The sequence below is a fragment of the Haliotis cracherodii genome, unplaced genomic scaffold, assembly GCF_022045235.1.
Source record: "Haliotis cracherodii isolate W230 unplaced genomic scaffold, xgHalCrac1.p SCAF_13, whole genome shotgun sequence".
Taxonomy (NCBI): Eukaryota; Metazoa; Mollusca; class Gastropoda; order Lepetellida; family Haliotidae; genus Haliotis; species Haliotis cracherodii.
The window spans coordinates 2,250,079-2,394,257 of NW_027266268.1; the positions used below are offsets into that span (position 1 = coordinate 2,250,079).

At 42.0% G+C, this 144,179-nt stretch overlaps 1 protein-coding gene across 3 annotated transcripts; it reads left to right on the plus strand.

Moving 5' to 3' along the window:
- The first annotated feature begins 945 nt into the window (after positions 1–945).
- Positions 946–91,955, plus strand: LOC139459487 (histone-lysine N-methyltransferase EHMT2-like). Of its 3 annotated transcripts, none has more exons than XM_071240934.1 (27): positions 946–1,028; positions 18,245–19,522; positions 27,664–27,685; positions 29,285–29,332; positions 29,583–29,639; positions 34,762–34,845; positions 35,052–35,590; positions 38,348–38,479; positions 38,857–39,000; positions 39,146–39,345; positions 40,391–40,506; positions 42,678–42,744; positions 50,204–50,286; positions 50,897–51,126; positions 52,303–52,404; positions 53,449–53,553; positions 53,970–54,085; positions 54,312–54,350; positions 54,810–54,873; positions 55,372–55,475; positions 55,617–55,761; positions 56,373–56,450; positions 58,124–58,239; positions 59,055–59,141; positions 59,287–59,365; positions 64,683–64,858; positions 88,338–91,955. In XM_071240934.1, the coding sequence occupies exons 1-27, from the start codon at positions 1,020–1,022 to the stop codon at positions 88,495–88,497; spliced, it is 4,380 nt and encodes a 1,459-aa protein (XP_071097035.1). In that variant the 5' UTR covers positions 946–1,019; the 3' UTR covers positions 88,498–91,955. The 3 variants fall into 3 exon arrangements, with proteins under 3 accessions (XP_071097035.1, XP_071097036.1, XP_071097037.1); XM_071240935.1 differs by having other exon boundaries at positions 34,762–34,821; XM_071240936.1 differs by lacking the exon at positions 29,285–29,332.
- Positions 91,956–144,179: the final 52,224 nt, after the last annotated feature.

Below are 144,179 nucleotides of genomic sequence, written 5' to 3' on the forward strand. Positions count from 1 at the left end.
AAGCATGTCTAGATTTTGCTCAGGTTCTGAATCCCCAGTGCCGTAGCCAGCCCCCCCCCCCCTTTTTTTTATATATATAAAAAACGGTTTTATTTGAATCAAGTTGGGGACCAGTGATACTTGTACAAATATTTGCCCCCACTCCCCACAAAAAGGTAACACTACGGCTTTTACAATTTAAACGGAGTTATTTGTTTCTGTCAAAAATATATATTTTCAGAGACTAAGCGTTAGTCTACAGTCCAGTGATGCAGCCAGGAATCGACCACCTCCATCGTCTATACAAACATTAACTAGACAATGGACGTCTATATCAGTAGCAACTAGACGGTGGACGTGTGTATCAGTAACACCTAGACAGTGGACGTCTATATCAGTAGCAACTAGACGGTGGACGTATGTATCAGTAACAACTAGACAGTGGACGTCTATATCAGTAGCAACTATAATAGACAGTGGACGTCTATATCAGTGGCACCTAGACAGTGGACGTCTATATAGCCCCCTTCTGTACTACACTGCAGTGCGTGCATGGTCTCCGGCATCGTGCACCATGTAAATACATCCGAAAGCATAATAATGAAGCCATTGCATGAATGGTTACAAAGTGTTTATCTTAGAGCAGGGATAGAGAGCTGGTGAAACAGATACTTATATGGTGATGTCTGATGTTTATTCACAGTTTTAGATGGTACGTTTCTGATGAATTGAGAATTTAAACAGAGTACAGTTAAAGGGGTCGTTGAATCTGGTGACAATATATATATATTGCTAGTTCAGATTCAGTCTTTAAGGTTAATTTGATCCCTTGTCTCAAAACCTAACAATCCTTACTGTGCAAGACGTTGTACAACGTACTATATGTCCCTGACGCTATTGATACATATTATAGTGCCGGTGTTATCACACGTACACGCGCACTATACCCTCGATGCCCTAGGCTACAAAGCTGGGTGAGTGTCGCGGGCCCTCGCGCCACCACAGCATCTGGACAACCAATAGTTGATCAAGTGTTATCAATGTGGAAGGTATGTAGAAATAAAGCAACATGAATTGATCAGGGATATTCGTCACTGTTCGGGGAGTACAAGCTCCCCAGCATCGACTAAATGCGAACAGTCGTGTTGTTATCAAACACTGTCCGTCTCGCTCCGAGGAAAGTAGGTCACGGCGGAGCGGTGTTTGTAGCCGTCCGAGGTACCCTGCAGCAAGAACCGCACACCTTTACAGGCCTGTCGGAGAGGTCGATAGTCAACGACTGTTTGCAAAGATGAGTTTCGGTTGTCCAAGGTGTGATTACAAGCAGTTGGTGTTGCACTTTGAAGTCTGATTACTGATACCAGAACATGGCATATATATCTATTGTGAAAAGCTAAGGTCACGTGTTCTACATGCAGAATTCTTCAGGGGACGCATTCCGTGCGACTCGTCTAAAGTATGTTAGTTTCACCCTGTTTTATTATATGGATCCCAAATCTGAGACATTGAAATGGCGAAACAAAATAAACATTTGTGAAAAGAAAGAGTTGTTTTCGTTATCTGTCATTACTGCGGAAATCTCTCCCAAAACGCATAGCTCTAGTGTCGATATCAGATAGATTTTTGAACGGATCTCAGTTTTCTGTTATAATTTGGAACTGTACGTCTGTATATGTGGCTAACTTAACAACATATTCAAGAAATAGGGTTACACACATATTTCCTTTCCTTGTATATTATTCCAGTTGAACTCTAACTAAATGGTAGAATTAATAGATCGATGGGCATGCGGGCGGGCGGTGCGTTTAAGAAACTATACCCGATTAAAGAATGATACTTTTATCCTCATGGATAGCCCGTGTTTTTTCCTCAAAATCTGCATAACACGAAGCATCTAACAGGCAAAGATGAAAAATTGACGGTCATTGTTTTTCGTCTCTAAATATGATTCATCATCCATTTTCAAACTAAAAGAATTAAGACAATTTCAAAATATTTATTTTATCGGCGCTTACGTTGGATGTATAATGTTGGAATTTCTTGACAAATAAAGCAGATATATGCAAAGTATACCAAGTATATATGTACATGTAATGCTGTTCTTGCTCATTTTATCCCAACAAGCGCGGGAAATTTGGGCGTACAGAAGAGTCGCTCTGCGCATGCGTTCACCTTTGTCTCTAATGGCGGCCTCCAGTGGGGAAAAGGAACAGGTACAAACTAACCAAATTTTATTCCAAAGTAACTGTATGACTGGGTATTTGAGTATAGCCGCATTGTGTGGGTGACTGTATACGGATCCTCCTCCACCCATCTGTCCCAATATTCGATATTTGTGTAGTTATGGCCATTTGCTCACCTCATTGCGAGCGAGATTTTCCAAGCGGAAAGCGAAGAAGTAGCAGTCTCGCGTGTTCAGAGGGTTTGTCAACACAGCAAGAGGGTGACTCTCATGTTTTGCAAACTGTGGTGAAATGGTGACTCTATTTTCTCTATCTTGCCATTCAACTTCATGGACTTTGAACTACTTTTGGAGAATGTTATAATACAACGGTTGCAAATGATTTGCATTATTGTTTTTGTTGACAAAAGTTGGCTTCGACCATCCAAGTTTCTTCCTCCTATGTTCGCGGAGTGTTCTGTCTTGCCACTACACCCACCAGGATGTGGATATGGAATATTCTGGTCTTTTGTCGACGTTCTCTTTTAGTGGCCATGCTGACGTTATTTTCATTTTTTTGCCACTCGTTGGTCAGCAGGTGACCTGAGGTCATGTGTAGCCACAGGACAATGCGGTGTTGTTGAAATGAACATGACCTGACCTTCGGTAGATACACAAGGCCATTCTTGATGTGTCAGCTTTATGTTTCCAACTCTAAACTACACAACAATCATAGATTGGTGGCTGTTAGATGATATACCTATATCTATGTTCTTTTTGAAAAAGTAAAAGAGATCATTTGACTATTGAAATCAAGAAGGTGTAACAAGAAGTGAGCGGATCCATAATGCATTTTATGGGCAAAGGGGAATTCTTGCCTCATTGATATATTTAATAATGTGGACAAGATAAATATGGAAATATGAGTATCATCATTAAGTGGTTTATATTTTGTTTAGTATTGTAACAGCCTAGTAGGTGATGTGGTCTTTTGTATGATTAAGATTCAGCCAGCTGATAAAGACAGAATAAACACATAGCAAGATTGTAACAGTAAAGGTGAATAGCATTTCATGGGCATGACAGAACTAATGTCTATATGTTACCCATGTCCCTATCAGTCATTCAAGACAATGACTTGATTAGTGTTAGCAGAGGTGAAATGAGACAATGTAATTTTGTTTTAGCATAAGAGAAGTTCACTAACAGCAGTAGAAACTAACATTTTTAGTCCACTAGTCCTTACAATGATAATATAGAGCAAAACCTTTAAAAATGGCAAATTTCTAGTAGTCCTTATGATACTTTAACTATTGGACAGTTTGGCAAGGACTACAGGACTTGTGCCAATTTCTAACGCTGCTTCAGAGCATATAATGTTTGATTTATTTGTGATGTGTATTTTGTTCCTGAAGTCTTACGTGACAAATCATTAATTTCATTGTTTTATTTTTCCCATGCCTGGTCAAATACCAAAGTTTATTATTGATGACTTGATTTATTGTATTCAACACATTCAACAAACCAACTTATATAAAGCAGATAAAATGTAATCAGCACGAGCATTCACATGTTTGGTTTAATATGCTTAAGAGTAAAGACTCCAAATTAGATACTGTGGCAATTGGAAGACATAAGCGTTTAAACTTGAACCACCCAAGACACCTCAAAATAAAGTTCTGTGATGATGTGAAGTAGCCTCATCACTCCAACAACAAAGCACATTTACCTGTCGTGTATTGTGTCCTTAACTTTGGCAACTTATGATAACAGTTACACATGGACTAGTACCATTGTACCAAGTTGAATGAACACTGGATTACTGAAAGACAGTGGTTAAACTGCTGAATTAAAATACTATGGACAGCATTTTTTTTGTCAGACATCATTACTTATTGTCAAAGTTTGATGCACAAACTTGACTACCAAACATTGTGTCAGAATAAAACGCTAACTTGCAAACTGACACCAGTTACTTTTCCACAACATCTTTTTTTAACCTTTGAAAGTTCTGATTCTTTAAGATATTGAGCAATGTTAGAAACTAACAGTTTCACTCCACTGGTCCTTATAACGATAACATACAGCAAACCCCTTAGAAATGGCTGATACCTTAACTATTGAGCATTTTGTCCAGGACTATCAGACTAGTGCCAATTTCTAATGCTCTTGAGTGTGACATGAGACGAACTGAGGGAGTTTCACAGTTTTAGAAACTTCATTCTGTGAATGTGTTTTGCCTCAGTCAGTATTTGTAATGTATGTGATGGCTTAGGGAATCCCTTTGTTTGTCAGTGTTGCAATCTCTTGATATAGATTATGTTGGTTTGTATAGTTGTGGCTTTGTTGAATACTTAAAAGCTTTTCTATAAGGTTTTTAATGTTCACAGGTGCTACCTTTTGAAATTCATACCACCTATTTTGTCTTTGCCTCTGACATATAGACATGAAGATAATTTGCATGAGCTTTACATCAGTGAATATGCTTGCAACAAATGTCTTGAGGTCATTTGCATGGTTTCATTTATCGTTTATGGGACATTCTTCTCTATCTTTACTATCTTGAACAACATCTTTAGGATGTTTTAGATCACAATCAGTTAATGTCATGGAAATCAACTGATCTTAAACCCTACTACATGGAGAACCTGGAGATTCTGTGGGTTTCAGTAGGCTGTCAATAGCAGTGTTCTAAATTATGGTGTCCTCAGATTCAAATACCTTAGGAGGAAACCTGAAGGATCCCAGGACCCCATTAGTTTCAAACAGTGACTGGTGTTCTGGGATAATCACCTCAGTCAGTTTAGAATACTCTTCCAAAACAGGGAACACCCATCAACACTGGGGTATCTTCCTCATGTTCAACTGTAGGATTGACAATGATGTCACCTTGGAATATTGAAACAAGTGTTTCTTTAGAACATCCGGAAAGCTTCAGATTTGATGTGTTCTACATCACTTTCTGTGACATTAAGCTGACACATTGTGATGTAACCTGGTACTTTTCAAACCGACAGTAAAGCTAATTCACTTGTCCATTAAGAATTAATACATTTGTGAAAGCTCAGTACTTACACTGAAGCTTTTCACAAGACATGCTAGATGTTTCACATCCATGACACCTTACATTACAGAACAAATACTGAACATGCTTAAGGTTCCTCTCTATAGCATATGACAGCTAGTTTTTAATCAAGTCTTACGTGACATTTCCTTGACTGTTTTCATAGTTTTCTTTTGTAGCTGAACTATTGAGTGTACTTGTTAGGCTTACATGGTAATGATGTCTTGCATTATAAACAGGCGGCAGTTTGTTACATACTTTGAAATACTGGTCACCAGTTGCCATCTTTGGCATATATTAATACACTGATTGTCTGGTCCAGACTCCATTATTTACAGACCGCCGTCATGTAGCTGGAATATTGCCGAGGGCAGCGTTAAACAACAAACAAACAAAACATCGTTACATGACCTTCTGGTGAATAGTAATTAGTATGTTTTTGTGCTTTCCATCGGCAATTCAAGAAGTTCCCTGGAAACCCCAATGATGTTAATTCAGTACTTAACATTGGTATTGGAACACATCCATCCCCATGCTGTTGTATACTGAATGTCATTATTGCCAATAACATTAAATTGATCAATAACTTGCTGTCCTTATTCCCATGCTTGTAGCGAAATGTTTCTATTGCAGTTAGTGTATTTGTACATATAACATATTTTGGTGAAATAAACATCCAAATTAAAAATCGCATTGAGATGGGAGACTTCTTTGGAAGAAATGTCAGTGCTGACCAGTCTGGAACATGTGGAGTGAATGTGATAATGCCTTGTAACAATGATCCATGTGCGCCCTCAAATCTGTCGGTAGCTAACTTCAAAGTCAATTGATAACAACCAGGGTCTCTAACTTAAGTTACTTCGCTAGTAGGCAAGTGAACTTATGTCATGGTTTACATGTCATTGACAGCATCCATAAACATCATCTCAGAAACCACTGCACCAAGGCCTGGCAGCCATATTGAACAAACCCATTTGTGCGATCAGTTCATACCACACTGTCCTTGTGTATACTGCAATCCTACCAGACCTGTCTGTGTACAAGGTATTGGTCCTTGTCTTCAGATCTGTAAATGGACAAACTCCTATGTCTCTATCCTGTCTCTTTAATCAGCACTAACAATCTCAATTGTTGAGGTCCAGTGATCAGCACTTTCTGCAAATTCCATCTACATGTGTCTGTCACTCTTATGAAAGAGCATGATCCTACCCCTGGAAAAAGCTTCCCACTTCATGTTCACATCAGATCACAGCGACATTTACTATTATTTACTTAACTTAGTTTAATTCCCAACTGAAGATTCACTATTTCAAGATAGCCTTTATTGTGTGATATATGCCAGACAGACAAGCATCTATCACATACAACACCTGTCCCTGTCATGACCACAGTCATACCCAGCCAATCCTGATTGAAACATGCCCCAACTCAAATTTCATGCAAAGACAAAAGATCCTCTAATATGTAAATATATACCAAACACTTCTCCAACACAGCTTTACTTTTTATTAAGTTAAATGTAACTGGAACCACAACAAGTTTTTTATTGTTTGTTTATGAAGGCTTTGCTTTGCCCGACCTGGTAACTTGGTTGATTGTGTGTCATTAAGTGAGCTTAAATTGCATGGATTTATGCTTGTGGTGTCAATCACTCTCTGCTCTGGTCCAGACTTGATGAATTTAGACCCCTGTCATATTGCTGGAATATTGTGGCATGAACAGCAACATAAGCTTTAGTCTTGGGTCTTCTTCTGTTACCCTTAAACTCTTCTTCAAAACTGCTCATCATGCCTACATCATATCCCCATAACATCCTCCCCATGTCGTTTGCTGCAGCAAAGTATACTTTTTGAAAAATAATCAAAATGGCTACTGATGCAGCTCATTTCAGTGAATAGAAGTCATACACCAGACTCTTCTGCAATACCATATTGTGTTCAACTGTTTAGGAGAAGTTCATATCAGCCATCTTTACAATGAAGCAACTTTTGAATTTTTTTTTATACAACTGGTGGGAGATGTTTGAAGTCTGCATGTACAGCCCATGTATGGATTCAGGTGATCTTTCTGCAGGTATCTGACGGACCAGGTCATGTCTAAGGAAATAAACCTCATTGACCAATAACTTGAGATTTTATTAGAGAATATAAGATAGCTACATGATATACTGAAAAAAAACCAATGTAAAACAAAACATGTTTATTTTTTCACGATAAAACATTGTTCTATCATGACATCTTTTTGGAGACTCAAACATATGTTCAAAGCTTGATGATGGTGTAACAATTAATCGAAATATCGATATATTGCTATTGGTAAGAAGTTAAAGTCAATAAATCGATTGTTAAATCAGTTTCCGATCAATAGTATCGATTTCAGTTAGCAATATCAATAGTTTCAATTGTATTTACCATATCAATAAAATACATGCAATGCTGTTCATATTTGTTTTGTTTTTTATCATGTGTGGTAGTAATTTACGCTTGGTAATGTGGAAGTTTCTTTTCTAAAATTATTAGGGTAAGAAAACACATATCAGTCATATGTCAAACTTTACTTTTTATTTGTTGTTATGGTTATCATATTCAAAGGAAACTTCAGTTCCAAGGTTTAGTTCAACTCTAAAATCGATCTAAAATGATACACTGAAAACTATCAATATTAATCGCAATAGTTTCTTGCAATATCAATAGTTATCGCAATAGTGATATCCAGACCAATAGTGATATCCAGACCAATAGCACCCCTACTTGATGACATCGTCATGTCTGAGAGGGAAGTATCCAGTGAGTTATTCCTCGGAGATGTAGCTGGTAGATAAACATGATGGCCGAATGACTGCACCCAAAGGTGGAAGAGATATGACAATCGGTTTGGGGAGAAAAGTTATAGATAAGTGACATTAGAATTGTGAGAATACACCATACACAGGAAATACCAAACCTCACTCCCACTGTTCATAACCTTGGGCTTGTCCGACATTGTCGAGGTCAAATTTTGTTCAGGGTGTCATCATTTTGTAAATACGGGTAAATATTACATAATGTTGACATCTCGTATAAGAAATAAACGACTTGTGGTCGTTGTTTATCGTATAATAAAACACTGCAGGGTGAATAAACCATGAGTGCAGTCTTTATTTCTTAAATAATCACTTATTTGGGCATATATGTCCTCATTGACAAATTTCCAGTTATGTACTTTTTGGTTGACTTTGTGAAAGTTCAAGGTCACCAATATTAGAAATATAGTCAATTATCAAAGTTCAGATTTGGAAAATGAGCTTAGTTTTTGATGCTTTTGTACTAAAATACTAGAAAATGTGTTTCTTACTTTGTTTATGAAAGTTTTCATATGTACAAACTCAAAGTTTTATGTATTTGAATGATTGACGAATGCTATCAATCAACATTTTACTGTTTTGATGGTTCCCCTTATAAAAATTACAACTCCTTCTTATCTAGGATTATGAACAAAGTGCCCTTGGCAAGCACATTGGATTTGTTTTGGTTCAAAATTGGAATTTCTTATTTTTTACATTAGTTATGAATTGTTTTCACTTGCAGTCTGAATTTAACTTTAAGATTCCAGTTAGGGAAGTTTTACTTGACATTTGCCGGCTAATGTCGACTAATGAGCTGGTCTAGATAAATCTCTACTGTGAGTTTTTCTTTGAACTACAGCACCATAAATATGAGTGGGGTGCTTTCTACTTTTTGAATTCATTTCATACTGGAATTGTTTTCTTTAGAAGCAGGCATGTTTTTGTAGTAAGAAGCGTAAGCTCAGAACCTAAAGATTCATGTGCCCCAAGTGGTGGTTCACCATTTGTTTGATGGACTTGCAGAATGTTTTGAGCTAAGGTGATGGGACAAAAGTAAGAAGTACTTACTGTGTGGATGCTGGGATACAATTGTACCCCGAGTAACCTATATACATGTTGTAAGAGTTGACTAGAATGCCTGGTCTTTGGTGTTGCTTATAATATCTACCACTGGTTTGTTCTGTCCAGACTCCATTGTCCATGTACTCCATTGTCCATGTACTCCATTGTCCATGTACTCCATTGTCCATGTACTCCATTGCCCATTCCTCCATGGTATTTAGCTGGAATATTACTGACTGCAGCGTATAACAAACAAACTCGAGTCTTAAGTGCAGCACCAGCTGTCTCACGTTGTACAATACCTAATGTAGGAAACTATGTTCACATTGTACAATACCTAATGTAGGGTACTATGTTCACATTGTACGATACCTGATATATAGGGTACTATGTTCACATTGTACGATACCTAATGTAGGGTACTATGTTCACATTGTACAATACCTTATGTAGGGTACTATGTTCACATTGTACGATACCTGATATATAGGGTACTATGTTCACATTGTACGATACCTAATGTAGGGTACTATGTTCACATTGTACAATACCTTATGTAGGGTACTATGTTCACATTGTACGATACCTGATATATAGGGTACTATGTTCACATTGTACGATACCTGATATATAGGGTACTATGTTCACATTGTACAATACCTTATGTAGGGTACTATGTTCACATTGTACGATACCTAATGTAGGGTACTATGTTCACATTGTACAATACCAAATGTAGGGTACTATGTTCACATTGTACAATACCTAATGTAGGGTACTATGTTCACATTGTACAATACCTAGTGTAGGGTACTATGTTCACATTGTACATTACCTAATGTAGGGTACTATTTTCACATTGTACACTACCTAATGTAGGGTACTATGTTCACATTGTACAATACCTTATGTAGGGTACTATGTTCACATTGTACAATACCAAATGTAGGGTACTATGTTCACATTGTACAATACCTTATTTAGGGTACTTTGTTCACATTGTACAATACCTTATGTAGGGTACTACGTTCTCATAGTACAATACCTAATGAAGGGTACTATGTTCACATTGTACAATACCTTATGTTGGGTACACTGTTCACATTGTACAATACCTTATGTAGGGTACTATGTTCACATTGTACAATACCTTATGTAGGGTACTATGTTCACATTGTACAATACCTAGTGTAGGGTACTATGTTCACATTGTACAATACCTAGTGTAGGGTACTATGTTCACATTGTACATTACCTAATGTAGGGTACTATTTTCACATTGTACAATACCTTATGTAGGGTACTACCTTCTCATAGTACAATACCTAATGAAAGGTACTATGTTCACATTGTACAATACCTTATGTTGGGTACACTGTTCACATTGTACAATACCTTATGTAGGGTACTATGTTCACATTGTACAATACCTTATGTAGGGTACTATGTTCACATTGTACAATACCTTATGTAGGGTACTATGTTCACATTGTACAATACCTTATGTAGGGTACTATGTTCACATTGTACAATACCTAATGTAGGGTACTATATTCACTTGCACATTGTACAATACCAAATGTAGGGTACTATCAGAGCTCCTGATAACTTTTTGAGCAATATTTTGAGCACCTTTTGAACTCACATTCTACATTACCAAATTATTTTTGGTGAAGTTTGTACGAAATTGACAGTTTTATATACTAATAGATACATGTTCTATGAATTTCACATTAGATATTCTGAAGCTGTCTTTGAAAAAAATCACTTAAGAGAAACATTCAGATTTAGTTGCATAAAAGTATATGTCTAGGAAGTCAAGTTTGTTTCAATGTGCCACAGGGTGCTCACCAAGAGTTCAAGTGTTCCAAGTGGAAATGTGCCAAAGAGAAAATGACTTGAACCATCATTGAACTCATGATCTCGTTTCACCAGGCCTGTTTAATAAGCAGTTGTAATCAGTAAAGTTTCATTTTCATTGAGATTGATAATTCTCTTTTATATTTGTGAACTATATTGTGCATTAACTGTGTTTATGTGTACTTCATTTCCCATGATTGGTCACATTTGTTTGTGGTTTCCAACAAATATTGTCACAAGGCATTGTTGTGCCCTTGATGCACCAGAAACCTTTTTTAACTGTGTCTTTACGATTTCGACCTTTCAATTGGTACTAAAATACAAGGAATTTTGAACCCAGAATTACCAGAATGGCATGATGTGATGGTACACACATCATCAAGATGCCTGGTTTGTAGTGCCCTCCTTATATACCAATTGCAAGGTGTTATGTTGAGATGCTATGTTTAATTATTGTAATGTTTTAGTTCATAACGATACTATAATGTGTTGGTCATTGAGGTGAAGGACTATACACCAGTGACAGCAAAGTCCCTTTCATGAGTGTTCATTGATTTACATGCTGTCAGTTCAGTGAGGCATAGACCTGCGGTGCATTATATACAGTTCATCCTCCCCTTGCTGGGCTTAATGACTGGCCAGGATACAGCACACTCGCTGTTCCATGAACCCCCCTCTTTGTGTGTCTGCAGCTTCACCTGCTGGTATATAGAAGACTGCCGATGTCTGTCACTCTGTGGTAGATATCATGTCTTCTGTGCTTGAGCTGACCTACTTACAGTGCTGGCTGACTGACTGACTGGCTGGCTGGCTGTGGGTAGTGTCATTGGTACAGTGAGATGGGCAGACATTAGGCAGGTACATTCTGTGAGGGACAAAGTTGAACAGGCAGAGGCTTGCCTGATACAAGAAGGAAGTGACAAGGGTCACTGATACGGGTGGAGAGGCAGGGTTTGGGAGGGGCGGGGTCTGTGTGCCATGTGCTGTCAGGACAGAATAGAAGGTCATCTAGCTGTGTTTAGTGTCAGCATATGCTTGTCCTTCAGGAAGGAGCATAGCTATGGCATTGTGCCACATTACTTTGTTGCTTACATCTGATGTTAAAGGTTGATGATAATTGTTGTTTCCTCAGCATACATAGGTACCAAGTGCTGCCCTGCATTAATAGGGCAACATTTCGACTTGCCTCTACCTTGTCCACTTCAGTGACTCTCAACATGTAGAAATGATTACATCACCTGGGGAATATTCTACTCAGGAATGTTTTGTCTGGATAAATGTGTCATTTAGCTCAAGTGCTATAAACAATACTGTCATCCCTCTTCTTCCTATGTCTGCTCAGTTGAAGTGTGTTGAATGGACAGGTACTACAAACATTACAAAAAATAAAGGGGGACAGATAAGACCACAGTATTTTTGGAATTTACAGATTTAAATTACCGAAGATAAAATATATTTGTCAAGCTCAGTTTTTTAAATTGTACTTTGTTAAGTGGTGAAAAAGAAAGTTCAGCTAGTGCATTCCGTATTTATACAGGATATTGAGTATCTTAACGGTTACATACAAAATGTGAATGTAATATTTAAAAAGTTTTGTTACTTTTTGTCCTGTTTATTTTTCTGCTTTATCACATACGATGTGACTAGATACGTTGAAACTACTTTTATTTTATTTTGATTGTGGCTTTTGGCAGACTACCGATTGACCAACCCGATGCATAGTGAACACTGAACTGTACTGGAGGGATAATATTAAAGGTCAGGATATGTAGTGTGCCCCTCAGTATCACAGATTCATTGGTAAAAATACTGCAGAAATAGGTATGTACACAGAAAGGTGTAGTCTGCTGTCCAATGATTTTTGCAATATCCCCTCACAAGACAATGACTGTTGAACTAGACACATACCGGACATAGAGCATGTGTTGAATGAAATGTCCATGCAAAACATGATGCTTGAAATACCTTTTAAAGGAATCAAAAATCACAAATGAAAAAGGGGGCATGGGTGGCCCAGTTGCCTGAGGCCCTGCAAATTGCTGTGCAGAGTTGTCTCTTGGACACGTCAGAAACCTGTGATTGTGGGACCGCTCTGATAGGTTTGTCAGCACCATACCCATGCTCACAAAAGTGGTATACATCTGAGACCTGCGTCACTTCGGGCTTTCTTCCAACATCAAGCTGACACTCTGTGATACAACTTGAGTACTGTTGAAAGTTCTCACTCGCAAATAGAAAAAGGCCTTTGTATGAATTAATTGTTTCAAGAATGATGAATTTGCTGTAGCATCTGTGTAGTGGGTCGTCATCCATTTGTCATCCATAGATGGATTTGCTGTAGCGTCTGTGTAGTGGATTGTCATGCATAGATGGATTTGCTGTAGCGTCTGTGTAGTGGATTGTCATCCCTAGATGGATTTGCTGTAGCGTCTGTGTAGTGGGTCTTCATCCCTAGATGGATTTGCTGTAGCATCTGTGTAGTGGGTCTTCATCCCTAGATGGATTTGCTGTAGCGTCTGTGTAGTGGGTCTTCATCCCTAGATGGATTTGCTGTAGCGTCTGTGTAGTGGGTCTTCATCCCTAGATGGATTTGCTGTAGCGTCTGTGTAGTGGGTCTTCATCCCTAGATGGATTTGCTGTAGCGTCTGTGTAGTGGATTGTCATGCATAGATGGATTTGCTGAAGCGTCTGTGTAGTGGGTCGTCATCCATAGATGGGTCGTCATCCATTTGTCATCCATAGATGGATTTGCTGTAGCGTCTGTGTAGTGGGTCATCATCCATTTGTCATGCATAGATGGATTTGCTGTAGCGTCTGTGTAGTGGGTCTTCATCCATTTGTCATCCCTAGATGGATTTGCTGTAGCATCTGTGTAGTGGGTCTTCATCCCTAGATGGATTTGCTGTTTTGTCTGTGTAGTGGGTCTTCATCCATAGATGGATTTGCTGTAGTGTCTGTGTAGTCATCCATAGATGGTTTTGCTGTAGTGTATATGTAGTAGCAGGGATTTATCCAGACCTGCTCAGAGGCCAATATTGGGTCCTAAGTCAGCAGCCAATGTCATTAAATATTCCCAATTTTGAACTAAACATTTCCCAATTCATGTTACTATGTAGAACAAATAACTAATGTCGTGGCCTTGTTGAAGTAACCTGTGATCACTTATAACAGGGGGGGGGTACGGTGGCCCAGTCGTCTGAGACACTGCGATTCGCTGTGCATTGTTGCGTCCCTTCGGCACACCAGAAACCTATGTTTGAGGGTTCGAATTGTGGTTCGCCTCGATTATGTTTCTAGGTTTGACAGCACCATACCCGTGCTCGTGGGTTTCTCCGAAGTGGTAAACGTCTGAGACCTGCATCACTTCAGGCTTTTCTCCAACTGACAAGCCGCAATATAACTGGAATAATGTTGAAAGCGGCATTAAGCCGAACTCCCTCACTTATAACAAGACCAATAAATAGGAAAAGGATTGAATGTTTCGTTTATTTATTCTATTTAAATGTGATCTCAAAATACCTCTGAATTTAAGAAAATATTAACTATCCCAATCCTGAACAAAATAATGATCTTTCACAATTTGCCTCCCAGGGGCACTTAGTTAAGAATCCAAGCTAAATCCCTGGGTAGGTAGTTGTCAAACGTTTACATGCTCATCATATTCATCTTGTTACTGAGATTTGGTGTTTCCTTTTTGTGATAGAATTGTTAAGGTGTGTTTATTTGTACAGTGCTACGTCACAAACAACCATATTTGGCTTCAAAATGATCTTTTACACATTTCTGGGAGAGATGAAACAAAATTTGAACTCTTGACAATATAAAATGTATAAAATATGTTGAGGTCAATTAAATTGTACAAGAATTTCTAGAATCTCTATCAACCTCTAAATTATCCCTAAAGACAAATGGGCTAGTACTTTATATGTTAGATAACGATATTTGTTTTTTAGAGTAACAAGGAAAGTTCTATTAATTAAGAATGTTTTTCTGTTTTGAAGTGTTGACACTCGGCAACATGCCATATCTTGTTTCAATAAGTGTATAACATTGAGTAAAGGTTTGTCAGTGTCTCATTGTTTATTAATGAGACATAATTGTTGTGGCAAATATTGTTGTGGATGACCCATCACATCCTTTGTACCCAACTGTGTTTGTGGAAATGGTTGAGGATTTCAAGAACATGTTCAACCTATACCTGTATGCCAGAGTGTTGCGATTCTTTCTGTCACAGGTGTGTCTGTGTGTATTGAGATTGCTTATTCTCTGAGCCTTTTGTGTCAGTTCAGTAATCAGGTAGAAATGGTTGACAGTGTTCCTGATGTTGAAAGTGGTGGAGTGTCACTGTGACTTAGCTGGTGTGGCTTGTGACCGCTGCCCTCCTTCATAGCCCACACTGTCTGACCACCTGTAGGCTGGGGAGGACACTAGTGGTGAACAGTGGGGTCTGGATTGTCTGTGGAGTGTTTGGTGAGGAAGTGGGTTGATGTTCTGATATGATGCTTCTTTCAGTGGTATTGATATTTACATGGAGTTAGTCAGCCAGCCACCAGTCTGCAGCAGCCACCAACAGCCTGCAGTGACCTACTTTCCGCCTCCATAGCTTCTACTCCTGTGAGAGCCTCACTAGCTGATCACTGCACAGTCCTTCAGCAACATGGCTTGATCTTTGGATGTTCACAGATGCAACACATCACACATTATTGCAGATGACAGGAATGAACAACTGATTAGTAATGACCCTTGTTTGGTGGGAGCACAGTGTCAACTTGGTACATACCAGATTCATGTTGGAACTCTTGCTGTTATTTGTTCTGGGTAAAGATTTCCTTCAGTTGTATTCAAGCTCCAGTCGTGTCATGTGGTGTGGTTAAACTATCAATTTAGGATTTAGACACCATGTGCTTTGTTTTCGACCATTAATAGTCAGATAATTTTGTGTATCATAGTCAGAGTTCAATATATATTTTTGTTGACTGAATGCTAGTAAGTAGAATGACAGTTCCCAGTAAACATGGTTAAGGCATAAGCTGAAAGCATCAGTACCCCAGTTATCAATGATTAAGTTTTATATAACGCACGGTGTGGTGTCTGCTGGACCTGTTGCTATGGTATGTTACAGATAGGCTATTGACCTCTTGTGCAGGTGTAGTTCACATAGCATGTGCTTGTTTGGACATAATACTTAAGATGCATTTTTTCTTGATCCTTCCTCATGTTCCTGTGATGTATTTTGTTACAATAAAGCCACATGAAATAATGACTGTCATTGCTAATACTGACTTACGAATGTCTTGTGTTTTTGCCACTCAAAACAATGACCTGCACGTTAGTCTCATGTTTAGTCATGTTCCTCAATGTTCCATTGAAAGATTGCCTGCCAATGTTAGTATGGGCAAGTACAATACAAGGCTGCTTGATATTGAAACTTACATAAGTTCTTATTTATTGATTATTTTCTAAGTGGCTAATGTGTAAAGTCATATGTCTTGATATACAGGGCTTCAGTTTGTAGGCCGTGTATTGTAACTTTTGGTTTCTCCTGATCAGCAGTCAACTGAGAATTGCAATATGGGAACTGATACCTGGCGCAGTCTTGGTGATTGTATACAATGTAATTTTATTACCAACAGAAAAAGAGCTTGATGAAAGCATACATAAGCCGACCCCTTTCTACAGAATCTTTTTTCTGATCCTAACAATTTGGCTTATCTGGTCATATACGGTAGTTATGATAGTTCATTTTACTTGTCTTTCAAAAACTACAGAGTATGCAGTAAGTATGAGACTAAGTAGGCTATTTCAGCATGCGTACACCAGAGCTAATTTCCGAAACACAATTACGAGCTAATTTAATTTCCGAGTCAAGCCTATATTTAGAACCGTTATATACATCTAAAACTTTATTATTATTTTTTTAAATGTTTTAATTTCTCTAAATGTTTTAATTTCTCTAAATGTTTACTCATTTTGGGAATGAAACCCAATAGAGTGATGATAAGATGAGTGTAAAAATATTGGTTACTCAATGAAAAATGTAATAAACCAATTAAAATAGTAACCACCCGAGGGCCAAGTAAAAATTAAATTGCTCAAAAAGTTATCTGGAGCTCTTCTGAATTTGGCTATATACATATTTTTTTGCAGATTTTGATGTTATTATTAGACAATACTAGTAATCGCAATAATAACATGTACATTTTGCATAAACATTCCTAAACATGCCCCACTTGCTTATATATTACCTCGGAAGTGAGCAGTGTGTACATAACATAAAAGTAGGCTCTGTCTCATCATGCTCATTATTGTCATAACTTCCCGCTCTGAGAGCTTTGTTGCAAAGCTTAGATCAGGGTTAGAAACTAACAGTTTTCGTCCACTAGTCCTTATAATGATAACATATAGCAAAACCCTTAAAAAGGGCAAATTTCTACTGGTCCTTATGATACCTTTACCATTGGGCATGTGCCAATTTCTAACGCTGTAGATGTGTGTGCCGAAGACAATAACAAGTACCTGACACATGAAACAGGCTGTTTGATTGGCTGTTATCAATATTAAGTGTTGTTACAATTGGATAACGCTCACATATACATGTAAAGCTCTCGCTAATATGAGGAATGGTAAGTGTTTCATAGACACTTTTGATTTTTTTGTCAAATCAATGTTTTGGAAAGAAGGGAATATGGCATGAATTAGGCATAAATAAGATAGGACACAGTCATAGATTTCTGTTCATGATTCATAATCTAAGGGAGGTCAACATGAAGTGGAAGAGTGAGCGGTCAATGGTTAGCATCGTTTTGGACATATTGGACTGATCGTTAGTGCCAAGAATAGTGGTAGTCCTTGATTGCTTGACTTCTTTTCGAAACTGACTCACTTTCCTTTGAATGGAACAACTCTTTTGTTACAAGAGGGTCCAAATTGAACAGTGGTTGCCTCTTTTGCTCTACAATTTGCAATGAAGTGTGCTAGTATCTTTTATGATTGTTGGTTTGTCATTTTTTTCTAATCAGTATCCGTGACCAATGCCAACCATGGGCTCCATCGAAGTAGTAAATATTTAGGACAATCAATTTTTGGCTTTCTTTCCTCGTTGCCCCAAAGTTGACACTGTGATATAACTGAAATATGTATCAAAGTCTCACTCACTCACTCACGCATGCACGCACGCCATAATCATAATTTAGAAAACCTTTCTTTGACAGAAAATGTGTTAAAATTACTCATTTCACTTGTGCAAGATTTAAACTAATTTCATGATTTTGTGATTTTTGTTTTCCGGTTTCAGAACGTTCCCTCAGAAACAGATGAAGTACCTTCCGATGAGAAATCTGCAGAAACTGGTAGCCGGGATGCATTGAATGGCTCATCAGAGGATGACCTTGCTCTGATAAACTTTGTGGGTATGAAGATGGGGGATGGGATTGACAAGACAACTGATCCAGGAGATGACAGTGAACCAAAGGAATTGGAAAATAATCCAACCAATGGCACGCCACATATTGATCATCTCACTAAAATTGACCAATCAAAGCCCACAAAAGAAGACATGTTGAAGAGGGAGTCCCGAGCCAAGATGTCTCCTGGGAGGCTGCAGACCGGGGGAGACAAACCTCACAATTACCCGATTGTCACCAGTCTCCACAAAGTGCAACTTAATATCAATCTTTCCGAGAATGAAGTCAACGATGGGACCGATTCTGGGATATCTTGTTTGTCAAATTGTGATTCCAAGAGCTCTGAGTCCACAAATGATGCTTTGTCTACAGACAATAATGCAGCTCTAGAAACAGAAAGAACTGACCTCACAAATGGTGCTGGAGAAGAAACAAAGGTAGACTCAGAAATAACATTAAAGCTTTCTGCCAATTCAAGTGTTTCAAATTCATCTAAAGACAATTTAGGAAAACTGAGTGTTTTAAAAACATTGCCGAAAGCTCGAAAATCTGTTCAATCATCAGCTAAAACTTCCATAAAGACTGTCAACTTAGCACCTATAACTAACAGAACTGTCAAACTGGCTGACCTAGAAAGTGCTTTAAAATGTGATAAGGTTATAGAATCTGATTCCACGAGAAAGGACGGCAGTGAAGAAGATCTCATGAACAATAATAATGATTCTGCAGGGGAAAGTCGAACTGATGAGAAGGGTGGAATGAAGGTAAAGAAGAAGAGGAAGTTTAAGGCTGGAAACTACAGTTTCCCAGGCCAAAAGAAAAAGAAGAAGTATTTAAAGAAAATGGATGATAGTTTAGACAATAGTTGTAACCACAGTGTGAGCAGCAATGCTAGTTTAGATGATATGGATGGATACGACGACCGAGTGGACAATGATGACATTTTCAATAGCAGCACAGAATGTCCCCCAAAGGGGAACACCAGTGCCACTGATGTTATGGCTGTTCTCTCACAGAATTCCCATTTAGCTTTCAAGGCAGCAGCAAAGACAAAAATAACCGCTCGGAAAAAAATTAGGACTTCTACATCTCCTCATGCGAAAAGTGTCATGGATATGCTGAACTCATTGCGGAAATCACAAAATAACAGGCAGCAAGAAGATAGTGATGTGAGTAGTGTATTTGTCCCCCATTACACCCGTTACCCCCATTACCCCGGAAGATTAGGGGGTCACAATGGTTGATGTGAATCAATAATACTTGTTGATGACTAGGAAACATTGTCACGGCCTAGACTCTACAATTAGTTTGTCCAGGGTAGATTACTCACTGACAGGCAGCTGTAACAAAGATCTTATGTATAACTCATCACAGTGTTCAACAACATTCACACACTGTGGTTTGGGGATCTTTCTTTAACAGGACTGGCTGTTAAAAATTGTTTAAATCTTTGTCCAAATACTTATGTTCAGGCCTGGCTATGTATTCTAATGAGCTTCCTAAATAGCAAACTGATGAGCAGAACTCTTACAATAGTTGTATCCCTTCCTTGAACGTGTTTATTAACTGCTTGGACAAAGTCAGACTTTGTGAAAGAAAATTTCTGTTTAAGAAAATTCCAGTCTTTAGTCCAACTAAGCAGTGCCAGGTACATGAAGTAAGATTGGCGGTAGGTGGAATTAGGAAATGTGGTCCCAAACGTCTTGACCAAGAAATACCTGGCAATGCTGATATGTTAAATCAAAACTTATATATGTACTTAAGAACAGGGCTTGAACTTGTCACCAACATACATCCAGATAACATGGATGGTCCCATGCCCCCTGTCAAATATGATGATAATGCTTTGTCAGTGCTTTCCCAGCCATTGCACATGTTACAGCTGTTGATTAAAGGTCCCAGGCCAACTCAATTGATTTCATCACAACCTTGTGACTTGTGTGGATAAGAATGTACAGTGATCTGGTTCATTTTTTTATCTCCTAATTTAGTGAAGCTTCTGTGTGGTATGTCCATTTAGCATCATCAGAAATAATATTTTGCTTAAACCAGTTCTTGTGATAAAAGCCGGCCTAACTTTAGAATACAGTACCACAAACTTTTCAAACACGTGATCATACCCTATGACGTAATTTGTAGTATTTTGTTGCCAGTCACACCGGCGAAACAATGCCCTGTGCCATGTCAGGGGTCATCGGGTAAGCTCCTCCCAGTGATCTATCATCTGTACACGCAATGTCATTGAATACGCCCTGCGGTGTTGAGAGTTTTGACTATTTGTTTACTAATTATAGCCTGCGGCGGCGCATTTTAGAGCAAGCGCTAGTTTACGAAAGCACTTTTATTTTTATATATTTTTTATTTCGTTTTTCTCGTAATTGAAGTGGATAAAATGGTTATAAATGGGAACTAATATAAAGGTATTATTTTTTGGTTTATTAATTTTCATTATTATGCATAAGAATGCAGTTTATTAGGGATATTATATTGGCGCTAAACACATCCAAATGTCGCCAGTGTTAGGGTAGGTTACCCCGAACTCTATCCTTAGCCCTTGGATCCCCTTTACGATAAATGACCCCTTTACGATCATTAGGGTTAGGTACCCGTTTAGTGGCTATTAGATTTCCCGAACTCTGTCCTTAGCCCTTGGATCCCCTTTACAATCAATCCACCCTTTACGATCTTTAGGGTTAGGTACTCGTTTAGTGGCTATTATAGATTATATAGCGGTTCCTAATATTCTTCACACTAAAACGTCGAGTATAAAGGATGAAATGGTTTGTGTCGAATATCTTGGCTACTGGAAACTGTCCTGGAACATTCACACAAGCCACTTTCACTGGCTACATTTTTTCAGTACTGATTCAAAAGCGAACTCACCGTTGTGTTGTCACTAGTGATGCTTATTCCTCCATCGTTCCTTACTATTATCCGCATCATCCTTACAGTGTTGCCTACCACACTTTTCTGTCACAAAAGTCACCCGACGAATTATTAAATACCATATCATTCATGAGTACTTGCGAGTTCGACGTCTGACGTCTGACGCCTGGAGCCGTTTTCAGTTCGCAGCATATCGGCTCATTCCTCACCACTCCGTATCGTGTAGATTACGGAATGGGTTGAGTGTGCCAAATGGCATCGGGATCATTCGTAAGTGTCCGTAGACTAAAGTCAAGAGACACCATGCCTACCCGTAACCTTCGTAAGTGTCCATCACCTATTTGACCCTTGACATGTGACCTACGGCAGAGATCTTCCTCACGAGAAGTTGTGGTACTGTATTCTAAAGGTGCTCCTAAAAGCCTCATCATTACTTCTACATGTTCTATAGATGTAGTCACACGTCATTTGTCGACATTGTCTGTAGATATCCTGAATTGCACTGATGCATGTGAAACTTTGCAGCTAAGGTTCTGTAGGTATGTCAACCCTTCAATTCACAGCGAGGTTGAAAATGTTGTAACAAGAGAATCTTTATGCCTCAGTTGTTTTGTTAGTTATATTCAAATGGCCTGACGGAAAAACTCCTGATATGCCGGTCTGGTAGAGTTATCACTTCTAAAACAGAAAGAAAAAGGTGCTATCCTCAAAGTGCAGATGATGTTCCTGTAGAACAGTAGAAAGGTCAAGTGTCATCGCCCGCCTGGAGGAAGGACACCAGTTACACTCATACTCAAGGCTGGCACAAAGTCAGCCTTTCTGACTGGCAGTATATCAGTAGTCTTCCTTCTCAAATAATTATCATTTGTGATTTTGTTAGGGGCACAATGGGTATATCTGATTATACTAAGTGTGTTTCAATTTTAGTTGTCATGTATGAAGTAATGGTAATGAATGGACCACAGGCCTAAATGGGATTGTGTGAGAGAGTATTGTATGTAGACCAGGGACATACTGGTAGTAGGCTTGGAGAATACTACAGCCTCAGATGTGAGAATACTACAGGCTCAGATGGGAGAATACTACAGCCTTAGATGTGAGAATACTACAGCCTTAAATGGGAGAATACTACAGCCTTAAATGGGAGAATACTACATGCTCAGATGTGAGAATACTACAGGCTTAGATGTGAGAATATTACAGCCTTAGATGTGAGAATACTACAGCCTAAATGGGAGAATACTACAGCCTTAGATGTGAGAATACTACAGGCTTAGATGGGAGAATACTTCAGGCTCAGATGGGAGAATACTACAGCCTTAGATGTGAGAATACTACAGCCTTAGATGTGAGAATACTACAGCCTTAGATGGGAGAATACTACATGCTCAGATGTGAGAATACTACAGGCTTAGATGTTAGAATACTGCAGGCTTAGATGTTAGAATACTACAGGCTTAAATGGGAGAATACTACATGCTCAGATGTGAGAATACTACAGGCTTAGATGTGAGAATATTACAGGCTTAGATGTGAGAATACTACAGCCTTTGATGGGAGAATACTCACCGAAAGAAAGTAACAGTTTTTATCTACTAGTCCTTTATACGGATAACATATATCAGAACCCTTAAAAAGTCAATTTTCTACTAATCATTATGATACCTCAACTATTGGGCATTTTGGCAAGGACTATCGGACTAATGCCAATTTCTAACGCTGGTACTACATGCTGAGATAGGAGAATACTACAGGCTGAGATGGTAGAATACTGCAACCTTAGATGTGTGTGTCTGTAAGTGTATTGTATGTAGGCTAGGGACATACTGGTAGTAGGCTGGGAGAATACTACAGCCTAAGATGGGAGAATACTACAGGCTTAAATGGGAGAATACTACAGCTTTAGATGGGAGAATACTACAGGCTTAAATGGGAGAATACTACAGGCTTAGACTGGAGAATACTACAGCCTTTGATGGGAGAATACTACAGCCTTTGATGGGAGAATACTCACTGAAAGAAATTAACAGTTTTTATCTACTAGTCCTTTATACAGATAACATATATCAGAACCCTTAAAAAGTCAATTTTCTACTAATCCTTATGATACCTCAACTATTGGGCATTTTGGCAAGGACTATCGGGCTAATGCCAATTTCTAACGCTGGTACTACATGCTGAGGTGGGAGAATACTACAGGTTGAGATGGGAGAATACTGCAACCTTAGATGCGTGTGTCTGTGAGTGTATTGTATGTATGCCAGGGACATACTGGTAGTAGGCTGGGAGAATACTACAGCCTAATATGGAAGAATACTACAGGCTGAGATAGGAGAATACTACAGGCTGAGATGGGAGAATACTGCATCCTTAGATGTGTGTGTCTGTGAGTGTATTGTATGTAGGCCAGGGACATACTGGTAGTAGGCTGGGAGAATACTACAGCCAAATATGGAAGAATACTACAGGCTGAGATAGGAGAATACTACAGGCTGAGATGGGAGAATACTGCATCCTTAGATGTGTGTGTCTGTGAGTGTATTGTATGTAGGCCAGGGACATACTGGTAGTAGGCTGGGAGAATACTACAGCCTAAGATGGGATTGATCCCCGTTCTCATCATAGCAAAAGATGCTAAAAGATGGTACTGGTTACCTTGCCTGGTGCTTGGCAATAAGGGGCTAAAACAACGACTGGTCTACTTGGAGTCAGTTTACTGTGTCTGAGTGAGGCATTCATGTCAAACTGCGGCAGGGTATCTCAGTGAGCTAGCACTAAAGTATCAGCATTAGTCCGTACTAGTACTAGCAGTCACAACACGCATGCACACAAGCGCGCACTCACATCGCTATTCAAGTGCAATAATCTTGATTGCGACATTAGACCCCATTTCATTTCACCTGACCTCACCTCGCCTCACCATAGGGCGGTCGGGTTGCCTCGTGGTTAAAGTGTTCGCTTGTCACGTCTAAAACCCGGTTTTGATTCCTGACATGGGTACAATTTGTGAAGCCCATTTCTGGTGTCCCCCACCATGATATTGCTGGAATATTGCTAAAAGTGGTGTAAAACCTCACTCACTCACTCACTCAAATTATACCAGGATGATTTTTAACAGATGAAAGACATACAACCTGTGACTCCCTTGCATGCCATCACATTCATGTGGGTGGGCTGTCAGCATGCTCAGTATGTCACACAAAGTGACTTCATAAACTAGAACTATACTGCAATATAAAGTCTAATCCATGTTTTAGTTTTGCATTTAACACATGTTCTCCCACAAACCACCCCATAATCATCCATAACGTTAGTTGCTTACAAACATTTTTTAGGTTGGTGTTTGTCTTTCGTTAACCTGTGTATGACATGCGACTTCATGGGACCATTTAAAAAAAACCTCACAACTTTAAATAGTGTGTCAAATAATGATCACGATTATTAAGATTTGTTTCAACTATATTTTTTATATTGTAAACAGTACTGAAGAATCATTAATTAAATTTTCCTTTTGTGAGATTCTTTTTTTGGCACAATTTCAGTACAAGAAATAATGCACAAGAACCTTGAAACCATCTTGTGACACTATGATCACATGTTTCGTTTTTTTATCAGATGTGCATTGTGGTATATTGCACATGCTAGAACAAGCTAAGTTGTTGTAAACACTGATGCATGTTTTTTTGGCAATGTTTTGAGAAATAAACTTACAGAATTTCAAGGGTTACAAACAGCATTTTAATGGAAAAATATTTACAAGCAACGAAAGAATGTCAACTAGTTGACAATACAATTTTCCAATTGACAGTCAGGGTATTAAACTAATAATCAACTGGTCCTTAAGTCATTTAAGCCTTGGTTTCAGGGACCATGTTTTCATGATGTTAGTTACTGACAGGGTTGATGAAAATATACCTGAAGCACAGGCGGGGGCTCCTCATACAATGGATGATTAGCATTTGAATGACAAGATCTGAGCTGTGTTGTATACTACAAGGGTTGAATGATAAATCCTTGCCAAACTGCTTGTAGTTAAGGTAGTAGGACTAGTAGAAATTGGCCATTTTTAAGGGTTTTATATATATATTGTTTTATATTATATATATTGTTATCATTATAAGGACTAGTGGACTAAAAATGCTGCAAGGGTTGACTGATAAGGCCTTAGTTTGTAGCATAATACAGAATTACTGATAAGGCCTGACTGAACCCGTAGCATACTACGAGGGTGGACTAATAAGGCCTGAGTCTGTAGCATACTACAAGGGTGGACTAATAAGGCCTGAGTCTGTAGCATACTACGAGGGTGGACTAATAAAGGCCTGAGTCTGTAGCATACTACAAGGGTTGACTGATAAGGTCTGAGCCTGTAGCATACTGCAAGGGTGGACTAATAAAGGCCTGAGTCTGTAGCATACTACAAGGGTGGACTAATAAGGCCTGAGCCTGTAGCATACTACGAGGGTGGACTAATAAGGTCTGAGTCTGTAGCATACTGCAAGGGTTGACTGATAAGGTCTGAGCCTGTAGCATACTACAAGGGTGGACTAATAAGGCCTGAGTCTGTAGCATACTACAAGGGTGGACTAATAAGGCCTGAGTCTGTAGCATACTACAAGGGTGGACAAATAAGGCCTGAGTCTGTAGCATACTACAAGGGTTGACTGATAAGGTCTGAGCCTGTAGCATACTACAAGGGTGGACTAATAAGGCCTGAGTCTGTAGCATACTACAAGGGTGGACTAATAAGGCCTGAGTCTGTAGCATACTACAAGTGTGGACTAATAAGGCCTGAGTCTGTAGCATACTACAAGGATTGACTGATAAGGTCTGAGCCTGTAGCATACTACAAGGGTGGACTAATAAGGCCTGAGTCTGTAGCGTACTACAAGGGTGGACTAATAAGTCCTGAGTCTGTAGCATACTACAAGGGTTGACTGATAAGGTCTGAGCCTGTAGCATACTACAAGGGTGGACTAATAAGGCCTGAGCCTGTAGCATACTACAGAATTACTGATAAGGCCTGACTGAACTTGTAGCATACTACGAGGTGGACTAATAAGGCCTGAGTCTGTAGCATACAACGAGGGTTGACTGATAAGGTCTGAGCCTGCAGCATACTACAAGAGTGGACTAATAAGGCCTGAGTCTGTAGCATACTACAAGAGTGGACTAATAAGGCCTGAGTCTGTAGCATACTACAAGTGTGGACTAATAAGGCCTGAGTCTGTAGCATACTACAAGGGTGGACTATTAAGGCCTGAATCTGTAGCATACTACAAGGGTTGACTGATAAGGCCTGAGCCTGTAGGATCCAAGGGTTGACTGATAAGGCCTGAGCCTGTAGGATACAAGGGTTGACTGATAAGGCCTGAGCCTGTAGGATACAAGGGTTGACTGATAAGGCCTGAGCCTGTAGGATACAAGGGTTGACTGATAAGGCCTGAGCCTGTAGCAAACTTGAGGAACGACAGGGAGAGCCTTCAAGACGACCCATGTCCTGGAAGACACCAGAAATAATCCATGGAATCTACAGTATCTTGATGACGGATTGGCGAATTACTGAATGTCATATTGCTTGTTTGGTAGGCATTTCCACGAGAGAGCACATTCCAATTTTACAGAAACTGTGGCAATGAAGAGGACATAAGCTTGTTGGGTTCCATAAGCTCCTGACATCTGATCATCAAAAATGCACCAGGCACAATATGTTTTGTGATAATCTAGATCTGTTTGAGTACAAACAACAATCAAAACAATGGAAGCATTTGACATCACCAGCACCAAAGAAGGCAGAGACTGTTTCATCATGGTGGAATATCTTCCATAAGGCCAAAAAAATAAATGGAGCATATTATGCTGCACTTTTGAGGCAATTATGGGAGGGTATTAAAACTATGAGATGTGGGAAGCTGTGAAATGTGTGCTCTTCAAACAGGACAATGCGCCAGTGCACTATTGTCATATCAATAGTTACAATTGATGAGTATGTCTTTGAAGTCCTTCAGCACCCAGCTTATCCTCACATTTCCATCTGTTTGCATACATGGAAATGCTCCATCCGGAACCCATTTCCACCCGAACAATGCCATCAGCGGCGGTGGAGAATTTTTTGGACAGCCAAGAAAAGGGCCCCTAAGAAACTGGGATAAAATCCCTTCAACATTGTTGGCAAAATTTCATCAATGTGGAAGGGCATGTTAAAAACAACAAAACTTTTTTTACTTGTTTGTAGGTCAAGTCTTTCTATGTGAGGCTCAGAACATTTTAATCACCCCTTGATACTTGAAGAATTGATCAGATATTTTGAATCCTCCATTCATGTTTTGTGGATCTAACTGATTTTCTGTATATAATATATGGACATGATCTTGAGGATATAAATCATTTTTGTACTATAATGTTTCTTTTCTTTTCTTTTCAGGCAAAGGGGAATCTATCAGATAGTGAGTTGGATTTAACTGGCCAAAGTAGCCTGGTAGTAACCCTGGTAGTATCACAACTAGATTTGCGTGGTTTTACGATGCACAAATATGTGTCCAGTATACACAAATGTAGAGAATGGACTCAGAAATTAAATATAATTTGTCCCAAGGGAAACACAATAATTTTCACACTACCAACATGTACAGGGCATCAAGAACAGTCAGTCATGGTGTCTGTTATTACAGCCGTCGATCATGACCACTGTCCACATGGTCACTGTATTCCAGGCTCGAAAGTAATTGATTACCAAAATGTATAGTACACTTCACCATTTCATTACTTTACAGGACCCTCATATTGCCTGCAAGGACTCTTTAGAATTAATTATTTGGGGTCCCCTTTTTGTAAGTCTAGGTAAAACCTTGGATTTTTTATTTTTTATTTTATTGTTCACCATGAGGTTACTTATGTTTTGCAAAACAATTAATTATTGGAGATCAAAATTAGCTGATTTTCAAATACATCGTTTGAAGCATGGGATGTTTGATATATTTACAGCAGGTACAGTGGTCTCGATAGCAGCAAATGGCAACAGGACATTGTCATGATTTTATCAACTATTGGTCAGATATTCTGTTTCATCATCAAATTTTGAAAACGTCTCTCACAATTTCAGTGTCCCATAAATGAATCCTGAAACCCTGATTTGCAGTAGAATGTAAGACAGTACATGTATTTACTTCTGTCAAACGTTGTGGAGATCCCAGGTTTTAGTAGACCCCTTGGAGCCTATGCTGGTTGTAAGAGGCAACTGAATGGAACAGGTTACACACAATATCAATCACTGGATTGTCTTGTCCAGGCCTGATTATTTACATGCGCCATCATTCAGCTGCAATATTGCCGAGTGCTGTGCTAGACAAAAACTTCTGCCAGAGAAGACTTGTGAGTATGTAAGGTGTTTGTCTGTGGCAAGAGAAGGTTTGTTCTCTTCATTAGGTGAGGTGTTTAGCTGTGGCCAGAGAAGGCTTGTTCTCTTCATTAGGTAAGGTGTTTAGCTGTGGCAAGAGAAGGTTTGTTCTCTACATTAGGTGAGGTGTTTAGCTGTGGCCAGAGAAGGCTTGTTCTCTTCATTAGGTGAGGTGTTTAGCTGTGGCCAGGGAAGTCTTGTTCATTAGGTGAGGTGTTTGTCTGTGGCCAGGGAAGTCTTGTTCATTAGGTGAGGTGTTTGTCTGTGGCCAGAGAAGGCTTGTTCTCTACATTAGGTGAGGTGTTTGGCTGTGGCCAGAGAAGGTTTGTTCTCTACATTAGGTGAGGTGTTTAGCTGTGGCCAGAGAAGGCTTGTTCTCTTCATTAGGTGAGGTGTTTAACTGAAGCCAGAGAAGGCTTGTTCAGAGATACAATCTCCAATCACAGATGTTTTGTGTCCAGGTAAGAGTTTGCCGGTGGTTGATATTGGTTTATCTCGACATGGAGATGGATGAAGCCGGGCCAAATGGTCTTGTCTGTCCTGCCCCACCTTTAGTGGGGTAAATGGTTCCAGCATGTGAGAAGCACAGGGAGATAAAACAGCTTGCTTGTTTGTACTTCATGCACATTGATGAAATGCCCTTTTTCAGGAGCAGATACATCAGATTCACTAGATGGAGACAAACATGATTGTATTGGTAAGTGTTGATGGATTAGTTTTGTTATAGATCAGTAGTGATGTTTCAGGTTGTCATTCATATTCCATCTGTCAAAATTAAAATGTTGGTTGAAGGATATAGGTTTTCTGGATATAGAATATAGGTTTTCTGGATATAGAAATGATAAATACATGATATGGAACAAGTATTCTACATGTTATCTTCTGATGCACTGTGGTGCCCATCTGATTGGTGGGAAATAGATAAATACTCTAAGGTCTTGTTTCAGATGGGGAGGAAGAATCAGTTGAGTTCAGCAAGAGTCTCAGGAAAAGGAAAACACAAGGTATTCACTTCCTGTACGATAGCAGTAGTTACCTGTAACAGTGATGACTGTAATAGTTGTAGGTCTATAGCAGGGTGCTGGCTCATGGGAATCAGGAAGGATAGATCCCTTGTTTCCCGCATAGAAATGGGAAAGTGTGGAACCAAGATGATTGTATGTCATGGAGTAGATTGTTGTTCATCTGTATGAGAGTGAGACATACTGTCTGTCAGTTGGGTTGTACTGCAGTTGATCTGTATGAGAGTGAGACATACTGTCTGTCAGTTGGGTTGTGAGAGTGATACATACTGTCTGTCAGTTGGGTTGTGCTGCAGTTGATCTGTATGAGAGTGGGACATACTGTCCGGCATCTGGGTTGTGCTGCAGTTGATCTGTATGAGAGTGGGACATACTGTCTGTCAGTTGGGTTGTGCTGCAGTTAATCTGTATGAGAGTGAGACATGCTGTCTGTCAGTTGGGTTGTGCTGCAGATGATCTGTATGAGAGTGAGACATACTGTTCGGCATCTGGGTTGTGCTGCAGTTGATCTGTATGAGAGTGGGACATACTGTCCGGCATCTGGGTTGTGCTGCAATTGATCTATATGAGAGTGAGACATACTGTCTATCAGTTGGGTTGTACTGCAGTTGATCTGTATGAGAGTGAGACATACTGTCTGTCAGTTGGGTTGTGAGAGTGATACATACTGTCTGTCAGTTGGGTTGTGCTGCAGTTGATCTGTATGAGAGTGGGACATGCTGTCTGTCAGTTGGGTTGTGCTGCAGATGATCTGTATGAGAGTGGGACATACTGTCTGTCAGTTGCGTTGTGCTGCAGTTGATCTGTATGAGAGTGAGACATACTGTCCGGCAGCTGGGTTGTGCTGCAGTTGATCTGTATGAGAGTGAGACATACTGTCTGTCAGTTGGGTTGTGAGAGTGAGACATACTGTCTGTCAGTTGGGTTGTACTGCAGTTGATCTGTATGAGAGTGAGACATACTGTCTGTCAGTTGGGTTGTGAGAGTGATACATACTGTCTGTCAGTTGGGTTGTGCTGCAGTTGATCTGTATGAGAGTGGGACATACTGTCCGGCATCTGGGTTGTGCTGCAGTTGATCTGTATGAGAGTGAGACATACTGTCTGTCAGTTGGGTTGTGAGAGTGAGACATACTGTCTGTCAGTTGGGTTGTACTGCAGTTGATCTGTATGAGAGTGAGACATACTGTCTGTCAGTTGGGTTGTGAGAGTGATACATACTGTCTGTCAGTTGGGTTGTGCTGCAGTTGATCTGTATGAGAGTGGGACATACTGTCCGGCATCTGGGTTGTGCTGCAGTTGATCTGTATGAGAGTGAGACATACTGTCTGTCAGTTGGGTTGTGCTGCAGATGATCTGTATGAGAGTGAGACATACTGTTCGGCATCTGGGTTGTGCTGCAGTTGATCTGTATGAGAGTGGGACATACTGTCCGGCATCTGGGTTGTGCTGCAGTTGATCTATATGAGAGTGAGACATACTGTCTATCAGTTGGGTTGTACTGCAGTTGATCTGTATGAGAGTGAGACATAATGTCTGTCAGTTGGGTTGTGAGAGTGATACATACTGTCTGTCAGTTGGGTTGTGCTGCAGTTGATTTGTATGAGAGTGGGACATGCTGTCCGTCAGTTGGGTTGTGCTGCAGATGATCTGTATGAGAGTGATACATACTGTCTGTCAGTTGGGTTGTGCTGCAGTTGATCTGTATGAGAGTGGGACATGCTGTCTGTCAGTTGGGTTGTGCTGCAGATGATCTGTATGAGAGTGAGACATGCTGTCTGTCAGTTGGGTTGTGCTGCAGATGATCTGTATGAGAGTGAGACATACTGTCTATCAGTTGGGTTGTGCTGCAGTTGATCTGTATGAGAGTGAGACATACTGTCTGTCAGTTGGGTTGTGAGAGTGAGACATACTGTCTGTCAGTTGGGTTGTACTGCAGTTGATCTGTATGAGAGTGAGACATACTGTCTGTCAGTTGGGTTGTGAGAGTGATACATACTGTCTGTCAGTTGGGTTGTGCTGCAGTTGATCTGTATGAGAGTGGGACATACTGTCCGGCATCTGGGTTGTGCTGCAGTTGATCTGTATGAGAGTGAGACATACTGTCTGTCAGTTGGGTTGTGCTGCAGTTGATCTGTATGAGAGTGAGACATACTGTCTGTCAGTTGGGTTGTGAGAGTGATACATACTGTCTATCAGTTGGGTTGTGCTGCAGTTGATCTGTATGAGAGTGAGACATACTGTCTATCAGTTGGGTTGTGCTGCAGTTGATCTGTATGAGAGTGAGACATACTGTCTGTCAGTTGGGTTGTGAGAGTGATACATACTGTCTGTCAGTTGGGTTGTGCTGCAGTTGATCTGTATGAGAGTGGGACATGCTGTCTGTCAGTTGGGTTGTGCTGCAGTTGATCTGTATGAGAGTGGGACATACTGTCCGGCATCTGGGTTGTGCTGCAGTTGATCTGTATGAGAGTGGGACATACTGTCTGTCAGTTGGGTTGTGCTGCAGTTAATCTGTATGAGAGTGAGACATGCTGTCTGTCAGTTGGGTTGTGCTGCAGATGATCTGTATGAGAGTGAGACATACTGTTCGGCATCTGGGTTGTGCTGCAGTTGATCTGTATGAGAGTGGGACATACTGTCCGGCATCTGGGTTGTGCTGCAGTTGATCTATATGAGAGTGAGACATACTGTCTATCAGTTGGGTTGTACTGCAGTTGATCTGTATGAGAGTGAGACATACTGTCTGTCAGTTTGGTTGTGAGAGTGATACATACTGTCTGTCAGTTGGGTTGTGCTGCAGTTGATCTGTATGAGAGTGGGACATGCTGTCTGTCAGTTGGGTTGTGCTGCAGATGATCTGTATGAGAGTGGGACATACTGTCTGTCAGTTGCGTTGTGCTGCAGTTGATCTGTATGAGAGTGAGACATACTGTCCGGCAGCTGGGTTGTGCTGCAGTTGATCTGTATGAGAGTGAGACATACTGTCTGTCAGTTGGGTTGTGAGAGTGAGACATACTGTCTGTCAGTTGGGTTGTACTGCAGTTGATCTGTATGAGAGTGAGACATACTGTCTGTCAGTTGGGTTGTGAGAGTGATACATACTGTCTGTCAGTTGGGTTGTGCTGCAGTTGATCTGTATGAGAGTGGGACATACTGTCCGGCATCTGGGTTGTGCTGCAGTTGATCTGTATGAGAGTGAGACATACTGTCTGTCAGTTGGGTTGTGCTGCAGATGATCTGTATGAGAGTGAGACATACTGTTCGGCATCTGGGTTGTGCTGCAGTTGATCTGTATGAGAGTGGGACATACTGTCCGGCATCTGGGTTGTGCTGCAGTTGATCTATATGAGAGTGAGACATACTGTCTATCAGTTGGGTTGTACTGCAGTTGATCTGTATGAGAGTGAGACATACTGTCTGTCAGTTGGGTTGTGAGAGTGATACATACTGTCTGTCAGTTGGGTTGTGCTGCAGTTGATCTGTATGAGAGTGGGACATGCTGTCTGTCAGTTGGGTTGTGCTGCAGATGATCTGTATGAGAGTGATACATACTGTCTGTCAGTTGGGTTGTGCTGCAGTTGATCTGTATGAGAGTGAGACATGCTGTCTGTCAGTTGGGTTGTGCTGCAGATGATCTGTATGAGAGTGAGACATGCTGTCTGTCAGTTGGGTTGTGCTGCAGATGATCTGTATGAGAGTGAGACATACTGTCTATCAGTTGGGTTGTGCTGCAGTTGATCTGTATGAGAGTGAGACATACTGTCTGTCAGTTGGGTTGTGAGAGTGATACATACTGTCTGTCAGTTGGGTTGTGCTGCAGTTGATCTGTATGAGAGTGGGACATGCTGTCTGTCAGTTGGGTTGTGCTGCAGATGATCTGTATGAGAGTGAGACATGCTGTCTGTCAGTTGGGTTGTGCTGCAGTTGATCCGTATGAGAGTGAGAAATACTGTTCGGCATCTGGGTTGTGCTGCAGATGATCAGTATGAGAGTGAGACATACTGTTCGGCATCTGGGTTGTGCTGCAGTTGATCTGTATGAGAGTGAGACATACTGTCTGTCAGTTGGGTTGTGAGAGTGATACATACTGTCTGTCAGTTGGGTTGTGCTGCAGTTGATCTGTATGAGAGTGAGACATACTGTCCAGCAGCTGGGTTGTGCTGCAGTTGATCTGTATGAGAGTGAGACATACTGTCCGGCAGCTGGGTTGTGCTGCAGATGATCTGTATGAGAGTGAGACATACTGTCTGTCAGTTGGGTTGTGCTGCAGTTGATTGTATGAGAGTGAGACATACTGTCTGTCAGTTGGGTTGTGAGAGTGATACATACTGTCTGTCAGTTGGGTTGTGCTGCAGTTGATCTGTATGAGAGTGAGACATGCTGTCTGTCAGTTGGCTTGTGCTGCAGTTGATCTGTATGAGAGTGAGACATACTGTCCGGCAGCTGGGTTGTGCTGCAGTTGATCTGTATGAGAGTGAGACATACTGTCTGTCAGTTGGGTTGTGAGAGTGAGACATACTGTCTGTCAGTTGGGTTGTGCTGCAGTTGATCTGTATGAGAGTGAGACATGCTGTCTGTCAGTTTGGTTGTGCTATGTGTAGCGGCCATAAAATTTCCGAGTCCCGTGATGGGATTCGAACCACAGACCTTCTGACCGAGGTCGGACACCTTGTCCACATGACCAAAGAGGTTATCCCCGTCAGCAAGCTGACAAGGTAAGAATGTCATCTGTGACTTCACGCCCTGCTACATATGCATCATCTGTATGAGAGTGAGACATACTGTCTGTCAGTTGGGTTGTGCTTTTCTTCATCTGTATGAGAGTGAGACATACTGTCTGTCAGTTGGGTTGTGCTTTTCTTCATCTGTATGAGAGTGAGACATACTCTGCATCACTTGGCTTTTTTATTCCCTTGTATTACCCATGGGAAACTGGTCTACAGTTAAGTTAACTATGTTTGTCTTGAAGGGCGGCATAAATAGATCACGTTGTCACTTTGAGAACTGTCTGCTCATATTGAATTCTGTCATTACTCATACCAATCACTGGTGTACCTTGTCCAGACACCATTCCCAAAGTCTTTGCTGTTGCTATGTTACAGAAGATACAGAGCAGTGTGAAGCCACGACCACAACGATACCAGCAGAGGCTGCTGACTCAGGTGACACTGCCAACTCCTTGTCAGGTTCGTCAGAGCCTGATGCTATACCCTTATAATGACTGCTGTGGTTTAGGACCAAATGAAATATTTTCAATGCAAGTGTTACATCATGTATATATATATATATATATTTATATGTCTATTTATTAAGTTAGAGATAAGACCTTATGGAGAAGCCTTTGACTTCAGCCCGTGTTACTGACAGAGAAAATTTGCAATGTTTGTTGCAGGTAAGAAGAGGAAGACAGAGGAGGGTGTGGAATGTCCAATCACACCCGTCGTCACCATTGTGTCTGAACATCAGCCAACCCCTGTTGGCCTCAAGTCTTTATTACCAAGGAGTGTGACCATCCCCACTAGTCAGCCCAACACAGATACGCCCACCCCTGGCTTTGGGAAAAGTGCCAAATACATGTCCTCACCATTGGCTCTTCTGTCCAGCCAGTTGGCAGCTAGTAGGAGTGTCAACACTGTGCCCAAACCATGTGGCCCTAAAAACTCGGAAGCATTACGTGCCCTGCTGGTGTCTGGGTCCCCCTCCTATCTCCCACCTCGAGGTCCTGCAAGCATCACTGCAATGCCAGTGCTAGGCCAGGTGAAGCGGGAGGGCAATGCTGACTGCTTTAATGGCGAGAAGATTGTGGCTCCACATGGCCGAGAGACCAAGGTTGCATCAACTCCCAATGGTCTTTGTTACCCTGTGACCCCACCTAAAACTCCAGAAGACGGAACTGCATGTGATAACTCATCCCGCCCACCATCTTGTCCTGTAAGTTACTTGTTGATGATAATGATTTCATCCATACAGTTGTAATTTCTGCTTTTCATGCTGTCAGATTTTCCAAGTTCCACAATGCCAGCATTTCTTCTTTCCTTCTGGTGAAATGTTCAGTCAGTACTTGTACATAATGTCATGTTAATTGCTCTCACAGACCCCCAAACCACCTGCATACACTTATGTAAGTATTATGCTCATATTGTCACACCTGGCATTTTTCTTATTCTCACAGCTGCTGTAGGATTTATAAAACAATCCAAATTGTATGATGCCATGAATTTCATGATTTTTGTGCCAATTACAAATTTCTAAACAATACCTTTGAATTTCTTCGCTTTTTGATCTTGGAAGGTTTTCCATGACTCTTTTGGGTCAGTTACCTGAAAATAGTTGTTGTGTGGTAATTGGTCTGAAGACATGACTTCTTAGTTCCAGTAGTATGTTACAGGGTGACATGTGTGACAGTTGAGTGCCCTAATGTTGTTAGTCCAATATTGAAGAGACGCACAGTGATGACAGTGGAATGCATGATACTCTGTACCCCTTCCTGTGTCCCTATCCCCCCCACAGTGATGACAGTGGAATGCATGATACTCTGTACCCCTTCCTGTGTCCCTATCCCCTCCCACAGTGATGACAGTGGAATGCATGATACTCTGTACCCCTTCCTGTGTCCCTATCCCCTCCCACAGTGATGACAGTGGAATGCATGATACTCTGTACCCCTTCCTGTGTCCCTATCCCCCCCCCCCCCCCCCCACAGTGATGACAGTGGAATGCATGATACTCTGTACCACTCCTTGTGTCCCTATCCCCCCCATAGTGATGACGGTGGAATGCATGATACTCTGTACCCTTTCTTGTGTCCCTATCCCCCCCCCCCACAGTGATGACAGTGGAATGCATGATACTCTGTACCCTTTCTTGTGTCCCTATCCTCCTCCCCCCCCCCCCCCCCCCCCCCCTCACAGTGATGACAGTGGAATGCATGATACTCTGTACCCTTTCTTGTGTCCCTAATTCCCCCCCCCCCCCCCCACAGTGATGACAGTGGAATGCATGATACTCTGTACCCCTTCTTGTGTCCCTATCCCCCCCACAATGATGACAGTGGTATGTTTGATATATTGTACCCCCTTCCTGTAACACCCTCTCAACTTAGCAGTTCTTTTGAAAGTTGACAATAATTGGTTTTTTTAAATGGAGTGTGAAGACATATTCATTAATTATTGTACATCTGAAAAGCTTTGCGAGCAGAAAAATACTGCAAAAACTGCAAGCGACACACTTGCAATAGTTTCAAGACGCAGTTATTTTTGCAAACCAACCACAAAGAAAAAAGGAGGCAAAAAAATAAATAAGGAGGCCTATTTCTTAAATTCACTTCCACATGCTTTGGAACCAGCCAGTACGTGAATAAATAAATACTCCTTCACATCATGTTTCCCTAATTGCACACTGTAACTTAGTGTCAATAGTCTAATGTCACTAACCTGCCACATCTTGTCAAGTTGTTGACATAACACTGAGTAATTCAGACATACACCAGCCAGTCTATTCTGTAAACGCGCTACTCCAAGAACACATGCATCTATAGCTTACAACTCACTGACTGACACTGAGTTACTAGTTCATCATGCCGCCCCCAACGTATCAAATGCAACACCTGCAAAAGTAGCTTTGATCTTTGGTAATCTTCAACAGGGTCTTGTAAAACTTTCCAGACGCAGTTAAAGCTATTGTTAGATCCTTGCAGCAATTTCATTGCGCAAAGCTTTCCATATTTGCAGTATCTGGACCCATTTGCTACCATAGCTGCAAGTGGGATTTCACCTTATCACCCTCTTTGAAAGACATTTCTCTTGATTTGTGGAGTATCTTTCATAGGATGTCTATTTGTAGCCCACATGACTAAAGTCAAGTGAGATTATGTCATGGACTGTTTGTCTGGCGTCCAGGTCGGTCACTCAATGCAAACATCTTTTGCTCAGAAACGAATGGACACTTGAAGTTAAACTTTCACATGTTTGTTCCCACGAATGATGCCACCCTGATGTGTTCAAGAGGTTCAAGTCATTACTTGAGGCTGCCATTACTCAGCCATTGTTTTCCAAAGTGAAACGTGTGGTTGGTTGTAGGGCTCAACATAAATGTTTCCATTTTCACAGAAGATTTGACCTTTTTTTCTACCTTGCTCTTAAAATCTGTGGAAGACATATTGGCTCTGTTAACTTCTTCTCTGCTGAAATTAATGACAGGGAGCTAGATTTTGGCATGTATGTTTTCCTTATAATGGTATCATGTTTTGTTCAAATCTTAGAGTTTGGTATTTGTTTTTACTCTTCCGTTATTATGCAGAAAATATAGGAATATCAATGCTGAAATATTCAAGTGAGCTACAGTGTCACTATTTTTAGTATAGTGGCATAGGATAGATCAATGGTATATATGTAGAAATGTGATATAAAACACTGGATAATCGAGGATGAATTGTGACCACAGTAACAGGAACATCCTAAGCCAGGATATACCTTAGAGGATACTCGAAGTGTAGCATTTTTGTGCAAGTTGTACAAGTTCAGCTTAATGAAATATGAGTGTAATGACCCACCAGTCTATTGCAGTTGTTTGCATTACGATAGTACTAAATCGATAGGCGTTTCTCAAAGAAAAGAAATAGTCAATCCTTAAATGTAGATGTTGGCTGCAGACGGGCTGTGAACAGGAATGTGTTTGTGTTGTTTTCAGACCTCGGCCATGGGTATATCCCCAGACAAGGACATCATCCCTTTGTGCTGCTGTAAGATCAATGGTGCTTCTTTCAACAAACTGACATCGGGTGTGACCTACTGTCAGGCTCTGGACTCTGTGGATGGCAAGGTGAGCGGACTCTATATTCATGGCAGTATCACATACAGGTTAGGAACTCAACAGACAGTCATTTATCAGTCTGTGAATGTCTGTGTGTGTTGGTGCATTTAGTCTGTAGTATGCATGATGTTTTGCAGGTTTGTTTGTTGTTTAACGCCTTGCTCAGCAATATTCCAGCTGTATCATGGCTGTCTGTAATAAATAGGTGTGGGCTATACAATCCAGTGATTAATATCATGAGCATCGATCCACACAATTGGGGTACAATGACATGCATCAACGAAGTCAGCGAGCCTGGCCACTCGATCTTATTAGTCGCCGCCAATGTCAAGCATGGATTGCTGAAGACCTATTCTAACCCAGATCTTTATGGGTTTGTTTTGCAGGTAATGGGTTGCTGCAACAAGGTGAGCAACAATCAACTGGTGCGGCCTGCAGTCAAGATCCCTTTCATGGCGGTGTGCGAGGCCCATCGCAAGCGGCTTAAGTTGCATCAGTGCTGCCCAGGCTGTGGACATTTCTGCACACAGGTATGTTGATTGGAAGGCGTACATCTTACTTAACATTTTACAGGTCATAAAACTGTTAACTTCAATTTCAACCTTGAATCTGATGTCAGGTTGAAGAAACTGTAATATGAGACATGACATTTGACATGTGTGCCCATTGTTTCAGGGCAAGTTTTACCAGTGTCGGAAGGAGGGTGGTACATCGGTGCACAGTTTTCACAAGCTGTGCCAGGTGTTGAAGGATGGCAAGTACTACTGCCCTCATTGTGGGGAAGAGTCCGCCCAAATGGAAATCTGTTTGGGCTACAGTGATGCCCCACAGCCCATGGCCATTCTAGAAAACAAGAGCTCTTCCAGGAGGGCAGTGTGAGTACAGCACAAACCTCCACAGTCACACCAGTGAGGGGGGGTGAAGTGGAGAGGGAAGTTGTCCGCTGGTCAGTCACACGAGTGAGGGGAGAGAAGTTGTCCGCTGGTCAGTCAGACGAGTGAGGGGAGAGAAGTTGTCGGCTGGTCAGCCAGTAGTGAGGAGAGAGAAGTTGTCGGCTGGTCAGTCAGACGAGTGAGGGGAGGGAAGTTGTCAGCTGATCAGTCAGTAGTGAGGGGAGAGAAGTTGTCGGCTGGTCAGCCAGTAGTGAGGCGAGAGAAGTTGTCGGCTGGTCAGTCAGTAGTGAGGGGAGAGAAGTTGTCGGCTGGTCAGCCAGTAGTGAGGCGAGAGAAGTTGTCGGCTGGTCAGTCAGTAGTGAGGGGAGAGAAGTTGTCGGCTGGTCAGTCAGTAGTGAGGGGAGAGAAGTTGTCGGCTGGTCAGTCAGACGAGTGAGGGGAGAGGAGTTGTCGGCTGGTCTGTCAGTAGTGAGGGGAGAGAAGTTGTCGGCTGGTCTGTCAGTAGTGAGGGGAGAGAAGTTGTCGGCTGGTCAGTCAGACGAGTGAGGGGAGGGAAGTTGTCAGCTGATCAGTCAGTAGTGAGGGGAGAGAAGTTGTCGGCTGGTCAGCCAGTAGTGAGGCGATAGAAGTTGTCGGCTGGTCAGTCAGTAGTGAGGGGAGAGAAGTTGTCGGCTGGTCAGCCAGTAGTGAGGCGAGAGAAGTTGTCGGCTGGTCAGTCAGTAGTGAGGGGAGAGAAGTTGTCGGCTGGTCAGTCAGTAGTGAGGGGAGAGAAGTTGTCGGCTGGTCAGTCAGACGAGTGAGGGGAGAGGAGTTGTCGGCTGGTCTGTCAGTAGTGAGGGGAGAGAAGTTGTCGGCTGGTCTGTCAGTAGTGAGGGGAGAGAAGTTGTCGGCTGGTCAGTCAGACGAGTGAGGGGAGAGAAGTTGTCGGCTGGTCAGTCAGACGAGTGAGGGGAGAGAAGTTGTCCGCTGGTCAGGCATACAGTTAAATGCTATTGGTTAATTTCAATTGATCTTTTATTGCTTGCAGATATAAGACAAAGCCAACATTTGTGTATCCTCAACTTAAGGGGAAGGAGAATGAGGACACAGACATAGTGCCGCCTGTGACACACACTCTTCCATCAGCAAAGACCTTATCTTCAGGTAGGTCCGACGTACACAAAGACCTAATTTTTAACTTGTCCTGCATTACTCCTTAATGCATTCACTGCTTACTTTTGACAGAAATGAATCTTGTGATTGGTCCAGTTGATGAAAAGAAAAAAAGATTTCCATTCCAGAAGCATTCACAACTTCACCCCCCATTCATCAGCTGCCGCGTCATACTGGAAGTGCTGACGTCAAGGAACTTTCATATCGCTGTTGGTCACCAAACAGATAACATATGCTAAATTGGTCCCCAGTATTTTGATGTTATTTCTGTTCCTGTTTTCGGGCAGTTGCCTCTACAATGGCTCTTCACAGTTGAATAAGAGTGCCATCATGGAAGGAAGTTTTTTTAAGGTTAGACTGATCTTTTCCAGCCACTACATTAGGGACGTGGCTTTAGAAGACGTCGAGGGCTTTTGCGGTTTCGGACTGCTGGTTGTAGCCCAGCAGGTGACCACACTGCAAAGACAAAAAAACATGTCAGAGCCAGCCTTACCTGACTCGCACAGTTTTTCGTAACTCGCTTCTTAGGGGATTTTTTCCTGGCTTTACGCAGTCATGGCTTGGTAATCCAGGGTTTAGACCTTAACGCATGGTATTGTCTCTTACTGTTTGTTTACCCGGACATACTCTTGTTGCCTTTCCGTGGACCGGATCGGATGATCAGTTACTGATCTGTGCAGAAAAATTGTGCCTTATGCCTGACAAGACTGCATGTCGTGAGATTATTTACACATCTGAAAGTATTCCCACCTCCATTTCGTCGGATACAGATGCATTAAGGAGTAATGCTGGATATGATAGATATTTCTTATATTTGTATACTTATGCTGCATTACAACGTCTAATGGCCTACCAGTTGCAGGACCCGTGAGGATCCGGGGTAGGATAGGTCTTCAGCAACCCATGCTTGCCATAAGAGGAGACTATTCTTGTTGTAAGAGGCGACTAACAGGATCGGGTGGTCAGGCTCGCTAACTTAGTTGATGCATGTCATTGTATCTGAATTGCATGGATGATGATGTCATTCACTGGATTGTCTGGTCCAGACTCGAATATTTACAGACCGCCATCATATAGCTGGAATATTGCTGAGTGTGGCGTTAAACAACAAACAAACAAACAACACTGTATGAGAGTGAGACATATTGTCCGGCATTTGGGTTGTGCTACAGATTTTCTGTATGAGAGTGAGACATAAACAACAAACTAAACAACAACAATATAACAATCACAGACCTGCCTCCCCTTGATAACTGCAGACAATTTACGTGACCCACAGTAATATGAAAGTTCTATGACGTCACCACTTCCCATATGTTGTTGCAACTGATGATTAGGGGGTCCTTCTTCTGGAATGGAACAACTTTTTTCTTCTGGACCAATCACAGTATTATGTCTACATTGGGCTAACCTGGGTATTATATCTACACTATGCTAACCAGAGTATTGTGTCTACATTAGGCTAACCTGGGTATTATGTCTACACTAGGCTAACCTGGGTATTATGTCTACATTGGACTAACCTGGGAATTATGTCTACACTAGGCTAACCAGAGTATTGTGTCTACATTAGGCTAACCTGGGTATTATGTCTACACTAGGCTAACCTGGGTATTATGTCTACACTAGGCTAACCTGGGTATTATGTCTACATTAGGCTGACCAGGGTATTATGTGTACATGAGGCTAACCTGGGTATTATGTGTACATTAGACTAACCTGGGTATTATGTCTACACTATGCTAACCAGAGTATTGTGTCTACATTGGGCTAACCTGGGTATTATGTCTACATTAGGCTGAACAGGGTATTATGTCTACATTAGGCTGAAAATGGTGTCATGTCTACATTAGGCTGAACATTGTATAATTTCTACATTAAGCTGAACATTGTGTTATTTCTACATAAGGCTGAACATTGTGTCATGTCTACTCTAGGCTGAACATGGTGTTATGTCTACATTAGGCTGAACATTGTGTTATTTCTACATTAGGCTGAACTTTGTGTCATGTCTACACTAGGCTGAACATGGTGTCATGTCTACATTAGGCTGAACTTTGTGTCATGTCTACTCTAGGCTGAACATTGTGTTATTTCTACATTTGGCTGAACATGGTGTTATGTCTACACTAGGCTGAACATGGTGTTATGTCTGTCTTCAGAGGGGCTCCCCTTGGGTCCGTCCCGGCACCACCTGGAGAAGATGCTGGTCAGCCTCACAGAAGAAAGGTGAGTGTTACACTGATGTGCACAGGGAATGGTATCAGTGTTCTCAGTGGCTGACATGAGCCCAAGGTGAAGAGCAAATGTTCATAAACATTAAATATTCCATAGTAGTATCAAATATTTCCCATTTAATTATATATATATTTTTTATTTATGATTGTATTTGACTGATAATATTAAATGTTATCGTGAGCACGCAACACTGGAACTACCATGTCAACAAGACCGTACTGAGTTACTCCATTTAGTCCTGTTATAACACTATCTGTTTATAACAAGTGTTCATTGTGTATGTGGACTGATGTTTGTAAACCATTTTATTAAATTTGTTCAAAATTTCATTCATTGTTTTACGTTAATTTCAGTTAGCTCTTGTGTGAAGTGACTGTTCTTTACAGCAACCAGTCACATGACTGATATTGATGCCTTGAAGTAAACTTTAGTTTACAGAGAATGGACACATATATCATAAATGCCACACTTTGACTTACTGAAAAACATATTTGATGTAGTTCGACTGTTAGGCTGCATGTCAATGAAATGGTAAAAGGTCTAATTGTTCCCCATGCAAAAGAATGTACGTCAATAGCAATCAACTGTTCCAAAGTGCTACTCTTATTGTTATTATTATTATTATTATTTTAATTTTATATATATGTGGTAAAAGCTGCAACTAAAATAACACAATATTGTAGTATGTGATTTCTAATAAAACAATAGTTTCAAATAGATTTCTGATCGTTGCATCAAAATACTTTGAAGTTGTATTATTGTGTATTTTTTAACCGAATCACCGGTAGATGGTAGAAAATATGTGTTCACATGATTGCTATTGCAGGTGAGAAAATATACACTGCAATCTTAATTTCTGTATATGAAACAATGCCTAGCAGAACTGGAAATACAATTTAATTGGTAAATTATCATGTCTACTGATATTTTATCTCAGATCTCACAGTTGTTGACCAATTTAAGTTTATCACCTGAATTCCCTGAAGGGATACGATTTAGCATTATAGTTTTACACACATAATATGATGTTGACCGATAGCGCTTGGTCATCCTTCCAGGTCATATGTATACACTAATCAACAAAATAAAGCAAATGTGAGTCTATATTTTATATGGCCTCCACCATGGTCTAGTGGACCACCCGGAGAGCGGAAGATTGGGGTTTCGATCCCCGTCCGCGTAATACAAAAAGACATTGAAAAATGGTACCCGTTGTTACCCTGTCTGGCGCTTGGCTTTAAGGGGTTAAAACAAGGACTGGTCGGCTTAGAGTCAGAGTATACTGTGTCTGAGTTAGGTATTCATGTTAAACTGTGACATGGTATCTCAGTGGGAAAGCACTATAAAATCGGCATTAGTCTGGACTAGTACAAGTAGCCACACACATGAGCATGCACATTACTGTATAAGTACAACAATTTTGAACATGACATTAAACTCCATTTACCTCGCCTCACCTTATGTTAACATCCTTTGTAATGTTATTTGTTCTCAGGTTCTAATATCAGGCAAGAACTTTCTAAAAAATATCCGGTTTGCAAATTTTAAAAAGTCTGGTTTGAAATTTTTCAATTCGTACTATCTGCAGACAAGTCTGGCGCAATGACAGGTTTCCAGATCCCTGGTTTTCATCATTGTATTGTGTGCAATGTAAAATATCGAAAAATATCGAAAGATTCAGATTTTAGACAAAATACAAAATATTTTTACAGGTTTGACCGCCATAGACCCCTCCATAAATCTGTGATTCATTACAGCAAATAATGCAATTTAGACATATAAATTTTTTGTTTGTGTAATAAGAAAGGTTTTCAAACCTTTCTTATGAAACCAGATCTTCAGTAGCCATGATGTGTTGTAACATTTCATTTTTGTAAATAAAGGGAGGTAACTCTGCAAAATTATTCGAAAACCTATTTTATCTCCCTTGGACCACTAATTTCCGCTGAAAAAAATTAAGATTTCCATCTTAATGTTTCCAGATATTTGTTGTTGGTCATAATGCAAATATATTTTTTTAACTTATCCTGCTTTAATCCTTAACACATTTACTGCAGAATTTTGACAGAAAGACGAGGCTGTGTGAGGTCCAGCTGAAGAAGTTGTTCCAACTAGTTCTGTGGCTAATGCCATCACACAGCGCCCAAGTAATGATGTCACATATCTTCACATTACTGCTTGTCACCCAGACTGACAAGTCCTGTATAATAAGGTGTCCTTTTTTTACAGGCATCCATTTTATTCTTCTTTATTTTCACTCGCCACGAAGTGGAAGGGGATATAGAAATGGGTGCATTCTGTCCGTTTTTCGGAACCATGAGAGATATCTTAACCAATCTTGGTACAAGATAGGTCTAGTGGTGAACTGGTGCCTTTTGATAGTTTGGGATTCTAAAAAAAATATTTTTTGGGTTATCATGGCAACGACTTTGACTTAGGCTGAAAATGGCGGTAGTCCTTGTTTCCAGTGCAGATCTTGAAAACTGTATGATATTTCTTCACCAAACTTGGCACATAGATAGGTCTAGTGGTGAACTGTTGCCTTTTGATAGTTTGGGATTCTAAAAAAAATATTTTTTGGGTTATCATGGCAACGACTTTGACTTGGGGCTGAAAATGGCAGTAGTCCTCTTTTATGGGGCAGATCTAGAAATCATACCATATTTCTTCACCAAACTTGGAACATAATGTCATCTCGCAGTATTGAATACATTTCCTTTCTTGTTGGCAAGTTCTGCATTGATTGTGTGTATGTTCCTCCAAAAGTCTCATTCACTTACTAACTTCATGAAGCAACTTCAGGATCTCTCCAAGCAGTATAAATGTGAACATGTCCTAGTTACTCAGGTTCCGAACTGTGATCTGACTGAAAAACTGAAGCTTGAAGATTTCTTTAACATACGGAAAATGACTCAACTCATTCACTCTCCAATTCATTGTCTTGGAGCTACACTGGACTTGTTTTCTGATCATGCCAGTGCTGTAGCATTCCAGACTCCAGTCTACTACTCAGATCATCAGAAGATTGGTGCTGTACTTCTCAGTACACCTCATGGTGACCCCTGCTCTCATTGATCTCTATGTAAAGTAAGAACTCCCTTACTTTTCTGATTATTGTTTAAGTAATAACATGACCCATTACAAATATAACAGTGTAACTGATCTTAAACCTACTCAACTGTATAAACACTGCCTCCTATCCTGTATATATTCTTGTCAACCATAATCTGTACTTCACTTGCTTGATAACGGTGTTAGAACCAACACTGAAACGTCGATCCTAATTGTAATAAAGAAGTTGTTCGTCCATATGTCTCATCCTTACTCATTACAAATACAGTTACGTATTCTATCATAAACTACAGATGGCAAAACACCAGTAATAACTTTTTTTAGGGCTGCAATTAGGCTATTACTAAAGGTTCAGTGAACATAGTTCACAGGAGCTAATGCATTGCACACAACCAGACATGTCATATTGGCGGGGGATATGAGTATTTCATGCTTGTTCAGCGTTTATTGTGAATTATATCACTGTTATGGCATGTGCCTTCAAATTTCATAGAATTTTACTGTCGCATTAATATTTTGGACATGATGGCAGCTACAAGTCACTGAAAAATCATGTGCTTTGTTGTTCCAATCAGCCATTTTGATTTGCCAAGTGGTCAGGTTCTTGTGTTGCACACTCTTTGTTCTGTTTTACAGCTTTGTAATTTGCTATATTGTCTTACCTGAAGCTTGCAGGTTTGCAAAGTAAGTGTTTTTCACTTTTCTATTGCGTAATTTTACACTTTAGCCACCGTGTTTTCTGGGTTCAAAATGACTGTAATTTCTTTTTGTGTTTTGTACATCTTGTGACTATGGCTCCTGCTTTATAGGTGATTTGTGCTTGCTTGTTGTTCAGCACTTGTCAGACTCCCAAGAGACCCTCCCTCCCGAGAATTGTACCACGCTGCACGACTTGTCACAGCTGTCCCAAGTTGGGGTGGATGCCCTCACAGACGTCCACACCTAAAAGAGCTGTCCCTCCTATGCCTCAGACACTGATGCCTCCTCAGGGGCTGATGACTTCTCTTACGCCTATGATCTGTGTGATGCCTGCATTTGACCAAGTGCATCCTACGCCGTCAGATCCTACACTTGTGACTCTTCCTCAAGCACCTGTGTCTGCTGCGCACCTGGGATTTGGTCTGCCAACAGCTCCAATCGGCTTCCCTCCAGCGCAAATGCTGTTCCTTAAAAGGCAGCGTGCATGGATGCATTCGTTTCTGCAGTCCATGTTGCAACAGTCCCTTGAGCCTCAGATGTTTCCACCACCTGTAGTGCCTGCACTTAAGCCTACACCTCCTGCCCATTTACGTCCAAGGCTTTGTCCTCTTAGGGAGCATCCTCCAGGGGCAGCCCCCAAGTCATTTCTTTCCAGAAGCCGTTAACCTGTGTGCAGATCATATGGATTCCACTCGGACTCCTCTGAAGGTTCTATTTTGCCAAAGTACGACAAGTCTTCCACTGAGAAGGACACTAATCTAAGCTGTAACCAAGTCCCTGATGAGATGGTTGACTTCTGGCCGCCGTTACTCCATCACCTGACCTGGGCATGGATAAACAAGACACTTCTTGGGCCAAGCGTTCCTCCATTCTGCGTCACGTGTCAAGAAACTGACTAACTGTACCCGATTTTTTTCCGGAATTAGGCCAACTGACCTATGCTAGCCATGCAGTGCACTTTCACAGATTAATTTGCATGATTACTTGTACATAATGCTGCAACCAGATTATCAGATGCCTGTCGCTATATGCATCAAGGTGACCGAGTCACTAACTTCAGTAGACCTCCAATAACAACAAGAGGAGTAACGAAGCACCACCTTTTGTCACCACAATATGACCCTTCATTGTCACCTCAGTGTAAGAACTATAGTGCTTTTATGAAGCCCAGGACATGGAAATCGATAAAAAATTGTATATATTCAGCCTTATCTGCGAGATGCAGCTCAATGTTATGATTCTTCCTACGACTGTTACGTTAATGCGTCATTAGCTTACTTAGTCAATATGGGACCTGGCATAGGTTCGCAGACAAACACAGTTTCCCATGTATTGTCGAGGCAAGACACGATCAGAACCCCCCCTGAAGTTGATGTTTCCATTTTAGTCTTGTAGACTAAATCAGCAAACGGCTCTGCCACTGCTGTTTACCCTTTGCCAGTCTAACAGTTCTTGGCGCTGTTTATCAGGTGGCAGAATCCGTCGTTCCCCTTCGACCTACCATCCTTCCTCAAACCTCATCTCTTGTGGTTGATGGTGGAGTCAAATGTCTGAGGAGGGGTCTCCTTGACAGGGCTCCTCTCTACAGGGATTGGGCGCTCATCTGGTGGTCCAGACAACCCCAGGGGTGTAGTCCAACATTCAGCCTACAGGGCACATTAACAACATGGAACTGGAAGTGCTCATTCTGACGATATTCCACTGTGGTTTAGTGTCTACTCACTCAGGGATTTCTATGATGACTAGTTGCATTCTTTTGAATCCTTTTTCAAGGAGAAACATCAGGATCCCACTTCAGTTCCCCTCAATTCTTGGTTGAATTCCTTCTGTTCATGGGCAGCAAACTACACCTCAAGGGAGGCACCATCACTACCTACCTGGTAACCATTAACTTGGTGTTGGCAGTTCTGGAGGAACATAAAATCACGAAGTTTCTGGAACTGCAAGATTTGCCGTGCTCCTTCAGCCTGCAGATCAGAAGGCGAAGTTCAGACGTCCTGATTGGGAACTTAGGTTTCTGCGATTTTCCTCTTGGCTCTAGCCGTGGCGGCAAGGGTTGGCATGTTTCATGCACTCAACATAATCCATGTCTGATTTGAGGCAGGGCACAGTGAACCTTTCTCCACGGGCTGTGCTGGGACTTCATTGTCAAGAATCAACTAACTCCCAGGACCACCTGACAAGTCCTTCACCATCCCACCACTCTCCTCGTTTGTGGGTGCTGAAGATGAGGTGAATCTCCTGTGGCCAGTTTGTGCCCAGAGGGGTTTTATCCGCCCAGAAACGACTTTTCATCCTCGTCTCCAGAACATCCACGACAGAAGTCAGTCGTATCACATTATCCTTATGGTTACATGTAGTCATCCTTCAGGCATATGAGGCTGCTGGCCTTGATCCTCCCAGGGCCTACAACCCTCAAGAGATCTGGGCGGTCACTTCTATGATGGCTCTCAACATCAATTGCTCATTCAGATCCATCATGGAAGGATGCTTCTGGAGATCCGACACTGTCTTTGAGGTACCTGAGGGACATGAGCTTTGAAGGCATAGGAGGCGTACAAAGTTTTGGCCCTCTGGTCGTTCCCCACCAGGTCACCAATCCCAGACACCATTTAGACACTCAAGTTTTCCAGAGCTGGTGTTTTCAACTCGTGCATTGTTTGCACACCAGATAGGTAGGTCTGTATGCCACAAGCTCTGTAAGTTGGTCTTACATTATAGCATACGCTATTTTGAATAGGTCTTTTACCTGGACTTCCTACATTCCTCATACTCTCGTCATTCCTCTGGCAAGAATGGTCTCCTGGTTTCCAATCATAGCAAAAGGATGTCATGACAGCTACCTGGACCTCTGGCAAGGTTTTTCTGAGGATCTTAAACTTAGATTCCAAGACGGAAGTTAGTCATAATACAATGTTATTGTGGTCATGCACAGCCATCCTTCAGGCTTATGAGACCGCTGGCCTGGATCCCCCTAGGACAAACGACCCTCAGGGTCACCAACCCAAGATACCATTAACGTCTCCAGCAGACCAGAGTTGGCCTTTCAGACTCTCTTGTAATTGCACCCCGCATAAGGAGGCTCACATACTGCAAGCATTGGCTCGGTAAGGGAGTCTAAAACTTGAGCATAAGCTATTGTCTACTGATATTCTTTGCCTGGACTTCCTCATACTCTTGTTCTCCTCAGGCAGGAATTATCTCCTGGTTTCCGATCATTACAAAAGGATGCCGTGACGGTTGCCTGGACATTTGACACGGGTTTTCTCAGGATCACATCTGAGGTATGCTCACCTCTGTACCATCCCAATTCAGATGCATTAAGGAATAATGCAGTATAAGTTAAAAAATTAGTAAAATTTAAAGATGTTTTACATTTGTATCATTATCCTGCATTACTTTGTCTAAGGACGCACACATCGCAGAGCTGCCTCCCATGATGACTTAAGATGTTATGATCAAGTAGTAATGTGAAGATGCATGATGTCACCACTTCCGTGGTCAAGTGGCCTCTGTGTGGTGGGATTAGCGACACAGCTAGTTGGAACAATTTCTTCTTCAGCTGGACCTAAGGCAGCTTCATCTTTCTGTGAAAAACCTACATTAAATGCATTAAGAAGTAAAGCAGGATAAGTATACAAATCTATAAAATATTTGAATTTTACTGATTCTATTTCAGGCCAAAGAAGTACAGGAATTTATCAAAGAGCATGTACATGCCAGCCTACGAGGGAGACCTGGAGAAACTGCTCTATATGCTGAGTGAGTGCTTTCAATAAGTAGTCATGACTTTGACAGTAACAGATGTCATTAGATCATGTAGCGTTTCTCCCTGCCATATTCTGTGATTCCATAGTTGTGGAATATTTTGCAGAAATGCCCACTTGGTGCAGAAATGTAGCTATCTTGCAGAAAACCACATTTTGTGCTGAACATGTGCAGAATTTTGCATTTATCTGCTGCAGAGTTTGTCAAGTACACTTCAATATGTTATTCGAAAGCTGATTTTAAGCATGTAAACAGATATTTATTTTGTGTTGACTTTTGTATCATTGCTTACCGAAAGTGCATGTCTGTATGCTTACACTTGTGGTCTGATTCACTTCAATAAGCTATTTTAGCTGTGGGTAAGTTTTTCATGAAGATGCCTGTCACAATTCAAACGGGTGCAAAACTACGAAATTAAAAAACAACTAAGCTTTAAAGTTCATGAAATTATGTGCAGAATTTACAAAATTTGATCACAGAAATATTATTGTGACTGCAGGATACAGTGGGACTAATAGATTTCAGGTATGTTTCAAGAAAAGGAAAGAAAATTGGTGTTTTTGATTCTGTACGGTCTTCTACATGATGATTAATTGATTGACAGTTGATGGTGTGGATCCAAACTATCAGTACGAGGAGTACGACGACGAAACTGCGCTACACGGGGCAGCTGCTAGTGGTCATCTGGCCATTGTCCACATCCTTATCCAGGCAGGAGCAGCTAATCACATGAAGGACAAGACACTGAAGACACCCCTCATGATGGCGGCGGAGCACAATAAACCTAATGTTGTACAGTACCTCATGAAGGTCGGAGCCAGGGTGGATGACAGGGTACGTACAATACCAGTGTTTTAAATCATCTTATTAATTGTAAAGTGTGCATGCTAGCTACTTAGATTTAACTACTATGGAATGCAGTGTTTTCCTCAAGACCGACTCTACTCAGAGATCATGTTCAGGTGAACACATTGTGCTTGAGTTGGTTGTCTCTGAAGTTTATACAGCCTGTAATTTCAGTGTTAGTTTGACCACCATGTTCAATATTCAATTACATCAATCACTGTAATATCTGGTCTGGGTCTGATGTTTGTTTTGACATGTTGTGACATGTGTACATGTGTTTGTGGGGGAGGTTCTAATGTTTGTTGTGACTGACCATAGTACATGTGTCTGTGGGGGAGGTTCTAATGTTTGTTGCGACTGACCATAGTACATGTGTCTGTTGGGGAGGTTCTAATGTTTGTTGTGACTGACCATAGTACATGTGTCTGTGGGGAAGTTTTAATGTTTGTTGTGACTGACCATAGTACATGTGTCTGTGGGGGAGGTTCTAATGTTTGTTGTGACTGACCATGATAGTACATGTGTCTGTGGGGGAGGTTCTAATGTTTGTTGTGACTGACCATAGTACATGTGTCTGTGGGGGAGGTTCTAATGTTTGTTGCGACTGACCATAGTACATGTGTCTGTGGGGAAGTTTTAATGTTTGTTGTGACTGACCATAGTACATGTGTCTGTGGGGAAGTTCTAATGTTTGTTGTGACTGACCATAGTACATGTGTCTGTGGGGGAGGTTCTAATGTTTGTTGTGACTGACCATAGTACATGTGTCTGTGGGGGAGGTTCTAATGTTTGTTGTGACTGACCATAGTACATGTGTCTGTGGGGGAGGTTCTAATGTTTGTTGCGACTGACCATAGTACATGTGTCTGTTGGGGAGGTTCTAATGTTTGTTGTGACTGACCATAGTACATGTGTCTGTGGGGAAGTTTTAATGTTTGTTGTGACTGACCATAGTACATGTGTCTGTGGGGAAGTTCTAATGTTTGTTGTGACTGACCATAGTACATGTGTCTGTGGGGGAGGTTCTAATGTTTGTTGTGACTGACCATAGTACATGTGTCTGTGGGGGAGGTTCTAATGTTTGTTGTGACTGACCAGTGTACATGTGTCTGTTGGGGAGGTTCTAATGTTTGTTGTGACGGACCATTGTACATGTGTCTGCAGGGAGAGGATGGCATGACCTGCATCCACTATGCGGCCAAGGCTGGACACACTGAGGTCATCAAACTACTGCTGGAGAGTGGCAAGATTGGACCTAACACACAGGTCAGTGCACATACTGTCAAATTTGCCTTTAGAATTGTTGTCTTGTTGCATTGATTTTTTTTAAAGACAAGATCCCAACAGCAGCTGGTTTTAGTTGCTGCAGTGTTCATGCTAGTTTGCTGAAGAGCATACAGGGTTCATGTTCGAAAGGGATGCATCTTTCTTGAAAAAAATATGTCACAAATGTAGTATAGTTGTGTATTTATCATATCAATGCATCCAAAATTATGTTGACTGTTTTTTCTGATATAACTTGACCCATTGGTAAAAACAGATTTTGGAAACTTTTGTAAGGGAGTCAGTCAAACAGCTTACCTCAAGTGTCAGTGAATCAGCTGCTGGGAACCCAAGCCCCTCACAGCAATACCCTGTTCCCAGCGCTACTTACTGGGACTGTTATGAAGGTGTCAGGCATTGCAATGAAGCAGGTGTGTGATGTACCACATTAGGGCTGGAACTATTCCAAATATACTACCTGGGTACCCACCACCCTATTACCCAACCCTACCTGGGTACCCTCTGTAGATATTTAGACATAGGTACAAACTGTACGATTTGGAAAAGTTTGACCGTAGCCCTGGAAAAATGTATTTAGATACATGTGTAAAATGATCTGGTCATGCATACACTGAAGTTTACTGCATGAAGTTTTATCATTATTCAAACATATAAAAGTAAGAAGAAATAGGTGCATTGTCAGAAAGAAATGATAACATTAGTGACTTACAGTGTAACCATAGAGTTTTAGATAATTTTTGTCATTAAACAATATGTATCACATGACTAACCACGGGTCCGAGTAGTCCTGTGGGTACCCGGGTCCTACTTAGGACCCACCCGACCCGAGTACCCGAGTAACCCGTCCCAGCCCTATACCATATGTACACTGCTCACTCCTGATGTAAGCACACTGGGAAAACATGTTCCCATGTAGGTAAGTGAGATGTCTTGCTCCCTACTGAATGTTTCTAAATGCTTGCTGGATTGGTCTCTTCTCCCGTACAGCTTCCCAGTATTGAGTGATCCCTGACTTTGTTTGTGTAGGATGACGGCGGGTGGACACCCATCATCTGGGCAGCAGAGTCACAGCTCACTTCCACTGTCCGATTCCTCATCTCACAGGGAGCAGACCCAACCATGAAGGACAATGTAAGTTTCGAATGTGGACCAACATGATGTTTTGCCATCTGTGACTTTAGACAGGAACCTGAGTCTAGTGTAGTTTATTTGGGGCTAGTAAACTTGCTTTGGGGCAAACTCTAGATTGAGAAGGACAATTTAAAGCTGATGGTTTGGAGTTCAGACAGCTTCTGTATTGCCCCTTAATACAGAACATTGAGAGATTCTTGTGATTTTATTTTTACTTAAGAGACCTGTGTGTCAGTGTTCCCCATATCACTGGGCTGTTTGGCTCACTCTGGAGACACCATATTTTGTAGAAGTTTAGTACCTAGTAGTTCATGATGTATAGTATTGATGACCTGGGCTTGCTTTGGTTCTCGTTATATTATTTCTTTGAGTGGCATTTAGAAGATGAACCTTCACCTGATGTGGACTGTTGGCAGGAGGAGAACACAGGCCTCCACTGGGCAGCCTATGCTGGCAGTGTTGCCATCACAGAGATGTTCTTGGATTCAGGATGCGAGTTTGACACCCCCAATGAACATGGAGATCGACCATTGTAAGTGAAGTTGATAGAACTCACCACTCATTACTCATTCTACAGTGAATGTCTTATTGGCTGATTGCTGTCCATATCCTTGTTGTTTAACTGCTAAGAATCTGTCAAGCATGGATTCCACTTGTATTGCCAACCAATATTATATTGATGTGATGATCCAAATAATTGTGCATTTCTTCTTTTTTGATATGATCACTTAATACAAACAGTCTTGCTTCTTTTGCAGACATATAGCAGCCCGACAGAACCACTATGAGAGTGTTGTGTAAGTACTCACTGTTAATGTCTGTGTCTGTGAGGCACTGTTTAATATATGATAGCCTGTATGCAGCTTGTTCATAGTGAAATAGAGTGTTGATTAATTCCACCTGGAAGAAGTTCATTAAAAAAAGGTGACCCCACTGGTCAAGTCATCTACCTCACACTAAACAGTCTGGATTGTGGACAGATTTGGATCAACATTGTTTCGACAGTCATATGAACATTGCTCAGGTTCCATAGCTATCTTAATCTGTTGATATGGAGGAGGTCTGATGGTAACTTGGTGATAATTAACATGATCATGGTGTGGTTGAACTAATGATGACTTTCAAAATGAAGGCCAGTCAAAAGGTTCACATGTAATGGTCACCATACATATCTTCAGTTGACCACAAATCCTAAATCATTTCTGGTGTAATATTTTGTTTTGAAAAATAAACCGTGTTAATTTCATTGTTTTCAGGCTGCTGCTGGCCCGAGGTGCTGATGTAGAAGTGCGGAACAACAATAATGAAACTCCACTCACGGTATGTGTCATCCACCTGTGTCTGATGGAGGAGCAGGTGCTTGTGTGCTTTTGTTCAACAATGATTACTCTGTTCTTAATAAGTGAAAAACACACACACACATGCACACTCACACACACGCACGCACGCACGCACGCACACGCATGCACACACATGCACACACACTCGCACAAATACACACACACTTGCACATGCACACATGCACACACACACACACACTCAAACACTCACTCACTCAACCACTCAACCATTCACTCAACCACTCACTCAACCACTCACTCAACCACTCAAGCCCACCCAGTGTAAACAGAAGGAGATTCATCTTGTAAAGTTTTGAGGTTAAGTATTTTCACATCATAGCTGATGTATTCCTTGCGTTTGGCTGGAGTATGTCTCTTTGTGTTCAAAGCTCTGTGACATATCCACTTGTTTCCTGTATGTTTTCAGATAGGGATATTTTTTTTCCATGATGTATGTGTTTGTTTGCTGTTGTTTCAGTGTTGTCTGGATCAGACGAGTTCCACTTGGATGGCTCTCAAAGTAAACAAACAGCTCAAGGGATTTGCTGCTAAACTCACTCGACCAGAAAAGTTGCTTCATAGGTAAGACACAAGATTGGATATGCTTATCCATATTGAGAGTGTATTTATCAGTCATTGTTATGCTGTGATATCCTTGTACTGTGAACATCAGTCCTGGTCTGCTGTGAACGACCCACTGATTCCCCTTTCTCCTTGTCACAGAGACATCTCCTACGGGCGGGAAAAGAACCCCATTGCGTGTGTGAATGCTGCAGATGACGAACAGTTTCCAACGGACTACCTGTATGTTGCTGAGAATATAGAAACAAGTCCTCTCAACATCAACCGAGTCATCACCAGCCTGCAGGTACAGCCCTGTCACATGCCCTTTCACATGCCCCAGTAAACACCAACCACACCCATCTTAGTGAAAGTATTTTTTACACCTAAGTTGAGCTTAAATGGAATTTTCTGTCATTTGATATTTTCCCATTCATATGTGATTAGATTAACAGACTGTGTCACTGTGTATTAACTATCTTAATCTCTGTGAATAAAACTTTGGCATATATGACTCAAATACCATCAAACTTGTAAATCATCATGTCTAGTGATGTTTTATCGTAAATTTCATGTTTTCACTGCCAGGATCTTGTGTTCGAGACCCTGAATATTTAAGGACTTTATTTTGAAAAAAAATGGAAATGTAAACAAAACGTGCGGCAGACTTAATGATGATACAGGCTAGTGCCTGAGAACCAAGATTATTTTTTTTTTAGCCTAAGATAGTTAAGCTTTCAACTGTGGGTTGAATTTTCTAATTGATAACTTGTGAAAATTATTTTGCATGTATTATATCAGATTATGAAATAGTAGCATGCATTGCTAAACAGTCCTGCCTATTTTCTGTATCCCCCACGCTGTGTGTTTGTGTATATTACACCTGACGTGGGAGTGAGATGACATGGTGTGTTACAGAGCTGCCGGTGTAAAGATGACTGCTCCTCCCAGTTCTGTGTGTGTGCTAGAAGCAGTGTCAAGTGCTGGTTTGACAAGGTATAGTGACAGCATGTCTCACATGTATTCCACTGATTTAGATCATGGTAGATTAAGCTGTTGATAAGCTTCTGGTTATGACAGATGATTCTCTCTACAAGCCATAACGAGTTTTGATGTTGTTTTTTCCCCAATACTGACAACACCATGAGCATGTAACACCGGAAATACTATACCAACAAATCCGTACTAAAGTTCTCACACTGTATGGTTATTAACAATGTTCATTGTATATTTGCACTCATGTTTGTAATCTATTTTATCAGTTTTATTTAAAATTTCATTAAATATTGGTAACATTAACTTCAGCAAGATTGTGTGTGAACTGATTGGCAGATGGCACAATCTTACTGTTATTTAGAGCAACCACCATCAGATTATACTACTGACGCCTTGAAACAAAACTTTATTTGACAGGAAATGCCAAACTTTGACTTGTTACGAGTCATATTTGTTGTAGTTGGACCATTATCTGTGGACATAATGGAAACCTCAACATAAGAAATATCCAGCAATTGCGATCAGTGAGACCAAAGTGCTACATTTATGGCTAATATTATTGTAAAGATATATGGTAATAGCTGCAACAAAAATAGCATCTGATAAAATAATTGTTTCAGATACAATCCTTCTGACCATTGCATCAAAGTCCTTTGAAGTTATATTATTGTGTAATTTTTTACCAAATCACCTGTAGATTGGGGGGAAAAGTGTTACAATGTGATTATTTTCTGCTCACAATAATCTTTTTCTCCAAAATACTAAAATACTGAGTCCTCTACAGGGTTGTATGCATCATGCTTGGGTGCGCACTATACTCATGAAATAATAATAATAATAATCTGCTGCTCAGGACCAGTCTGTTCCCACTCGAAACCATCAACATGATCAATGTGTGATTTTGCATCAAAATGTGAATATGAAATGTAGATTATGTAATGAATTTAATGAGACTGTCCAACACATTGTGAGTGGATGCCCAGCTTTGGCACAAATAAGAGTATCTTAAATGACATGATGGTGTAGCTCAATCATTTTATTACCGTCTTCGCCATGCTTGTGGATTTGACACAGAGGTCCACCCATGGTATGACCCGGAATATGTGGAGGACGTCATGGAAAATGATAAATACAAAATTCTTTGGAATAGGCCCATTTACAGTCTAGGACGTATCTAGGCCAACAAACCTGATCTTGTCCTTTTTGATAAATCCAATGAAATCATTTATATCATTGAATTTTCTGTCCCCTTTGACACTAATGTGACAAGATTGAGGAAAAACATGGCAGTATGCGGACCTCGCTTTCGTAATCTGACAATCTGGGTAATGCAGAAGGATGCAGTGTTGGGGAGTCTTCACATTCTCTAAAAAGTTCTGGGTGGGTTTGACTAGGCAGCGCTTCCTGGGAGAAGTCCCATTCGCTGTCTGGGCTGCGTATAGAGGGGTGAAGGGCTTTGAGCTGATAATGAGCCTGACTGTGCCAGGATCACCCCAACCCTCTTTGCTGCATTTTTTATTTTAATCTGTAAATAATAATAGTAATAATAATAATAATGAGGCCAATTGTGTAATTGCTGTGTACAAACACACAGTTGAGAATTGTCAATATTGCTGAAATAAATGGGTCTTTAGTCGGGATGTCAGTTGTGTTAAGTGTGATGTTTGTTGCAGTTTGGTCATCTGACAACAGACTTCAACCTGGTGGAGCCCCCGCTGCTGTTTGAGTGCAACAAGGCCTGTCGGTGTTGGACCAACTGCAACAACCGGGTGGTACAAAATGGCATCACGTGAGTCCCCCATTAGCCAGCCACATGTCTGCTGCATGCTTGTAGCCTCCAAACTTACTAGAATCTGAATAGCGGAAATGATTTAGGAATACTAAATGTCTACAGTTACTGCTTAGTGAGTGCAATATAAAAACAAGAATGTCTGCTGCTAGATCATGGTAGATTAAGCTGTGGATGCTGCATTGAGTACTTCTGTTTCTGACTGGGGATTTCAGGTATTACAATTGTTGCTGTAGATGAGTATCTGCTTATTGGTTAGCCAAATTTTGAGAATTCTAGTGACAATGGACTTTGTAGAGGAAGTAGTTGAGGAAGCTGCTGCTTGTATGTGACCAATGATGACCAACACTGCGCAAAATTTAAGAGGTTGTCATATCAGGATCCCGAGACAATGTCTTGTGTTGAGCCTGGTAGTGACCGACTTCAGTGTTAACTACAGTGATCTGAGGGCATACAGCACAATGTGATCTAGCTGACATATCTTGGTATGTTGGATAGCAGTTGTGTTAAGTGTAACAAGGCTGGTGATTGTTAGACTAACTGTAACAACCATGTGAGTCCAAACCATGCATGGTTACAGCCTAGAAAGTTACTAGATTCTGAATAGCACACCTGGTTTATGAATACTAAATACTTAATGTTGAAAGCACTTAAAATATGAAGTTGTCAGCTAAGCATTTATTTCATAAACCCTGCATAGCAAAGTTCTGGCTTGCTTAGGATGTCATGTTGGTATGAACCACATAGCGAAGTTCATGAATGTATTTAAGTGCCTCATGTTCATGCACCAACTAACTGAGTTGTTTTGTTTCCAGTTGCCGACTTCAACTTGTGAGGACCAATGGGCGGGGCTGGGGGGTGAAAACTCTCACCGATATTCCTCAGGGAACTTTTATCTGCGAGTAAGTCCTGTGGATTCTATTAGTAGTCTTATCATTAGAGAAAATAATATCTTACTGCCATTGTGTTGAAACAGTGTGCATACAGGTTGTCTCCCTTTGCTATTGCGAGTGTTGTTGATTGACTCATCTTTCTTGTATCTTACAGATACATCGGTGAACTCATCTCAGACTCTGAGGCGGACAGGAGGGAAGATGACTCGTATTTGTTCGACCTAGATAACAAGGTAGGTTACTCAGTCAGGGTGACGAGAGACCTGCTTCAGTCCCAGCCCTGCTTCAGTCACTCCCTGTGCGATGCTGGGACAATCTGCTACAGTTTTTGAAAATTGATCATGAGTCCAGGGGTCCTTGTCCTAACCCTGATATTAAAAGTTAAAGATTTAAGGGCTCCCTTCATTCAAATACCATAGAAGACCTCAAGGCCCCCAGAATAGCCTGCAGGACTTGCTACATATAGTAAAAGTGAGCTCAGTGATATGTGCACATTGTCAGCTCTTATCTACTGATTACTATGAAGCTATTTCAATGGTATCATAATCGCAAACGTGACCTGTATTGATGAAATACCGAATTTTTGTTTGAATAAGGCTGGAAGGATGTGGGAAGTATAATTGATTATTATAGCTAAAATGGATAGAATTATCATTAAACCGCCCGCACGTTATCAGAAATGAGCGGGCAACTGTAACTTGATAATGCCCTCATATTGCTTGCTGACGGGCCATTATCAAGCCCGTTGTTAGGTGAGAGAAAATCACGTAGCGTATTATAGTGACGTTAGCTGGTTTGTTCTATGACATTTCCATATTTGTAAAATATGGTCAGTGACATTCGTGTTGATTGCTGTAAATGTTTCAAAACAGATGTTGTTGTTTCTTTTTATTTGATAACAAATTCCATCCATTTTAGTATAATAAGGGTAACGCTCTTTTTCATGGCATTATCATTTGCAGAAGCCTTTGGTCTTTTCAACTGCCCTCTTTCGTCGGACAGTTAATAGAAAACCTCGGGCTTCTGCAAATGATAATGCCCTGAAAAAGAGCGTTACCCTTATATTATCACATGGCAGTTAATAAACAGTCATTGACCACCAAATCCGATAAGGACAAATGCCAAACCAGCTATTCAGGGTATCCGCCCAAACAATTATGTAATGTACTGGTGCAGTTATCTAGGTAATATTTGATGTTTTATCCATGTTACAATTGATGTTAGTGTGATATCATTTGAAGGAGTTTGTTTATATTGAAGGATATTTTAACATGAACAATTGGTAAATTCTGTAACAAGCATTAGTTCTTTGAACACATAACCTCTATTACATCTCAACCTTAAATCCTGTGCTTTGGCTGTTGTACATTATGAAATCTTCAGATTTTTCAACAGACGTCTTCTTCACTGCCAGCAGTCCAATGAGTCTACAGGAAGATTGTATCTCCCTAACCAAGGCATCTGCTGATGTGCGAGGGTGGAAAACGTCACTTCTTTTCTGTGTGTGCTAAGATAAACAAGGAAATGTTTTCCCTGTATGTTTGCACACGATAGTTTGTTTTTTCTCACTGTAACTCCTATTTATTATATGCTTATTAAGAAAGGATTTTTCATGTAATTATATAGTTTGGAATGTATGGTCGGACATGGATTCCCCTGTATTCTGTCAGGATTGTGGCATTGCCCAGGTTCCTCATGACCCTCTCCCTCACTGCTACAGGTGCGGGGATGTGTTGTGCACTCCAGATTCTAAATGTCACTTTTGTGATCCGCTCACAGCTTCAGAGTTCCTGACATTAATGGACATTTTGCCAGTTTCATCGTCCAAAAAAATCAAGATCTAAGAAAGCAAGTCATATGAAGGTAAGGTGATGCATGGTGGTGGAGTTATAGAAGAATCTAAAACCATGTCTCATCGGGGCAAGAAGATAATGAATCATAGGGAGTTTGCTGAGCAATCTCATCCTACTGTACACCCTCCTAAGGAAAGGGTGATTAGCTCTGGGGTCCTGACGCTCCAATCTCACATGAGCTCTCCAGGCTAGGAGGCTGAAATTATGGCTGCCTCTGTGTCTATCCTGAACCGACCAGTCCCCTTCAATATGGAACACTCTCTTTCAGATTAAATCCTCCTTGGGGCACTTATTGCATTTTCCTTGCTCAAGAAAATCTACATGACATAGTTGTAACCATTTTCCTTAATAAAAAATGTTACCACACAAAAAACATTGTTTTTGTATGATATACGACCACCCTTACAAGGCCTCACCGTCCACGGTGCGTCACGCCAGGGGAAGCAACTCTCACCCAAATCACTTTCCTTTATGTCATACAACTGACAAGACGTTTCGATTTTTCAAGAAAGTTTCAACAACGAAATCGTTCACTGAGACACCATGACTGACCAAACTGTATGTATAGTACATTTCTTTCCTTGCAAAGGCGTAATACCTCGCTTTGTAAAGTTATAGTGTTGTAATTCTAATAGAAGAAACGCAAATGGCCGTAATGGCGTCCATTGTGTGGTTCCACTGTCTGACACATGTAACACCAAGGCCATCAAAACGGCTTGGGTTTTTGTTATATCATACAGAATTGAGCTGCAGGTTTTCCTTTACATAAACCCAAGGTGGTGTGCTAGATTAAAACTACACTTACCTTTTACGGGTTTTTACACCTTAGCGCGTAACACGCCCCCTTGGTGTTAAAAAATTAAACTACGAACATTGGCTATTGGTATCGCGTTACAAATCGCATTGTACATTACGCCTTTGCTTCTGTTTTCACAATTTTGCATGTATCTTTCCGATCTTTGATATTGCATTGATATCCTATTTCCCACCCCCAACCCAACTCAGAAGTTACGGTCTTTTTACAGACCTTCAAACTTTGTTCGGAATGTGGGTTAAACTTCCCAGCACAGGACCAGCATGCAAGCTGCCTGAAGTATTTGGTTGAAAAGGAGCATGATGATCAGTCATGCCCCATCTGCCGGGCGTTTACCCCGAAAACTATGAAGCAGCGCCATGCCGACATCATCCATTATAAGACTACTTGAGGCGGGGGTGGACATACACTCTAAGAAGGCCATTTACCCCCCCTACCCCCTCTAAAAAGGGTAAAAACAAGGCTAAATCTAGGCCTTCCGCAACAGTCTCCTCCGAGACCAGGCTGCGGCTCTGGATCGAGGTCGCTCCCCAGCGGAGGGGTGGCGGGCGCTGGCCCGTTCACTGGATTTGGGTGAGAGTTGCCATGGAGGGTGAGGTCTTGTAAGGGTGGTCGTATATCATACTAAAACAAAGTTTTTTGTGTGGTAACATTTAAGGAAAATGGTTACAACTATGTCATATAGATTTTCTTGAGCAAGGAAAATTCAATTAGTGCCCCAAGAAGGATTTCATCAGAGAATTCATAACCTTTACAGGTTTGTAAAAGTTTTTCCAAGCACAGTCTGAGGTTATGGAATCAGTCATCACCTCTTCTATGACTGATTTTCTTGATCATCGTTTGTGTTCTATGGAACAACGCATCTCAGCTTGGGTCGAGATAGACCTGCCTTTCTTCCTTCTGTGGATATGAATGAGAAACCAGCATGTAATAGTTACCAAGTGATAACTGATGAACATGACATTCCTTCAAAGCGTGCATCTGACAACAGAGCTCATATCACAAGTTACACAGTGTAATGAGAGTAGAGACAGTGAGTTACCCAGGGCCTTGCGTCAGGATGATTCAAGATTCACTGCTAGTTCTCATGCAACTGAGACTACCAGGAGACGCCAGCCTACTGCTACTTTTTCATGTGACAGTCTGTATTTAGCATTCAGCTCAGACGACTCTCACTCTTTGGAGGATTACCGTAATATGGCGCCACACCAGCCAGGCTGGACTCAAGCCATATTGCAGGGACTGGACACACCCAACTGATCATGGCTTAGTTCCCTCACACACCTTGTGGAAGGTTACTTTGGGTTACAATTCAGTCGATATTTCTTCTGCACAGGTTGGGGTGCTCACATGGATGGAACAACAGTCCAAGGAGGATGGTCAGAGGCAGACAGGACACTCCACATCAGCTGTCTCAAGATGAAGGCCATGTATCAAACAGTTAAAGCATGGAGTTACCAGCTACACGGACAACACCTATATACAGAGGCAGGGTGGAACGAATAGGCAGGGTGGAAGAATTTACTAAAGGAAAATACACTTTGTTCTGATTGGCAGACAGATACCAATTGGAAGCTTGCCACATACTGGGGGAATTCAATATTTCAGTTGATTGCTTTTCCCAGAGGAATAAGATAATTCCAACAGAATAGTCTCTTCATCCCAAAGTGTTCCAGTGGTTAACAGCGACATTGGACACTCCTCATCTTGATCTCTGCAACCTTTCTGAACAACAAACTTTCTGTACATTTCTGCCAAGTTCCAGATCCACTAGCTCTACATTGACACCCTACCTCTGAAACTTTTGTAGCATCACCATCTTCTGTGTAACCCAATCCAATATATTGCTTGGCAGCCTCCTCTGTTTCCGCCTACATGCTTGGAAACTATCTTATCAAAGATGCAGGCATCAGGTTTTTGCAAATCATCTTCTGAAGCATGCTCTTGGAGATCTTTATCATATGCATCTGTCAATGGCAGAGAGCTGGAGGCTTGGGAAATGTGAATTTAAGCATTGCTTTGGTAGGATTCCAGAGACTACAGCTGTACAAGGTAAGGTAGCCTCTTTGATCACATTGTCAGCCAGGGTGGGACAAAATCATAGGTTAACAGCTGGACTCACATTATATGGTCAAAGCTGAAGATGTCATCAGAGAACTGTAAGTGACGTAAGAAACAGGAGTTATGTCATCAGAACCGGAAATGTAGTGTCAAGGAAACAGAAGTGATGACAAAGTAACTGGAAGTGACAGCGTCCAAGTGGAAATGCGTCATCATAACAGGAAGTGACGTCATAACTTGACATGTCCACAGGATTACAGGAAGTTTTTGGATGCCAGATGCCACCATTCCCTCTGGTGAATTCTGGCTATGATGTAATAGAGGTTATGTATTTGAAGGAATTATCAAACACTAGATGATAATCTGAAGAATACTACCTCTGTTACATCAGTAGTAGTCCCTTTCACCTCCCCAATATATTGGCTATATAGGATGTTGGTTATCAGAAAGAAGTGATGTTTTCCTAATTTGTGCATGTGCAGATGCCTTAGTTTGGGGGATACTATCTTCCTGTTGACTTTTTGGATAGCTGGCAGTGAAGAGACAGCCAAAACACAGGATTTATGGCTATGATGTTATTGAGGTAGTATTCTTAGAATTGCTCAGTGATAGCTGTTGTTTAATGTTTGGTCTGCTTATCATGTTTATTAGATGTTTGCTATTAATAGATATCTTTAGCTGAATTTGTAGACACATTTCTCAGAATGATATAGTATCTGATTAGGTAGGTTGACAACTTTTGATTTTGGTTTATCAATCTGTAGACTAAAAGACAGAGATGGTGTATACACTGATGGTAATTGTCCACATTCCCTGTCCCAGGATGGTGAGACGTACTGTATCGATGCCCGGAAGTATGGAAACATCAGTCGCTTCATCAACCATCTGTGTGAGCCCAATGTAGTGCCAGTGAAGGTGTTTGTCGACCATCAAGACCTCCGCTTCCCACGCATCTGCTTCTTTTCATCCCGGGAGATCAAGGCTCATGAGGAACTCGGGTGAGTCCATGGGGGACACACTGGCTGTTACAGATGTTGTTAAATCATTTGTACTGGAGAGGGGTTTAGTATCAAGTCTGTTGGAGAGGGGTTTAGTATCAAGTCTGTTGGAGAGAGGGTGTAGTTTCATATCTGTTGGAGAGAGGGGTGTAGTTTCATGTCTGTTGGAGAGAGGGTGTAGTATCAAGTCAGCTGGAGAGTGGGGTGTAGTATCAAGTCTGCTGGAGAGAGGTGTGTAGTATCAAGTCTGTTGGAGAGAGGGGTGTAGTTTCATGTCTGTTGGAGAGAGGTGTGTAGTATCAAGTCTGCTGGAGAGTGGGGTGTAGTATCAAGTCAGCTGGAGAGTGGGGTGTAGTTTCATGTCTGTTGGAGAGAGGGTGTTTTTTCATGTCTGCAGGAGAGAGGGGTGTAGTATCAAGTCAGCTGGAGAGTGGGGTGTAGTATCAAGTCAGCTGGAGAGAGGGGTGTAGTTTCATGTCTGTTGGAGAGAGGATGTTTCTTCATGTCTGTTGGAGAGAGGTGTGTAGTATCAAGTTTGCTGGAGAGTGGGGTGTAGTATCAAGTCAGCTGGAGAGTGGGGTGTAGTTTCATGTCTGTTGGAGAGAGCTTGTAGTTTCATGTCTGTTGGAGAGAGGGGTGTAGTATCAAGTCTGCTGGAGAGATGGGGGTAGTTTCATGTCTGTTGGAGAGAGGAGTGTAGTTTCATGTCTGTTGGAGAGAGGGGTGTGGTTTCATGTCGGAGAGAAGGGTGTAGTTTCATGTCGGTTGGAGAGAGGGGTGTAGTTTCATGTCAGCTGGAGAGTGGGGTGTAGTATCAAGTCTGCTGGAGAGAGGTGTGTAGTATCAAGTCTGTTGGAGAGAGGAGTGTAGTTTCATGTCTGTTGGAGAGAGGTGTGTAGTATCAAGTCTGCTGGAGAGTGGGGTGTAGTATCAAGTCAGCTGGAGAGTGGGGTGTAGTTTCATGTCTGTTGGAGAGAGGGTGTTTTTTCATGTCTGCAGGAGAGAGGGGTGTAGTATCAAGTCAGCTGGAGAGTGGGGTGTAGTATCAAGTCAGCTGGAGAGTGGGGTGTAGTTTCATGTCTGTTGGAGAGAGCTTGTAGTTTCATGTCTGTTGGAGAGAGGGGTGTAGTATCAAGTCTGCTGGAGAGATGGGGGTAGTTTCATGTCTGTTGGAGAGAGGGGTGTAGTTTCATGTCTGTTGGAGAGAGGGGTGTGGTTTCATGTCGGAGAGAAGGGTGTAGTTTCATGTCGGTTGGAGAGAGGGGAGTAGTGTCAGTTCTGCTGGAGAGAGGGGTGTAGTTTCATGTCTATTGGAGAGAGGGGTGTAGTATTAAGTCTGAGAGAGGGGTGTAGTATCAAGTCTGCTGGAGAGAGGGGTGTAGTGTCATGTCTATTGGAGAGAGGGGTGTAGTTTCATGTCGGAGAGAGGGGTGTAGTGTCAAGTCTGCTGGAGAGAGGGGTGTAGTTTCAAGTCTGCTGGAGAGAGGGGTGTAGTTTCATGTTTATTGGAGAGAGGGGTATCATGGTTAGAAACTAACAGTTTTTGTCCACTATTCCTTATAATGATAACATATAGCAAAACCCATAAAATGGCTCAATTTCTACTAGTCCTTAGGATACATTAACTATTGGGCAGTTTTGTTTAGGACTACAGGACTAGTTCCAATTTCTAACGCTGGGGTATAGTATCAAGTCTGCTGGAGAGAGGGGTGTAGTTTCATGTCTGTTGGAGAGAGGGACGTAGTAGCAAGTCTGTTGGAGAATGGGGTGTAGTTTCATGTCTGTTGGAGAGAGGGGTGTAGTTTCATGTCTGTTGGAGAGAGGGGTGTAGTTTCATGTTTGTTGGAGAGAGGGGTGTAGTATCAAGTCTGTTGGAGAGAGGGTGTAGTTTCATGTCTGTTGGAGAGAGGGGTGTAGTTTCATGTCTGTTGGAGAGGGGTGTAGTTTCATGTCTGTTGGAGAGAGGGGTGTAGTTTCATGTCTGTTGGAGAGAAGGGTGTAGTTTCATGTCTGTTGGAGAGAGGTGTGTAGTATCAAGTCTGCTGGAGAGAGGGTGTAGTATCAAGTCTGTTGGATAGAGGGATGTAGTATCAAGTCTGTTGGAGAGAGGGGTGTAGTGTCAAGTCTGCTGGAGAGAGGAGTGTAGTTTCATGTCTGTTGGAGAGAGGGTGTAGTTTCATGTCTGTTGGAGAGAGGAGTGTAGTTTCATGTTTGTTGGAGAGAGGTGTGTAGTATCAAGTCTGTTGGAGAGAGGGGTGTAGTATCAAATCTGTTGGAGAGAGGGGTGTAGTATCAAATCTGCTGGAGAGAGGAGTGTAGTTTCATGTTTGTTAGAGAGAGGTGTGTAGTATCAAGTCTGTTGGAGAGAGGGGTGTAGTATCAAATCTGCTGGAGAGAGGAGTGTAGTTTCATGTCTGTTGGAGAGAGGGTGTAGTTTCATTTCTGTTGGAGAGAGGGTGTAGTTTCATGTCTGTTGGAGAGAGGAGTGTAGTTTCATGTCTGTTGGAGAGAGGTGTGTAGTATCAAGTCTGTTGGAGAGAGGAGTGTAGTTTCATGTCTGTTGGAGAGAGGAGTGTAGTTTCATGTTTGTTGGAGAGAGGTGTGTAGTATCAAGTCTGTTGGAGAGAGGGGTGTAGTATCAAATCTGTTGGAGAGAGGGGTGTAGTATCAAATCTGCTGGAGAGAGGAGTGTAGTTTCATGTTTGTTAGAGAGAGGTGTGTAGTATCAAGTCTGTTGGAGAGAGGGGTGTAGTATCAAATCTGCTGGAGAGAGGAGTGTAGTTTCATGTCTGTTGGAGAGAGGGTGTAGTTTCATTTCTGTTGGAGAGAGGGTGTAGTTTCATGTCTGTTGGAGAGAGGAGTGTAGTTTCATGTCTGTTGGAGAGAGGTGTGTAGTATCAAGTCTGTTGGAGAGAGGGGTGTAGTATCAAATCTGCTGGAGAGAGGAGTGTAGTTTCATGTCTGTTGGAGAGAGGTGTGTAGTATCAAGTCTGTTGGAGAGAGGGGTGGAGTATCAAGTCAGCTGGAGAGTGGGGTGTAGTTTCATGTGTGTTGGAGAGAGGGTGTAGTATTAAGTCTGAGAGATGGGTGTAGTGTCAGGTCTGCTGGAGAGAGAGGTGTAGTTTCAGGTCTGCTGGAGAGAGGGGTGTAGTGTCAAGTCTGCAGGAGAGAGGGGTGTAGTTTCATGTCTGTTGGAGAGAGGGGTGTAGTTTCATGTATGTTGGAGAGAGGTGTGTATTATCAGTTCTGCTGGAGAGAGGGGTGTAGTTTCATGTCTATTGGAGAGAGGGGTGTAGTATTAAGTCTGAGAGAGGGGTGTAGTATCAAGTCTGTTGGAGAGAGGGGTGTAGTGTCAGGTCTGCTGGAGAGAGAGGTGTAGTGTCAGGTCTGCTGGAGAGAGGGGTGTAGTATCAAGTCTGTTGGAGAGAGAGGTGTAGTGTCAGGTCTGCTGGAGAGAGGGGTGTAGTGTCAAGTCTGCAGGAGAGAGGGGTGTAGTTTCATGTCTGTTGGAGAGAGGTGTGTATTATCAGTTCTGCTGGAGAGAGGGGTGTAGTTTCATGTCTATTGGAGAGAGGGGTGTAGTATTAAGTCTGAGAGAGGGGTGTAGTATCAAGTCTGTTGGAGAGAGGGGTGTAGTGTCAGGTCTGCTGGAGAGAGGGGTGTAGTGTCAAGTCTGCAGGAGAGAGGGTGTAGTTTCATGTCTGTTGGAGAAAGGGGTGTAGTGTCAAGTCTGCAGGAGAGAGGGGTGTAGTTTCATGTCTGTTGGAGAGAGGGGTGTAGTGTCAAGTCTGCTGGAGAGAGGGGTGTAGTGTCAAGTCTGCTGGAGAGAGGGGTGTAGTGTCAAGTCTGCTGGAGAGAGGGGTGTAGTTTCATGTCTGTTGGAGAGAGGGGTGTAGTTTCATGTCTGTTGGAGAGAGGGGTGTAGTGTCAAGTCTGCTGGAGAGAGGGGTGTAGTGTCAAGTCTGCAGGAGAGAGGGGTGTAGTTTCATGTCTGTTGGAGAGAGGGGTGTAGTGTTATGTCTGTTGGAGAGAGGGGTGTAGTTTCATGTCTGTTGGAGAGAGGGTGTAGTTTCATGTCTGTTGGAGAGAGGGGTGTAGTGTCAAGTCTGTTGGTGAGGGGTGTAGTATCAAGTCTGTTGGATAGTGGGGGTGTAGTATCAAGTCTGTTGGTGAGGGGTGTAGTATCAAGTCTGTTGGTGAGGGGTGTAGTATCAAGTCTGTAGGAGAGAGGAGTGTAGTGTCAAGGTGTTGATATTCTTTCTTTTGGCAGGTGAATCACAAACTTAATCATTTGGGTGGGGGTTATTTCAGAGATCGATGATGGTGTAGAAACATATGGGCTGTAGGGCACTGTGAATGTTATGTTATTTATAGCCAAATGGAATAATATACCAGCAGGGAAAAAGTAATTGTACTTCATTTAAAGTGGTAAAATTGTTATGACATTATAATTAGTCATAAATGTTTTTTGTCATAAATTCAATGACAAACCCCGTACTTTGCGAAAGGACACAGTGACACCCTAAGAGAGTGGTGGTTTAACAACTCAATTTACAATGTCAATATCAAGTGTGACCACCATTTGTGTTGATATTAGCAAGACAGCGGCAGTGCATTGGAAACTCTAAATGACTGAAAAACGCCGGAGTGAAGTTATTCCAAATGTCAACCAATGATTGGCCCAACTGAGCTTGCATTACTGGCTGGTTCTTGTCCTGTCGTAGAGGTTGTTCAATCTCATCCCAGACATGTTCTATGGTGAAGAGGTCTGGTGAAACAGCAGGCCATGGCAGCACAGCTTGTAAACATTGATTTTCAGCAAGCACTGGCATTGCATAAGCCTTTGTTTATGGTTAAACGATAGTGTTTGTGAGCACATGATAGCAAAACAATGATAGTGTGCTCTTCACAAATGTGTGAGTATCATGCTGCCAACCAACACGCAAACATCCAAATGGTGGGCTGTGCATTAATTGGAAATTGTGAATTATTTTCTTAAAATGAAGATGTCTTCATAAATGAGTATTGAAAGATGCATTATTTAATTTCAGAATAAATCTATTTTTATTTGACCTAATATATGAAGCACAGTTACCGTATATGACCGCGGATAAGCCGACCCTGTAGATAAGCCGAGGTGTTATCTTGACCATTGAAATACGAAAAAAATTATATGACCTCAGATAAGCCGAACCAGAAAGTGAAAGGCAAAAAACACTGCGAAGTCGGACTGCAAGACATGTGCCAGTACTCGCAGATATTCAAAAATATAAGATGAAAAACTTTGTAATTATATTGAAAAAGTCATTATTATTTCTAATAAAGATTTAACAAACCAGTCATCCACTTTCATAATGTTGGAAGCTGTTTCTCTTGGGGTTTTTTAATCTCATAATAATCGTTATATGTTGCCATCAACAACGAAGCGCCATTTTGTGAATCAGTGTATATAGAATTATGAACCCGTGAGAAAATATATCAGCTAGAGCGAAGACTCGCAGTTTAAATTCAGCATCGTAAGCATGGCGTTTTCGTTTCAAACTCATGATGAGAATGTCAGTCAGTACTTACTTACTTACTTACTTTGGAGATTTAACGTGCCCTTTCCGACTGATGCGTTTTAGGGGTTGCTTATATAGAATTGGGGAATTTTGAGATTTGGAATAGATGACGATGGGATTAGGGAGGAGAACTAAGGGAGCGGGGTATGGTGGATGTTTGTTTATTTATGTGATTTTGATTTGGTAGGTTATTGTGTTTTTAGATGCGTTTTATTAGTTCCGTTTTTATTAAGAATACGCCTAAGGCCTTGAAGTTTTCTAGTTTATTTTGTGGGTTTAGTATTGCTTCTAGAGTGAGAGCCTTGTTTAGATTGAGGGTGGTTTGTAATGCGGTTCGATGTGTTAGGTAGTGTGTGCAGTGGATGAGTGCGTGTTCTGGGGTTTCTGGTTGTTTGCAGTGTGGGCACTTTCCTGTAGTGTGTTTTTTAATTTTTTTTAGATGGTTATTTAGGTTGGTGTGTCCTGTTTGGAGTTAAGTGATTACTCTGTCGATTTTTTTGGATGGATGGAGAATTTTTGGTTTGGTTTGCTGAGCACTTTTTTGATTTGGCTATTTGAGTTTAGATATAGGTTATGCCATTTTTTGGTGATTTTTTGCTTGTTTACACCAGAGACCATATAATAGAGGGACGGCCCTCTAGCCTATGCGCGAAACCATCAGTGCTACGGCTTGTACAGAGCAGCCTGTCCGGAAGCGAGCAGAAACGCGTTCACTGCAGTCATCGTTGTCGCATTTTTTTTCCCATGCAAAAGATATATTTTACAATACAAAATTACACTCATGTATTTCTTAACATTGTTAACATTACAACTGAGATTTGTTGGTGCCCTAAAGCATGTCGTTGTCACTGTATTTGATGACTGTGATCACGCTTCGTCTTTGTCCGAGAGAACAAAATGGCGCACATGTAAAATCGGCAAAAGTGCAGATTTTGATTTTCAATAACGGCCTCTAATTCGCGATGAAAGTCCTTGGTTACCGAGGTGTATAAAAAGGAAATATGTTAAAAATTGGCTTAGTGCCATTTACAAATTTAGGGCGGATGCGATATTTCAGATTTTGACTCCAGAAATTAGACTAAATCTGACTTTTCCCGAAATAATTACACCACAACTCTTAATTTTCGCATGCTTTCAGACGAATGTGTTCCTATCATCGGTCCTGAAATAAATAGTTTTACATTCATCACGATTTCCCCTTTGGCTTGGTACCAAAGTTATTTAGGTACGATCGGTAGTTTTTTTTGTATGATTTTTGGCGCAAGGCCATATTTTACGTCACATATTTTAAATTAAGTTACCATATAGCAGACGAAATAACATGCATTTTGTCTGTGATTATCATTCGCATATATCTTTTGAAACATTATACAAAGTGACTTATATTGTATTATATTAGAATTGTTTTTGTAAGACGCGTATTTTTTTTACCATTGCTTTCGCCCTATTTTCGTAAGTTTAACTTTGTTTCAGTTAGGCTTCTATCACATATCGCGCATATACTACATACTACAATACTACATATTTGTTATCTTCTGAAGATTTTGTCTGTATTAATCATGACTACATTTAATCAGTTATTTATTTTATGCCGTGTAAATATTGATTATGAGCAAAATTATCTTGGCCTAAACCCAATCATAATAATGTAAATATGATGAAGGTACTACTTACTTTGTGTATTTACCCAACAATGAAAACATCATACAAAAATAAAAATCCGTTACATGAAATATTTGTATTATAAAATTATCATTTGCTTTGTAAATGCCAAGAAAAAAAGAAGGATTATATCGGCAGTCGTCGGGAGAGAAGTTCCAGACAACAAGGTCGAAGGTGTCAAACTTATCTCGCTCCAGCAAACCCTATTATCACTGCTAGACCCAAACTGGCATTAACCAATAACATTTGATTCTTTCGAAGCCCATTGTCAGACACATCGAAAATTCATTTAACAACGCTCGTAGTTTAATGTGTATTTTTAATTCATTGGAACTATTAGCATTATAAAATAGTAGCGAATTTACATGAAATAAAAACATTAATATGGCGTCATTTTTTTCTGGCTAATAGTAAAGCATTTACACCAGTCGGTGATCATGCATTTTTGCAAGTAAATCTAGTCTGAACTTATTATAAGATATGAAGTTAATCTGGAGATATATTTTGTGAACATCGGGAATATGGTGATATGTTACAAGTGTCTTCCCTGATTCTGAATGAGTTTTATTTACACTTCCTGAGTTCCTTTACCGGATCGTAGTTTTCTGTGGCGTTCGTAGTAAATTTGGTATATTTGTTTATTTATAATAGTTAACAATTGCAGCATAAAATGAGATATGTAAATTGAAATAAATGTCCCGGAAGACACACGTGTTCAGCAAATAATTTGCAGTCAACTGGCATGTGCTAATGAGAGATATCATACAAAAATCTGTGTAATCCGCTAAGAGACGTCCTTTTATTGGATTGTCGCTGGTCGTAGTCGGAGAAATCTCGGATAAGGGAATTAACTCTTACCCCGGATATTATGTAATATTGTTTACGTGGTTACCAGAATGGTCAGTTGTGAATGTCTGCGCATCTATTGCGCATCTGCAGCGGTACAGGGAGGTTGACAGCAGGGGGTCGGGGTGTATCAGTTACATGCCAGACCGTAGCGCTGATGGTTAGTGATAAACTGTTGGTGAGGGCCGTCCCTCTATTATATGGTCTCTGTTTACACTTTTAATTTCTGATTTTGAGATGGGTAAGTTTAAGCTTATTTCTGGGATTTTGAGGGATAGTTTAGCTGCTTTATCGGCGTTTTCATTACCGTATATTCCTACGTGGGCGGGTATCCACAAGAAGATTATTTGTTTGCCTGCTTTAGTTAGGTCTTTGGAGTTTTAAGTATTTGATTTATTAATTTAGGTCGGTTTTTTGTATTTTTGTTTTGGAGGGCTTGCAGTCCACTTAGGGAGTCGGTAAGTATAAGGATTTTTTTTGTGTTTTTTGGATTCTTGATTATGGAGGGCTGAGGCCATGCCCATTAGTTCTGCCGTGAATATTGATTGGTTGTTTGGGAGTCGGAAGGATTGTGTGGTTTTAGTTGGTTGTGTGGTATGGACTCCGAAACCTGTGTGTTTGGAGGTCGGATCTGAGGATCCGTCCGTGTAAATGTGACACCAATTTGGCCAATTTTCGTGTATGTATGCTAGTGTGGTAGTTTTAGCTATGTTTGGGTCGGTTTGTTTATTTATTTGGATAGCTAGTGTTGTGTCTATTTTGGGTATTTTAAGTTTAGGGGTGAAGATATTTATTTGATTGTTTGCATTTTTGTTTAAGATTTTTAATTTGGTGTTCATTGAGGTAGTTTGTTATTCTTTGGGATATTGGGGTAAGTAAGGGGTGTTTACGAGCTAGAGCTTGGTTTTTGGGGCTGATGTTTTGGTTCATTAAGTTTTGGATGATAGGGTTTGATTGGGATGCGGCCCAGAAATTTAAGCTTAGCTGTTCCCTGCGTAGACTTAGTGGCATTTCTCCTGTTAAGGCCTGAAGTGAGGTGTAGGAGGTGCCATGTTGGGTGCGTGTAATGAGTTTGAGAGCCTGATATTGTATTGAGTCAAGTTTTTTAGATAGAGAGTTGTTTAGGGTGTTGTATATGGCGCAGCCGTAGTCTAGTTTTGATCTAATTAGTGATATGTAGAGAGAGAGGAGGGTATCTTTGGATGCTCCCCAGTTAGAGCCAGTTAGGCATCTTAGGGTGTTTAGGTCTTTACTGCATTTAGTTGTTAGGTTTTGGATGTGAGCATCCCAGGTGAGATGTTCATTGAAAATAAGTCCTAAGAAGTTGGTTTGTTTTTGAAATTTGATTGTTTGATTGTTTAGCTGGAGGATTGGGGAGGCGGGTTTCATGTTTTTATGTTTGAATACTATTCCTGTTGTTTTTTCTGAGTTAAGGGAGAAGCCCCATTTGTCAGCCCATTGTTGTATTTTATTAAGAGATTTTTGGAGTAAATTTTGGACCATGGTCATGCTTTTAGTGCGGATCCAGATGGCTCCATCATCCGCGAATTTTGATGTGTTTACTTTAGGGGATAGGCCCTCGAATAGATCGTTTATCATTATATTGAAAAGGGTGGGGCTGTGGATACTGCCCTGTGGAGTACCATTTTCTAAGGGACATTGGTCCGATAGAGTTTGGTCTATACCCACGGTTATTTTACGATTGTTTAGGAAGTCCTGGATGTAGTTTATTATCTGACCTTTGAGTCCTATTTTTTTAAGTTTTTGTATTAGCCCATCGTGCCATACCATGTCGAAAGCTTTAGAGAAGTCTAAGAAGATGCCTGTGGTATATTGTTTATTTAGTTGTCCTGTATTTCCTCATTCCACCATGGTACCGTCGGTTTGCCTGTCTTAGATGTTTTGAAGGGGATAGAGGTTTTGGCTGCGTTTATTGTATAGTCTGTTAGGTTTTTACAATAGGTTTCTGGATCATTATTCTCTATTTCGTTTAAGTTAGCTTCATTGCAGATATCTTGGAATCGGTCCCAGTTAGCTTTATTGTAATGGAATTTTGGTTCTTGGTTTTCTGTTTGGATTGGTATGTTTGTATTTCCTATGGTTATGTTTATGGGGAAGTGGTCACTACCTAGCGGGACGTCGTGCACTTCCCATTGAGTACTTTGGGCTAGATCTGCAGTGCATATGGTTAGGTCGATAGCCGACATTTTTTGGTTTATCTTATCGTACCTCGTGGGTTGGTTGCTATTAAGGAGTACTAGGTCGTTTGTTTCTATCCATTCGGAGATTAATTTGCCATGATTATCTATTTTATCATCTATGCTCCATGTAGGATGGTGAGCGTTAAAGTCTCCTAGGAATATAGTAGAATTATCGCTTATTTGGAGTAGTTTGTTTAGATCCTCAGGTTGGACTTTTTGTTCCGCCCAGTGGTAAATATTTATGATGTTTATGTTTCGGTTATTTAATGTGATTTTAATGCCGTTGGCTTCTAGGTTTGGCGTGTCTATTTTTGTCAGTCAGTAAAAATATACCAACTTTTATAACCCCCTTTTTACCACTATTGTTAATCCAATTGATTTAAATAAACTATGAACCCATTGAATGACCATCACTTACTCACAGGCTTCTCCAGTTTGTTAAACTAATCTCTCGAAAACAAAGGAATTAAGCCCCTACTCCAAACACGATCGCTAAGCACCCACAACTTGAAAATGTTTGTGTAAACAACATGACAATACCAATCGGCCCGTTATTATCAGTGCTCATTTCCTTGTGTACTGTGTTGCTTTTTAAACAACAGGAAGCAATCACAGTGGTCACCGTTTGTGACGTCACAGGAAACAGCTGATCACATGTTTTTGCAAATGGCGAAAGAAATAACTCGCCAATATAGTTGTTTATTTGCCTCTTTCAATAAAGGTAGACACTTGTTCACTACCAGTTTGTGAACTTTGCAAAACGTACCTAATAGCTATTGGTGCTTTCATCTGGGGATTATATATTATAGCTGTGAATTACATATATTGTTAGATATCTATAAAGATTGTGGAGTTTATGAAGAATGATAAACTTTGAATATTCATTAAAAACTTATTATCGGAAGTAGTAACATGCATAACATTTTTTTAATAATGACAACATTGGTGTATGATAAAAACTTTATTGATAATTTATAACAATGATGGCTCTAGTCATGGCAACTTCCAAACTTTCGGGAAGTTGTAAACTATCGGACCGTCATTCAGGCGATGTTTCTGACAGATCACGATCTGAAAAATACTATCATGAAAGTGTATCCCCTGGATAAGCCGACCCCTTTCTACAGAATTTTTTTTCTGCTCCTCAAAGTTCGGCTTATACGCGGTCATATACCGTACCTTTTTCTGTTTGTATACTTGAGAATCTGCGTTTAACATTGTAAACCTGTTATTATTCACATGTTTTTCAGCAATATGATGTGTCTTGTAATGTATCATATGTGTCGCGATACAGGGTTGTAAATCGATGTTTATTGCTTGTTGCTTCTCTGTCAGTGTGTGTGGTGGGGGGCTTTGTGTTGTCTGCTGCTCCCCATCTACCCAGAAATGGGTCTGCTCCAGGCCATACTGCTTGGCCAAAGTCCCTGATCCTTTCCCCAAGCCTGAAGTTCTTTTTTAGCAAGTAGACTTTATGGTCTAATGCTGAGGACTCCTTATATCTATGAGGATGTCAGAATCAAGGATTCTACAAGAACAAAATTGACACTGGTATATCATGCATTAACTTTAGAAAATTAGAACAGTGAGTTTTGCAATCTTGAGTGAGAAAGTATAAATGTAGGTATTGTTATGTACACATGTCCCCAGTCATATTATACTAATTATGTTTATATTAGTTATTACAACAAGCCTGTCAGAGATGGGACTGGCTAAGAATTTCTGCCGAGTCTTCATCCTTTTGGGGAATACCATGTGTAGATCGGACACTATTTGCTGCTTGTAGGGATGCCTGGATCTTTTCAATGTTTGTGGTTGCTCAACGCTTGGATCAACCTAAACACCAGGATGACCTTGATGGAACCTTTGTCACAACAGTGAAATTACTGTCATAGGCATAAACACCGCTCACTAGCCTGCTTCCATGGTAAATTATTTGCATTTATGGGAGATGAATGGCAAAAAGTAGTTTTTCCGCACAAGGTTGCCATTAAAACCTAACTAGACTTCCAAACAAAATGATTCTGGTGAAAACAACATTGGGAGGGTCTTCCTGTAGGGTAGTACAGGCACAGTTTCACCGTCCTGCACCTTTCGATACAGGAGAACATGGCAAAACAAGTTGAAGAAAACCCAAACTGTCCACAGACAGGAGGCCTGCATCTTTTTCTTATTTAACTAGATTGTTAGTTACCCCATTGCCTGGTCAAAACCAAATGCTTGTGGTAAGAGGCGACTTAACAGGATCGGGTGGTCAGGCTTGATGACTTGGTTGATGCATGTCATCGTATCCCAATTGTGTAGATGGATGCTGATGATGTCAATCACTGGATTATCTGGTCCAGACTCTATTATTTACAGACTTCTGTCAAAAAACTGGAATATTGCCAAGTTTGGCATTAAATAACAAACAACGTCCTTTTGAAAGACCTTAGCACTTTTTACACATGCTCTAAAGTATCTTCTCCAGTGATACTGTTTGACTGATGGGACTTAATATGCAGGTTCCTTATTATGAAGACATTCTTTTGTATATTTAGAAAATGATGTTTCACAAAAAGTTGAAAACTCTTGTTCTTAGGAACCACTTGGCACATGGCTAAACTTGTGGGAGTGTAATGACCATGAAAAGATCCAATTTTGTCCTCAATAATGTGGCAGAAAACTTGTTTATCCCAGAAGTTTGGGCACCACTTCATCTTTAATATGTGATGATAGAATTTGTTTTAATTTATCACATTGTTTTATCACACTGCTGCAGTTTTTTATTCATGATGTGATGCTAATAAGTAATTAATTATATGTTTACAGCATGTCAGATATGTCTTTAACCCGTGAAGGTCAAAGGTTAGCAGCGTTAAACAACAAACAAACAAACAAAAATATGTCTTTGTCCAGGACAAGTATTGTTCTTCCCCAGTGTACTGATATGAGCCTGCAGAAAGTCCAATTGTGGGCTGGATTCCCAATGTGCAGAGTGTAATTCTTTGATATCAGAGCAGGATGAGCTCTATTTTTGACATCAAGAAAATGACCCAACAGGCTGAAAACAAGAGATCAAAGAGGGAGGGAGCAGCCGTTATTATGACTTACACGACCACCACATCTTCTACCCTGACCACTCTGGCCATGAAGGCAACCACCATGACAACAACATCGTTGATCAGTTTCCTGACTTGAACAGGCACCCTCAATCTTCATACCTGTGGCGAGTGCTCTAGTGCCAAGGATTTTGCCTTCTGCTTTCCAAGCAGAGTCCTACATGGTGTGTATTGTCAACAGCTTTCTACACCTTGGTAGCAGGCAAGGCAACCTAGAATAATTGTCCCGGGACGATTTACTGTTCACATCCATTCTGCAACAGCCTTTGTCAATTTGGAATCTATCCAACTCAGAAAGTGGACAGGAAGGTCCTGCCATTTTTTATTTCCTTGGCCCCATGGTCATTCACAATCAGTCCAGTAGTTGCATTCTTAAACAGCATGGGGTTAAGCTTGTGTGCCCATGACCAGGATGACCAGGTTCTAGACCATCATGTCATTTTCTCCAGGAACCTGTTGTTGGCTTGTCAGTTGCTCCAGTTCATAGGAGGCCTGTTCAACACAAGCAAGGGACTGTTGCTGGTTGGTTTCAGAGGACGGATGATTATAGATGCTGAGGATGCATTCAGTTTCAACATCTGCAATGTAATTCATCTCATGCCACTGATCAACCAGCCCACTCTGAAGGTACCATTGCCAGACAATTTCTAAACCTACCTGAGGTCTGCGCCAGTCTCCATGAGGGACTTTGTTCCAAGCTCGAAAACTGTCAGTGCTAAATCTGGTGAATACAGAGGATATTCAGTCAAAGGTCAAAGCCACAGTCCTGCATTGCAGCCATGACAGACCAACAGCCAACAGTCTTGTGCACAGGTACATTGTTCTGATGGAACAACACATCTTCAGTGAGTTCACCACAATGTTAAGTCTCGATATTCTTACACAGTTGCCTAAAGAGATGAGCATAATATTGACAATTAATGGTCTGACCTTTCGATAGATAGTCCAACAGAAGGGTTCCTTTGGAGAAAAATGAAGCCATCTCCTTGCTAGCAGATTGGACAGACTTTGCCATCTCACACATTAGATATTTGCACTCTTTTGACTGTTGTTTAGCCTCATTTTCAAAGCGCAAAACTCAAGACTCATTTATTGTTAGAAATCACGCAACAGTATCAGCTGGGTTTGCTTCAGATTGAAGTAAATCTCACTGAGAGATGATGAACTTGGAGCTTGTCTGATCAGGGGTCAGAAGCCTTGAAAACCCAGTGTTCTGAAACCTTTATCATGCCCAGTTCATTCCTCAGAAGTATTTCACCTTTGTCATTAGATATGCGGACTGTATTGGCTCTGTGACATGTGGTGAGTCATTCAAAATCATATCACACATTTTTATTTGACAGATGAAGGTCCCTTTGATACTTGATCATCTTCAAGGCTCTATCTTAAACTGCCCACCTCTTATTAGCAGTAAAGGAGGGGGCATGGATGGTGGTTGGAGTTAGAGGTTGACTGCATCGTAGCCAATTTTATCCATTTTCGTCCACAGAGAATACCAAGTCACTTTGATGTCTGCAGAAATATGCTGCCTGATTGTTTATTTGGTTCAAGTGCAGCCTGTAGACATGGACAGTTTGCAGAGATTACATGCAAACTGTTAATGGCACACTGTGCAGCCATAGTTGATAGGCTCAGAACCTTTCAACCATGCTCTACCACATCAAGCCAGATTCTTGGTCTCATCTCAGTCACTCAACATCAGACAGCATTTGTGTACCCATTATCAGGCAGCAGACAGTTTAGATGTACTCAACACCAGGCAGCAGACAGTCTAGATGTACCCAACGACAGGCAGCAGACAGTCTAGATGTACCCAACATCAGACAGCAGACAGTCTTGATTTACCCAACATCAGGCAGCAGACAGTCTAGATGTACCCAATATCAGACAGGCTAGATGTACCCATCAGCAGACAGTCTAGATGTACCCAACGACAGGCAGCAGACAGTCTAGATGTACCCAACATCAGACAGCAGACAGTCTTGATTTACCCAACATCAGGCAGCAGACAGTCTAGATGTACCCAACATCAGACAGCAGGCAGTCTAGATGTACCCAACATCAGACAGTCTAGATGTACTCAACAGCAGGCAGTCTAGATGTACCCAACATCAGGCAGCAGGCAGTCTAGATGTACCCAACATCAGGCAGCAGGCAGTCTAGATGTACCCAACATCAGGCAGCAGACAGTCTAGATGTACCCAACACCAGGCAGCAGACAGTCTAGATGTACCCAACGACAGGCAGCAGACAGTCTAGATGTACCCGACAGCAGACAGTCTAGATGTACCCAACATCAGGCAGCAGACAGTTTAGATGTACTCAACATCAGACAGTCTAGATGTACCCAACATCAGACAGCAGACAGTCTAGATGTACCCAACAACAGACAGCAGACAGTCTAGATGTACCCACCAACAGACAGTTTAGATGTACTCAGCATCAGACAGTCTAGATGTACCCAACATCAGACAGCAGACAGTCTAGATGTACCCAACAACAGACAGCAGGCAGTCTAGATGTACCCAACATCAGACAGTCTAGATGTACTCAACAGCAGGCAGTCTAGATGTACCCAACATCAGGCAGCAGGCAGTCTAGATGTACCCAACAACAGACAGCAGGCAGTCTAGATGTACCCAACATCAGACAGTCTAGATGTACTCAACAGCAGGCAGTCTAGATGTACCCAACATCAGGCAGCAGGCAGTCTAGATGTACCCAACATCAGGCAGCAGGCAGCAGGCAGTCTAGATGTACCCAACATCAGGCAGCAGACAGTCTAGATGTACCCAACACCAGGCAGCAGACAGTCTAGATGTACCCAACGACAGGCAGCAGACAGTCTAGATGTACCCAACAACAGACAGCAGACAGTCTAGATGTACCCAACATCAGGCAGCAGACAGTTTAGATGTACTCAACATCAGACAGTCTAGATGTACCCAACATCAGACAGCAGACAGTCTAGATGTACCCAACAACAGACAGCAGACAGTCTAGATGTACCTAACAACAGGCAGCAGACAGTCTAGATGTACCCAACATCAGACAGCAGACAGTCTAGATGTACCCAACACCAGACAGCAGACAGTCTAGATGTACCCAACATTAGGCAGCAGACAGTCTAGATGTACCCAACAGCAGGCAGCAGACAGTCTAGATGTACCCAACATCAGACAGCAGGCAGTCTAGATGTACCCAACATCCGGCAGCAGACAGCCTAGATGTACCCAACATCAGACAGTCTAGATGTACCCAACATCAGACAGCAGGTAGTATAGGTGTACCCAACATCAGACAGCAGGTAGTGTAGGTGTATTCAACATCAGACAGCAGGTAGTGTAGGTGTATTCAACATCAGACAGCAGGTAGTATAGGTGTACTCAACATCAGGCAGCAGGTAGTGTAGGTGTACTCAACATCAGGCAGCAGGTAGTATAGGTGTACTCAACATCAGGCAGCAGGTAGTATAGGTGTACTCAACATCAGGCAGCAGGTAGTATAGGTGTACTCAACATCAGGCAGCAGGTAGTATAGGTGTACTCAACATCAGGCAGCAGGTAGTATAGGTGTATTCAACATCAGGTAGCAGGTAGTATAGGTGTATTCAACATCAGGCAGCAGGTAGTATAGGTGTACTCAACATCAGGCAGCAGGTAGTATAGGTGTACTCAACATCAGGTAGCAGGTAGTATAGGTGTATTCAACATCAGGCAGCAGAAGGTAAAGGTGTATTCAACAGCAGATAGTATAAATGTTCTCAACATCAGACAGGTAGTAAAGATGTATTTAACGTTTATCTGCAGGTAGTGTAGGTTTACTCAAAATCATGCAGCAAGCAGTTTTGTAGGTTTTTAACTTCAAGCAGAAGGTAGTAAAGGCAAAGGTGTACAGAATCTTATGTAGCCGTTGCTCTGTCATTTGGGCCTTACAGAGTAATAATGTAAGTGGCTGCTAAGCTAATGATGAAAGGTCTGTGAAATGTCTCCCTCACAGCAGAGTGAAGAAACTGTTTGATGAGATTTTAGTTGGTGTGCTATCTAAAAATGAACAGGATATTTCTTGGGCGCTGCCTGAGATGAAATGCAATTTGATTAATTAATTCCTTGTAGCTTGGCTTGCCATTTGAGAGCTTGTCAACTACTGTGATATTTTGCCTGTTTTTATTGAAATTGTTGACTGTATGAAATCTGTTTGAAGTGAGGTTTTCTGTGAGATAAGTTGTTGTAGTCCCCAGAGACACTGTCAGATGGGGACAGTTGTTAATTAAAATAAAACTCCTGAAACACTTTCATCCAAATGTTGGTGATAGTTGATCCTTGGCCATGTTTTGCTGTATGTGTATGTGTGTTAATGTTATCAGTAAGGGCATCTGGGTCATGCAAAATGTATTGCCTCTGGGATGATTTCTTTTAAAAGATGATGGAGTTGCTTGCCAAATTAAGCTGATTTAGAGCTCTTTGAAATTTTTGCTACCTGCCCGTTGAGATAAGAACTCAGCTCAGCAATGTTTCCTGCAAGAAATCAGCACACATGATGGAAATAATTTTGAAAACTGTATGACTGTATTTATTCATGTGCAGTGCACCCATCAGCTACTGAACATGCCAAGACAATCCAACAATTACACTCTCCCCCCAACCCTCACTCACCAACATTCACACACTCCCCCTACCCTCACACTCCAACATTCACACACTCCCCCTACCCTCACACTCCAACATCCACACACTCCCCCAACCCTCACACACCAACATCCACACACTCCCCCAACCCTCACTCACCAACATCCACACACTCCCCCAACCCTCACACACCAACATCCACACACTCCCCCAACCCTCACTCACCAACATCCACACACTCCCCCAACCCTCACACACCAACATCCACACACTCCCCCAACCCTCACACACCAACATCCACACACTCCCCCAACCCTCACTCACCAACATCCACACACTCCCCCAACCCTCACTCACCAACATCCACACACTCCCCCAACCCTCACTCACCAACATCCACACACTCCCCCAACCCTCACTCACCAACATCCACACACTCCCCCAACCCTCACACACCAACATCCACACTCTCCCCCAACCCTCACACACCAACATCCACACACTCCCCCAACCCTCACTCACCAACATCCACACACTCCCCCAACCCTCACTCACCAACATCCACACACTCCCCCAACCCTCACACACCAACATCCACACTCTCCCCCAACCCTCACTCACCAACATCCACACACTCCCCCAACCCTCACACACCAACATCCACACACTCCCCCAACCCTCACTCACCAACATCCACATGCTCCCCCAACCCTCACTCACCAACATCCACACACTCCCCCAACCCTCACTCACCAACATCCACACACTCCCCCAACCCTCACACACCAACATCCACACACTCCCCCAACCCTCACTCACCAACATCCACACACTCCCCCAACCCTCACTCACCAACATCCACACACTCCCCCAACCCTCACACACCAACATCCACACTCTCCCCCAACCCTCACTCACCAACATCCACACTCTCTCCCAACCCTCACTCACCAACATCCACACTCTCCCCCAACCCTCACTCACCAACATCCACATGCTCCCCCAACCCTCACTCACCAACATCCACACACTCCCCCAACCCTCACTCACCAACATTCACACACTCCCCCAACCCTCACACACCAACATCCACACACCAACATTCACACACTCCCCCAACCCTCACTCACCAACGTCCACACACCAACATCCTCACACTCCCCTGACCCTCACTCACCAACATCCACACACCAACATCCACACACTCCCCCGACCCTCACACACCAACATCCACGCTCTCCCCCAACCCTCACTCACTAACATCCACACTCTCTCCCAACCCTCACTCACCAACATCCACACTCTCTCCCAACCCTCACTCACCAACATCCACACTCTCCCCCAATCCTCACTCACCAACATCCACGCTCTCCCCCAACCCTCACTCACCAACATCCACACTCTCTCCCAACCCTCACTCACCAACATCCACACTCTCCCCCAACCCTCACTCACCAACATCCACGCTCTCCCCCAACCCTCACTCACCAACATCCACGCTCTCCCCCAACCCTCACTCACCAACATCCACACTCTCTCCCAACCCTCACTCACCAACATCCACACTCTCCCCCAACCCTCACTCACCAACATCCACACTCTCCCCCAACCCTCACTCACCAACATCCACGCTCTCCCCCAACCCTCACTCACCAACATCCACACTCTCTCCCAATCCTCACTCACCAACATCCACCCTCTCCCCCAACCCTCACTCACCAACATCCACGCTCTCCCCCAACCCTCACTCACCAACATCCACGCTCTCCCCCAACCCTCACTCACCAACATCCACACTCTCTCCCAACCCTCACTCACCAACATCCACACTCTCCCCCAACCCTCACTCACCAACATCCACGCTCTCCCCCAACCCTCACTCACCAACATCCACACTCTCTCCCAACCCTCACTCACCAACATCCACCCTCTCCCCCAACCCTCACTCACCAACATCCACGCTCTCCCCCAACCCTCACTCAACAACATCCACACTCTCTCCCAACCCTCACTCACCAACATCCACACTCTCCCCCAACCCTCACTCACCAACATCCACGCTCTCCCCCAACCCTCACTCACCAACATCCACACTCTCTCCCAACTCTCACACACCAACATCCACACACTCCCCTGACCCTCACTCACCAACATCCACACTCTCTCCCAACCCTCACTCACCAACATCCACGCTCTCCCCCAACCCTCACTCACCAACATCCACACTCTCTCCCAACCCTCACACACCAACATGCACACTCACCTCCTACCTTTACACACCAACATGCTGGCCCAGTGGTCTAAGGCGCCGCGATTCGCTGTGCAGAGTTGCGTCCCTTGGACACGCCAGAAACCTATGATTGTGGGTTCGAATCCCGGTTCGCAGAATTATGTTTCTATGTCAGCACCATACCCGTGCTCGTGGGTTTCACCAAAGTGGTAAACGTCTGAGACCTGCATCACTTTCCCACATTAAGCTGACACGGCGCGATATTACTGAATACTGTTAAAAGCGGCTTTAACCCCAACTCACTCACTCACACCAACATGCACACTCACCCCCTACCCTCACGCACCAATATGCACACTCATCCCCTACCCTTACACACCAACATGCACACTCACCCCCTACTCTAACACCAACATGCACACACTCACCCCTACCCTAGCACCAACATGCACACACTCACCCCCTACCCTAACACCAACATGCACACACTCACCCCCTACCCTCACACACCAACATGCACACTGTCCCTCTACCCTCACACACCAACATGCACACTGTCCCCCTACCCTCAGACACCAACATGCACACTCACCCCCTACACTCACACACCAACATGCACACTCACCCCCTACACTCACACACCAACATGCACACTGTCCCTCTACCCTCACACACCAACATGCACACTCACCCCCTACACTCACACACCAACATGCACACTGTCCCTCTACCCTCACACACCAACATGCACACTGTCCCTCTACCCTCACACACCAACATGCACACTGTCCCCCTACCCTCAGACACCAACATGCACACTGTCCCTCTACCCTCACACACCAACATGCACACTGTCCCTCTACCCTCACACACCAACATGCACACTGTCCCCCTACCCTCAGACACCAACATGCACACTCACCCCCTACACTCACACACCAACATGCACACTGTCCCTCTACCCTCACACACCAACATGCACACTGTCCCCCTACCCTTACACACGAACATGCACACTCACCTCCTACCCTAACACACCAACATGCACACTGTCCCTCTACCCTCAGACACCAACGCTCACACTGTCCCCCTACCCTTACACACGAACATGCACACTCACCTCCTACCCTAACACACCAACATGCACACTGTCCCTCTACCCTCAGACACCAACGCTCACACTGTCCCCCTACCCTTACACACGAACATGCACTCACCTCCTACCCTAACACACCAACATGCACACTGTCCCTCTACCCTCACACACCAACATCCACACACTCCCTCATCCCTCACATATCAGGGGGCACAGGTGGCCCAGTCATCTAAGGCGCCGCAATTCGCAGTGCAGAATTGTCCCTTGGACACGCCAGAAACCTATGATTGTGGGTTCAAATCCCGGTTCGCCTCAATTATGTTTCTAGGTTTGTCAGCATCATACCCGTGCTCGTGGGTTTCACTGAAGTGGTAAACGTCTGAAACCTGCATCACTTCGGGCTTTCCTCCCACATGAAGCTGACACGCCGTGATATAACTGGAATACTGTTAAAAGCGGCATTAAATCCAACTCTCTCTCTCTCTCTCTCTCTCTCACTCTCACTCACTCACTCACTCACTCACTCACTCACTCACTCACATACCAACATTCACACTCTCCCCTACCCCCACACACCAACATCCACACTCTCCCCTACCCCCACAAACCAACATCCACACTCTCCCCGACCCTCACACACCAACATTTTCCCTGCCATCTCGACACTTCTATGCTCCTTCTGTACCTTATAGGCAACAATTGACAGTTCTTAACACATAATAGGTTGAGAAATACACATTACTCCAGCATAATAGCCAAACTAGCCAGCAGCAAGTTTGAATGACTGCAGCAATTACCATGTGCCCAAAAATGAAGGGAAACTAATTGACAGTGACTTATCAAATTACGTGTATAATAGCATGTCCGTTATTGGCTGTGCCCCATAACACTGTAGGCAGGGACGTGGCCTGTACTCCTGTCCTCTAATGTGCCAAGGGGCATGTGTTTAAAGGAAGTATTTTTGGTAAATGCAAATGGAATGTTTGACCTTGTTTGTAACTACTTTAGATAGGCAAATTGTTCTGAAGTATTTTTGGAAGATGGCGCCACATTTAGAAAATCACTTGTCTCCATGTTGAGTGTTGTGAGGCTGGTTATTATGAGGATATCAGTGGCAATGAGTCGCTCAATGGCTGAGGATGTCGCACTCAGTTAGGGGAGCACAGCCTGTACATACAACCCAGTCTCGCTTCATGGTCATACAGTGCTGGCCCCAACACCAACAATGAGCAATGGACTATAGAAAAGCACATTAAATATTCTTTAATGCATTCGCTTTTATTCACAAGTTTCTAAATGAATGTACATGTGTAATAGAGTAATTGTGATGTAACATCATTTCAATGAAAAAAGACACAATCCTGATATTTAGTTCATTGAGGAAAACTGATTTTGATGGTGTTAACTGCCTTGTTCATCCTTGATGTTTATTGTTTTTTAATAGCTCCGCATGTTTTAGACCAATGGAATTTATACAATGATGACAATGTTGATAGATGCGCCAACCCCTTTCATTGTCTTTTGTTTTCTGAGGGACTGAAACTAATGTTGATGAATTGTTTACAAAATATAGTGTTTAGATAGTCCATCATAAAACCTAAGTCAAGTTTGATAACTTTCTGACCTGTCAACATTGAATGTCAAAGATCAGACCAAAATATATTGAAACTGGATGATAGATTGGATAAATAATCATGGATTCACACAAATAACCATCAATATTGAGCCAAATGATGAGTTGGAATTGTCAAAGGTGAAGGTCATGGACAAATAACCTTCAATAGCTGGCCAAATGAGTCTTTGTTAGCAAGGTCATGGGTGAAGATGATGTCTTAGATTGGCTTGATATATTGATCTACTGATGATCACAAATAAACGAGGACTTTCATTGTACATTAAAGGTCAAGTTTAAAAGCCATCTTAATTGCTCATTATCATATGCCCTGCAACATGTCCACAGTTCAGCGCTATGAATTTAAATCAATTGCAGGTTTTTATGTCTCACAATGAGGAACAGAAAAAACAGGAAACCTTTATCATATATAAATAACTTTTTTATAGCCACTAAATTGACTATAATGTCAAAATTTGGGATATTTAAAAAACAAGAATTAAGAGTTTAAGTTAAGCAGTAATTATGGCTCTGTTTATTTTCAGATTTGACTATGGTGAGAAGTTCTGGATTATCAAATGGAAACAGTTCACATGCGCCTGTCAGTCACCAAAATGCAAATACTCCTCAGAGACCATCCACAAGACTCTCCAGGAATATCGACTCCGACACGATGAGGAAGACCCCAACAATCCCGACAACTAAGGTCAAGGTCAACATTAGTAATCTTCACCTTCAGCGTGTGTTTGGGAAACTGAGAATGGCGAAAGTCAAGACACTGGTGTTTATACTCCTTTGCATTTATTTGTCAGATAATATTCTTTGTGTGTTGTACTAAATCTTTAGTATGATGGAATTGAGTGCATGACGTGCATGGATAAAGACTGATCTTATAGCGACTTCTGTCAAATGTAACTACTATTTCATTGACAGGAGACAAATGTTGTACATTTCATTGTTATGATTTATTACATTGTAACAGTGTGCCTGTCAATCATAATGTCATGTTGAATGTTGATGGTCCATTAGAGTCTAAGTGTTGTAGGAATGGAGCATGTCATTGTAGATTATCATACTGACCTTCAAATTGTATAGTCTGATCAGTTCAAGCTTCATCACTCAGTCTCATATGACAGTGTTGTTAATTACATACTTAGTGGAAATGGTTATATACATGTCATGTCGTGTGACGTCAGTGTAATTTATTTCAAATATGTGCCATTTCGTTGCTGTGTGACTATTCTAAGATATTCTAGCTGTTTCAAAGTGTAGGTTGTCAGTTTCACAGATATGGTGTCTGCTCCCAAATGGCTGCGTCACATTCCATCTGTCACTGACCCAGCCACTTTGTGTTGACATCCATCACCGAGACTTGGACGTCTATTTCACGTCTGCGGTCATATCACCTTTCATCCTAACACTGTCATTTATTGAAACAATTGGATATGTAAATTTGTGAAATTACGAGGTTACAACTTGTGTGGGGCAGGGCTATCAATAACCTTCATTCCTACACATTTGTATGGGACGTTGTTGCATTTGTTGTGTGTAGATTAACCCTGCTGCTTGCTCATTGACACAGCCATATTCAGCTTGTACCTGACAACACACGTCTACTACACACTGACACATTATAATCCACAGACTCCCCGTCATGCAAATTCTAAAACAAGTGTGTAGTACATGTGCTCCATTTGTGATTTAGAGCACATGTGGAAATACTCTGGACTAATTTTGGTGTACGTTCACCTTTTCATTAGACAAGTGACTATTATGTTTCTGTATACTCCATGGCCTATTTGATGTGGGCTCTTCCCCTGAGTTGGTGTTCCCCCCCCACTGTATCCCACTGGCCTGTTTTGTTGTGTAGAGAGGAGATGATGATGTCCCTTGCTTGATGACAGCAGCAGCCGCAGCAGCAGCTGCAGCCACAGCAGCAGCAACTTATCCCAGCTGTTGCAGCACACATAAAAAGAGAGTACTTCTGAACATTACCAATGTTTTATTAATAATGTTCCTAAACATTGCATCTGTCAATATTGAGTACTCTATAGTTCTAGCAACAAATTTGATTTTCAGACTTAAGCAAATATCTGTGGGTTTCAACCAAATTCTATTCACCTATTTGTAACAGTAGGTAACTCCTGTCAATATCAATGGAAATCCTTACTTTTCAAACAAATGTAAGTCTCCCTCAGGTTAATTAACTCAGTTACACTTTCCATATATTTTTATTCAAATAATAGGATGTTGATGGATATGATAAGGCACTTTTTGCCTCCAGGAATGGACAGACATGACAACAATGGATGTTTTCAGGAATTAATAATGGGTTTTTTACAATTCCAGATTGAAAACGTTTTTCAGCACATTTTGAAAATTATTTCTTCTCATGTGTGGTTAGAAAAATGTAAGACATGTACGCTGTGAAACTGATTTTCCTTGTCAGTAATGATATTAGGCGCCAAATTCTAACACTATCACTATTGATCTTGGAGAATTTGTGTACAGGTGATACGTAGCTAACTGGAAGGATGCTGGGATGAAGAGCAGCCCTGTCCCTGTCTGTCAGTGTTTACCTCTGTTGTGTTAAGTTGTAAACACAAATGTTCTTCTGTTAAGTATGTGTAACCGTGATGAAGATGCCTATGTACATAGCCTATATATCGTGTGTGTACTGTACATGGTATGTGTAACGTGACAACGTCAGTGGTGTTTATCATTGGTTTGGGAAGCATGTTAAAGCCTGATCTACTTTGCTTTTAGTAATAGATTTTATTCACTTTTTCTTTGCCATTGATTTATCTCTGACCTTTCACACACCTGCTTTCTTTAATGAAGTGTTTACATATTTGATGAAGTGTGAATAATCCCTACTTTCTGTTAGAACTTCACAGGCAATGCAAGACTATCATCCTTGTCATTTTTCTCATACCAGCTGGCAGTAGAGATATGAAATACCTGCTCTTAGTTGTATTTTCAATTAGGTCTATAATTTGCAGCACTCCTGATTGTGGTAATTTAATACTGGATTGCTGTGTTTTACACACAGGGCTGGACTAGAGCGTTTACAGCAAGTAAGGGTAGCAGGAGGGGTTCCTTGCCACAGAGCTGAGGTGCATGTACAATAATGTATTGTTTTGGAAGCATATTTTACATAGAAAACATCCTGCTGGAAACAGGCACATAAGTTAAGTAAAAGTATGAATCTTTGTCAACTGAATCAATTTTTTGTGCTTTTTTTAATTGATGATTTCTCTATATAAGTTTGTACTACCACTGGACTTCATCATATATGCTGACTCTTTGAAGATGCAATTTTCATGTTTTTTAATCATCTATGCAGTTTACATTTATGAATTAAATTCCCTCAGTTAAGAGAGAGAGAGAAAAAAACAAACAAGAAAGATTGAAACATGTTTACATAATTGTTTACATAAATGTTTACATACTTATACAGGCAGTTTATGAAATCAAAGAGAATCAACAATGGGAGTTATTTTGTTTTGTGTCATGGGGTTCCTGAAAAATACTGCATAATGTGTATGAAATCTTTAGCATCTGAATGCAAAACTTGCCATAGAAAATCATTGAAAAAAAATATTCCATTGAAATTGTCTGCAGTGAGAATTGCATTTTCATAGTGTTTCTATATATGAATATACATACAGTTTACTCTGGCTAATTTTTTATCAACTCTGGTGTGTTAGAACAGTTTCTTGTTGTTGACTTTCATGTATCCATAGCAACTGTCAATGAGGAAGGACTCTGGAATTGCTAAATGTCTGTTTTGTAACAGGAGGATGCAAAAACATGTTATGAGAAGTATTTTAGGAACCTTTTATGTTCATGATCTAGAAGAACCACTATCTTTTGATACTAATTTGCTATACTTGCTGTTGAAGAGAATGTTTTTTCTTCCGTTGTTGCCTGTGGTTTTCCTGGCTACACAATGCTGGAACCTCCAACTTTTCTGTGTAGCTGATAGTCTGCAAATCAGCCGTTTGGGAGGAAAGCAACATGATGAAATATTTTAATAATTGATGAAATTATATTATTCAAGATTATTGTCCTTGACTGAAACCATTTGTTTGTCATTTCTCATCTTACTGCTTTTCTGTAGTGGCCTCCAGCTCATCAAGTGAATAAACATCATGATTCCATGTAGCACCTCACTGTTCTCCTTATGCACCAATACTCCACCTCTTGTTATATTGGCCCAACAGTAATAAATCCAACCGGGTCCAGGCAAACCAGTTTTTTGCAGCATGTTCAATGTCTGTCATAACTAACAACGCTCACTAGACCTATTCTATCCGGAGTACCCGCAGAGATGCAAATAGAGGCATACAGCTGGGTGAGTTTTTATGGAGGAGATACTCGGGAGAGGGGCAGTACCCTAGTTTGTTTTTACAGCTACTATAATCCGATGGAAACAATGTTTGCTGAATAGGGTCACTATTTGAATGCAGGCATAGTCAATACTTCAAGCGCAAGCAGCAATGTTTCTCGCTTGACATCACCCTTGCCGAACTAGGCTGGAGTTACATTTTGGCTGGACTAACGAGTCTATGCATAGTCCAATCAAAATCGCGCACCGAAATCGAAATCCGGTTTGTAAAGTGTCATGCAGATTTTGGTCGACTGCAGGATTTGCAAAGCATGTGCACCGCTAACTTGTTGTCATCAGATATTTTCTAAATCTTTTCATGCTTTTAATCAAGGTGCTCACGTGATTTGATGCACTTCGCGATGTAAGATTCGTTTTATCACAATATAGATCTTGATTATCAATCAGATCGTCTTGACTGGGCGCCACCGTTTTGTTTGAAGCAAATGCAAGTGATACGAGAGGTTGAATCTGATTGGTCAATAGAAGAGGCATAGAAAGGACATAACTCGTAATAGCCACTGGTGGCACTACGATCGAGCCCAGGAATTCCAGGATAGTTCGGCAAGGGTGGAAACTAGACTTTTAAAGTCAGTTAACTCTCTTGCCTCGGGAAGATGGGCAGTGGAATGGTTTGCACTAAGTTCATGCGTCATAACATGAGCTCGCTAAAATTAGACTAGTTACCATAACACCCCATATGTGCCCTATGTATTCTCTAACGATGGATGACTGTAGAGGGCGAAAACATGCCCATTACATATTGTCTGAATAAGTTCAAACCAACTTTCATCTGTCATCTGATCTGCTAGTTTTTATCCCCCCCCCCCCCCCCCCCCCCCCCTACGAAGTTGGCGGCGGATATAGAAACGGACTCCGTCCTTCCGTAAGTCCGTCAATTTTCGTTTCCGGAGCATAACTCATAAACCGTTCAATTTCTTTTCATCAAACTTTGCAGGTCTGTCAGGTACATGCTGAACTGGTGTCTTTTGATATTGAGAAATTTTAGAAATGTTTATTTCTTACGTTTCCATGGCAACAAGATGGACTTAGGTTCTGTGAGGGTAGGGTTCGTTTCCGGAGCATAACTCATAAACCGTTCAATATTTTTTCATCAAACTTTGCAGGTCTGTCAGGTACATGCTTAACTGGTGCCTTTTGCTATTGAGAAATTTTATAAATATTTATTTTTTACGTTTCCATGGCAACAAGATGGACTTAGGTTCTGTGAGTGTAGGGTTCGGTTGTTTTTTTACAATTTCCATGACAAGTTTCACGTCGGTTAAAAAAGGTTAGGGTTTGTTTAGATTTAATTATGTCATACATTCTGCAACAGGGGCGGGGGATATAGCCACGTTAGTGGCAAACTCTTCTTGTGTCCTGATGCAGAAAGTATGAACTATTTTTCCACCATAGGCCCATTTACACTGGCAGCTGTGATAAGTATTAGTACATCACGTCCCAGGTGCTTTAGCTGGATCCTCTCAGGCTTTTCCTTGTACGAGGGGTGGCTGAAATTCTGACCCTATCATGGACTGCGTTGGTAGAGATGGTTGCTAAGTATGTCTCAACATAATCTCCTCAATGGTCAACGCAATTCTGTCAACCATGCTGGACTGCCTGGATCCCACCGGGGGAGAAGTCTTCCTCCTGGTATTGTAAAAAATCCTCCACAGCAAAAATGGCGTCCTCATTTGCATATTGCTTGCTAGACACTTTCTTCAAATTTGGGAAGAGGCGAGAATGTTCGTGTGCACTGTCCTGGTGGAGTGCTTTCCAAGGACTGGTCGGCTTAGAGTCCGTATACTGTGTCTATGTTTTGTATTAATGTTATACTGCAGCACGGTATCTGAGTGGGCTAGCACTATGAAATTGGCATTAGTCCGGACTAGTACATGCGTGCCCGCATACACGCGTGCGTCGGTTAGCCTAATGGTTAAAGCGTTCGCACGTCACTCCGAAGACACGGGTTCGAATCGGCGTAAAACCATACTTCCTCACTTACTCACCCAAGTGATGAAGATACATTGATAACAGATATTACGGTATTTTACAAATGTAAATATAGCAGGGATATATTTTATGTACAGCCAGTTTCACATCGTTTTCATATAAGGTTACTGAAGAAGTTTTTCAACATTTTAACAGTTTTACATACATGAAGCATTATACTAGGCCATAAGTTGCATTCAATAGTCATAGTACCTTCAGTTTGCAAGCGCCAAGTAAAAAGGACAGACATGTAGCATTATCATCCTTTCAGAGGCTTGAAAAAGTTGTTACATCCAGTAAACCAACAACAGAAGAGGTCTTCAGCAACCCATGCTTGCCGTAAAAGGCGACAAATGAGATCGGCTAGTCAGGCTCGCTGACTTGGTTGATGCATGTCTTCCTCTCCCATATGCGTGGATCGATGCTCATGGTGTCAGTCACTGGATTATCTGGTCAAGACTTGATTATTTACAGACCACTGTCATATAGCTGGAATATGGCTGAGTGCAGCGTTATACAACAAACAAACAATTAATAGACTAAACAAGAATATATCTTTGTTGTTGAATCTCTTTACAATTCATTTATGCATGTTTGATTATATCATATGCAAATGTGCCGCCTAAACATTCATCTGTTAGTTTATTGTAGGTTTGGTTTAAACATATTTTATTCACAAAGACTGAATGGTAGTGGGTACAAGTTCTCCAACTTCTCCCAGGTATTTACAATTAGTACTAAACATGAACCGAATAGAAGGAAAGAAAAGAAAAGGAAAGGTAGGTGAACAAGAAGAAAAATATAGTTGACAAATCTCTTTGTATTACATATATTACTCTGTACATAATTCAATATTTTTATGTTATCTTGTTCTGGTAAATCCCTATTTTCATTGAATATCAAACATCAGTTGGTTCATCTTCGGCTATTCGGCTTATATACTGAACAACAAAAGTTCCTGTGACAATAAGATTTAATGCAAAGTTATTTTTTTTGCCAAATCTGAAACAATTTCGGTTTGCAACAGATAACAGACTCCCGTAAGTGTTCAAATGGTTTAATTAGCCATAATGACTTCAGAAAATGAGTGATTTCATATAAAAAAAATGAACATGCCAAAATGCCAATTTACAAATCAATAGCGTGTGTGTCCACCTCTGGTTGCGATGCAAGCAACACATCTTCGTGGACCAGGCGTCGAACAAAGTCCTGTGGGATATCTGTCCATATCTGCTGGAGCAGATTTCGAAGTTCCTGGAGTGTCTGTGGAACACGTGGTTGACGTCGAAGGCGCCGATCCATCACATCCAACATGTGCTCGATTGGTGTGAAATCAGGGGAGCGAGCCGGCCAGGGGATGACATTCACGTTGTTTTGTTAAAGAGACTCCTGAACAAGTCGAGCAATATGAGGCCGGGCGTTGTCATGTTGAAACATAATGCCTAGGCCATGACGACTCAAAAACGGTAGAACAACGGGGCCGATGATCTCATCGCGGTAGCGCTGTCCATTGGGATTTCCCTCTACTACTATCAAACGGGTCCTGTCTTGCTGTAATCCAACCCCATACCATAACGCCGCCGCCCCCGAACCGATTTTCTTCCATGACACAATGATTGACGTAACGTTCACCTCGACGTCGGTACATTCGAATCCGTCCATCACTGTGGCTGAGGTGAAAACGAGACTCGTCGGTGAATAGAACTTGTCCCCACTGCGTAGACGTGCTTGACGGTGGTTTCCTGTCAAAATGGGACGTCTGGCGGGTCTTCTGGCGACAATCCCTGCACATCTGAGGCGACGGTTTGTGAATATATTCGTCGAAGGCCAGGGGTGCTTCTTGAAGTCACTGTTGCTGACTGGAATTGATTTCGTAGGTGTGTTGTTTGAATCCAGTTGTCTTGTCGATTATTGGTTACGCGTGGCCTGCCACTCCGAGGATGGTCTATGACTGCATTCGTCTGTTGCCATAAACACCAAATAGTGTTTTTGTGGACATTCAATTGTCTTGCAACATCACGTTGATTCGATCCTTCTTCAAGCATACCAACGGCTCGCAGACGCTCATTTTTGGACAGGCGTATTTAACAATACTGTTTATATGACAATATTCGAACGTAAAACATATTTGTGGCTTTTAACTATCTTAATTTCCTACCCATCAAACTGTAATCTAATTTCATCTATATCTACCATAAGTGAAAATATCACAGCTTCCGTTTAATAAGGGTTCTATGAAATCATATATATACCACTGGACAGCCGTGTCCCACCTACCATGACGGTGTCCTGCAGCCTCGATCTATGCATGGTAACACATACACTGAACAGCCGTGTCCCACCTACCATAACGGTGTCCTGCAGCCTCGATCTATGCATGGTAACACATACACTGAACAGCCGTGTCCCACCTACCATAACGATGTCATGCAGCCTCGATCTATGCATGGTAACACATACACTGGACAGCCGTGCCCCACCTACCATAACGATGTCCTCCAGCCTCGATCTATGCATGGTAACATATACACTGAACAGCCGTGTCCCACCTACCATAACGGTGTCCTGCAGCCTCGATCTATGCATGGTAACACATAAACTGAACAGCCGTGTCCCACCTTCCATAACGGTGTCCTGCAGCCTCGATCTATGCATGGTAACACATACACTGAACAGCCGTGCCCCACCTACCATTACGGTGTCCTGTAGCCTCGATCTATGCATGGTAACACATACACTGAACAGCCGTGTCCCACCTACCATAACGGTGTCCTGTAGCCTCGATCTATGCATGGTAACACATACACTGAACAGCCGTGTCCCACCTACCATAACGATGTCATGCAGACTCGATCTGTTCTTGATAACGTATACACTGAATAGCCGTGTCCCACCTACCATAACGATGTCCTGTAGCCTCGTTCCATGTTTGAGAACACATAGACTTTGAAACTATGCTTTCTTTGAAAATCATCGTACTGGTCATAGAATATTAACAAAGTGGTTATTGTTGGAACTATGTACAGTTAGCTCGGAGTTGATGCAGTCCCCTGAGCACACCCTCTCGCCCATGACTCGCAACAGGTAATCACGTAAACACCAGTAGTGAGCAGAGCGGTAGTTTTCCTCACCAATGCTTTCTCATTAAACAAATGATCATATTCCCTCATGAAATCAGATTAAAGTTTTGGAGGAAGGTAATTCAGGAATTGACTTATCCCCCACTTTTGTCTGTTCATCCTCTGGTATAACGTGTAGCAGGTTGCGGGAGGCTTTGCATCATAGTCCTCGTCACATTATCATGCCAAGAATTTATCTCGTAACCATGGTTACCACACACATACACCTTTATCTTTACGATATCAAAATTCTGGAATTAATGGAATCTTTTGTTTCATCGCGGACGCGGTAAGAAGTGTGTGTCGTAGTGGGTGATTTTGGAGTTGGAGGGGGGGGGGGGGGGGGGGGGGGGGTGTCATGTAAATGATCTTGGTACGGGACTATTGTGTGTCTTTGGATGTTAGACTTCAGTAAGCCAGGTGTAATTAGGGCGTCGTGTTCATGATTGCCTGGTCTGCCTTGAAGAATAGATGGACATATTACCAGCTCCGTGACGAAGACATAAGAAATGAGGCTTAATGCAGATGTTATTATCACCACGCAGGGCCGGGGGCTACTGCCAGAGACATGGCGTTCAGGAATAGGGGTTTGCACAGTTTGGTGGTGGTGGTGGTGGTGGATAAATATTTATGTGTGAAAAACCCTTTTTGGAGAGATGTTTTAAATGTTTGGGGAAATTACGGCAGAAAATTTACAACAAATTCAGAAAGGATTTCCGAAATTGTATCACAGCCCCTATGGCTAAATCACCAATTTAAACATGAAAACTATATAATTAAAAATTGGTTTAAAAAGGGTATAATGACAATTAAGGACTTATGTAATGAGAATGGATTTTTGCCATTTGAAATGTTAAAAGTACGTTATGATATACAGGGTACAATACTAGATTATAATAAGGTTAAACTTAGTATACCTAAAGAATGGAGAGACATTATTACAAAATACCAATATATGACTTAAATCTTAGTCCACAATTGAGGGATATATTTATACCCGTTCAAGGATCTAGGTTCTTTTATGATAGACTAATTACAATAACAAAACCACCCTTAGTAAATGGAAAATGGCAATCTCTTTTTGACAATGATATTCAATGAAAAGAAGTTTATTCAAATTTCAGAAAATGTACTAAAGATACTTAATTGATTGACTTTCAGTTTAAGTTTATCCATAGAATAATTTACACCAAAAAGGAATTATTAAAAATGAAACTAGTTGATAATGAAATCCTACACAAATTAAAATAATAATCATGCCCTGTACAATAAGTCTATAGATCAGTTACGCCTCAAATAGCAATACTATCATAATTCTGATAGTGTTGATCTAATATGGTTTTAAGATCACTTGTACCTCGTCCACAATCCCCATGCCTCTGGTCAACAGGGTGATCTTACCCTTGACCTTATAAGCGTGAAGTTGTAGCTCCCTCCTGATCGACGTAAGTCTGCTCCTAGCTAGCCAAACCCCACAACCAGGATTAGATTACAACGTTCCTTGGTAGTAAACAGCATCCCCCCCACACACACACACCACCCCCCATCCCCCAACCCCCACCCCCACCCCGATCCACATAAGTCTGCTCCTGTCTAACCCCACAACAAAGAATAGATTACAACGTCCCTTGGTCGCAAACAGCTCCCCGCTGGTCGACGTAACTGTGCTCCAGTTTAACCCCACACCCAGGAGTAGATTACAACGTCCCTTTGTAGTAAACAGCCCCCCGCTGGTCGACGTAACTGTGCTCCAGTTTAACCCCACACCCAGGAGTAGATTACAGCGTCCCTTGGTCGCAAACAGCTCCCCGCTGGTCGACGTAACTGTTCTCCAGTTTAACCCCACACCCAGGAGTAGATTACAACGTCCCTTGTTCGCAAACAGCCCCCCGCTGGTCGACGTAAGTCTGCTCCTGTCTAACCTGACAACTAGGTGTAGATTACAGCGTCCCTTGGTAGAAAACAGCTCCCTCCAGATTCAGTTCAGATTATTTATTCATGACTGCTACGGTCGTAAGCATTCCGTCAACCTCACATTACAACCTAGTGGCTGAAGTAAAGTTTCCTCCCTGAACATGAGACAACATCTAGATCACTTCCGCCTCTCGTCACAGAACGGTAATGGCCGATCCCAACTCATAACACTAACGGCGTGTGTAGATGACTTCAAAATCCGTGTCCGTGAATTAAACGTAAGGTGATCAGCTTCAGCATGTCTCACAGGGACATCGGGTCACAGGAAATTGCCCTCTTTCCAACATCACGTCTGCTTCCTGGAAGTGAACACTTTGAACTTAGCTTTCGTTTCAGGTAGAAGTTTTGTTGAGACAAGATGGCGACGGGTAACCGGAAGAGGATGTCATGTGGTACTCCTTGCTTGGATTCAATGAAAACTCCGACATTTATAGCAGTTTAAACGTAGGGACTATCATCGTACGTGGCCGCCATGCAGTGTACAATGCACCACATACATTTCATTTTGAAGAAGTTTAATACGGAGCCATATTTCTTCATGTGTGATATTTTATATTTTTTTTAAATATGACAGATTTCATCTAGAGAGATACATGTATAATTTAAGGCAAAACTATGTCTTGACATAAACAGCTGTTTTTCATACACTCATTCACAATATGTATTTGCTAATTTTGAGTACGCGCCAACTTGCTAATTTGAAATACTTGCTTACGTAAATGCATGGGCAGGAAATTCGATTGTCGGCAGAATTTTTCAGGATAATTTTGTAATGCTTACTCGTATCTATTTTTTCCAAAACAGATAGGTCATAAGGAAATATAGTATTGGAAAGCTTTCGGTTAAAATGTCTAAAATTAAGCTTTTTGCTTGTAATCAGCAACAGCTTTTTTAAAGCCGTCTTATATCCGAAAATTTGTCCTATTGGTGTGCTGAGTCATGATATTGTTGGACTCTTCTAAAAACGGCGTAAAACCCTACTCTCTCACTTAAAAGATCTTAGTTAAAATATTCATAGTCATGATGGATATTTTGTCTAAAACGACGGAAGCCAAGTCTCTTTGGTGGAGTACCCTCTGGTGGTTCAATATGTCTGTATTTCTTCTCCGTTTCAACAGTTGCCAAAGTACCACCTAATCATTGTACAACCCCTCTATTGGGGAAATCGGAATATATATTCAATACAACGTTACCGCATGGCCGCGATGGGAATTTATTGTTAATGACCTAATTCTTTCTCCGTATCCCAGCGGTCATCCCACAATGAACTGATTGTAGTGCCTATTTTCAATCATAGAAATTGCCGTATCTAACCCGGAACGCTTAGCACAGTTACACTAAAGTATTTTGTCTGTTTCATCATAGTTGTTAACATCAGGAGTGACATGTTCTTTCTGCCGCATGTGCAGACCCACATCATCTTGCAGTTTATTTCCAGCCAAGAGACACACACATATGAATTGTTGACGCGCAGGCTTGACATCTGATTTAACAACCTCCAGTGCGTCAGTATTATCTAACCCATGCGAGGAGTATGTCAAGCATGTGTAAAGAAATGCACGTGACATGTACCGCGACGTCAATAACTTTTCTATCGCCCGACACGCGCGGCGAGGTTCTTGTCAAGTACATCAGTCATAACCAAGAAGTGTCCAGCGGACTCCGTGGGTGACAGGTTACCAACTTGGATAGGTTTGAGTGACACAGCAATGGACATCCACTTAATTGACTGACGGGAGTGAAATTAACAACATCTCCCACAAATACATGCAGTTGATTGATAGCGTCCCTGTGTTTAGATACCTACAGTCGGAAAGCGGAATATGAACAAAATACAAATTTGATTCTGATTCGCACACACAAGCAGTCAATTACCAATAATTATCCTTCAACATACCATCCTATTAATGACATACACGACTACGCACTATATCATCAACCTGTCCTGTACGAGATGGTTAATTGCAGGTTCTGCTTGTTCCACGGATGAGTCCTCTGCGATCTCCTGTAGTCTGAGAGCATGCATTAAACCAGTGTGTAGTAGCAGGGGGATTTTTCAATACAAATAAGTCTTTTAACACTAAATTTAAAAATATCCGGTGCTTGATTTGGGGTAGGCGGTTGGGGGATGACAGGTTGTAGACTTAGACTTCACTTCATGAAACTGTTCTGGAACTTTGACGAATATTCCTTGTGCATGTAGATGATTTAATGACGACCAAGTTTACGAGGCAAGAATGGGTGTGGGAAAACGTGGGGCCACTCACGCCTTGTACCAATGATGGAAATAGAGCATAGTTCTTCCACTTGACAAACCAACGCTTTCCCCAACAAACAACCCCACCGCCCATACAGACGCTATTGAACGATAGTTACTGATGCAAACAGTGTCAAGGAATAAAATTCACAATTTCTGTGTTTTAAATTGCTTATTGACAACCAATTATTCAGGACTATATTAGCATCCTGTACTGGAGGTTGTCACAGTCTGGCGCTAATGCAAACGATAATCAGTTCCGCTGAGTATTTAGTCCGGGCAGGAATAAACTAATCTAGCACATGAGTTCCCTGTCAAGCACTGCGATACAGATAAAGAACCAGTCATCAGGAGGTATGAACACTCTATTACACTCACATGCCAGCCACCAGGAGGAATGAACACTCTATTACACTTACATGCCAGCCACCAGCAGGAATGAACACTTTGTTACACTTACATGCCTGTCACCAGCAGGAATGAACACTTTGTTACACTTACATGCCAGCCACCAGGAGGAATGAACACTCTATTACACGTACATGCCAGTCACCAAGAGGAATGAACACTCTATTACACTTACATGCCTGTCACCAGGAGGAATGAACACTTTGTTACACTTACATGACTGTCACCAGGGGGAATGAACACTCTGTTACACTTATATGCCAGTCACCAGGAAGAATGAACACTTTGTTACACTTATATGCCTGTCACCAGGGGGAATGAACACTTTGTTACACTCACATGCCAGTCACCAGGAGGAATGAACACTTTATTACACTTACATGCCAGTCACTCAGGAGGAATGAACACTCTATTTAACTCACATGCCTGTCACCAGGGGGAATGAACACTTTGTTACACTTACATGCCAGTCACCAGGAGGAATGAACACTTTGTTACACTTACATGCCAGTCACCAGGAGGAATGAACACTCTATTACACTTACATGCCAGTCACCAGGAGGAATGAACACTCCATTACACTTACATGCCTGTCACCAGGAGGAATGAACACTTTGTGACTCTTACATGCCAGTCACCAGGAGGAATGAACACTCTATTACACTCACATGCCAGTCACCAGGAGGAATGAACACTTTGTTACACTTACATGCCAGTCACCAGGAGGAATGAACACTCTATTTAACTCACATGCCAGTCACCAGGGGGAATGAACACTTTGTTACACTTACATGCCAGTCACCAGCAGGAATGAACACTTTGTTACACTAACATGCCAGTCACCAGGAGGAATGAACACTCTATTACACTCACATGCCAGTCACCAGGAGGAATGAACACTTTGTTACACTTACATGCCAGTCACCAGGAGGAATAAACACTCTATTTAACTCACATGCCAGTCACCAGGGGGAATGAACACTTTGTTACACTTACATGCCTGTCACCAGGGAAATGAACACTCTATTTAACTCACATGCCAGTCACCAGGGGGAATGAACACTTTGTTACACTTACATGCCAGTCACCAGCAGGAATGAACACTTTGTTACACTTACATGCCAGTCGACAGGAAGAATGAACACTCTATTACACTTACATGCCTGTCACCAGGGGGAATGTACACTCTATTACACTTACATGCCTGTCACCAGGAGGAATGAATACTCTATTACGCTTACATGCCATTCACCAGGAGGAATGAACACTCTATTACACTTACATGCCTGTCACCAGGAGGAATGAACACTTTGTGACTCTTACATGCCAGTCACCAGGAGGAATGAACACTCTATTACACTAACATGCCAGTCACCAGGAGGAATGAACACTCTATTACACTCACATGTCAGTCACCAGGAGGAATGAACACTTTGTTACACTTACATGCCTGTCACCAGGAGGAATGAACACTCTATTTAACTCACATGCCAGTCACCAGGGGGAAAGAACACTTTGTTACACTTACATGCCTGTCATCAGGGAAATGAACACTCTATTTAACTCACATGCCAGTCACCAGGGGGAATGAACACTTTGTTACACTTACATGCCTGTCACCAGGGAAATGAACACTCTATTTAACTCACATGCCAGTCACCAGGGGGAATGAACACTTTGTTACACTTACATGCCAGTCACCAGGAGGAATGAACACTCTATTACACTCACATGCCAGTCACCAGGAGGAATGAACACTCTATTACACTCACATGTCAGTCACCAGGAGGAATGAACACTTTGTTACACTTACATGCCTGTCACCAGGAGGAATGAACACTCTATTTAACTCACATGCCAGTCACCAGGGGGAAAGAACACTTTGTTACACTTACATGCCTGTCACAAGGAAGAATGAACACTTTGTTACACTTACATGCCAGTCACCAGGAGGTATGAACACTCTATTACACTTACATGCCAGTCACCAGGAAGAATGAACACTTTGTTACACTTACATGCCAGCCACCAGGAGGTATGAACACTCTATTACACTTACATGCCAGTCACCAGGAAGAATGAACACTTTGTTACACTTACATGCCTGTCTCCAGGAGGAATGAACACTTTGTTACACTCACATGCCAGTCACTAGGAGGTATGAACACTCTATTACACTTACATGCCTGTCACCAGGAAGAATGAACACTTTGTTACACTTACATGCCTGTCTTTTAGGAGGAATGAACACTTTGTTACACTCACATGCCAGTGACCAGGAGGTATGAACACTCTATTACACTTACATGCCAGTCACCAGGAAGAATGAACACTTTGTTACATTTACATGCCTGTCACCAGGAGGTATGAACACCCTATAACACTTACATGCCAGTCACCAGGAAGAATGAACACTCTATTACACTTACATGTCTGTCACCAGGAGGAATAAACACTCTATTACACTTACATGCCTGTCACCAGGAGGAATAAACACTCTATTACACTTACATGCCTGTCACCAGGAGGAATAAACACTCTATTACACTTACATGCCAGTCACCAGGAGGAATGAACACCTTGTTACACTTACATGCCAGTCACCAGGAGGAATGAACACTCTATTACACTTACATGTCTGTCACCAGGAGGAATGAACACTCTATTACACGTACATGCCTGTCACCAGGAGGAATGAACACTCTATAACAGTTACATGCTAGTCACCAGGAGGAATGAACACTCTATTACACTTACATGCCTGTCACCAGGAGATGTGAACACTCTATTACATTTACATGCCAGTCACCAGGGGGAACGAACACCTTGTTACACTCACATGCCAGTCACCAGGAGGAATGAACACTCTATTACACTTACATGCCAGTCACCAGGAGGAATGAACACTCTATTATACTTACATGGCAGTCACCAGGAGGAATGAACACTTTGTTACACTTACATGCCAGTCACCTGGAGGAATGAACACTCTATTACACTTACATGCCAGTCACCAGGAGGAATGAACACTCTATTACACTTGCATGCCTGTCACCAGCAGGAATGAACACTCTATAACAGTTACATGCTAGTCACCAGGAGGAATAAACACTCTATTACACTTACATGCCTGTCACCAGGAGGAATAAACACTCTATTACACTTACATGCCTGTCACCAGGAGGAATAAACACTCTATTACACTTACATGCCAGTCACCAGGAGGAATGAACACCTTGTTACACTTACATGCCAGTCACCAGGAGGAATGAACACTCTATTACACTTACATGTCTGTCACCAGGAGGAATGAACACTCTATTACACGTACATGCCTGTCACCAGGAGGAATGAACACTCTATTACACTCACATGTCAGTCACCAGGAGGAATGAACACTTTGTTACACTTACATGCCTGTCACCAGGAGGAATGAACACTCTATTTAACTCACATGCCTGTCACCAGGGGGAAAGAACACTTTGTTACACTTACATGCCTGTCACAAGGAAGAATGAACACTTTGTTACACTTACATGCCAGTCACCAGGAGGTATGAACACTCTATTACACTTACATGCCAGTCACCAGGAAGAATGAACACTTTGTTACACTCACATGCCAGCCACCAGGAGGTATGAACACTCTATTACACTTACATGCCAGTCACCAGGAAGAATGAACACTTTGTTACACTTACATGCCTGTCTCCAGGAGGAATGAACACTTTGTTACACTCACATGCCAGTCACTAGGAGGTATGAACACTCTATTACACTTACATGCCTGTCACCAGGAAGAATGAACACTTTGTTACACTTACATGCCTGTCTTTTAGGAGGAATGAACACTCTATTACACTTACATGTCTGTCACCAGGAGGAATGAACACTCTATTACACGTACATGCCTGTCACCAGGAGGAATGAACACTCTATAACAGTTACATGCTAGTCACCAGGAGGAATGAACACTCTATTACACTTACATGCCTGTCACCAGGAGATGTGAACACTCTATTACATTTACATGCCTGTCACCAGGGGGAACGAACACCTTGTTACACTCACATGCCAGTCACCAGGAGGAATGAACACTTTATAACACTTACATGCCTGTCACCAGGAAGAATGAACACTCTATTACACTTACATGCCAGTCACCAGCAGGAATGAACACTCTATTACACTTACATGGCAGTCACCAGGAGGAATGAACACTTTGTTACACTTACATGCCAGTCACCTGGAGGAATGAACACTCTATTACACTTACATGCCAGTCACCAGGAGGAATGAACACTCTATTACACTTGCATGCCTGTCACCAGCAGGAATGAACACTCTATAACAGTTACATGCTAGTCACCAGGAGGAATAAACACTCTATTACACTTACATGCCTGTCACCAGGAGGAATAAACACTCTATTACACTTACATGCCTGTCACCAGGAGGAATAAACACTCTATTACACTTACATGCCAGTCACCAGGAGGAATGAACACCTTGTTACACTTACATGCCTGTCACCAGGAGGAATGAACACTCTATTACACTTACATGTCTGTCACCAGGAGGAATGAACACTCTATTACACGTACATGCCTGTCACCAGGAGGAATGAACACTCTATTACACTCACATGTCAGTCACCAGGAGGAATGAACACTTTGTTACACTTACATGCCTGTCACCAGGAAGAATGAACACTCTATTTAACTCACATGCCAGTCACCAGGGGGAAAGAACACTTTGTTACACTTACATGCCTGTCACAAGGAAGAATGAACACTTTGTTACACTCACATGCCAGTCACCAGGAGGTATGAACACTCTATTACACTTACATGCCAGTCACCAGGAAGAATGAACACTTTGTTACACTCACATGCCAGCCACCAGGAGGTATGAACACTCTATTACACTTACATGCCAGTCACCAGGAAGAATGAACACTTTGTTACACTTACATGCCTGTCTCCAGGAGGAATGAACACTTTGTTACACTCACATGCCAGTCACTAGGAGGTATGAACACTCTATTACACTTACATGCCTGTCACCAGGAAGAATGAACACTTTGTTACACTTACATGCCTGTCTTTTAGGAGGAATGAACACTTTGTTACACTCACATGCCAGTGACCAGGAGGTATGAACACTCTATTACACTTACATGCCAGTCACCAGGAAGAATGAACACTTTGTTACACTTACATGCCTGTCACCAGGAGGTATGAACACCCTATAACACTTACATGCCAGTCACCAGGAAGAATGAACACTCTATTACACTTACATGTCTGTCACCAGGAGGAATAAACACTCTATTACACTTACATGCCTGTCACCAGGAGGAATAAACACTCTATTACACTTACATGCCTGTCACCAGGAGGAATAAACACTCTATTACACTTACATGCCAGTCACCAGGAGGAATGAACACCTTGTTACACTTACATGCCAGTCACCAGGAGGAATGAACACTCTATTACACTTACATGTCTGTCACCAGGAGGAATGAACACTCTATTACACGTACATGCCTGTCACCAGGAGGAATGAACACTCTATAACAGTTACATGCTAGTCACCAGGAGGAATGAACACTCTATTACACTTACATGCCTGTCACCAGGAGATGTGAACACTCTATTACATTTACATGCCTGTCACCAGGGGGAACGAACACCTTGTTACACTCACATGCCAGTCACCAGGAGGAATGAACACTCTATAACACTTACATGCCAGTCACCAGGAAGAATGAACACTCTATTACACTTACATGCCAGTCACCAGCAGGAATGAACACTCTATTACACTTACATGGCAGTCACCAGGAGGAATGAACACTTTGTTACACTTACATGCCAGTCACCTGGAGGAATGAACACTCTATTACACTTACATGCCAGTCACCAGGAGGAATGAACACTCTATTACACTTGCATGCCTGTCACCAGCAGGAATGAACACTCTATAACAGTTACATGCTAGTCACCAGGAGGAATAAACACTCTATTACACTTACATGCCTGTCACCAGGAGGAATAAACACTCTATTACACTTACATGCCTGTCACCAGGAGGAATAAACACTCTATTACACTTACATGCCAGTCACCAGGAGGAATGAACACCTTGTTACACTTACATGCCAGCCACCAGGAGGAATGAACACTCTATTACACTTACATGTCTGTCACCAGGAGGAATGAACACTCTATTACACGTACATGCCTGTCACCAGGAGGAATGAACACTCTATAACAGTTACATGCTAGTCACCAGGAGGAATGAACACTCTATTACACTTACATGCCAGTCACCAGGAGGAATGACTAATATTGCGACTTTTTGAAACTGATACACAGTTTAGCGGTGTTGAACTCACTCACTCACTCACAAAGTTGAATAACATGGTATTCGAATTAAACTGATGGCAATGGACATTATTCAATGTAAATAGATGATGATATAATATATTTTCAATTGGTTTGTCAGAAGGTACGTAAAACCGATTCGTGAAGCACCGCGTCCTTCTAGTCGTTATACATGTGCTGTAAGGGGGGAATACAACCTGGAGGTCGCGTTGACACCACCGATATCACATCGGTGGACCACCTCGATCTGGCTGGCATGCTTCCACAGACAAACTCACGTCTTTAAAGCAGATACACAATTAGACGTGTAATGAGGTACAACTATTGCGTTCAAAATCATGTCACTTGACGTCTTGTTCTAGTGCGGACAAATGGCCATTTTATAGTGCTAGCCCACTGAGATACCATGTCGTAGTCTAACATAGATACCCCACCCTGACACTGTATACTGACTCCTAGCCGACCAGACCTTGTTTTAACCCCTTAATGTCGAACGCCAGACAGGGTAACATCAAGTATAATCAGTACAAACAGCAACGTATTTTGGTCTGATGCGGCCAGGGGATCGAACAATCGACCTTCCGCCTTTCAGGGATACACAAGAGTTCAATCAACAATCCGGCATGCTTACCTCAGACACACCCACATCTCCACAGCAGAAGCCTTTCATGTGTAGTACCCGTGATGATCCGGGTGTGAAATCGTTTTTCTGCAACCCATTCTTGTCGTAAGAGACGATAACCGGGATAGGGTGGTCAGGCTTGCTTACTGGGCTCATCGTATCCCAGTTGCGTGGATCGATGCTCATGATGTCAACCACTGGATTGTCTGGTCCAGACTTGATTATTTACAGACCGCCGTCATATAGCTGTAATATTGCTGAGTGCTGCGTTAAACAACAAACATCATCAAGTACGGTAAGTGGCCACGTGAGCATTTGACAGAGGAACGCACAGGTAGATCGGCTTGTTAATAAGCTATGCTCAGATTAGCTCTCTCAGATTCTTTATTGACTACTCGAGTACTTGTCTGAGCCCTAAAACAGAGAACTACAACTTGTATGTTATGATTGCACGAAGGAGACGTCATGTCGTCACATTTCAGTTGATAAACCTAAACTGGGGTAAAAAAACTTAAGGAGATTGATTGCTCGCTTACAAACTCTGTGCATGACCTTTAAATGTTTACAGTTGTTTCTAGAAGGTTTTTAAAGATCAAAGGAGCTTCTCCCCCTAGCATGTTATAACACGATAAGTTGAAGCGTTCAAGTCTCCCCCAGGACACCTATTTATTTCAGACCGACGGGGCGGATACTGGGGACTTCGACCCATCTCACACTCCAGTCTCAGTCGCCTCGTTCCAAGATAAAATCCCACACAAATCTTAATCATCATCAAGAGAAAATTGATATGCTGAATATTCGTTAGTCATTGTTATGTACCTGAAACATTGCCGATCGTTGTAATATTTCAGTCAGTCTGAATTTAGCCGAATCTTGGCTGGCTTTCGGGCTGCCGTGGTATAGCCGACAGATGACACGGGCCGTTAGCTGCATACACAGTGACCTCTCAATAATGAAGCTTTTTCAAGTTATTTGTAAAAAGGGGAATTCAATGACATTTGTTATTCATCAGCTACAGACCGTTGTTAGATTTCTCAGTGATGAAAGAAGAGCCCACCTTTGATTGATGGCGCCCAAGCTTCAGGGCCAAACACTGCCATGAGTGATGAAGACGTAAATAAATACTGACGGCGTTGTCTTGTAACACATTAATGCTTTGATATCATAGCAAAAAATATGTAGTTTGTTTTCAATGCCCCACACAAAAGAATATTACATACATGGGTTTGATAGCATGATAAATGTGAAAGGTTTTATATGTCCATCCCACTAGAAAACAATTACAAAGTGACCCCAGCCAGATGCACTAGAAAACTAGCTGTAGCGGAATGACGCCTCGCCCTTCAAATAGACAACTAGCAGTAGCGGAATGACGCTAGACTCTCTCGCAGTAACGGAAAGACGCCATATAGCCCCACTAGACAACTCGCAGTTACGGAAAGACGCCTTATAGCCCCACTAGACAACTCGCAGTTACGGAAAGACGCCATATAGCCCCACTAGAAAACTCGCAGTAACGGAAAGACGCCATATAGCCCCACTAGACAACTCGCAGTAACGGAAAGACGCCATATAGCCCCACTAGACAACTCGCAGTTACGGAAAGACGCCATGTAGCCCCACTAGACAACTCGCAGTTACGGAAAGACGCCATATAGCCCCACTAGACAACTCGCAGTAACGGAAAGACGCCATATAGCCCCACTAGACAACTCGCAGTTACGGAAAGACGCCTTATAGCCCCACTAGACAACTCGCAGTTACGGAAAGACGCCATATAGCCCCACTAGACAACTCGCAGTTACGGAAAGACGCCATATAGCCCCACTAGAAAACTCGCAGTTACGGAAAGACGCCTTATAGCCCCACTAGACAACTCGCAGTTACGGAAAGACGCCATATAGCCCCACTAGACAACTCGCAGTAACGGAAAGACGCCTTATAGCCCCACTAGACAACTCGCAGTAACGGAAAGACGCCTTATAGCCCCACTAGACAACTCGCAGTTACGGAAAGACGCCTTATAGCCCCACTAGACAACTCGCAGTTACGGAAAGACGCCTTATAGCCCCACTAGACAACTCGCAGTTACGGAAAGACGCCATATAGCCCCACTAGACAACTCGCAGTAACGGAAAGACGCCTTATAGCCCCACTGGACAACTCGCAGTAACGGAAAGACGCCTTATAGCCCCACTAGACAACTCGCAGTTACGGAAAGACGCCTTATAGCCCCACTAGACAACTCGCAGTTACGGAAAGACGCCTTATAGCCCCATTAGACAACTCGCAGTTACGGAAAGACGCCATATAGCCCCACTAGACAACTCGCAGTTACGGAAAGACGCCTTATAGCCCCACTAGACAACTCGCAGTTACGGAAAGACGCCATATAGCCCCACTAGACAACTCGCAGTTACGGAAAGACGCCATATAGCCCCACTAGACAACTCGCAGTTACGGAAAGACGCCTTATAGCCCCACAAGACAACTCGCAGTTACAAAATGACATCAGCCACTCCCCACTAGACAACTCGCAGTGACGTAATGTCTCTCTTCAGTCTCATTCGACACTACATAGCCCCCTGAGAGCGTTATGGTGTTTCTAACATACATTGATGGCAGGCGTTTTACAGCAGTGTGTTCTCTTGATTTTTGAGTGCTTCTGTGTGTTCTGTTGAGTTGCTACTGACACTGTCCCCAGGAAACTTCATAAAAGTATTTCAACTATTTAAATTACTACCGGCAACTGTCTACATATCCAAGGAATTGTTTGAAGTATGTTAGTGAAATAATCTAAAATGTGGGAAATGTATATCGAAGGGAAATATATCGGCCTCATGCCTGCAACTCAGTCAGGATCATGGCTCACCAAGTAGACCAGGTCCAGACGCATCTTGCTGATGTTAACAAGTGTAGACGTTGACACTGAAGGTGCATAGAAAGCACGTTTGACTTGTCACAATGGCCACTCGTCCTCCTGACTCGGTGTTTGTGATCAGCGGGTCCCGTGTCAGCTTCTGCCCTGCATCCACAACGCGCTTCCAGGACATACATCGCAAAGCTCATTCTGACCCGTCATCGTTCTTATTGAGTTTGCAGGCTGAGATTAGGGCTTAGAGCATTCCCATGTTTAGGTAACGAGAAATATTAACCACATAGTATCCTTAAATGACAAGCGGAAAACCAGTAAATATCCCTTAGTAGGCAATTGTCAGCTTATCTTCAAGGGGAATCTTTGAAGGAGTTATGGATATATCCATGTAGATGTCGAAACTAAATATATATGTACAGATCAATATTCCATTCAAAGTAGAAGACGTCACACAGGGAGGAAATTACACTCTGTAACACAGAGTGAGTGTCCGGCTACTTCCGCTGTCCGGGTACTGCTGCCACATGTCACATAGATAAACATCCCACTGCAAGATGTACCTGTCACATAGATAAACATCACACTGCAAGACTTACCTGACACATAGATAAACATCCCACTGCAAGATGTACCTGTCACATAGATAAACATCACACTGCAAGACGTACCTGTCACATAGAGAACATCAAACTGCAAGACGTACATGTCACATAGAGAACATCACACTGCAAGACGTAAGATCACATAGATAACATCACACTGCAAGATGTATATGTCACATAGATAAACATCACACTGCAAGACGTACATGTCACATAGATAAACATCCCACTGCAAGATGTACCTGTCACATAGATAAACATCCCACTGCAAGATGTACCTGTCACATAGATAAACATCACACTGCAAGATGTATATGTCACATAGATAAACATCACACTGCAAGATGTACCTGTCACATAGAGAACATCACACTGCAAGATGTACCTGTCACATAGATAAACATCACACTGCAAGACGTACCTGTCACATAGAGGACATCACACTGCAAGATGTATATGTCACATAGATAAACATCACACTGCAAGATGTACATGTCACATAGAGAACATCACACTGCAAGATGTATATGTCACATAGATAAACATCACACTGCAAGACGTACATGTCACATAGATAAACATCACACTGCAAGATGTACCTGTCACATAGAGAACATCAAACTGCAAGACGTACCTGTCACATATAGAACACCACACTGCAAGACGTCAGATCACATAGATAAACATCACACTGCATGACGTACCTGTCACAAAGATAAACATCACACTGCAAGACGTACCTGACACATAGATAAACATCACACTGCAAGATGTACTTGTCACATAGAGAACATCACACTGCAAGATGCACATGTCACATAGATAAACATCCCACTGCAAGACGTACTAGAGAACATCACACTGCATGACCTACCTGTCACATAGAGAACATCCCACTGCAAGACCTACCTGTCCCATAGAGAACATCACACTGCAAGACGTACATGTCAGATAGGTAAACATCAAACTGCATGACGTCAGATCACATAGAGAAACCTCATACTGCAAGACGTACCTGTCACATAGATAAACCTCATACTGCAAGACGTACCTGTCACATAGAGAACATCACACTGCAAGATGTACCTGTCACATAGAGAACATCACACTGCAAGACCTACCTGTCACACAGAGAACATCACACTGCAAGACGTACATGTCACATACATAAACATGATACTGCATGACGTCAGATCACATAGAGAAACCTGATATTGCAAGATGTACCTGTCACATAGATAAACATCACACTGCAAGATGTACATGTCACATAGATAAACATCACACTGCAAGACGTCAGATCACATAGAGAACATCACACTGCAAGACGTCAGATCACATAGATAAACATCACACTGCAACAACATTACGCTTCAAGGCGTACATATTGTTTTCTTTAAAACTTTAGAATAATTTCTGCATAGAAACATTCATGGACCTGTGTGGTTAAAAGGAATAAGCTTCTGTTTGAGAAACTGTCATGTCGACGGGACACGGATTCTCTCAGGACTTAAACTATTATATACACTCAGAAACTGCATTGTGTGTTATAGCGTGTTGACTTTACCAGACAAGCAGGGCACCGTGGCAACAGGGTGCTGAACTTCTGTGCGTCTCGGGTGATGAACCATGTTGCTTGGAGAGACAGATCTCAATACGAGTACGTTGACCGTTACATACTTTGCTAAACATATCTTCTCAGTAAACTGTAAAACATAATATTGAAAACCAGTAAGGCAGAATTATCTTATTGTGATCGGTAGATGAGTGAGTGAAGGTTGAGAAGGATGTGCAATGTACCATGCTCTTAGGGCATGATGATGTACACTGTCCTAGGCTTTTGTTTAGAAAAGATGCAGAGGTCGACATAATATACACTACTGTGAATCTGGAAATTAATGCGTCTCCACATTAATATGACTGCTAACCCCTAGCCAAAAATGCGATGTATGTACAACCCTTATCATCCAAACCCTCAACCCCCAACCTTCACCCCCTTAACCCCTCCCATTCACATCCCAAACCCTCACCCGTCAACACTCGCCCCGCAACCCTCATCCCCCAACCCTCACCCGTCAAAACCTCGCCCACCAACCCTCCCCCTGCAACCCTCATCCCGAACCCTCCTCCTCAACCCTCATTCCCCAATCCTCTGCTCTCAACCCTCATCCCCCAAACCTCACCCCGCAGCCCCACTCATCTTCCACTCATCCCCCAATCACCCCTCACTCATTCCCCACTCATCCCTTGCTCATCCCTCACTCATCTCTCACTCACCCTTACTCATCCTCACTCACCCTCACTCACCCTCACTCACACCACTCACCCCTCACTCACCCTCACTCACACCACTCACCCCTCATTCATCTCTCACTCACCCCACTCATCCCACTCACCCCTTACTCGCCCTCACTCACCCCTCACTCATCCTAACTCACCCCACTCACCCCTCATTTATCTCTCACTCACCCCATACTCATCTCTCACTCACCCCTTTCTCATCCCTCACTTACCCCTTACTCATCTCTCACTCATCTCTCACTCACCCCTTACTCATCCCTCACACATCCCTAACTCACCCCTCACTCATCCCTCACTCACCCTCACTCACCCCTCACTCATCCCTAACTCACCCCTCACTCATCCCTAACTCACCCCTTACACATCCCACTCATCCCTTACTCATCCTCACTCATCCATTACACATCTCTCACTCACTCCTTACTCACCCTCACTCATCCTCACTCACCCGACTCGCCCCTCATTCATCTCTCACTCACCCCTTACTCACCCTCGCTCATCTCTCACTCACCCCTTACGCATCTCTGACTCACCCCTTTCTCATCCCTTACTCACCCCTTACTCTTCTCTCACTTACCCTTACTCATCTCTCACTCATCCCTCACTCACACCACTCACCCCTCACTCATCCCTAACTCACCCCTTACTCACCCCTTACTCACCCCTTACTCACCCTCACTCATCCTCACTCATCCCTTACACATCCCCGACTCACCCCTTACTCACCCTCACTCATCCTCACTCACCCCACTCACCCCTCACTTATCTCTCACTCAACCCTTACTCATCTCTCACTCGCCCGTTTTTCATCCCTCACTCACCCTTCACTCATCTCTCACTTACCCCTTACTCATCTCTCACTCACCCCTTACTCATCCCTCACTCACCCCCAATTCATCTCTTACTCACCCCTTACTCATCTCTCACTCACCCCTTTCTCATCCCTCACTCATCCCTCACTCACCCTCAACTCATCTCTTACTCACCCCTTTCTTATCCCTCACACATTCCTAACTCACCCCTCATTCATCCCTCATTCAACCCTTACTCCCCCCCCCCCCCCCCCCACACACACACACACACCTCCCCACTCATCCCTCACTCATCACTCACTCAATCCAAACTCATCCCTCACACACCCCTTACTCATCCCTGAGCCATCCCCCACTCACACCTTACTCAGCCATCATTCATTCCTCAACCTTTATCTCGCCAGCCCTTTTCACTACTGCAATGTGTTACCGCCCGCCATGATGGAGCTTGAATATTGCAGTCTTTGGCATAAGATAAATAAGGAAGGAAACCCAGTAGTATAGGTAATAGGGGTTCTGGACCACTTCCACTGGAGCCGGATTCATATACCTATACTGCTACTACAGGTGGCATTTTTTATGCCAAAATGATGATGCAATTCAATGATAGTCATGAGATTAAGTTAAATTGGCTCTAGCTCACCAATACCTGGGGCCAATCATTGCTTTAGATGAGCCTAAATGGTAATAAAAATATTCTTCATTATTTTTATCGATAAATCGACATTCAACATTTTTGTTAAGTTCTCCGTTCATTTTTTTTTTACTAGGAGACCAGACTTTATAATTACACTCTTCTTGTAAATTGATAAGAAACAATTGATAACCGTATTTGGTTGGTTTGACATCACTGATATAATAAAAACCTTCTCTCCATTTAATAGCTTTTTCGATCTCCATTATTATATATATTTATGTAAGCATTTGTCTAAATGTGATCAAACGATAGTAAGCAATCTATTTTTAATCTCCAACCAGTTCTGTGGTTTTGGCATGGAATAATTGACGCACTTGTTGCCTCCCCTGTTCTATGAACTTTTTTTTCTCATCTTCGCTAATATCACTGGTCTTATGAGATTTTGATCGAATCTCCTGCTTCATTTCATTGTATTTGGTGAGTTCCGACAACACTAAACGAAACTCATCTTCGGATATCTTACAATCAACCATTGCTGTCGAAATATGATCCTCAAAGCTGTTCAACTTTGCTTCGGCGAGTATCCGAATACTATCGTGTTTTAATGCTTTCTTTTGTAACCTACGAGAAATGAATTTTATCGCTATTCCTGCCAGTCCCGAGACTCCGGCGGCTATTTCCATGCCAAGCACGATAGGCGCAGCGATTATAGTTGATAGTAAACTGACACCAGCTACACCGAGTTCCATGCCAGCTGCTACAAGAGTGGTGTCAACTCCGTCAACTGCGATACTTTTTATACAATCCAAGTCTCAACTCCCTATCCTTCTCTATTCGATGTTTTATGTCGCTTATTTGATGTAATCGAAATCCATCAACAGTTTTCATCTTTTCAATTGCTTCATCGAGCGCTGGATGTAAACTCATAGTGTATATTACGAATATATAAAAGTCTTTAATTGGTCTTGCTTAAATGTTTTGAGAGTATACATCAACCTTATCAATTGTATATTATACGGCAAGAATATCTTAGAAAGAGAAATACTACCACTTTTAATATTTTAATAATTTGAACCCCCTCGAGGGTTGCAACGGGCGATGCTCCGATATGAATAATGACGCTCGTGTTTCTTGAGCCATTTAATCGATAGACCTGGTAATATTTCGAAGGCATCTTCCGGAACATCTCCGAACAAGACTTCAATAATAAGAGTAGAAATATTAGGTATTGCACTCAAGTTAACTTTAATATCATCGAATTCTGTAACCAAATTTAAACTAACATATTGTAAGGCCAGACGACTATATAACATATGACCTGGTTTTTCTGGCAGGGGAGTGACTAACACACTTTTTCGTTTTAACGTGATATAAGCCGCGAGTACGATGCCACTATTTATTATCTTAGTTAAATTATGTCCCTTACCCATCATCACATAAGGTGGGGTAATGATGATATTCAGTAGCCGCTCGATGTTTGCTTCGACCATAGTCCATTTATTCTCACCGTTGAGAATAATAATGTACGGAGTGTTTTTAAGGAGTCTACTAACGTCGACATCGCGTAAATCTTCTAGATTTTCCGGGAATGTAACTTCTTTCCGCTTGTATACATTATCGTGTAAGTGTAAAGCGTATAACTTACCATTGGTACCGGGTTTATCGAATCCTTCTGTGTCTCCGAGATCGGAAAGCGCAATTGTATTACATTATCTGAGCGTTCCAGGGCCTGATGCATCAACCATTATTTTTAATATGGAGTGTTACACTTAAGTATCCTATATGTACAGGTTGGTGTTTTACATCTAATACAGAAATTTTGAGGTCTGAAATAATACCCCGCTTTAATTTTTTATATTGTAATGTTGAGAAAGATTCCGTTCTACCACTATTGTATTTTTCATCTTTAACTGGAACACATCTGAGTAGAGTTGAAGGACTTTCTTGTTGAATATTATCCGTCCTACTGATCTGATCAAGATGGATGCACAACTCTTTATAGGGAACTAAATCAGGTAAATCGAGTCCCTGATCTGATGTCTTGAGTACTGTTATTTCTCCTCTCCATCCAAGTGTGTATGCTAAGTTCTCGTAAAGCTTTACATCCTTTTTTCCAGCGTTTAAAATCAGTAACCCATTCGACTCATTTTGTGTTAGACTAATTCCATTAGGCTTAAAAAATTCATCATTGAGTGGGCTTACGCTGTAATACCCATCAGGTATAATGTATTTTTTACCATTTATTTCTGTCTCATTATTATAACCCCTCGCAGCATTTATATTGGTCCACCGTGGGTAATACGTTACATCACAGATAGCTACTTCGAGTTGTCCATCCGAGTTATCGATTGTATGAAGCAGTTCAATAGACTGGCCACTTGTTATTCCCGGGAGTGTAACATACATATTAAATATACAATGATAGTATATCATAACTTAAATATGAAATCAACTTACATTACTAATCAATCGATTATAGTAACTGCCTCTGGTGCTGAATTTTTCGTTAAATTCCCCGATATCTTTAAAAATTACAGGGTCACGGCAACTAGCGATAAAATGGTGCACGATTGGTTTCACAATCCGATGCAATTTTGGCAGAATCAGTTAAACTTTGCCATATGGTGTGCCACAACGGGATGTGGCGTATCTCTTTATGCTCCAGGATTTGAACTATATAAGTCTGTTATAACATTTCACGTGTACTATCAGATTAGACGTATACTTAAAGAAATTAGTGCTCCATTACCGCAGGATCGAGCGTGGAATTCCACAAATAATAATTATGATAGGTCCGTGTATGAGTTTTCAAGATGTATTACAGTACGCTCAATCCAAAGTGGACTTCGTTCTGCACCGGGACTATACATGTCTCCGAGTAATATGGAACTTAAGATCGATCAAGTGATAGGCTATAATAATAAAATTGTTATTGCTACTGATCAACAAAAACCAGGTATAAATTCAGATATGAATGTTGAATTAATAACGCAAACAATCACAGGCGAAAAGGGAATAGTCAAGCCACAAACACCAACTATCGCTCAACCATCTACTGACGCACAACCACAAGTACCACAGCATATTGCAGCTAAAAATCAACAACATATCGATGAAAAAACAGAGCTTTTATTAAGTGGAGTCACGGCTGGTTTACTCATGATTTGGTTATATAGTTCTTAGCGGATACGTACAACAGCCCTGCAATTGCTACGATCAGCCCCCACAAGTTTTGACTAAGCCAAGTGGTGGTCTTAGCTAATAAATTCAATAGCCAGAAAACAACACTCCCTATTATACCGGGAAGTGCAGCCACGGCTTTCTTAGCGAGCTTTCCCAGTGCTGAACCTAATGCTTTTAAATGCTTTTTTATCCACTCTTTTATACCACCCCTATCACTAGGGGGTGTGGGCGGTGTACTACCACCTGTACCACCACCGGTTAACGCGAGAGTCAAAGTCGATGTAATAAGTCCCAACAATGTCTTCGCAATACGGACGCAAGTTAAACCCACAGCGTAGACTTCGAGATCCATTAGGGGTCAAGGCAATTCGTCAGTCTGTAACTATAACTAATAACCCGAGTACCATCGATCAGAATCAAACGCTTCTGGTTCGAGTTCCTAATCTCGGCGCACACGATGTGTTAGTTCCGGGAACTGTCCGACTAGCATTTACGATTATTTTTACTTCTACCGACGTTAACAGGGAGCCCGTTCAGAACATAGGTCGTGCTATCGTTAAGAAAATCGTCTTTGAATTACTAGATTCCCACATGCCTTTTTATCAGGCATCCCTAGGCGATAGGTTAGAATACGAACTCACTTTTAATGACTACGGTAGAGTAATCAGAGCTGCTGAAGATGCTAGCTATTTCATTGACAATATCTCGCTGGAGTACCATATGATAACGGATCCCGAATTAGCCAGACAAATTCGTAACCATTATACCGGAAGTTTAGCCATTTTGTACGATCGCGTGCTGCGACACCGAAAGATCACGAGGGAAAAAAAAGATTTGATGTGGAATATCAATCTAAACGTCCCCACAAGGTCGTTGAAGGGTATTTTAATGTTGTTCGAGGACCCCTCCGATGCGTTTAAAAGAAATACCGAGAAGTTCTACAATCCCAAGATTACAAAAGTAGAATTGACTATCGAGGGCGTTCCTAATCAACTATATATCCAAGGAATGCTAGCATATCACTAGTGGGATGAGATTAAAAAACTTCCTTCTATAAAACGTTTCCCGGAAGTTAACGCGGTCATGAAAGATCTGTCTCTCGGGAGTGTATCGATGGGTGAATACCTCACCACTAAGTAAGCGCTATGACTCGACATGCGAACAACGGACGATGACCAACTACACGGCAGTGGGAGGAGAATAGAAAATGCTAGCGAGGGTGTCACTATACAGATAACGAAGCTCCAGGAAGCGGCTGGTAAATTAAACATATATTTGTACGTGATTATGGATGCGCAACTTAATATACAGAATGGAAGATTCATGCAAGCAATCTATTAATAATCTTTTACCTAAAGATCCGCACTGCGCTATCATATGCAGGCAAACGGGCTGTGGAAAATCAGCTTTTATTCTAGATATTTTAGAAAGTCATTATCGGGACGATCATATTATTATTCTGTGCCCAACTATTAGCGTTAATAAGACATACCTATCGAGAGATTGGGTAATGAATGACGCCAGGGTACACAGAGTCGATCTGGGCAATTGTTTACAAGACTGTCTCTGAGTATGTCACGAAAAATACAAAGGAGAATCAACAATCGTAATAGACGACTGCAGTGCGACTAAAGAATTAACAAAAAAGAAAGATATGCTTTCGTATTTAGCATTCTCCGGTCGGCATACTCAGCATAGCGTTTGGGTACGTACTCAAAAATACAACTCTGTCCTGAAAGATCTCAGAGAGCAGACCAAATGGGTAGCACTCTTTCATTGCAAAGATCGAGATTCATTCGAGGAATGTTTACGCAAAAATGATATCATTTATACCAAGTCCGAACGAGATAAAGTCAGAAAACTGTTATCGGCAACGAAGCACTGTAAACTCGTATTAAAAACCGATCAACCAGCTGCTTATGCAATTGCTTAGCAAATATAGCAAAATTATAGCAAAATTATAGCAAAATGTGGCAAAATGTAGCAAAAATATAGCAAAATGTAGCAAATTGAACATTAGCCGTTAATATGACATAAAATGTGGCTCGAAATCATCATTCTTTTGCAACAGTTCATTATTACGGGATTTATTGGATATGCCATATTATATTATGTTAGACTTGAATATCTCCTTAGGTATTACATTATGGAATGCGACGAACTCATCGAACAAATGCTCAAAGATGAGCCAGATCAAAATGTAGATAAATCTTTAGATAAACATAGAGAAAGACTCGCGGCTTTGGTAGCCGGTGTAAAATGTTCCCAATATTTGGTAGAAAATTATACCATCAAAAAAATTGATAACATGACCGACGAAGAGATTAAAAAAAACAGTACGCTCGTTACGAGTCTAGACTGGGAGCTACCATGACTAAAACGATAGGGTCGGCTATATTACAACTATACACAGTCGTAGCTAGTACGTTTCTCCCTATCCCGACAGAACATCGCATGTATTTATGCGAATCTCTAGAGAAAGACGCATTCATCGAACACGCTATAAGCGCAGTGAGCTGTGAGTTTTATCATAGATACGGAATGTTTTTAGCTCCATTCACCACAGCTTTAATAACGGCTAGGTATTGTCAATTTAAACATACGTGCCCACTTAATAATATAAATGGAGATTGCGGAAACACAATCACAACAGACACCACAGATTGTGAACGAAACTGCACAACAGATTGCAGAACAACTAGTGAATGAGAAACCCCAAACACAAAAACAACTCAGAGTTACTAAGAACCCCCCAAAAATAGCTGCAGGAAGGAAGGGAGGACTGGCGCGCAAAGCAAAATTAATAAATAATTCAAATATTAATCCGATTAAAACATGGGCACTAGTAGGAGTTGCTGGTATAGCGGCTGTATGGTTCTTTTATAAGACCGGAGAAGAGAAAACGTCACCCCCAATGCAACAACAAGTTCAATTAGAGGTTAGCCCTCATATAATGCTATAAGAAGCATGACTACTCCAGTTACAGACGGTAAAATGTTGGTTAACGCAACGTATCATTCAGCGGTGGTCACCGGCTTGGCCATTGGCTATGCTCGTATGGCTAAAATGATTACTAAAGCCACACCTCCCAAGCTAGATTTTAATAGTTTTGACATCGGTATGATGGTTCTGGATATTTGATTGGCTATGGCAATGAAGGATATGCTCATCAAACAAGGGCTTATCCCGGAAGACATAATGAAGTAATTAAACATTTGAATATTTTATATTATTAAACATATGGCAACAATTGCGATGATGGTCGGTGGAGCTATTGTTAATGCTCTAGCTTTTTCGGGGAGTAATTATTCATTTTCTAGTATGAAGGAATCAAACGCTAAAGAAGTTGAAGAGGAGAGTAAACGACATAAGGAAGCAATGGAACAACTCTAAGCAGCCCAGTCACAATATACGCGGCAGAGAATGAAGAGATTAGACTTTATTCATGAAAAACTGCTTAAGGAAGGACATTCAATTCAAACGTTTAAGGATGTCGAATCTGCCATGCACGAATACTTCCTCGTTTATGGGAAAAACCTCGACCCAATGCCGAGACCAACAATGAGTCAGTTTTATACACCGTCAGAGGAACAAAAGAACCGCGAGGTAAAATTTCTGATTATGGGATTGACTGCTGTATTGATTTTCAGCTATACAATTACACATAAATAACCACAGCTGTGGCTATGCATCACCAGTGTAGATGTGATTTGCATTTAGACAAATGATATGATAGATGTATAACCATGAATAATTGCAAATTTACACTCATGGGTAAGAAGACTCTATGTAACCGACGCTGTGTTGAAATTTACTGCGGCATACACAATTATTACATCAGGCGCGGAAACATAAACTATACGTGTTCTGTATGCGGGATAGCGGTCAAAGGTCGTTATTGTTTATGTAAGGAACACGGTGCTGATAGGGTCAGGAACCAGATTATTTATGCTAGGAAGAGAGATTACATCAATGAGAGGAATAGGTTTGGGAGAATACGTATTTAGATATATGAAAACAACCAATTAGACATTTGTCTCATTTTGCATATACCATTCAACCACAATGGTTTTTGTCAGAGAGTTAAAAGCTATGGCAAAGCAACCTGGTCTACGTGGATATTCTCGAATGAGAAAAGCTGAATTGATTGCCTTACTAGGTTTGGAATACAACAAACCCCGGACTGTTAGAGAACTCAAAGCTCAAGCAAGAAACAGTGGGCTGAGAGGTTATTCTCGAATGAGAAGAGCTGAATTAATCACTTTACTAGATAATAATGATGATGATAATAATGTTGATATTGATAATGATGATGATAAACAACAAGAATTAATATTTGTACCCATATCCGCCGGTGTTGGTAAATATCTAAGAGGTTGGAAGATGGATATTAATTCCAACATGGATGTTAACGATATTAAGCCCATCATATGGAGTAAAATTAACGAGGAGTTAGATGATTTACATAGTATAAAATACCAGCTGACGATTAAAATGTTATTGAATAAAAGTAACACAGACGATAGCACCGAATATACCGAACCATATTTCTGTAGCAATCAAGAAGTTATAACTGAATCTGATACTATAAACGCATCATTAGATACATGAATTCAGAGGATACAGGAAACTTTAGAACGTTGGACTAATAGAGGTTCGGGTTGGGGTGTGGATAAAATCTATAGTTTATATTTAGATATAGCAAATTATATGCCCTTCAAAGGTGGATCTTATATAGATTTACCCCCGTATTATAAGAAGAAAAAAGCCATAATTAACGTAAAAATAAATCCGATGACTGTTTAAGAATGATGATAAGATCTGCATTGTTCCCCGTAGACAAGCATCCGGATAGACCTTCTAGCTATCCCCCAAACGATGGACTCAACTTCGATGGTACAGACGAACCTACACCAATATCACAAATTGATAAGGTGGAAAAGCAAAATAATTTAGCTATAAATGTTTTCGGACATTCTAAAGGAATTGTTGTACACAGGATAAGCTCCGCTCCAGAACATATTTCTAGAATCAATTCATTTTTGATCGAAAAAGATGGTAAATATCATTATACGTGGATAAAGAGTTTAAAGGGGCTATTATACGATCAAACTAAATATAAGGGAAAGAAATATTTCTGCGAAAGATGCCTACATGGGTACAGCCTACAAGATCTATTAGAAGCGCATAAAGAAGACTGTAGAGGTGTTGGACAGACCGCTATCAGGATCGATATGCCTAAAGAGGGAAAAAATATATTAAAATTTGAACATTATTGTAATCAAATGCCAGTACCGTACCTAATTTACGCCGACCTTGAAGCGCTTATCAAGCCCATGGAAAATACCAACCAAGTTAATAATCAAGATAGTAGTTTTACGTACAAAACTCAAGAACATGTTCCTTGTGGGTTTGGATATATAGTTGTAAGGTACGATGGGAAAACAAACACTCCCGTGATTTACAGAGGTCTCGATGCAGCGGGAAAGTTCCTAGAATATCTACAAAATGAAGCGAGAATAATCAGGGAAAAATTATCATGTAAGAAACCCATGTGTATGACGAGGGATGATTGGAGGGCCCATAAGAAGTCAACGAGTTGTCATGTTTGTAATAAACCCCTGGATGGGGATTCCATAAGAGATCATTGTCACGTCACGGGTAATTATCGCCCATAACGAGTGTAACTTGAAACTAAAAATGAATTCTCAAACAATACCCATCCCCGTTGTGTTTCATAACCTTCGGGGATACGATTCACATCTCATTATGCAAGCTATCTCAAAGACCGACGGCGGTTTAACGTGCATTCCTGATAATATGGAAAAATACATATCGTTCTAGTTGACTAAACCTATACATTATAGGGACAAGGATGGGAAATCTAGAATAACCCAAAGTAATGGGCTTAAATTCATAGACTCCGTACAGATTCTGTTATCTTCCCTGGACAATATAGCTAATGCGAACAATCCCGATGATTTTGCGATAACAAATCAATATACCGATAAGATAACTCGTCAATTGTTCTCATTTGTTGCTGAGAAAAGGTGTATATCCCTACGAATATATGGATGATTGGTCTAGATTCGAAGAAACTGAATTACAACCCCTCGAATAATTCTATAGTAACTTGACAGAATCTAAAATAACAGATGCCGATTATGAACACGCTCTGATGGTCTGGGATAAATTAGGTTGTAAGAATTTAGGCGATTATCACGATCTGTACTTAAAAACTGATGTACTGTTACTCGCCGATATATTCGAGATATTTAGAAAGACATGTTTAAAACAATACGGTTTGGACCCGGCATGGTACTATTCCAGTCCCAGACTATCGTGAGATGCATTGTTGAAGAAGACCGGCGTAGAACTAAAACTACTCACAGATTACGATATGCACTTGTGTATTGAGAAAGGATTAAGAGGGGGTATATCAATGGCGGCAAAAAGGTATTATAAGGCTAATAATATATTAGTGGAAGGATACGATCCGAGTGAACCCGACACGCATATATTATATCTCGACGCTAACAATTTGTACGGATGGGCTATGAGTCAACCTTTACCCATGGGTGGTTTTGAGTGGGTCAATGATGTCAATAATATCAATGTGAATGATATCCATAATATCCATAATAATGATGAGAATAAAGGGTACATACTAGAAGTTGACCTAGAATATCCAAGTTTGTTACATAAAGATCATAACAGTTATTCGCTAGCTCCCGAAAGATTAATGGTTAATAAAGATTGGATGTCGGAATATCAACGCTCCTTGATGGGTAATAGTAGGTTAGTTTACGTAGAAAAACTCGTACCAAATTTTATGGATAAGACAAAATATATAGTTCACTACAGAAATCTCCAGTTGTATCTATCGTTAGGTATGAAACTAAAGAAAATACACAGAGTTCTAAAGTTTGATCAAAGCCCTTGGATGGAGCCCTATATAAGGCTGAACACAGAATTAAGAAAGATAGCTACCAGCGATTTCGAAAAGAATCTGTATAAGCTCATGGTAAAACTATGGAGAATCTAAGGAAGCGTGTTGATGTTAAATTAGTCAGATCTAATGAGGAAGAAAGACTCAGGAAACTTATAGTCAGTCCGGCTTTTAACAGAAGCAAGATATTCGATAACGACTTAGCCGCGTTGCATTTGCAGAAAAGTAATATAAAATTCAACAGACCGGTGTTGCATTTGCAGAAAAGTAATATAAAATTCAACAGACCGGTGTACGTCGGTATGAGTATTCTCGACTTGTCAAAACACTTGATGTATGACTTTTATTACAACGAACTTAAAAAGCAATACTGCGATAGATGCGAGGTGTTATATACCGACACAAATTCTTTGTTGATGGAAATACAAACGGAGGATGTGTATAAAGATATGGTAGAAAAAATAGATATGTACGACACGAGCGATTACCCTAAAGATAATCCACTGCACAGCGTAGTAAATAAAAAGCTGTTAGGTAAGATGAAGGATGAATGTGCTGGGACCCCTATAGCGGAGTATGTAGGATTAAAACCTAAGATGTATTCTATAAAGAAGTCCAATAATGGGGAGATAAGAAAAGCTAAGGGTGTTAAGAAGTATGTAGTAAAAAAGCATATCAAACACGAACAGTATAAATATAGAATACTAAACGAGCTCCCGTGTAATACCAATTTTATGAAACGAGTGAATAGTTCTGGTATCTGACGAGCGAAAGCGAGTCAGATACCACAACTATTCACGAGTTTCATAAAATTGGTTTTACACGAGAGCGAGTTTAGTATTTTATTTATTACTTATCATTTATAATGTTTTTTAGAATTATACTGTTGAGTGTAAATAGGCTGACACCTACACGATCCCTGCATGACATAATCCAATTGAGTTTAACAGAATAATACTTCAAACACGTCAAAAGTTGAAACGTATGAATTTAATATCATACAATGGTCCACCTATAGATTTCAGGCGTTCGTCCCACAAAATTATCGTAGTGCTAAGGCTATCACAACTCACATAATTTAACTTAGACTAACGACTGTCGTTGCGCTAGAGTACGATCGCCTTGTGGAACGGGGCCTTGCAGCTCAAAGTTTACAATGACGTCACAATACCCGATGACGTAATTTCTTGAATTTTGTTGCAAGATCCATCGGCGAAACAATGCCATGTGACGTCAGCCTAGCAACAAGGTTGCTGGGGTCATCGAGTGTACATAAGCTCCTCCCAGTGATCTATCATCTCCACACACAATGTCGTTGAATACGCCAAGGGATGTTGAGAGCTTTCAATATTTGTTCGTGAAACGTGTTCCGAGAGAACATAAGCACCCGTTTTGGTATTACACAATGTGTAATAAAGCTGTATGTTTATTAAACGGGTGATCTCTTCACGGGCAAGTAATAAAGAATCATTATTCAATGGTAGAACGTTCAAACACGAGATGAACTCTTTAAGAGGTTACAATCATAGGATATATGGATTAAGAATGAACAAGACATCATTATCCCTCTAAGATACAAAGAGATGGATTGATAATGATGGTGTAACTACTTATGCTTATGGTTATGGTGGTAATACCGTACCGTCAGGAACTATGAACAATTCTTCTCGTACAAATGCCCTACCCGGTCCATCTTGAAGATAATAAAGAATAGGCTCTCCTTCTTTCATAACCAATCGACTAATGTTATACGTCTTAAGGGACCATATGGGATCGGTTGCGCTGATACAACGGCTGATAATCGTGTCACCCATTCGGTTGATCTCAATCGCTCGGATTTCATTTCGATCCCATACTGATTGCCAAACAAACGTTCTGCTAATGTCCTGTTAAATCTTTCGACGATAGCTTGACTGTGGTGGGCCTCTCTTTCACCACGGACGATTTCGACATCGTGCTTTGTTAACAGTTTAGTTACCGATCCCATAAACTCACGACCGTGATCTACTTGAAATAGCTTAGGCCATTTTATTGGTACGCGTTTATATATGCAGCTCAGTGCATTAGCTACTTCTGTTGAATCTTTCGAGGTTAATTGCTCTGCCTCTTTGTATCGACTAGCCACATCCACTACTGTTAAAGCGTATTTATACGTTTTGCGTTTTACCTTATCGTGGGGAAGAAACAAGAGGTCAGCCTGATGAACTTCATTCGTTGTAAAAATGTCAAACTTCTTCCTCGGTATATAACGCGGTGCCGGTAAATATATTTGCCACAACGCTTGTTTCTTTAACCAATCCTTGGCCACATCTTTAGATACCTTAGCCGCAGTGGCTAATGTTTTTATTGCTCCTACACATTTCCAATATCCTCGTGGGCTATAGTAAATTTTATTCATTATAAATTAATATGGATGTTTCGTTTAATACAACTCATGACTATCATTGAATCGCATGATCATTTTGGCATAAAAAATGCCATCTGTAGTAGCAGGTAGCAGTATAGGTAATAAATCCGGCTCCAGTGGAAGTGGTCCAGAACCCCTATTACCTATACTACTAACCCCGTCTCCAGCTAGGTATGGTAATGTTTAAATAATTTCCCTTATTCTTCTTTAACATCCCCCACCCCACCCAACCCCCTCACCCCACCCCCCACCACCCCACACCCATCCCCACCCCCACACCCGTCCATACCCCCTACACACACACACACACACACACACACACCGCTTCCAGTTGGCCCTCACAGCTGCCATCATAGACTCCCATCTTTAATCATTCTGGAGCTGGCGACGGTGTTCAGTGCGCGTACCAACCATATCACTTTCCTTTTAAGTCCAAATTGCTTCTCTTTGTTTGATAACACAAAATGGCAGAGGATACGAAGTCGCCTAACTGCTTCATCGAATTTGCATGAATTTCATTACTGATTCCCTCCAATAAATGACACTATCGATTTATCGACTTATTTCACCTTCATATCATAATGAACTGCACAGTGTTATGGTAAGTACAGAAAATCACTCCCCGCCTTGCCACTCGTACAAGCTAAATGCATTCTCTTGCCCCTACACTTCCCGCGTTACACGAGGAGCCATTCAAGCGAGGTATTGTTTAATACAAAGCTATGGAGGTTTCATTGATTTCTATTGTAATTGCAGCGATCAGATCCCTGATCTAAACGCTCTTTCTCTTACGAAATCAATTTGCAATATTTGTCTTCTAAACTGACTTTAGAACTAGGTCTCTGGTTTTCTGAAGGGAAAATTTTGTTATTGATTTTATGATTGTTATGGCTGAGTGAGAAGATACACAACAATATTATGCAAAAGGGCAGAGGTCGCTGCCAACGCCATCTATCGCCTCTTTATGAATTAATATTCTTACATATGAAAATTCTTAAATTCTTACTATGATCAATAAATGGTATTAGCCACTAATACCCGACTATAGGGATGATAGACTACACCTTGATAGACTGGGATGTCTATTCATCAAGGAATGCTTGTAACTGGTAACATGGCGTAACACTTCATTAACAATAATTCCATTTGGCTTGTTTTTACACACCGGCGTGCTTATATACTGAACCGCAAAAGAAACGTCACCCCAAGTAACATTGCATGAAAGGTTGTCATTTAAATATCTGAGTAAGAGTCAAAGTTTCTAAAATTTAACATAACTTTGTCCGGAAAAATGAAATTTGATGATAACAAAACAAAGCAGATGACAATAAAACCGATCGCCCAAACGCATCACGGCAACAGACATGGTAACCCGATGCACGTGAATTCCGTGCAAATTGAAATGCACATGCGATCCCCAATTTCTTGCCCTAGAAAACTCCACCCAGATCGGATAACATTCATTCATTATTGAATTGCTACCACATCCCAAGATTGACAAGGAATCAGCGACATCAAGCCCTTTGGCGATTGCAAGCTGGACAAACCGCCCGGCAAGTAGCCAATGCACTTCAAGTCCACGTAAGGACCATATACAGGCTCCAGCAACGGTACCAGACCAACAATACTAAAAGATGACCGACCACGTAGTGGAAGACCAAGGGGAACCACCCGACGTAAGGATCGTCAGATTGTGCGACAGCATTTGATCGTTTTGTTACAATTGCGGAAACTGCTCGACAGTCCATGGGGACACACCAGCGACACATTCTTGCGGACACCGTGCGTCGACGATTGACGAGCAGACACCTCCACTGTCACAGGCCACACCGAGGACCATTCTGACACCACGTCATCGACGGGACCGTCTTCAGTGGGCAACACAGCACCAGCATTGGCGCCACCAGCAGTGGAGAAGAGTCCTCTTCTCAGACGAGAGCCGTTACTTTATCTCAACAGCAGATGGCAGAGAGAGTCTGGCGACGTCGTGGGAAACGTTATTCGGATGCTTGTGTTATTGAGAGAGACACGTGGGTTGGTCCGAGCATCATGGTGTGGGGTGGAATTGGTCTTGCACAGAGGGTCGACCCTGTGGACTTCCAGAACATCGGTCCAGGGAGAGGCAATGGTACCACAGCAGCTCGGTACATTGATCAAGTCTTAAGACCACACGCCATACCTCACGTCGCCGCAACCACGAGTTTCAGCATGATAACGCCCTTGCCACACAACATGAGACTTCCTCCAGCAGAATGGCATCAGCACTATGCAGTGGCCTGCCCTCAGTCCCGATTTAAATCCCGTTGAGCACCTGTGCGACGAGATTCAAAGACGGCTGAATGACCAAGGTCGACAACTGCAGCTGAACTGCGTCAGGCGTTCCTCAGAATGTGGGCTCAAGTGCCTATGGCCTTCATCAACCGCCTCATCCATTCCATGTTTCGACGTTGCATGGCAGTCATCAATGCACATGGCGGACACACGAGATGCTGACTTGTGGTGCCATTTTCTCAGAGACTAGTGTTGTGTTTCACTTTAAGAACATTTGGCACTTTAATTTCAACCTTGACGATCAGTTTTGTCAAGTTTCATCTTTTTAATATGTCTCAAAGTATGTTTACAGTGTTTGGAAGCCCTTCCTGCATCTGAACTCATTGCTCCTATTGTACTGTCACAGTCACTGACAGGTGTAGCTCTCGTCGTGACACAGTCGCCAACAGGTATAGCTATTGCACTGTCACAGTCACGGACAAGTGTGGCTATTGTACTGCCACAGTCACTGAAAGGTGTAGCTATTGTATAGTCACAGTCACCAACCGGTGTAGCCATTGTAATGACAGTCACCAACACGTGTAGCTTTTGTACTGTCACAGTCACCAACCGGCGTAGCCATTGTTATGACAGACACCAACCGTTGTAGCCATTGTAATGACAGCCACCAACATGTGTAGCTATTGTACTGTCACAGCCACCAACCGGTGCAGCTATTGTAACGACAGTCACTGAAAGGTGTAGCTATTGTACTGTCACAGCCACCAACCGGTGCAGCCATTGTAATGACAGTCACCAACATGTGTAGCTATTGTACTGTCACAGCCACCAGCCGGTGCAGCTATTGTAACGACAGTCACTGAAAGGTGTAGCTATTGTACTGTCACAGCCACCAACCGGTGCAGCCATTGTAATGACAGTCACCAACATGTGTAGCTATTGTACTGTCACAGCCACCAACCGGTGCAGCTATTGTAACGACAGTCACTGAAAGGTGTAGCTATTGTACTGTCACAGCCACCAACCGGTGCTGCTATTGTAATGACAGTCACTGAAAGGTGTAGCTATTGTACTGTCACAGCCACCAACCGGTGCAGCTATTGTAACGACAGTCACTGAAAGGTGTAGCTATTGTACTGTCACAGCCAACAACCGGTGCTGCTATTGTAACGACAGTCACTGAAAGGTGTAGCTATTGTACTGTCACAGCCACCAACCGGTGCAGCTATTGTAACGACAGTCACTGATAGGTGTAGCTATTGTACTGTCACAGCCAACAACCGGTGCAGCTATTGTAATGACAGCCACCAACATGTGTAGCTATTGTACTGTCGCAGTCACCAACCGGTGTAGCCACTGTAATGACAGTAACCAACATGTGTAGCTATTGTACTGTCACAGTCACCAACCGGTGTAGATATTGTAGTGTCACAGCCACCAACATGTGTAGCTATTGTACTGTCACAGCCACCAACCGGTGCAGCCATTGTAATGACAGTCACTGAAAGGTGTAGCTATTGTACTGTCACAGCCAACAACCGGTGCTGCTATTGTAATGACAGTCACTGAAAGGTGTAGCTATTGTACTGTCACAGCCACCAACCGGTGCAGCTATTGTAACGACAGTCACTGAAAGGTGTAGCTATTGTACTGTCACAGCCAACAACCGGTGCTGCTATTGTAACGACAGTCACTGAAAGGTGTAGCTATTGTACTGTCACAGCCACCAGCCGGTGCAGCTATTGTAACGACAGTCACCAACATGTGTAGCTATTGTACTGTCACAGCCAACAACCGGTGCAGCTATTGTAATGACAGCCACCAACATGTGTAGCTATTGTACTGTCGCAGTCACCAACCGGTGTAGCCACTGTAATGACAGTAACCAACATGTGTAGCTATTGTACTGTCACAGTCACCAACCGGTGCAGCCATTGTAATGACAGTCACTGAAAGGTGTAGCTATTGTACTGTCACAGTCACCAACCGGTGCAGCCATTGTAATGACAGTCACTGAAAGGTGTAGCTATTGTACTGTCACAGCCACCAACCGGTGCAGCCATTGTAATGACAGTCACTGAAAGGTGTAGCTATTGTACTGTCACAGCCACCAACCGGTGCAGCCATTGTAATGACAGTCACTGATAGGTGTAGCTATTGTACAGTCACAGCCACCAACCGGTGCAGCTATTGTAACGACAGTCACTGATAGGTGTAGCTATTGTACAGTCACAGCCACCAACCGGTGTAGCTATTGTACTGTCACAGCCACCAGCCGGTGTAGCTATTGTACTGTCGCAGCCACCAGCCGGTGTAGCTATTGTACTGTCGCAGCCCCCAGCCGGTGTAGCTATTGTACTGTCGCAGCCACCAGCCGGTGTAGCTATTGTACTGTCGCAGCCACCAGCCGGTGTAGCTATTGTACTGTCGCAGCCACCAGCCGGTGTAGCTATTGTACTGTCGCAGCCACCAGCCGGTGTAGCTATTGTACCGACACACTGTGAGTTTAATTTACCGGGATGTTGTTCGAGGCCTGACACAGCAGTTTAATGGACGTCACGGAGAGTAACGTTCGCATAAATAAAATACCGTCTAGTGTTACTGTGTCATACTTTAATCCAAGCAGAAAGACAAACATGCATGTATATACTATTCAATCTTTACATCAAAACCTCCTTGAAAACAGATTTAATCTAGGATACAAGCGAGCTACAAATATACAAGTAATTAATAACAGCCAGCACGGCACACATACATTAATAAATGCTCGAAATCTCTTTTGATGCCAAGTTTCATTCCCCTATTTCATTATCAGTGCGGGTTTGCAACCACAGACTCCAACAGCCCTTCAAAGCATAATTAAGCCTATTACTTGAGATTAGTTGAGTCGGAATTTTAGATCCGATCCTTGCAAAAGTAGAAACATCAGTTCGCCAAAGGCCTAATTCTTTGACAAACTATTATCATTCTGGGTGTGTTTTTCCATCAGAGACTCCCGAGGAATGTTGTCCTAATGGAAGGAAATCCACGGCCTCTGAAGTTAAAATCCGCAATAAATTTTTAATGTAAGTCCATTTGATAGATCGTCTGTCGGTTTGTAATCGGCTTCCCTCTTACAACACGATCTTTAGTTTTACAAAGTACTTGGGACTTACGACATTCGTCAGCTGAGACACTGGTGCGGGGATATTTGGGAACAGGATGGAAGCATATCAATCGTTGATGTTGCCTTAGCCCATAACTTAATATCACGTGGTCAAACTGTAAACATAGACATGATTTCAGTGACGTTGCTGTTGGATCATGTTAGATTGATATTGCCAAGACGGATGTCCTTCGTGAGAAGGATAACTCATTATCCTTGTTTCAAAATATCAGGCAATATAGCTGACTCATTTTGCGTCATACCTCCGAGTTCAGATACATACAAGATAACAAGTCGTTCACGCATTACAGATAACGCAACAACAACTCGTTGTTAGACCATGAACAGATACATCCTCTACAACAACTCGTTGTTAGACCACCATCAAGGACATCCACTACACGACTTCCACTCCAAGTCGTGCTCAGATCTTAAACAGAGACATCCAATACAAAAATCCGTTCTTAGATCACCATGAAAGACAACCACTGTAACAACTCATTGTCAAACCATCATCAGAGACATCCACTGTAACAACTCGTTGTTAGACCACAATGACTGACATCCACTGTAACAACTCGTTGTTAGACCACCATCAGAGACATACACTGTAACAACTCGTTGTTAGACTACCATCAGAGACATACACTTTAACAACTCGTTGTTAGACCACCATCAGAGACATCCACTGTAACAACTCGTTGTTAGACCACAATGACTGACATCCACTGTAACAACTCGTTGTTAGACCACCATCAGAGACATACACTGTAACAACCCGTTGTTAGACTACCATCAGAGACATACACTGTAACAACTCGTTGTTAGACCACCATCAGAGACATCCACTGTAACAACTCGTTGTTAGACCACAATGACTGACATCCACTGTAACAACTCATTGTCAAACCATCATCAGAGACATCCACTGTAACAACTCGTTGTTAGACCACAATGACTTACATCCACTGTAACAACTCGTTGTTAGACCACCATCAGAGACATACACTGTAACAACCCGTTGTTAGACTACCATCAGAGACATACACTGTAACAACTCGTTGTTAGACCACCATCAGAGACATCCACTGTCACAACTCGTTGTTAGACCATATCAGAGACATCCACTGTAACAACTCGTTGTTAGACCACCGTGACTGACATCAACTGTAACAACTCGTTGTTAGACCACCATGGCTGACATCCACTGTAACAACTCGTTGTTAGACCACCATCAGAGATATCCACTGTAACAACTCGTTGTTAGACCACCATCAGAGACATCCACTGTAACAACTCGTTGTTAGACCACCATCATAGACATCCACAGTAACAACTCGTTGCTAGACCACCATCATAGACATCCACTGTCACAACTCGTTGTTAGACCATCATCAGAGACATCCACTGTCACAACTCGTTGTTAGACCACAATGACTGACATACACTGTAACAACCCGTTGTTAGACTACCATCAGAGACATCCACTGTCACAACCCGTTGTTAGACCATATCAGAGACATCCACTGTAACAACTCGTTGTTAGACCACCATGACTGACATCCACTGTAACAACTCGTTGTTAGACCACCATCAGAGATATCCACTGTAACAACCCGTTGTAAGACCACCATCAGAGACATCCACTGTAACAACTCGTTGTTAGACCACCATCATAGACATCCACTGTAACAACTCGTTGTTAGACCACCATCAGAGATATCCACTGTAACAACTCGTTGTTAGACCATCATCAGAGACATCCACTGTCACAACTCGTTGTTAGACCACAATGACTGACATCCACTGTAACAACCCGTTGTTAGACTACCATCAGAGACATCCACTATAACAACTCGTTGTTAGACCACCATCAGAGACATCCACTGTCACAACTCGTTGTTAGACCATATCAGAGACATCCACTGTAACAACTCGTTGTTAGACCACCATGACTGACATCCACTGTAACAACTCGTTGTTAGACCACCATCAGAGATATCCACTGTAACAACTCGTTGTAAGACCACCATCAGAGACATCCACTGTAACAACTCGTTGTTAGACCACCACCAGGGACACCCACTACAACAACTCGTATGAAACGGTTGTCGAGGGAATATTGGCTGTTTGAGTGTGAAACAGTTGTCGAGGAACAATGAGAGTGTTTGAGTGTGAAACAGTTGTCGAGGAACAATGAGAGTGTTTGAGTGTGAAACAGTTGTCGAGGAACAATGAGAGTGTTTGAGTGTGAAACAGTTGTCGAGGAACAATGAGAGTGTTTGAGTGTGAATAGTTGTGAAGACGCAATGAGTGTGTGTGCTGCTTATACTAGTCCGGACTTATGATTGTTTTATATTGATTACCCATGCCGCAGTTTAACATGGATACCCCATTCAAACACAATATACTGACCCCAGCCAACCAGTCCTTGTTTTAACACATTAATGCCGAACGCCAGGAAACAACAAGTACCATATATGAACATCTTTTGGTATGAAGCGACAGGAATCGAAACTGCTCTATCCACTAGACCATGGAAGCAGTCCTGTTTGATAGAAAAATAGATGTCAAGTTCATACATCCCCCAGCGACAGTTGCTGACTATAAGTTGTGATTGCTCAAGAACTTGACATCTCGTAAAGTGTTTTTAAAACAAGCATCGTCAAGACGACTTCTGAAATACGCTGCCCGTAAAGTGAAGTTATTTCTGTTCCTGTTCCTGACAGGCTAACCTTTGATATGATAAAGCAACGTATCATAGCTAGACCACAAGTCATCAACGAGCTCCTCCATCAGTGTCTGGGTTCGCTGGTCGCTCGCTGGTTGCAGGCACCCAATGTTTCTACCACAAATAAAACCTGTACTGAATTCCCTTTGAAGGTGTCCTGCCATTTACCCTAGTTGATGAAATCCACACATCCCTACAAGTCAAACACCAATTAATAGAAGGCCGTGTCCGGAAGAACATCAAGGATTGTGGTGAGGCGGCCATCATTACTTGTCACCCAATCACCCAAGCGCCGGTAGTAGCGTCACGCGGGGTATCTTCTGCTCACCACGAACCGACACACTGGGCATGCGTCACAGACAGTTGGACTTACGTATGGAGGATCTCCTCATAGATTACACAGACAATCAGATGCCAGAGATAACTGATCGAATTAGGGCTACCCTACCAGTACAACCCAGTGTCCAGGACTGGTATCAGCACTCAACAGAAGGCTTATACATGCATGTGGCATCGTATTGGCAGTATTAGTGCATTTGAGGAATCTTGAATGTGTTCTCAAGCCAGACTATATTCACCCCTTCTGCTCGAAGTCGGCCATGACAAGAAGCTCCTTTTGAATGAACAAGTACATTTTGACCATGAGTGTCAGCTAAGCGTCCGTCGTTATTGGGGGGAGGGGCATTAGTACCCTCCACTGCTTACTAACAATGATCGACTGCGCGATGAATAGATAGATGTTTGAGACAGAAGATGTCGTCTTGTTCATAGTGAAAGAAACACTGTCTGGAACCATGAGCAGATGTCGGCGGAACACAAGTGTAGATACGTCTCAGATGAACGTGACGGTGGAACACAGGTGTAGAGACGTCTCGGATGAACATGACGGTGAAAACACAGATGTAGAGACTCTCAGAATGACCTGGATGTGTTGCCTTTGTCGAAGGGTCGTGCATTAGGCATCTGTGGGGTAAGACTGAAAGACTACTACGCTGTCTCCAAGTAGGGCACACACGACCACGTCACGACCATGTGGCGACCATGAAGCTACATGTTAAGGATGCGGGGCATACTCGTCCCATTACTCACTAACCATCATTGACCACTTTCACTTGCATCATCAACAGTTTCATTTATCGATGCGGATGCTGTGCAATTGAGATGTCCCGATGTCCATCTAAAATCATGTCATCTTTGAGTTAAATATTTTGCAAATATGTTAATGCCATGGTCATTTTGAGTACTGTTTATATTTCTGCGAACAACAGTGTGGTAAGGCTAGGAGTGACCTTCGGTCCTGTGTGTTCCGCGCCTGTGTCAATCAGCTTGTTGACATATTGTAAACAGTTCCAATTACGGTGTATCTCCTGCAGGGAGTTCTGCCCTTCGGACAGGTTGTGATCATTACGACTGTCGACCTTGTCCCTTTGTAAATTCGGAGATATAAATGATTGTATTGTACAGTGTTGCTTTAAATGATATTCAGCGTTTTGATCGGTTGTGAAAGAACGAATATAGAATCTGTGATTTGAATATATGCATTTAGAAACGCTTACACCCTCGCTTATCAAATCTATGACGGTATTTCTAAATTGAAACGTCAATAGGTTTATCTCTACAGTATATATTGCAATTTCCTTTACATTTTTAAAAGATGAAGTCCATCATTGTACATATGTAGGTACACACAGAGCGGGTATGTCGATGCTTGCTATAATACTGATGTGAAGGTGTCTGGTGAGACAGAGCGGGTATGTCGATGCTGGCTATAATACTGATGTGTAGGTGTCTGGTGAGACAGAGCGGGTATGTCGATGCTGGCTATAATACTGATGTGTAGGTGTCTGTTGAGACAGAGTGGGTATGTCGATGCTGGCTATAATACTGATGTGAAGGTGTCTGGTGAGACAGAGCGGGTATGTTGATGCCGGCTATAACACTGATGTGTAGGTGTCTGGTGATAGAGAGCGGGTATGTTGATGCCGGCTATAATACTGATGTGAAGGTGTCTGGTGAGACAGAGCGGGTATGTTGATGCCGGCTATAATACTGATGTGAAGGTGTCTGGTGAGACAGAGCGGGTATGTTGATGCCGGCTATAATACTGATGTGAAGGTGTCTGGTGAGACAGAGCGGGTATGTTGATGCCGGCTATAATACTGATGTGTAGGTGTCTGTTGAGACAGAGCGGGTATGTTGATGCCGGCTATAATACTGATGTGAAGGTGTCTGGTGAGACAGAGCGGGTATGTTGATGCCGGCTATAATACTGATGAGTAGGTGTCTGGTGAGACAGAGCGGGTATGTTGATGCCGGCTATAATACTGATTTGAAGGTGTCTGGTGAGACAGAGCGGGTATGTTGATGCCGGCTATAATACTGATGTGAAGGTGTCTGGTGAGACAGAGCGGGTATGTTGATGCCGGCTATAATACTGATTTGAAGGTGTCTGGTGAGACAGAGCGGGTATGTTGATGCCGGCTATAATACTGATGAGTAGGTGTCTGGTGAGACAGAGCGGGTATGTTGATGCCGGCTATAATACTGATGTGAAGGTGTCTGGTGAGACAGAGCGGGTATGTTGATACTGGCTATAGACAAACACGTGAAGGTGTCTGGTGAGACAGAGCGTGTAGGTTGATGCTGGCTGTGGACAAACACGTGTAGGTGTCTGGTGAGACAGAGCGGGTATGTCGATGCTGGCTATAATACTGATGTGTAGGTGTCTGTTGAAACAGAGTGGGTATGTCGATGCTGGCTATAATACTGATTTGAAGGTGTCTGTTGAGACAGAGTGGGTATGTCGATGCTGGCTATAATACTGATGTGAAGGTGTCTGGTGATACAGAGCGGGTATGTTGATGTCGGCTATAACACTGATGTGTAGGTGTCTGGTGATACAGAGCGGGTATGTTGATGCCGGCTATAATACTGATGTGAAGGTGTCTGGTGAGACAGAGCGGGTATGTTGATACTGGCTATAGACAAACACGTGAAGGTGTCTGGTGAGACAGAGCGTGTAGGTTGATGCTGGCTGTGGACAAACACGTGTAGGTGTCTGGTGAGACAGAGCGTGTATGTTGATACTGGCTTGAGGGCCCATTGTGCTGATAAGTGCTATCACTAGTTGAATGGGGCAAGTATTTTTAAGTCCAATATACATGTTATGTGTGTGTGTAAGAGTAAGTAAGTAAGTAACTGTGTGTTTGTGGGAATATGGATGTGAAGTGTGTGTGCGTGAGTCTCTGTGATTCTCTAAATTTCTCCTGAGATATGATAAGGATCTTCCCGTGTTAAAGGATTTATCACTTGGTATAGTTTTCATTGTTATTTTTACTCTATTTTGTGTTAAAGCTCCCGCTCACAATGCCCAGTAGATCTTTCTAGGAATCGTGAACCTGAATGCCGGCGATTACTTTTACATGTGCCATCTAATAAAACTCACCAGTGCGTGTTGTATTCTGACATTTATAGCGTTTAGTTCTTAAACAAGTGTGTGTTTTTTCTTAATGTGACATTCGTGATCAGTCGAAGTTTGCTTATTATTAATTAAAGACCAATATTTTAAAGCTCCCCAGTACTAGAAGCCCGTGTGGAGATTGCGTGCCGGTTGTCCGTTCGTTGGTATATGGCAGAGATGTCCTTACACTGAAGGCCCTACGTGACATAAATTATGAGGTTTGCTTCTAACTGTGATATAAACTGACCATGATGCATTACTCTGGGCCTCCAACCGGCCTTACCCAAATAGGGGTAGAATCAAAAGAAGAATAACGTCTGTACTATGGCCATAAACTACTTCAATTTTTATCGCATCGCTTGGCATTACATCACGCACCCACCCCTCCCCTGAAAACCCCACTCGTAAGTCCCTGCCTACTTTATTTAATCTCTCCGTGAATAAACTTTCACATTAGCAATAAAGCAGTCGGTTGGTCTAGTGCATGGTTAGACTGTACGCTCGTAACGCCAAAGACCCGGGTTCGATTCACCACATGGGTAGAATCCGTGAAGCCCATTTCGTGATTTTCTGAAATATTGCTAAAGGCGGCGTAAAAAACATACTCACTCAAACACTCTGAACTATACACATCAGCCAGAAGTATACACTATTATACTCGACTACACACGACTACCACACTACTGTACACGGCGACCAGGCCTGTACATGGCAATCAGGACAATACGTGGCAATCAGGACTATACAGGGCAATCAGGACTATACGCGGCAATCAGGACTATACAGGGCGACCAGGCCTGTACATGGCAATCAGGACAATACGTGGCAATCAGGACTATACACGGCGACCAGGCCTGTACATGGCACTCAGGACTATACAGGGCAATCAGGACTATATATGGCAATCAGGACAATACGTGGCAATCAGGACTATACACGGCGACCAGGCCTGTACATGGCACTCAGGACTATACACGGCGACCAGGCCTGTACATGGCACTCAGGACTATACACGGCAATCAGGACTATATATGGCAATCAGGACAATACGTGGCAATCAGGACTATACAGGGCAATCAGGACTATACACGGCGACCAGGCCTGTACATGGCAATCAGGACAATACGTGGCAATCAGGACTATACAGGGCGACCAGGCCTATACAGGGCAATCAGGACAATACGTGGCAATCAGGACTATACGCGGCAATCAGGACTATACAGGGCAATCAGGACTATATATGGCAATCAGGACAATACGTGGCAATCAGGACAATACGTGGCAATCAGGACTATACAGGGCAATCAGGACTATACAGGGCAATCAGGACTATACAGGGCAATCAGGACTATACACGGTGACCAGGCCTGTACATGGCACTCAGGACTATACAGGGCAATCGGGACTATACAGGGCACTCAGGACTATACAGGGCAATCAGGACTATACAGGGCAATCAGGACTATACAGGGCGACCAGGCCTGTACATGGCACTCAGGACTATACAGGGCAATCAGGACTATACGCGGCAATCAGGACTATACAGGGCGACCAGGCCTATACAGGGCAATCAGGACAATACGTGGCAATCAGGACTATACGCGGCAATCAGGACTATACAGGGCAATCAGGACTATACAGGGCAATCAGGACAATACAGGGCACTCAGGACTATACAGGGCAATCAGGACTATACAGGGCACTCAGGACTATACAGGGCAATCAGGACAATACGTGGCAATCAGGACTATACAGGGCAATCAGGACTATACGCGGCAATCAGGACTATACAGGGCAATCAGGACTATACAGGGCAATCAGGACTATACAGGGCACTCAGGACTATACAGCGCAATCAGGACTATACAGGGCAATCAGGACTATACAGGGCAATCAGGACTATACAGGGCAATCAGGACTATACACGGCGACCAGGCCTGTACATGGCACTCAGGACTATACAGGGGAATCGGGACTATACAGGGCAATTACTATCGCACCGCCATCGTCATGAGTAGACCGATCCCCAAGCACTCGGCTCAACACCAGGTCGATTCCGGCATTGGAGGAGTGGACACAGCAGCCCTGGAATGCATCACCAGTATTAGCTCCTGTCCGGCTGATGTCTCCGCCCTTATACTGACTGGGTTATACAGTCCAGGTGGACCAACCCCCCACCCCACCCCCCCCCACCCCAACCCCACCCCCCTCCTCCCGCCTCCGTCTACCTTCCACGCTGCAGCACCTTTTATACTGGGATGAGACATACGTTCGCGCAAACGCACCTACATGCACACACACGTACATACAAACACACATGTACATGCACATGCACGCACACACGTGACGTTTTTAATTTATAAATCAATTAGCTATTCGCCGTAATGGCAATGTTTAGGAAATACTGCCCTATGAAATCATACCTCGTTCGTAAAATGGTTTGTTTCATGTGACATGGCAGTTATTCACCCGAAAGTGAAACAAATGTGATATTTATAATGTAGCAAGTCAGTTGCAATGGGTTTACACGGGGATCCAGCACATGTGATGGATGGGGGAGTACCGACGGTGCTTCCAACCAAGCCATCTCGCACACTGTATATCACCTTTGCTGCATGCGTCAACCCCTCTGGGAGAGCCCACCTATTTATTATTCAACAATCTATAGCGTTTTAATTTTTCTGTTTTTGATAAATGATGTTTGGTTGTGTAGGCCTGTATTACCTGTGTCATGGGACGGCGCTACAGCAGCAGGGGACTCGTCGCCCACTGCAGCTAGGCAAGACAAATGGTCACGTCGGGATTTGTGCATGCCGTTAGGGTTTGTCAATTATTATATTTTCTCACATCAAAGAAAAGAACCATTCAACTAGTGGGAATTTCCATTCTTTCCCACGTTTCAATCGAATGTATTTTTAATAAATATTATCAGGTTGTTTTCTAATTACACGCCCTCTCTCGTGGATAACTTCCAACGCTCAAGCAAGAGGATGAAACGCCGTGTGTACCCCTCACAGCAGGAGTCGCCAGGTGGAGGTCTGGCAGATACAAGCACAACATGTCCATGAGGATCAAGCTAGTTTTACCTCAAAGTTGATTATAAACATGTTTTATGTCATCAGTTTCTACCTCAAAGTACGCATCCAATTCATCTTATTCCTCCGGTGTCGAAACGTCTAGTTTGTTTCCATGTGGAGTTTCGTGGCACGATATAGAAAACAATCTCAGGCGAGTCGACGACATATTAAGAAACTATGCTGATAAAAAGGATATATTTTTTTGGAAACAGGCTGTGGGTTTGTAACGAGGCTAATTGTGAACAGGGTAGTGTTCCTGATCATCACATTACTTGCGTGATTTTAGTGTTTATCAAAGGCACTTAGGTGTGCTACATCTCCAAGCCCTGGTCGGTGACATTGGAAGAAATATTAATATGGTATTTGTGATGACATATTTATTGACAAAATGAAATGTGCAGAATCTCGTCTTGTCGACATTACACAGATCTGCCCGTTGCAGTGTTCATGCATAATACGTAGTATAACTGCGAGCGTCTGGTGCTTACTGAATCTATGGGTGAGTGCACGGGTGCAATATAACTGTCTAGTGTCTGATGATGTACTAAAAACATTATGGGTGGTTGCACGGGTGCAATATAACTGTCTAGTGTCTGATGGTGTGCTTAATGAATGTACAAGTGGGTGCTCGGGTGCAATATAACTGTCTAGTGTCTGATGGTGTGCTCAATGAATACATACATAGGTGGGTACTCGGTTGCTATATAACTGTCTAGTGTCTAATGATGTACTTAATGACTTCGAGGGTGGGTGCTCTGTTGCTTATATAACTGTCTAGTGTCTA

Excerpts from the sequence above, each read along its gene's own strand:
- LOC139459487 (XM_071240934.1), top strand. Across the intron at positions 40,507-42,677 it reads AGCAAAGACCTTATCTTCAG|AGGGGCTCCCCTTGGGTCCG; the intron begins GTAGGTCCGACG and ends GTCTGTCTTCAG. Across the intron at positions 50,287-50,896 it reads GAAACTGCTCTATATGCTGA|TTGATGGTGTGGATCCAAAC; the intron begins GTGAGTGCTTTC and ends ATTGATTGACAG.